The following is a 144179-nucleotide window of genomic DNA, read 5'->3' as shown; positions in this document are numbered from 1 at the left end:
TTTTCTGATTTACTTATTTCACTTCGTATCATGTTATCAAGATCCCACCATTTTGCTGTAAATGATCCGATGTCATCATTTCTTATGGCTGAGTAGTATTCCATAGTGTATATGTGCCACATCTTCTTTATCCAGTCATCTATTGACGGGCTTTTTGGTTGTTTCCATGTCCTGGCCACTGTGAACAATGCTGCAATGAACATGGGGCTGCATGTGTCTTTACGTATCAATGTTTCTGAGTTTTGGGGGTATATACCCAGTAGAGGGATTGCTGGGTCATAAGGAAGTTCTATTTTCAGTTTCTTGAGGAACCACCATACTTTCTTCCATAATGGTTGTACTACTTTACATTCCCACCAACAGTGTATGAGGGTTCCTTTTTCTCCACAGCCTCTTCAACATTTGCTATTACCTGTCTTGCTAATAATAGCTAATCGAACAGGTGTGAGGTGGTATCTCATTGCCGTTTTGATTTGCATTTCTCTAATAGCTAAAGAAGATGAGCATCTTTTCATATATCTGTTGGCCATTTGTATTTCTTCCTGGGAGAAGTGTCTATTCATATCCTCTTCCCATTTTTTTATTGGATTGTTTGTTTGTTTGTTGTTGAGTTTTATGAGTTCTTTGTATATTTTGGATATTAGGCCCTTATCTGAGCTGTTGTTTGAAAATATCATTTCCCATTTAGTTGGCTTTCTGTTTATTTTGTTATCAGTTTCTCTTGCTGAGCAAAAACTTCTTAGTCTGATGTAGTTAATAAAGTATAACTTCTCGGCCCTGGCCGGTTGGCTCAGCGGTAGAGCATCGGCCTAGCGTGCGGAGGACCCGGGTTCGATTCCCGGCCAGGGCACATAGGAGAAGCGCCCATTTGCTTCTCCACCCCTCCGCCGCGCCTTCCTCTCTGTCTCTCTCTTCCCCTCCGGCAGCCAAGGCTCCATTGGAGCAAAGATGGCCCGGGCGCTGGGGATGGCTCTGTGGCCTCTGCCCCAGGCGCTAGAGTGGCTCTGGTCGCAACATGGCGACACCCAGGAGGGTCGCAACATGGCGACGCCCAGGATGGGCAGAGCATCGCCCCCTGGTGGGCAGAGCGTCGCCCCCTGGTGGGCGTGCCGGGTGGATCCCGGTCGGGCGCATGCGGGAGTCTGTCTGACTGTCTCTCCCTGTTTCCAGCTTCAGAAAAATGCAAAAAAAAAAAAAAAAAAAGTATAACTTCTCAATTTCTTCCTTCATGGATTATGTGTTTGATGTTATATAATTGTCAAACCCAAAGTCACCAATAGTTTTTCTACTCTGTTTTTTCTAGGTCTTTGTATTTTCTACATAGACAATTATGTCAAATGCAAATGAAGACAATTTTATTTCTTTCATTCCAATATAGATGGCTTTTATTTCCTTTTGTAATTTATTGCATTAGCTAAGACTTCCAGAATGATGTTTAATAGGATATATGAGAAGAGACATTCTTGCCTTCTTCTTTATCTTGGGGTAATGCATCTTCTTTCTCATCATAAAGTATATATATTAGTAATATGTATATATTTTTGGTTGATGTTTGTTATCACGTTAAGAAAATTTCCCTCTATTCCTTCGAGAATGTCCAGAGAGAACATATATTTTCTTATCTTTTCCAGCTTCTAAAGCCTCCTGAATTCCTAACCTTTGTCCATCTTCACACTGTATCACTTCTAAATTTACTTCCATTGTTGCATCTCCATTTTATGAAATTGACCTTCTTATCTCCCTCTTAATAAGGTCCCTTGTGATTGTCTTGGACCTCCCCAGATAACACAGGTTAATCTACCAGGATCCTTAACTTAATTCGATCTGCAGAGTTCATTTGCCATATAAAGGAACAAACATAGCTACTTCTTCTGAGGATTAGACCTAAAGATCTTTTGGAGGCCTTTATTTTGTTTCCCATAATAATTTACCTTATGTTCATTTTTGCTCCTTAAACCTTCCACATTTATTTATTTATTTATTTATTTATTCATTTATTTATTTATGTTTGTATTTTTCTGAAGTTGGAAACGGAGAGGCAGCCAGACAGACTCCTGCATGCACCCGACCGGGATCCACCCGGCACACCCACCAGGGGGCGATGCTCTGCCCATCTGGGGCGTCGCTCTGTCGTGACCAGAGCCACTCTAGCACCTGGGGCAGAGGCCAAGGAGCCATCCCCAGCACCCATGCCATCTTTTGCTCCAATGGAGCCTCGGCTGTGGGAGGGGAAGAGAGAGACAGAGAGGAAGGAAAGGGGGAGGGGTGGAGAAGCAGATGGGCACTTCTCCTGTGTGCCCTGGCCGGGAATTGAAAGTGGGACTTCTGCACACCAGGCCGATGCTCTACCACTGAGCCAACCGGCCAGGGCCCACATTCTTTTAAATTCAAGAGAACTATTTTGTTTATGGTAAAATTTTCTCTGGACTACATAATAAAATTTGTTCTCTCCTTCCTTTATACAGTGTATACATTTTTTCCCTGACTTTTCTTCTTCTTCTTCTTCTTCTTATTATTATTATTATTATTATTATTATTATTGTTATTATTATATTTGCAAGTGAGAGAGAATAACAGGAAAGAAAATATATAAGAAGCATCAGCTTATAGTTGTGTCACTTTAGATGGTCATTAATTGCTTCTCATACATGTTTTCACTGGTGGGCTCCAATCGAGCCAGTGACACCTTGCTCAAGTCAGCGACCCCTTGCTCAAGTCAACAACCTTAGGCTCAAGCTAGTGACCTTTGGGCTTCTAGCCAGAGACCTTTTGGCTCAAGTCAGTAATCTTGGGATCATGTTGATGATCCTGCGCTCTAGTCAGATGAGCCCGCACTCAAACCAGTGATCTCTGGGTTTTGAACCTGGGACCTCAGTGTCCCAGATCAATGCTCTCTCTACTGCACCACCACTGGTCAGGCTCTTAAACTTATTATTTATATTTGTTTGGGCTCACAAAAAACATCTTTTAAATTTTTTATTGTCTTCAGTATTACTTCCTTTTAGTAATCTTTATTACTAAAATACCTATAAAATCTTAAAATTATATATTCATTTAACAAATATTTATTATGCCTTTAACATATGTACAGTCCTGTGATAGGCACTAAAATATATTTTAAGTGAGAGAGATAGATACCTTTGGTATTAATAAAGCTAATGAGTCACAAACATATTTAATTATAATGTGAGATAGATTTAATGAAGATAAGATGTTATGAAATTATATAGTGGAACTGAGTTGGTCTGGTGGTGTTAGGAGTGGTAGTAGTGGAATTTAGGGAAAGTTTAGACTTTTACAAGGATATTAAAGTGATACTTGAAGTCTGGGAGATGTTCCAGGCAGAGAATAGCATATAAAGAGACTTTAGGGAACAGAAAAATGTTCAAGAAATTGAAAGAAGGTCTGAGTGACTAAGTACGGAAAGAAGAAAAAAGGCATGAAATTGAGGCTTTGGTGGTAGTAAGGGCTTGATCTCAAAGGGCTTTCAAAGGCATGCTACTAGTTCTCACTGGTAATTGTGGGTTTTAAGCAGTAAATTATCATGATTATATCCAAGTTTTAAAAGAGATCGCTCGAAAGATAGTTCCTTATAGTCTGATTATATTCTACACTACTTTTTTAAACTACCTTTTATATAGCCTACTAGTTAAGAAGATTTTGTCACTATTTACCATTGGAAGTAGTTTTTAGTTTAAAAAGACAACACTTTAAATTTCTCTTAGGCCCTGGCCAGGTAGCTCAGTTGGTTAGCGTGTCCTCTGATGCACCAAGATGGCATCCCGGACAAGACACACACAAGAATCAGCCAATGAACACATAAGTAAGGGAAACAATGAATCAATGTCTCTCCCTCACACCCTGTTTCTCTAAAATCAATAAATTTTTTAAAAAATTAAGTTTTCTTAAAGATAAAATTGTCTGGTCTGTGGTGGCGCAAAGGATAAAGCATTGACTCGAAATGCTGGGGTCACCGGTCCAAAAACCCGGGCTTGCCCAGTCAAAGCACATATGGGAGTTGATACTTCCTGCTTCTCCTCCCTTCTCTCTCTCTCTGCTCTCCTCACTAAAATAAATAAAAAATTTAAAAAAAATTTAAAGATAAAATTAATTAAACAGAATATTAAATTGAAATAAAGGGAGTGTGAGATACTTTGCTTCCTGAACAAACCTCTTCCTGTCCAATCACTTGTTGTTTTGAGCTTATCAGTTTAACAGTTTTTCTAAATAGGCGGCAAAGAGGTCAAAAAAGGCATTTATTTATTTATTTATTTTTATTGTTTTGGGTTTTTTTAATAAAAGGAAAGGAGATAGACTCCTGCATGTGTCCCGACTAGGTTCACCTGGCAGCCCCTGCACCCCATCTGGGCCAGTGCTTAAACCAACAGAGCTGTCAGTAAATCCCAGGGCTGGTGCTTGAACCAATTGAGCTGCTGGCAGCAAGCGGGTAAGAAAAAAAGGGGGGGGGGGGGGGGAGAGAAGCAGATGGTCGCCTCTCATTTGTGCCCTGATGGGGGAATTTAACCCAGGACTTCCACATACTGGGCCAACCGAACCAACTGGCCAGGGCCAGAAAAGGCATTTAGTGATGTTTGTATACTATATTACCAGGAACATAGTATATATTCACTACATGTAAATTAACTAAGAATATTTAACTTAATTAAAAATGTTAGATGGAGAATATTTATTTGCACTTATTGCAGGGATGACAAAATTTCACACAGAGAAATGGAATTTTGCCGGAAGAATTTGATTTTTTGTTCTCTTTTTTATTACCATTGTAACAATGCACTTGATGGTGTGTCCTTACAATATTTACCAATTTTCTACTTTGCTTTCTTAAAAAAAAGAAAGAAAACACACTATTCATATGGAAAAAAATAAAAAAGAAAGTAAATATAGTTAAAAATAAAACACACAATTATTTTTATTGGTGTCACCATGTCCAAACAGAGTAAAACATAATTTTATAGCATAATATTAATCTGAAAACTCAAGGAAAAATTTATGACATCTCACATATATTAACCACTCAACATGATGATTTTGAGGTTTCTATTTTTTTAATTTAATAATTAGAGAGAGACAGAGAGAGAAAAAGAGAAACAGAAACATCAATTTGTTGTTCCACTTATTTATGCAATTCGTTGGTTCATTCTGGTATGTGCTTTGACCCAGAATTGAACCTGCAACCTTGGCATACTGGGATGATGCTCTAGCTAACTAAACTACATGGTTAAGGTAATTTATGACTCTATGTCTGTAAGAAACTATGGAAACTATGGTAATTTAGGTTCTGGACTTCTTTTCTGATAATCTCACAAACCTCAGGTTATCTATAGATATTAAGTATCCTTTCTGTAATGTCCTGTCTCAGTCATTGTGCCAGATCAATACAGTGTTTCTTTAGAAAAAAGACTTTCCCCTTAAATTTCATTAATTAATGTTAATGTTGCATCTAATTTTCTATGTGTCTGATTTGAAAGACTACTTCTTACTTTATAAGATATATTATACAATATATCAGATAAGAAACAAGTACATTCAGTATAGGTAGCAGGTTGGTTGGGTACTATATTTTACTTTTTTTTTTTTTTTTTTGTATTTTTCTGAAGCTGGAAACGGGGAGAGACAGTCAGACAGACTCCCACATGGGCCCGACCGGGATCCACCCGGCACGCCCACCAGGGGCGGATGCTCTGCCCACCAAGGGGCAATGCTCTGCCCCTCCAGGGCATCGCTTTGCCGCGACCAGAGCCACTCTAGCGCCTGGGGCAGAGGCCAAGGAGCCACCCCCAGCGCCCGGGCCATCTTTGCTCCAATGGAGCCTTGGCTGCAGGAGGGGAAGAGAGAGACAGAGAGGAAGGAGGGGGGTGTGGAGAAGCAAATGGGCGCTTCTCCTGTGTGCCCTGGCCGGGAATCAAACCCGGGTCCCCCCGCACATCAGGCTGACGCTCTACTGCTGAGCCAACTGGCCAGGGCCACTATATTTTACAAAGAGAAAAAATTTAAGTGTTCACAGTGGTAGTAAAGGAAGGGAGTGAATGTTACATGTATGTATGTATACATGTGTACAAGCATGTACATATACGCACACAAAACCTTCAAATTAATGATATGAGGCTAATGAATAATAATTTATATAAACAATTATATATCTTATCTATAGGGCAAATATTGTTTTACTTTGGCATAGGCAAAAAGAAAATGAGTAGTGACATACTTATATTATTATGAAGAGTATCTCTTTTTAATAATTTTGTCTCAGATTCACTGACTAACCTAGTTCAGAGAGAGGTATATTGGTATATGCTAAAAAGGCCAAATATTATGGAATAAATCATAGTACATTTAACCTGTGCATGTTTCATGATTGTTCATATGTATAAATAGATGATCATGATTGCAACCTTGTAGCATTAGTTCTTATAAGGATTAATTGGAAAAGTGTTTATATAGTGATCAAACAATGCTATGCTTCTCAAATTTGAGATCAAGAAAAAAAAACATGAAAAGTTACTTTGGGATAAATAGTCTCTAATACCCCTGTGATTTTACTTCAATGTCACTTTTAATATAGATGGGAAAAAAAGTTGCCTACATGATGTGATTTAAAAGTTGCCAGAAGTGTTTATCTATGTTTTACAGAAGGTTATCCCACAAAAGTAGTGATAATGTGTTAAATTTACATACATATTACTTAATTTTTTTTTAGTTTTAAGACCTTGTAGGCATGAATAAATAGATAATTTCTTACATTTGTGTACTATCTTAGATCTTATAAGACTTTTCATATTTATTATTTATTTAATCTTTATTCAAATCTGCGATTTAGTCATTTTAAAGATAATTATTGCAAAGTGGTAGGCCTGGCCCCTGTCAGACCTGAGATATGAACTCAGTGCTTCTATCTCCACTGAGCATGAACAGTGATCTTTTCACAAGGGCAGGGCTGACTAAAAATAATATCTGAAAAAAATCTATCACGATGATTTAAGGCAAGTAAAATTATCTCCTATCAGCAAAGATATACCCTAAGGTAAGTGGACATTAGTTAGACTATGAAGGAAAATTACATCAAGAAAATTCCATACCATAAAAACAAGTTCTAGAAGGCAAGTGTAAGTATGTGTGTTGATTATTGAAAAGGACCACTGTGTTATTGCTAGATATCCCAAGCTGGGATGGGCCTAAATGAAACAAACAAACAAACAACAAAAACAGTACGAAGTGGGTCACTGAGGAACAATTAAGATACTTTGTAATCTGGTCCTATTCCAAATGTATATGTTTCCATTCCTTGACTTGCATTTTCTAATTTAATCATTAATCAATCAGGTATTCAACCAACAGTTACAATGAATCATGCACTGTTCTAGATACTAGGAATGCATCTGTGACCAAAAAGAAAGACCTGCTTCTGACAAATATTAAATTGAAGTTGGAAATATTAAAGTGCTTTTGGATTTTCATAAACCATTACCTTTTTCACCTATGGCCCTACTACCTACAGTGTTCTTTGCTTATTCAAGTAAATAATGTCTGCTAATCTTTTTTTTTTTTTTTTGTATTTTTCTGAAGCTGGAAACGGGGAGAGACAGTCAGACAGACTCCCACATGCGCCCGACCAGGATCCACCTGGCACGCCCACCAGGGGGCGACGCTCTGCCCCTCCAGGGGGTCGCTCTGCCTCAACCAGAGCCACTCTAGCGCCTGGGGCAGAGGCCAAGGAGCCATCCCCAGCGCCCGGGCCATCTTTGCTCCAATGGAGCCTTGGCTTCAGGAGGGGAAGAGAGAGACAGAGAGGAAGGAGGGGGGCGTGGAGAAGCAAATGGGCGCCTCTCCTATGTGCCCTGGCTGGGAATCGAACCCGGGTCCCCCGCACGCCAGGCCAACGCTCTACCGCTGAGCCAACCAGCCAGGGCTGCTAATCTTTATATATATCTTATTTCTCACATCCTTCAGGAAGGCTTCCTGAATCAAGTTACAACCAATATCGATATTCCAATATTTTTCATGATTCTAATATTGCACTTAACATATTTATTTATCATTATCTTTTTTGTTTTGTTTTCACCTTAAAGTCAGGGTCTTGGTCTTTTTTGTATGTGTATCACCCATGCCAAACCCAATGTCTTACACACCTCTGCAACACAGATTTGTTGGACAAAAAGAATAAATTTCCTTTGCAAATATGACCAAAAGTTATCCTTGTGTGGTATATTGTGTGTTTATACATAAGTTTTGCTGTTCGATTTTTATTAAATGTTTAGTTACATTTTTCAGTGTGTTGTTCTTCATTGATCAAATGACTACATATCTGTCAAATTTCTAAATCAACTTGAAACCAGGTAGATATGTTTTTCCACATCTTTGAAAACTGTGAAATAAACAAATATATAAATAATTATATTAATAAAAACAAGGCACTATGGTATTCACAGTTAATATAACTAGCACTAAATAACTGCTCTATCTATACCTTTAACTTGTTTAAATTCCCTGTGTTGTGATAATAAGTATTTTTGAATTAAATATAATTCCACCCCCACCTCCCACACACATAGCCATTGACTGACATTCTAACTACCATTTTCAATGGTTTTGAGCAGCACATTAGCCCAAAAGTAATAAAGAAAGAACAAATCCCAAATCCATTAGGGAGGAAAATTACCTATGGAGCAGGAGTTGATCTGATATATCCAGCAAAATTGGGGATAGCAACTTGAATAACGACCCGGAAGATTGACAGAGTGATTGATAGACTTCTATAAACCCATGGGGCTCGTAGAGGATTTCTTTGCTCTCTGTCTGCAGTCACAACAGCTGGCATGGTTCTTTTAATCTTCAGCTAAAGCGTATTAGAATATATGATGAATTAACATGAATTTATCTTCCTTTTCTCACCGTCAGTTTTAGAAAAATAGGAAAAACACACTATTAGACATATACATTAAATAGGCGTGTTGTATTTCATCATTATCTTTTTTCTCTGTGATTTCTTTGCTTATTATCTATTACTCTTACTCATCAGCTTAGTTTTGTTCTGCTAAATGCACAGACACTTAAAGAGTCGCATCTATTAGCCTATTTTCACCCTTTCCTTTATCATTCTTCAAATAGTCCTTTCCTCTCACTAACACCTTAGTACCCCAGAAGTCATTTGTGTAGTGGGATGTGAGCATACGTGGACTGACTTTACTGCTCAGTGACTAACAGTTAGATGACCTTGTTCACATTACTTACCATTTTTTCATCATCTAACTTGTGAAATAAGAAAATACCTCACAGTATTGTAACGAAGATTGAATGAAACTGCAAGTACCTCATCCCATACTCTCTGTAAGCAACCAGAAATGTTAATTCCTTCCTTCCCCCTCCATGAATAGAGCTCTTTTTGTGACTGTGTTTTCACATTTTTTAAATGATAAGAACAAGCATAGAGGAAACAAAGTATATATTTGAACCCTAATTATACCCACAAAGAAATTAGTTACTAGTACAAGTTTACTTAGCTGGAAAGGCCTACAGACAATAATCTTTCAGTTATAACCTGAGTACTCTAGCTCTCACTAGCCAGAATTTTAGACTAATAAAGGGGAATAGGTGGAAAGAATCTATTATGTTTGGGTGCCTACTGCATGCTGGTTTCTGTGCTAACACTTAATTTTTATTTTATAAGATCCTTATAACAATCCCTACAACAAAATGGTGGATGCTTATTTTATGAGTAAATTTAGACTCATTATGGTTAATTTATCATTGCTCACCCAGTCAATGTGTGGTAAATTTTAGATTAAAATCTGGGTAATAAAGGCTTAAAAATATGTGCCCTTTTCATCTTACCATGCTGCCTTTCATGCTTGGAAGAGTCTTAGGGTTAATTTATGCCAATATTTTTTATTAGATGAAATTTGGCCTAAGGAAATCAACTTATTCAAGACAAAATTCCAATACATGCCTCTCAAACTTTGTCTCATAGATGTTCATTAGAATTTTTTAACCTTTATTTGACCCATTGCTTTCTTATAACCATGTTTATATATTTCAACATTGTTCCTTTATTACTAAAATAGCCCATTGTTTTTGAGTCTATATGCCTTAGACTGTATACCAAGAGAAGAACCCTGAGTATACTCCCTGAGCTGACAGAGTGATATTTGTTTGGTAACAAGTAATTCAGTGTCTTTCTCTCCTTATTCTTCTATTGGCTATATGATAAAAAAAATGCTAGTGAATATTTTTTTTGTGTGGCAGAGTCAGAGAGAGTCAGAGATAGGGACAGACAGACAGGAAGGGAGAGAGATGAGAAACATCAGTTCTTTGTTGTGGCTCCTTAGTAGTTCATTGCTTGATTACTCATATGTGCCTTGACCAGGGGGCTACAGCAGACCAAGTAACCTCTTGCTTGAGCCAGTGACCTTGGGCTCGAGCTTGTGAGCCTTGCTCAAACCAGATGAGCCGGCACTCAAGCTGGTGACCTCGGGGTCTCGAATCTGGGTCCTCCGTGTCCCAGACTGATGCTCTATCCACTGCACCACTGCCTGGTCAGGCTGCTAGTGAATAATTTTAAAGTACTCTGCCATGTATTAAATGACAAAAGTGATCAAGGCTCTATATATCTAATAATGGCCTTAACAGAACATCTTAAAGCTATTTCAAGTACATATACAAATATATATGTTGATTAAAAAATATATATTTCATTCCTTTTATCAGAGAGTCTATAACTGTAAAAGTACATATATTTTTCCAGTAGCTTCTATTTAAAAAGATTCCCCTTTTTATTCTTTCTATGCATTCTTTTTTAAATTTCTTAAAATTATCCACCTTTCAGATCATCTACTTTTTGGCTCGACTACTTTAGGATTCCTCTAGATCTTCAAAATAATAACCAAGAACGTTTAAATATGGCCCTCTTCTTAGATATGTGAAAGATAGTTCTTATAATGGCTGACTTTAGACACAGATGACATCATTTTAACATCATAATAGAAAGGAGAATTCTTAGTTCTATCAAAATAAGAGTTGTACAAAAGCTCATTTTTTTTAGAGCAAGCACAAAATGGATAAAACCAAACACACTAGAAAGCTCATAACTGATCTTTAGATGGCTTGAAACAATGACATCTTTGGCAGTTTTTTTTTTTTATGTTAGTAACTTGTAGAAATATACCTGGCTGTGAGTAGAACACAAGTTTTTCTTAGGAATAGTATGCCATTAAGGTTGAAATCTGTCGGCACTTATGAATATTTATTTGAACAGAGACCTGTTTATGTCAAAATCTTATATTTATGAAGCTGCATTCTGCTTTTAAGTTAATTTGACAAACATTTTTGCATTTGATCTTTATAATACAGGATTAGGTAAAGGTAAGTTTATAGTTGTTCATGTGAAAAAATTAATGCAATACTTAATAAACACTAATACAAGAATAAAGTCTACATTTTACATACCCACAACCATAAACCTACTTTTGCCCTACCTGCATGTCTTCAGAAAGATAGTTAAGTATTAGTATTCTTATTTCACAAATAAAATAATATAGAAGTTAATTTAAAGCAGCGGTTCTCAGCCTGTGGGTCGCGACCTCGGCGGGGTCCCCTAAAGCCATCGGAAAATACATAATGCATATCAGGTATTTACATTCTGAATCATAACTGTAGCAAAATTACAGTTATGAAGTAGCCACCAAAATTATTTTTTGGTTTGGGGTCACCGCAACATGAGGAACTGTATTGCGGGGTCACGGCATTAGAAAGGTTGAGAACCACTGATTTAAAACAATCAGTTTATTGGTGTTAAGGTAGTGAACAGTCATTTTTACAATAAAATTGATTTGCCAAATATTTATCTTTACAAAATTCATCAAAATATCTTTTAAATGTGAACACATATGCTTATTCATCATACATAACATTGTGTGTCAAGGAGGTGAACTTTAATCTTGCCGGAAGGCTATTTTCTAAATGGATATGCAATATCATTACTGATCTGATCAGCAACACTTTCTTTTTCCTACCGCATCAGGCTCCCTCCTTCAGAACCATTGTGCTCTTGAGATAACACAGTATCCCTCTTGAGGAAGGATACAGTCAGTCATTGCATATTCTGCAGAGAAGATGTAAGCTGAGGACAAACGCAAGCCACTGCTGTATTTTATCTGGCTTCTTATAGATAAGCCTTCTAAGGTCAAGATAATTTTTTTGCTCCTGTGCTCTTTATTAATTGCTTAAAGTTATGATAAGAGGCCGAAGCACAAGCGTCCTTCTAATACATTTCCTAACTATTATATGTGTGTTTTATGTGTGTGTGTATGTGTGTGTACGCATATAACATCTCAGAGTAAAAAGGCAAAGAAAAGTAATTTATAATGAATTTAAAGACAAGAAATGTGAAAGGAGACATGATGCTTTGACAGCCAGCGTCATATAAAAATACAATTTATGGCCGTGCTGGAGGCAGCTTGTCAGTTTGAAGAAAAAAAAAATCCGAAACTCATATAACTATTTTGTTTACAAGCTTAAGCAAATCTGAAATGTAAGTTTAATTTTGCTGTGCATAGAAATCCCATTATTCATACAATTATGATAATTATGGCCTCTAAATTTATACATGTCCTTTTAAGGACTGCATTGGTTTGTTTGTCTGTAAATATTTTCCTAATAGGATGCCGTTTGTCCCACCTAATATATTTTCATGCTGCTGTTAACAGTATTAAATTTGCAATTCTGTTTTTATGCTTGTGTGGCATTCTATCCCCAGTTCTCAAAAACAGACCCGTGACTAAAATGTGGTTCACTGAAGCATAAAAGGTGATGAAAAGAGTAACATAAACAGTACAACCCAGAATAACATCATAAACAAAGAGTGAACTGGTCTCTAGCGGCGAATAAGGAATGCAAATCTGGATATGCTGGGACACATCAATCTGCAAGTGTCATGATTTCACATATGCAGCAGGAAAGGAAAAGTGCAAGCACATTTATGAATATCTAAAGAAATTGAATTATATATGACTGGAGATTAATTTACCACTATTCCCCAGTTCATTTCTGGTTTTAAAGCCTTGTCAAACAGGGCATACACGTCTGGCAGGATTATTTCTTGAAGGATTAATGGATGTGTTCTCCTTGCTTCCTTGTGAAGTCTCCCACTTGTACTCTGAGGAATACCCCACTCTCCTAGACCACATGAGTAAGAGGAAGCGCCCACTTCAGCATCCTCAACAAAAACAATAACATGATACAGGAAGGGAAGAAGGTAAAGAAGGAAGGGAAGAATGGAGAGGGGAGTTGAGAAAAAGGAAGATGAGGCAGAGAAAGGAAAAAGAAATGAGGGCAGGAAAGAGAGCTAAAAGCCCCTGATCTGATCTGATCTGAGGAGACCTTTGCTTTTAAATGCCAGGAGCCTGCATGTATCCTGGCTAGCTGCTGAGCTTTGGTTTTTGTTTCCCAAGGATGAAGTGCAGCTCTTTGACTTGAACACCATGTTGCAATGAAACTGTCCTGTAACCTAGAGATTCTACCTTAGTTTTGCTCGCTTCCAAATATCTCATTATTGTGACTGACCCACCAGCCTATATAGTCTACACTTCCCAACAGTCTTACACATCAGGTTGTCTGGTAGGGTGGTGGTGAGAGTGGTGGTGGTTTTGGTTCATTGCAGGGTTGGGGGTTGAAGGGAACCGGAAACAAAAATTAGAAATTGTCTTTCAACCTGGGTCATTTGTGAATTTAAGATCCCTGTTTTAAAGCCATGAACTCTTTTATTCTTGAGCCAGTAAACTAAGAGAGATTTTTTTATAACACATATATCATAATTTTCATGTAGTAAAATTGATTAATATTGCTGCTAAGGGACAGAAGAGACCAAAAGTAGGAGAGGCATTTATGGTTTCACCCTTTATAACAAAAGGAGCTTAGAAAATTGTATAGCCAACTGCAATATTAATGACAAGTATTACTCTCTAAGAGAAAGCAGAAGCTATTGTAAAAATCTTTTATCTAATGATATTTCAGGGTGATGCATAATATTAATTATGTATTAAAGAAAACCAAATAGTATGTTGTAGGTTCCTGCAGATATTTTGTTGCACATTTAGATGATGTCAACTATGCAGACTTAATAAATTCTTGGCTTATGCATAGTGCAGATATAAGAGAATTATGATTGGTGACTTTTAATTCTGTTTCTTAATGAGGAACTGGTGATACCCAATAAGACATTTTCAATTTGCTTACTATTTATTTTGTGGCCTTGGCTGTCATGACTGAGGGCCTTGCAAGGAGGGTTGAGAAGAAAAGATGAGTTGCTTTGTAAAGAGTTTAAGTGTATTTTAACACTTACTTACATACAACTTCATTCACAGTGAGTGAATATTTTGTGAACATAGAAATGATTCCTAACTTTGATATAATATATCAAGAAATAGTAAAAATATTAATTTAGTCCCATTGTGGCTACCAATTCTGTTGTTTAATGAAAAAGCAGATGAGTTCAACAATCTGCTCTTCCATGTTAATGTACCTTCTCTGTGCTAAGTAATGTGTCTATATGACTTTTTGAAATTCTTGTTGATGCTAATATGCTCTGTCCACACACTAAATAACATTTGCATATTTTAAGTAATTTCCTTGGTAGTGTATATTGACTAGGTTAAATTGCTTGAGCCAATCCTTCGGAGCTAAACTAATGTTTAATATTGAGGATGAGATATTAGAATTTCTTAAGTTGATTGTGCAGCAGATTCTTTATCTTTGATATTTTGATTAACTTTCTATTAGTTGGTTATATTTTTCATATGTTTAAGAAATAGATCAATAAGATAATATCAAATGAACTTAAAGATCACATTAAAACACAGTAAAAGAAAATGCAAAAAAGAACTTTAGAAACAAACAAAAATGGATATTCCATTTTTCTCTTTAAAATAATTAAGAAAATGAATTTTTAAACTAGATAGTTGTGTCAATAGCTAATTTTATTTAGCTATTACTTATTGTAATAGAACTTTTTTTTTTTTTTTTTCATTTTTCTGAAGCTGGAAACAGGGAGAGACAGTCAGACAGACTCCCGCATGCGCCCGACCGGGATCCACCCGGCACGCCCACCAGGGGCGATGCTCTGCCCACCAGGGGGCGATGCTCTGCCCATCCTGGGCGTCGCCATGTTGTGACCAGAGCCACTCTAGTGCCTGAGGCAGAGGCCAAGGAGCCATCCCCAGCGCCCGGGCCATCTTTGCTCCAATGGAGCCTTGGCTGCGGGAGGGGAAGAGAGAGACAGAGAGGAAGGTGCGGCGGAGGGGTGGAGAAGCAAATGGGCGCTTCTCCTGTGTGCCCTGGCCGGGAATCGAAACCAGGTCCTCCACACGCTAGGCCGACGCTCTACCGCTGAGCCAACCGGCCAGGGCTGTAATAGAACTTTTAATGTCCAACTTAATGTTGACATCTTATCTACTAACTGCTTCTCTTATAGAAGATTCCACATTTCACAGAAGAGAATAGAAAAGCATTCTCAGTTGAAAAGTACGAAACCCTTAGTCCAAAATCCAGCCATTATTGTGATACTGACAAAATTATCAGGCACTGCCTTAAAAGCAAACCTTAAGACGTACAAATTCACATTGAATGCTATTCAACCCAAGGCCAGCAGCAGGGCTGGCCTGCAAAGTGTTTGTTACTGGTACATGGACAAATAATACAAAAATTGAGGAGAAGAATTAGAAACCTTTTAGAGTTATTTGACAACCTATTGTGTACAAGCATGTAATCAGTGTAGTTAAATCATCAATCAGGGGTAGACTAGTTTTGGTGAAGTTCATCTTATATAATGAGTTGATATGGAATGAAATGCTTATGTGTAGTGGATCACAATTAAAGATGTGATAGTCTGTTTCATTTTCTGCCATGTGACATTTTAATGTTAGTTTATAAATTATAATTCAAAAAGTTATGTAAATTAAAGAAAAAAGTATCATGTTTGTTTTTAGTGATGTTATTTCTACATCATTTTGTGTTTTAATTAAAACTGGTTTTTAATTTATACTTTAACAGTAATACATAAAATTATTAAGGGGCATTTATATAATTTACTTTTATTTCTGACTTTCAGATGAGAAAATGTTCTGCACTGATCTACTTTATTAAGAAAAGAGAAAGCTTTCTAAATGTTGCAGAATGATAGTGGAATTTCTCTCTTCTAAAGGTCCCTAAAACATTCTGTTTCCTGGTCTGCAAAGAAAAGCTCTTTTTTATTCAACTGTAATCTGAAAGCTCTGGAAGCTAGGTACCTCACTAGTTTTTCCAATAGGCCTTTGTGATCATTTGCTCAATAATGGAAATTCTAACTCCTTAAAAGTGTCTAATCATATTTAATTAACAGCATCATTTTCAAATACAACAGTCCAGTCAAAACCAGTGTTTACAATTATGTCTCATTAAGAAAAAAATACAGATTCTTATTGAACTTAAGCAAAAAATTATATTGCCATGAAATCAGACTCTTTAATCAATGAATGTTTTCACAATCTGGAGTGACCCAGTAGAAAGAGAAAGAGAAATGTTTTGTTTTCGTTTACAAGAACAGTCAACTAGATTGTTAGAATTTATAGAGAACATAAAAGAAAAGAGATTTTTTTTATATCCAGAAAATAAGATATTAAAGTATGAGCAGTACTCTAAGCAAAAACCATAATCATTCTTTATTAGTTTATTCATTCCTATATAATTAAGTCTTGTTCTGATTGATTAGGGGTTAATAGTGTTATAAACCCTTCTGTTTCTACACTAGAATTCTAATCTTGGCTCAGTCCAATAGTATAATCTCAAAATTATTTAAATAATGACATCTAAAATCTATGCCCCAGGGTACTTGGCACAGTGATTTTCTAAGGGTTTCTGAGACAGTCCTTTATTGACACAAAGCATTCTGGTCTGTAGCTTATTTGCAAATACTTTCAGGGAAGTTTAGAGTAAAAAACTATGTATAGAGGAAGTAAGACTTTAAAATAGTCATTATTAACTTACTATTTATAATTTTCAAAGGCAAAATATTTGATAAAAGTTCATTAAAAATAATGCAATTGGCAAGAAAATTTGCTTGTTTTATAGAATGCAAATGAAGTCAATCAAAAATCAGTGATTATAAAAGATTTTAAAAAACATATAAGATGATTGTAAAGAACCATAGCACAAAATGAGAAAAGCTTATTTTATTCTGTAGTTAAGGTCATGATAACATCAAAATTAAGCACAAAAATACAATTCTGATATGACAAAGAATTTTTACCTTCTAGACAGATTGTTCAGAGGGTACATACATACACATTTTATGACCTCTTATTAAGAGCAGACCAATAATTCAAGAAAATTTATCATTCTAACAGAAACAAAGATTCCATTTTTGCAGCAATATACTATTTTATTCAAATGCAGTTTTCAAAAAATTTTCCTCTTTTTAAATGGACAGCAGCCCTATAAGACTAAGGTTCCACCTTAATAACTTTATTTAAATAAATTCATTTAACTGTAATTACCTCCTTAAAGGCTCTGTCTCCAAATGTAGCCACATTGAGCGTTACAGCTTCCATATACAAATTTGGGGAGAGGGGCAACAATTCACTTCATAGGACATATGTGTGTGTGTGTGTGTGTGTATATATGGCATATATATGCAGTCAAACAGGCACAGATACAGAGTTTATAGTTCCAAGTCTAAAATGTCAGCCATGACTCAGAAAGAACCAGAAATACAAACTTTACCAGTTTATAGAAAGGGTTGGCTCTCATCTTTGTTCCATATTTATGTATTTTACCAGAATTTTGCTTCTGGCAGATGAAACTATTTGAGGTTATCTGCTCAATATTATATTATAAACATATTTATAATAATCCATATACTTATATTATAATATTACATAATAATAACATTATAATATATAATGTAAATCTCAAAGTGAGTTTTAAGGAAGCCCCACTAATATTTGTGCATAAGGTCTTTAAAATTTCTTTGCTCTGGTATGCAATTTTATTTAGCCTGAGACTAAATTTTAGACAAAGGACAAAAGAAAGTGAAAATGACCATCTGGTTGTCTCCAAAACTCATGTAAATAAGCTAAATAGTTAACCTTTTTCCAATTAACTTTTTTAATTTTAAATGGTTGTTTTGGGGTTTCCTGAGCCCCTTGAAATCTCCAATGACGGAAAGGGACATGTAAAGCGGGAGTGTAGACGGGCTATAAGGAGTTGAAAGGCCGAAAAGGGGAAGAAAAGATCTGGCAGAGGTAGATAAGGAGCATGAAGGAGCTGGAAATGTTAAAGGGGGACAGATCAAAGGATTCACAGGAGCAGAAGGGAAGATCAACTCAACATGATAAAAAGGAAGGGGAAAAAAAGGGTGTGTGAAGGCACTGGGAGGTTATAAGTGGTCCTCTTTTGGGCAGTCCCAAATTTTTCAACAAGTCTAGAGCATTGAAGTTTTAAGTAGTTCTATAATAAAATTTTGCTATTTCTCAAGATATTGAACAAAATTATTAAGTCTCATAGACCAAATGCTTGTGTCTAAAGCTTTTGCCCAGGAACCTAATTGGCTACTAACCATAAAAAACCAAAATGAGACTTAGAACAGAATACAAGCAGAGTTTATTGTTTCCTACAGTAAAATGGGTCACATCTTATCAGCTATAGGGCCAGAATCAGCATGAAACATCTCCTTATATGGATTAGAGAACTTTTGTGTAGTCAGCTTAGGGGTGGGTTGTAATGATTGACAGCTAGGGTGGTTATATAACATTTATTATACTGTGCATACTCTTCCCCACAATGCACTGGGTTTGCCCACAGCATATTGGGGTTGGGGCTGAGAAATACCATATGAGTACATGTAGGGTTAATGCTAGACATGGTTCTTCCACACTGTTGGGCAGATAAAATATATTATGCTCACTTTGTTAAAGATGGCGCTGCCCACGTGGAAGCCCATCACCAGGGTGATGGTATTGGTTGCCCTTCTTGCTTGGGATGGGCGTGATTATATTAATGTGTGTTGGGGGTGGGCTGTGGGCAGGTGGGATCCTTGTAGCCTGGGGCTTGGTTTTGGTACTAAGCCTTTCCCATCTTTTTTGATGTGGGGGGTGCACTCTCATGAGGAATCCCATTATGCCTCAGATAAGTGACTTTGTATTAGAGACTTCCTTGTTTGTATATTGGATTAAAGGTTTTGGTTTCTACACTATAAAGTGGGGCAGACTGGGAGCTTGCTCTCTCTCGGTTCCTGAGATTAGAATTAGAGAGGAGAGCAGAGAAGGCCATGTAGAGGAGGCCAGGAGAAGCAGCCAAAATGGCGGAATGTTGAAGAAGAAGCCAGTTTGAGCAGAGTTTGTTCAGAGAGAAGGAGAAGGATAACAGAGGTGAATAAGGCTGGTGAGGTAGAAACCTTTGATTCTAGGAAACTCGGATAAGTTAGTGGCTTTGTGAGCACTGAATGAGTGGGTTTTGGAGCCCAGTATGTGTTTTTACTTGTCCACTGGGTGCAAGCTAGGATTAAAGGTAATGGCTCTGTTGTTTCATTACTGACTGTTCAAATCTAATTCAAACCTGCATGGGCTAGGCAGCTGTGATGGTGACCACAGCTACTAGCTTTACACACACCTCCTGGCAGATGGCTCAGGGCTCGGGCCAATCAGCTCTTGAATGTGTGTCATGTTCTGCCCAGTGTAAATGGAAAGGAACCACATGCTGAACCCAACAAGCTCAGGAGAGGCTTGCATGATGGCCTTGTTAACTCAGGGACCTCAGGTAACCACACAGGATGGTCTGAAATTAAAACTATGCAACTAAAAGCCGTTGATGGCATGTAGTGTCCTAGTGTGGTATTTTTTTCTAACAAAGTCAATATTACTTTAATTGAGTCTGTCTGTTTTCTTCTGAATTATGATGACATACCTGATAACATACTTTGAAATGTATGCTAACATATCTTTTTTAGTCCCCTCAGGGCACATTCACTCCACCAGAGCAGAAACCACAAATCTTTCATTGTTTTTATTACATGTTAATTGTTAACTGTTAACTATCTTTTACCTACCTGTGTAAAAGAAGTGCATTTTACTTTTTATCCAATTCAAGAGATTCTCCCTTTGCTTTTTCCCATCTCCCTAATCTGTCACCAACTGAGTTTATGTATAGCCTTCCCCTTTGATTCTGATGTATAAAGCAGGTGGTGCAACTGCCATTTTCTGGAGCATTTTCTTAATCCATTGAAATTTTGCTTCCTGGCATTGTTGACAGTTTGGCTCAAACAAACTCATAAAAATTCTTACACTGACCTGTGGTGGCGCAGTGGATAAAGCGTCAACCTGGAAATGCTGAGGTCACCAGTTCGAAACCCTGGGCTTGCCTGGTCAAGGCACATATGAGAGTTGATGCTTCCAGCTCCTCCCCCCATTCTCTCTCTCTGTCTCTCCTCTCTCTCTCTCTGTCTCTTCCTCTCCTCTCTAAAAAAAATGAATAAATAAATTTTTGGCCCTGGCCGGTTGGCTCAGTGGTAGAGCGTCGGCCTGGCGTGCAGGGGTCCCCGGTTCAATTCCTGGCCAGGGCACACAGGAGAAGCGCCCATCTGCTTCTCCACCCCTTCCCCTCTCCTTCCTCTCTGTCTCTCTCTTCCCCTCCTGCAGCAAGGCTCCATTGGAGCAGAGATGGCCCGGGCGCGGGGGATGGCTCCTTGTCCTCTGCCCCAGGCGCTAGAGTGGCTCTGGTCGCGGCAGAGCGATGCCCCGGAGGGGCAGATCATCGCCCCCTGGTGGGCAGAGCGTCGCCCCTGGTGGGCGTGCCGGGTGGATCCGGGTCGGGCGCATGCGGGGGAGTCTGTCTGACTATCTCTCCCCGTTTCCAGCTTCGGAAAAATACAAAAAAAAAAAAATTCTTACAGGTTTGGATGTTTCTTGTGTTGACACAAGGAACAAACAAACCTTGAAGAAAGCTTCCATTCCCTGACCCCAGCATGCAATGCTTTCTGCTTTTGGTTTTGTGCTGCTATTGTCTAACTGCTTTGTAAGCTGGACCTCCCTCCCATACAGCTGGTGCAGATCCTTGATTGGCCACTGTTGGCACTGTCCCCGCATGTAAGTAATTAAGTCTGTCTGCTTCATCTGGTCTTCTTTATGGTTTTTAAGGGATATCTGAGAGACAAGTGGACATGCCTGGTCTCTAACTCCTGCATCACAGTACATAACAGGAAGGCAACCTTCTGCAATCAAGGAAGAGTTCTCACCAGAACCAACCATGCTAGTACCATGGTTAGTAACTCCTAAACATTTTACAAAAAATAAATGTCCAGAACAGTGGATGAGGGTTGAGACACATCTCTTTGCTGAATTATTCCCCTGCCAAGAAAGGACACAAATGATCAAAGAAGATAGAATAAATGCAAATGAAAACAGCAAGGTCCAAAGGTGGTCAACACTCCACATGAGTCACGGTAACCCAAAACTTCCAAATAAAAACAAATTGGGACTGACACAATAGGAAGAGGTAAACTATTGCATTAAGGAGGTTTTTCTAATTTCAACTACAAGTGTCTCAAAGGTCAGTCAGAAATATTTTTTTTTTTAGAAGGAGAGATAAATAAGGCTAGAAAAAATTGGGTATGGGGGAGTGGGTTGAGGAGGTAGACTAGACTTTTGATCAGGAAACTTCTTTCCCTGTGATCATCTGATTCTCAGGAGGGTCCTCTATGGAGGGTTTTTGTATTCTGATAAAGGCCCAATTTTATGGAGGGTCAAAAGTTCAGTGTCATGGAAGTAGGAAAGAAGCTTAACTAAATTTTGGTAAAATATTTTGTCCAGATCGTTCAGTGGATACAGTTAAGCTAATCAATTATAAGACAAAAAATAAAAATTTGGAGGATCTATGTCTGGCCTTGAGACAGATAAATAAAGAATATCTTTATATAAGTGCTGTGATGAGGAAGGATGGTTATTTGCAGTAAACAAAAAACAAAATTGAGAAGGGGGGAGCGAAGGGGCACAAAGAAAACCAGCTAGAAGGTGACAGAAGACAATTTGACTTTGGGTGAGAGTATACAACATAATTAATGTCAAAATAACCTGGATATGTTTTCTCTGAATTTATGTACCCTAATTAATCAATGTCACACGATTAAAATTAATAAAAATTAAAAAATACAAAATTGGGTGGGGATATTTTTTAACAATTGCTGTTTCTAAGAACACAGGGCCCAGGTAAAGATGAACTTAGTCATAAACGATATAATAGCAGTAACTCTGAAGAAGTTTTAAAGAGTTACAGTGGTAACTTGAGATATGAATTTAATTCATTCTGTAACCGAGCTCGTAAGTCAGTCAACTCGTATATCAAATTGCCGATACTGAACCCGTGTGCCAATGCACCAACTAGCGGCAGCTTCCCGAATCATGACTCGTATCTCGGAATTTCGCTCAGATCTCAAGCAAAAATACAAACCGAGTCGCAGCTCGTATCTTAAAAAAATTTGTATGTTGGTCTGTTTGTATCTCAAAGTACCACTGTACTACTAATTTTACTTAGAAGCATGATCTCTTGTGTACCAAGTTTAGTTTTGTAGCTGTAATTGATAGAGGAATGTTAAAAGTAATGTCTTATATGTGGGGTCATCATGTGGCTGATGAAGCAAAAATATCAAAATTTTAGCAGAAATTATGAACAAACCATTAAGAACTTATTTCAAAACAAATCAAAACACATATCTGAAGGAATGAGTATTGAATTAAAGGCTGATAGAAGCAGATGTTTCATAGTTTACTTATGAACATCAGTGCTTTGTAAGATTCTAATGAAGGAACAGCTAATACTACAAATGTGCATTTGCTATGACATTAGGTTAACTTAGAAATACCGGGTGCATCATAGTAGAGAAAGTAGTGAAAATACCACTTTCCACAAAAACCATAAGAATCAGAATAGCTAATGATAAAGAGGACCATCTCCAAGAACAAAGTTGTCAAAATATTTTTCATTGCAACTTGGCAAATGCCCAGCTATAGCCAACATGACAATTAAAAAGTATATTTATATATGTGTATAATAGTAGTGATGGAAAGAAGAAAAATTTTTTCAGCTTCATTGATGGAAACACAACAGACTCTTTTTATAAGAATGTAAAAGATTACATTGTTTAAAATTTTAGCTTAGAGTTTAAGTTTTTGTAGGAGTGAGTTCTGAAGAAAGAACTGTTATATCAGAGAATACTTCTAGAGTAGTTATATACTTATATAGATTAACGAGTGAGTTCGTGCCAGAATATAAATTGATACACAGCTTCCTTCATGAAGAAAGACTTGCTGTGAGAAAACAAAGAGTACCTAGTGATGTAGTACATTACAAAAGGCTAAAACATTAAAGTTGAACTTATTATGTGATATTCTGTGATTATTATTATGTGATAAAGTACAAGCTGATTATAAACAACTGTTAAAGCATGTTCTAATCAAATGTTCTATTCAAAATATTTGAGTGACTGAATAAACATTTCTACAAAGTAAAAATCAATTTGATTTTAACTTTTTAAGACTATTAAGTTGGACAGTTTTCATATTGGCTATATAGACATTGGTAATGTTTTTAACTTTTGCATGAAAAGGAGGAATGCAATATGTCTTTCAAAGCTGGTAAGGTCAAAAGGAAAAAAACAAAAGTTAGAAGTCTAGAAGAACCATTTTCACAGACTCCTTAACATGTTTCTTAAATTAAAATAATAATAATTATTTTAATTTAAGAAACATTATCTATATTAATTATATATATAATAAACATTATCTATAATAATTATTATTATTTTAATTTAAGAAACATTATCTATATTATCTATATTATTTTAATTTAAGATACATTATCTATATTATTTTAATTTAAGAAACATTATCTATATTACTTTAATTTAAGAAACATCTATATTATCTGTATTATCTATATATCTATATTATCAGATAAATAGAGAATAATGATATTACCTATCTGTGTTATTTAAAAACTTAGAATTTTATAGAAATTTTTGACTTACAGAATAAGATTCACATCTAAGCAAACTATGACTCTAAAATTTTTCTTAAATTATAAAATAATTTAAATTTAATCATAAGTTTTACCAAATGAATTGTTGGAGTTACTACTGATGAATAATTAAAGATGAATTTTGAAAAGCAATATAACTCACTTCATTTAGAATAAAAATAAAAAATAGGACGTCAGAGTAATGGCGGAGTAGGAAGCGATACCGATAAATCTCCTCCAAAACTCAACAAGATCTTCAACCAGAAACAGAAAAACCTATACTTGGAGCCTCCAGATACTTCACAATACACCCGAAGGTATGGTCGAGTGAAAAATTGGCTAAATATATAACCAAATCCTGAAGGAAATAGGGAGTAAGAAATGCTCCGCCTTCCTCACTAACCTAAATAGGGCGGCTTTCTCTGGTAACTGTGAATATAGAAACTGAGGCAGGCAAAGGGGGTGAATACATCCAGGCCGCGCACAAAAGGCCGAACCAGGCTGTGGCACGGAGATCCTAGCGGAGGAAAAACTGTTCCTGTGGCAAGCCGGGCAATACAAGCTAACACTCGCGCCAAACCCAAACAAAGAAAGACAAGCGGAGCGGCCATTTTACCTGGTCTCCTGGTTGGTGCGCAGTTAGTGGGCGAGAGATCTCTTCCTAAGCCCCAGAAGTGGGTGTCCGTGTTGCCCCACAGAGAGGCAGGGTCAGAGGCCTTTCTGTGGGCCGAAAGCAGAGTCTCTGGGCAGCGCCAGCGCCCTGGGAAAGCCGCGCACGGGAGGGAGCGAGAACTAATTCCAACGGTGGAAATTTTCCGTGCTGGTGAGGGTTTCACTCAGGGAAACGCAGCCGGCCTCATATCCTGGTGTGCGCGCGCAGATAGGTAGTGAGCGATTCCTCCGAGTGCCTCGGCAGGGCGCGCCCGTGTAATCGCACAGAGGGGCAGAGTCAGGGGCCTTTGTGTGGGCAAAAGCGGAATCTCAGGCCGCCCCAGTGCCTTGCAAAAGCCGTGCACGGGGACGGAGTGAGAGCGAATTCCAGCGCTGCAAATTTCCATGCGGTTGGGGGTTTCACTCAGAGCGTGAGACTACTGGCCGGATATCCTGGTTTGCGCGTGCAGATAGTGAATGAGAGTTTCCTCCAAGCACCCCGGAAGTGGGTGCCCGCCTGTGTTACCGGACAGAGTGGCAGAGCCAGAGGTCTTTGAGTGGGCGGAAAGCCCGCCTGATTATGCTAGCAGCTCTGACTGACTGAGCCTTACCCAGAGCCCTGTGCTGAGTGGGAATAGAGTGGGGAGTTGCCAGCTCTTTGAACCTCTTACTATCCAGGCAGAGGCAGCAACAACCCCATAGCTGGATTATCAGGCTACTAATTGAGGAAGGAAAGACTAGGAGAAAAGCTCCAGGAACACGGACTTACTCACTGTCGGAGCCTATGAATGCTAATGAGCCTTGACTCCCAACGAGACTAAAGCAAAATACATGACATTGCCATAGAGACTTATCAACTGCAAACCTCTACCTGAGCGTGCCAAAGGGGCAGAACCTGGGGTACAGAGTCACCGACCAGGAAGAGGGAGAGAAAAGAAAAAACAAGAAGATAACCTCTCAAAATCAAGAATAAGCTGCAGACTTTATAACCTATCCCATTTTATTATATTTGTTCGTTTGTTTCTCTTATCTTCATTCTTGATACTTTTTTTCCTCCTCCAATTTGGCCGATTAACTCTCTGCCGGTCTTACTCTCTCCTCTCCTTGAACTACACTACCCATAAGTGTTACATCTCCCATTATCTTTTTTCTCCTCTTCCTTTCTCTCTATGAGGGTTGCACTCCAAAACCCTTAACTCTCTCTCTCTCCTTTCTTTTTTCTTCTTTTACTGGTTCCCTCTTTTTTTCTCTCTCTCTCTTTCTTTTCTCCCTCTATATTAGTTTCTTCCTTTCTCCTTTACATCTCCTCTCATTCAAACATCAATAACAAACAAATTATCTTATCTGGGACTCAAACTTATGTTTGTGGCATTTTGGGGGTTTTTACTTCACCTTTTTAACTCACTAGCAGTGCTCCCGTCCCAAGCTCTCCATTTTATCTAGTTCTTGTTCCACTAAATACAATAGTATTTTTTTAATTTGTCCCCCATTTTTCTGTTCTCCTCTTATTCCTCTCATCATAACTCTTAGACAACCAACACCTAAAAGCAAATCATTTTATTCTTGACCCAAATTTTTTCCTTATTTGCTTTTTGTGGGTCCATACCACCCCCCCCTTTTTTTTTATTTTTTTTTTGCCCCTTTATTACTTTTCCCCAATTCAGGACCTCCATCACAGGCATTATTTGTTATAATTCACAGTTCACCACAAGATTTTCTCAAAAAAAAGGGGAGAGGAGAGAAAAAAGGAGGGGGGGAATAATTTCCTTTTTTTAAAAATTATTATTTTATTTTTCTTTATTTCATTATTAATTTTTTAAAAAAAAACAACTCTTTTTGATTTTTTATTTTTTTTAACTGTTTATTCTTTATTAAATCTCATTAATACTATCAACAAAACCACCCTCAGATGCCATTAAGGAAGAGAAAATCGAATATCATGGATACAAAAGAAAGAGAGGTAACACAGCTAGATGAGGAAAAATCTATGGAGAAAAAATTTAATATATTGGAAACCTTGGAGCTAAATGACAGAGAATTCAAGATGGAAATCCTAAAAATCCTCCGAGATATACAAGAAAACACAGAAAGGCAATTTAGGGAGCTCAGAAAACAACTCAATGAACACAAAGAATATATGTCCAAAGAAATTGAAACTATAAAAACAAATCAAACAGAGATGAAAAACTCAATTCACGAGCTGAAAAACGAAGTAACAAGCTTAGCTAATAGAACAGGTCAGATAGAAGAGAGGATTAGTGAAATAGAAGACAAGCAACTTGAGGCAAAACTGAGAGAAGAAGAAAGAGACTCAAAAATTAAAAAAAATGAGATAGCCCTACAAGAATTACCTGACTCCATCAAAAAGAATAACATAAGAATAATAGGTATATCAGAGGGAGAAGAGAGAGAAAATGGAATGGAGAACATACTCAAACAAATAATAGATGAGAACTTCCCAAGCCTGTGGAAAGAACTAAAGCCTCAAATTCAAGAAGCAAACAGAACACCGAGTTTTCTTAACCCCAACAAACCTACTCCAAGGCATATCATAATGAAATTGACACAAACCAACAGCAAAGAAAAAATTCTCAAGGCAGCCAGGGAAAAGAAGAATACAACATATAAAGGAAGGCCCATTAGATTATCATCAGATTTCTCAGCAGAAACTCTACAAGCTAGAAGAGAGTGGACCCCAATATTTAAAGTCTTGAAAGAGAGAAACTTTCAGCCACGAACACTATACCCATCAAAGCTATCCTTCAAATATGAAGGAGAAATAAAAACATTCACAGATACAGAAAAGATGAGGGAATTTATCATCAGAAAACCCCCACTCCAGGAATTACTAAAGGGGGTTCTCCAAAAAGATACAAAGAACAAAAAAAAAAAAGAGCCACAAGTAAAAGCTCCAAGAAGAACACAATAAAACCAAATTTAAACTGTGACAACAACAAAAAGAAAGAGGTGGAGAAGATGGAGATTAACAGTAGCAAAGGATGATGGAGTGAAAAAGTACTCACAAAATAGTTTGCTACAATGAACAGGGTAGGGACCCTTTTCATTACTCAAAGGTAACCACCATTGAAAAAACCACTACAGAAGCACATGAGATAAAAAAGATAGCAACAGAGGAAAGATGTATGGAATACAACCAAATAAAAACAAAAGATAGAAAAACGAAAGAGAAGGATCAAACAAGACACAAAACTAACAGAAAGCAAGATATAAAATGGCAATAGGGAACGCACAAGTATCAATAATTACACTAAATGTAAACGGATTAAACTCACCAATAAAAAGGCACAGAGTAGCAGAATGGATTAAAAAAGAAAATCCAACTGTATGCTGCCTACAGGAAACTCATCTAAGTAACAAGGATAAAAACAAATTCAAAGTGAAAGGCTGGAAAACAATACTCCAAGCAAATAACATCCAAAAAAAAGCAGGTGTAGCAATACTCATATCGGATAATGCTGACTACAAGACAGGAAAAGTACTCAGAGATAAAAATGGCCATTTCATAATGTCTAAGGAGACACTGAATCAAGAAGACATAACAATTCTTAATATATATGCACCAAACCAAGGAGCACCAAAATATATAAGACAGCTACTTATTGACCTTAAAACAAAAACTGACAAAAATACAATCATACTTGGAGACCTCAATACACCGCTGACGGCTCTAGATCGGTCATCCAAACAGAGAATCAACAAAGACATAGTGACCTTAAACAAAACACTAGAGCACCTGGATATGATAGACATCTACAGGACATTTCATCCCAAAGTGACTGAGTATACATTTTTCTCCAGTGTACATGGATCATTCTCAAGAATTGACCATATGTTGGGCCACAAAAAGAACATCAGCAAATTCAGAAAAATTGAAGTTGTACCAAGCATATTTTCTGATCATAAAGCCTTGAAACTAGAATTCAACTGCAAAAAAGAGGAAAAAAATCCCACAAAAATGTGGAAACTAAACAACATACTTTTAAAAAATGAATGGGTCAAAGAAGAAATAAGTGCAGAGATCAAAAGATTTATACAGACTAATTAAAATGACAATACGACATATCAGAATCTATGGGATGCAGCAAAAGCAGTGATAAGAGGGAAGTTCATATCACTTCAGGCATATATGAACAAACAAGAGAGAGCCCAAGTGAACCACTTAACTTCCCACCTTAAGAAACTAGAAAAAGAAGAACAAAGACAACCCAAAAGCAGCCGAAGAAAGGAGATAATAAAAATCAGAGCAGAAATAAATGAATTAGAGAACAGAAAAACTATAGAAAAAATTAATAGAACAAGGAGTTGGTTCTTTGAAAAGATCAATAAAATTGACAAACCCTTGGCAAGACTTACCAAGGAAAAAAGAGAAAGAACTCATATAAACAAAATCCAAAATGAAAGAGGAGAAATCACCACGGACACCGTAGATATACAAAGAATTATTGTAGAATACTATGAAAAACTTTATGCCACTAAATTCAACAACTTAGAAGAAATGGATAAATTCCTAGAAAAATACAACCTTCCTAGACTAAGTCAAGAAGAAGCAGAAAGCCTAAACAGACCTATCAGTAGAGAAGAAATAGAAAAAACCATTAAAAACCTCCCCAAAAATAAAAGTCCAGGCCCTGACGGCTATACCAGCGAATTTTATCAAACATTCAAAGAAGACTTGGTTCCTATTCTACTCAAAGTCTTCCAAAAAATTGAAGAAGAAGCAATACTTCCAAACACATTTTATGAGGCCAACATAACCCTCATACCAAAACCAGGCAAGGATGGCACAAAAAAAGAAAACTACAGACCAATATCTCTAATGAATACAGATGCTAAAATACTAAACAAAATACTAGCAAATCGAATACAACAACATATTAAAAAAATAATACATCATGATCAAGTGGGATTCATCCCAGAATCTCAAGGATGGTTCAACATACGTAAAACGGTTAACGTAATACACCATATCAACAAAACAAAGAACAAAAACCACATGATCTTATCAATAGATGCAGAAAAGGCTTTCGATAAAATACAACACAATATTATGTTTAAGACTCTCAACAAAATGGGTATAGAAGGAAAATATCTCAACATGATAAAGGCCATATATGATAAACCATCAGCTAACATCATGTTAAATGGCACTAAACTGAAGGCTTTCCCCCTTAAATCAGGAAGAAGACAGGGTTGTCCACTCTCTCCACTCTTATTTAATGTGGTACTAGAGGTTCTCGCCACAGCAATCAGACAAGACAAAGAAATAAAAGGCATCCATATCGGAAAAGAAGAAGTAAAGGTATCACTTTTTGCAGATGATATGATCCTATACATCGAAAACCCCAAAGAATCCACAAAAAGACTACTAGAAACAATAAGCCAATACAGTAAGGTCGCAGGATACAAAATTAACATTCAGAAGTCAATAGCCTTTCTATATGCCAACAATGAAACAACTGAGAAGGAACTCAAAAGAATAATCCCCTTCACGATTGCAACAAAAAAAATAAAATACTTAGGAATAAACATAACAAAGAATGTAAAGGACTTATATAATGAAAACTATAAACCATTGTTAAGGGAAATTGAAAAAGATATAATGAGATGGAAGAATATACCTTGTTCTTGGCTAGGAAGAATAAATATAATCAAGATGGCTATATTACCCAAAGCAATATACAAATTCAATGCAATTCCCATCAAACTTCCAATGACGTTTTTTAAAGAAATAGAGCAAAAAATCATCAGATTTATATGGAACTATAAAAAACCCTGAATAGCCAAAGCAATCCTAAAGAAAAAGAATGAAGCTGGGGGCATTACAATACCTGACTTCAAACTCTATTATAGGGCCACGACAATCAAAACAGCATGGTATTGGCAGAAAAATAGACACTCAGACCAATGGAGCAGAATAGAAAGTCCAGAAATAAAACCACATATATATAGTCAAATAATTTTTGATAAAGGGGCCGAGAACACACAATGGAGAAAAGAAAGCCTCTTCAATAAATGGTGCTGGGAAAACTGGAAAGCCACATGCAAAAGAATGAAACTGGACTACAGTCTCTCCCCCTGTACAAAAATTAACTCAAAATGGATCAAAGATCTAAACATAAGACCTGAAACAATTAAGTACATAGAAGAAGACATAGGTACTCAACTCAAGGACCTGGGTTTTAAAGAGCATTTTATGAATTTGACTCCAATGGCAAGAGAAGTGAAGGCAAAAATTAATGAATGGGACTACATCAGACTAAGAAGTTTTTGCTCAGCAAGAGAAACTGATAACAAAACAAACAGAAAGCCAACTAAATGGGAAATGATATTTTCAAACAACAGCTCAGATAAGGGCCTAATATCCAAAATATACAAAGAACTCATAAAACTCAACAACAAACAAACAAACAATCCCATAAAAAAATGGGAAGAGGATATGAACAGACACTTCTCCCAGGAAGAAATACAAATGGCCAACAGATATATGAAAAGATGCTCATTTTCTTTAGCTATTAGAGAAATGCAAATCAAAACAGCAATGAGATACCACGTCACACCTGTTCGATTAGCTATTATTAGCAAGACAGGTAATAGCAAATGTTGGAGAGGCTGTGGAGAAAAAGGAACCCTCATACACTGTTGGTGGGAATGTAAAGTAGTACAACCATTATGGAAGAAAGTATGGTGGTTCCTCAAAATACTGAAAATAGAACTACCTTATGACCCAGCAATCCCTCTACTGGGTATATTCCCCCAAAACTCAGAAACATTGATACGTAAAGACACATGCAGCCCCATGTTTATTGCAGCATTGTTCACAGTGGCCAGGACATGGAAACAACCAAAAAGCCCGTCAATAGATGACTGGATAAAGAAGATGTGGCACATATACACTATGGAATACTACTCAGCCATAAGAAATGATGACGTCGGAACATTTACAGCAAAATTGTGGGATCTTGATAACATGATACGAAGTGAAATAAGTAAATCAGAAAAAACCAGGAACTGCATTATTCCATACGTAGGTGTGACATAAAAGTGAAACTAAGAGACATTGATAAGAGTGTGGTGGTTACGGGGTGGAGGGGGGAATGGGAGAGGGAAAGGGGGAGGGGGAGGGGCACAAAGAAAACAAGATAGAAGGTGACAGAGGACAATCTGACTTTGGGTGACGGGTATGCATCATAATTGAACGACAAGATACCCTGGACTTGTTATCTTTGAATATATGTATCCTGATTTATTGATGTCACCCCATTAAAAAAATAAAATTATTTATAAAAAAATAAAAAATAAAAAATAAATAAATAAAAAATAAATATTCTGAGATTGACTGAAATCACTTTAAATTTCATCTTGCATTTAATTCCACAGACCTCTCTGACACTGGCTTTTCTGTCTTTATCATTAAAACAAAGTTTAAACACCATGTAGAAATACATTATCCCATGCAAGTCATCAATCTCACCCAGTTTAGTAAACTAACAAGCAAGAAGCAAGCTCATTTGTCACATTAACTACTTTATGTACTGATATGCATGGTATTCATTAAAGTGTTTATAAAGAGATGTAGCATGGAAAATAGCCATTTCACTCACAACTTTTTGTTAATGTGCAGTTTGAAACGACAGAAATGTAGGAGTGTAACAGTGATTGTCTACATTCTCAATTTTGAACAATGACTACATGTGGGTTTTTGTAATTTTTTTCTCTATGTTGGTAGAATTTGGTATTTACTTTCATGCATATATTTTATTTTATTTTTTCTAAAAATTGTTATATTTTATAAATATATAGTTATGATAGATTGTTAATTTAAAAATGACAAAACTAGTTCTTCATTGAGGATAGGTTATAAAGCATAGATCTAGATCAGTTGTTGATATTTTGTCCTATTGGGGTCTTGCCCTTAATGCTTGCTCCCATAAACTTCTATAAATTTAAAGATAGTATTTAATGTTGCAATCTAGGCCACTTTAGTCCCCCTTAGTAAATTAAAAATCACCCCTAACTTAAAATCATCTCTAATAACTTGTACATCATTTTGTTATGTTTAGATATGACATGTCTCTACCCACTTGTGTTTTCCGAGACTAGCTTTAAAAGGTAGGCATAAATCTGCAAGTTTGAAAGGGACAAGGATCAAAAATACCCACTCTCTATTATATGTCAGGCATAGATAATATATATATTTTTCAATGTACTCGTAAAAAGTCCAAAGCTCTGGCCGGATAGCTCAGTTAGTAGAGCATTGTTCTGAAACGAAGAGGTTGCTGGTTTGATCTCCAGTCATGGTACATACAGGAATAGATCTAAGTTCCTGTCTCTCTCTCTCTCCCCGCCTTTCCCCTCCCTATTTCCTGCCCCTCCTCTCCCTCCCCCTTTCCTTCCTTTCCCTCTTTCCTTCCCTCCTTTCATTTTTTCTCTCTTCTGTTGGTCATTAAGATTCTCTCTTTATTTTAGCTTTCAGTAATTGGATTATGATGTGATCAGGTGTGTTTTTTCTCTGTATCCATGCATTCATTCTTCTTGGGTTGCTGTGAGCTTTTTGAGTTTATAGATATATTTTTTCTGCTTCATTTTCTCTGTCTTCTCTTTTCTGAACTTCAGGCATATGTATATTTAGGACATTTGATATTTTCTCAGGTCTTGAATGCTTTTTTTTCTTGTTTATTTGTTTTTGTTTTTAAGTATTTGTGTTTAGATAATTTCTATTGATATAGCTCAGGTTCAAGAATTTTTTCCATTGTTATCACCAGCTTTATAATAAGCCTGTTGAGCCTGACCAGGTGGTGGCACAGTGGATAGAGCGTTGGACTGGGATGCGGAGGACCCAGGTTCGAGACCCCGAAGTTGCCAGCTTGAGCGCGGGCTCATCTGGTTTGAGCAAAAGCTCACCAGCTTGGACCCAAGGTCACTGGCTCGAGCAAGGGGTTACTAGGTCTGTTGTAGCCCCACGGTCAAAGCACATATAAGAAAGCAATCAATGAACAACTAAGGTGTCACAACGAAAAACTAATAAGTGATGGTTCTCATCTCTCTGTGTTCCTGTCTGTCTATCCCTCTCTCTGACTATCTCTCTGTCTCTGTAAAAAAAATAAATAAATAATAAGCCTGATGACACATTTATTTATTCTCTGGTATGTTACTTTTTTCTAGAATTTTATTTGACTCTGTTCTTTTTCTTAATAGTTTTTATTCTCTGCTTCAAGGCTTTTGTTTTTCTAGTGTTATCAAATGTTATTTATTTCCACACAATTCTTTGTTTAAAACTGACATTTGCACCCAGGAAGCATGTGTGTGACTTAGAGTTTTGCTAAGAGTTCTTTCCATCATAGTAGAATTGTCATCTCATTGCTATGACCAGAAGGTCAATTTTATTACACAATACAGTGTAATTTCTAACAATATTCTGTTAATATTTATAGTTAGGAAATGGGTGTGAAATTACCCAATACCAAAAAGCCTCCACACTGTTGAGTATAAGTCAGCTACCTTCTGATCAAGAAATTGTGGATTGAGACTACTTTCTACCTACTTTCAATAACAGAACAACAAGTTTGCTTTGTTTCATAGGATAGAGGTGAAAAATGGCCTAATTAATAAGGTTTGTCAATATAGCTCTATAGATTATGTTACTTAAAGTTTCTCTTTATTTTTGGCAGTAAGTTTAGTGACTTGGTTTTAATATTATTACAGCTAGTGCTCGACTTACAACCACGATTGGTTCCAACAGATCGGTAGTAACACGATTTGGTCGTAAGTTGAGTAGGCTATATAAACAGCACTGTGAAATGATGTTATAAAAATCTTTAAGTCATATTTTATTATAATTTTCTTTCATTATTGTTATTTATCATAATTTTCTTTGTTTATTTTATGCCATTTGTATCATCCCTACACCATTTTGTTTCTTATTTTTACATTCGTCAGGTTTAACTAAAACACTGCATTACCAGTATCAACTGGTTTAATATTTGCAAAACATACAAAATTACAAAATACAGGTGCATACAAAAACACAAAATACAGGTGTAAAAAGAAACATAGGAAACATTTTCCCATTTGCAAAACATATCAAAATATATAAATATAAACATGTACGAAACATTTTATTGGCTGCTGGTGCTTGCTGCAGATTGTTGATGTCGTCATCTGAGGCAGCAGTTGGAGTTACTGGAGTTGGTTTTTTCATTAACGTGTGCAATCACATTCACTTTCTTTCCTCCTTTGTACTTGTTCATTGATTGCTTTCTCATATGTGCCTTTACCAGGGGGTTACAGCACAGCGAGTGGCCCCTTGCTCAAGCCAGTGACCTTGGGCTCAAACCAGTGACCATGGGGTCATGTCTATGATCCCATGCTCAAGCCAGCACCCCTGCACTCAAGCTGGTGAACCCATGCTCAAGTCAGATAAGCCCATATTCATTTTCGTGTTGAAATCAATGGCCTTTCTTTTCTTCTTGGCAGGCTGAGGCATAGACAAAGACAATTTTCTCTTGGTAGACATCTTGAGAGGGGTTTGATGAAAAATATCCAAGACACAAAACACAAATTGCTGTACAGAGTCTGGGATAACAGTTGAAATGGTGCACGTGGAGATGGTAGTGCTGCCGGAAGCTGGTCCACATTGTCGTACACCCATCTGGGCAATGCTTGCACTGCCAGACACAGATCAGTCACGGCTAGCGATTGTGATTGTAAAGTCAAATGGTCATAAGTTGCATAGGTCATAAGTCGATCAATATCTGTATATAAAAAATAATTTCTCTCTTCTCCCTTTATTGGCTTCTAAGGGAAGGTTGAAAAGTTTGGATCAGAGACTACTTTTCAGACTCCATTTTTAAACCAAAAATCTAACATGAACTTTTCAATCAATGCAATGCTATTTTCTATGGTCATCATATTGATGCTGAAGTTGGTGGTTTTTGATAAAGTAAATAAACAGCTGTTTGTTACTGATACAGTGTAAGAGGTATGTGGAACTTAATCATTGAACTGCATCTGTGGTTTAATCAATTGTTGTCAGATATTTATTGAGTGCCTTGCAGGGGTCTGAGCTATCAAACTTCCACTGTGGCATCATTCTGTGAATTTCAGAGCTTTGAAATTTGACAGAGCATTCTTAAAGCGGCCTTTCTTAAATTCAGTTTTCAGGCTGTTACTTAGATAAAAAATATAACTTTTGTCAATTTTAATCTGTGCTGGAAAAGAACATCTAAATTAAAATCAAACAAAAACGGTATGCTCATTTCTCATTAAATTTCCCTCCCATTTTAACAGGTACTTTACCCTCTGAAAGTCTGAAGATACATAACATAGCTCTGTGCTGTGATGCGTAGGTCATCTGTTCTGCATTCCTAGGGACTGTCAACCTGGGTCTGAAGTCTTTGATTTCTCATTGGGATTTGCTGGAGATAGCAATGGGATATTGTGATCCTGGTGAAAGCAGTCATGGAAAATGATTAAACGTTCTAAAATTTTAGTTATAAATTGAAGCAATGTGGTAGATATGGGAACTACCAGAATGGACAAGGCCTTTTGTGTGAAAACCTTCATATGTTTTTTGAGTTTTAGGTTAGTGAAGTGAGATTGATAACTAAGAGCTATTAAGCAAATACTTGCCCCAAATTTATTAGGAATTAGTACCTACACACCCATGTTTTTTTTGTTTACCCTTTTAATAGGACTAATCTAGGGTGTAGAATTATATTAACTTGTACTCTATGGCTGTTAATTGGTAGAGTTGCATTTGGCACTTCTGGGTGCAAATCCCATGTTTTTCTCCTCTAATATTCTGCTTGTGATATGTAGTATTCCCTATGTAGGTTTTGGAGTTAAAAAGGATTAGTTTAACCTTTTAGGATTTAATGTCTAGCTAAGGACTTTCAATATATCAATTTAAACAGCAAATTTGTATAAAAGATAACACATGGAAGGAGTCATTCCAGAGGGAGGAAAACATTATAGCAGAGAATATTTATGATTGGAGCAGTTGGATATATTTCTGTGATTTCGCAGAAAGCAATTAAGATATGTAGTAAGTATCAGGCTGGCCTGAGAGTCTCAAGAATGAGCTCAAACAATAAGAAACAGCAGATATGTTTAGAATTATAGTTGTAATTCAAAACAAGAAGAAATAATACTCTATTGATCTTCATTAAGTCAAAGTCTTCATCAACCATGATATTTTTGTTTTCACATGAGATGTAACATATAGGTAACTTGGTAAACACAGTTAAGGCGATAGTGTCTGTCTGGAGCAACCTAAAAAACATTATGTATCTGGAAACTATTTAAACCCTATTAAATGGTCACTTAGCATTTGTGGCTTATAGGATTTCAGGAGTGAAGGACAGAAAATACCATATTCCCTCAATCCCTATATGAACATTGACAACTTAATCCTCTATGAGGTGATAAAATGCTTTGATGTTCTGCACAGGAAGTCACACTGATTTACAAATACTTTAATATTTTTAAATATTTATTACTCAAAAGGGAGAATAAAAAGGGTACTTTAAGAAAAGAGGTGAGTAATAAGCTACAAGGTAATCCAGAAAATAAGTGGTAAATAGTTTTGGAACAATGATTCTATTGGTGTGCTAAAATAAATAGTTTCTTTTTAGGTATATTTGAAAATAAGTCAGAAAAGATAAGTAGTAAACCAGGCTGTTGAGCATTCAGGTTAAAAATGTTTGGATTTTGTTAAGTGATTGGGAACAATAAAATATTTGTGGTAAAAGGGAAAGTTCCAGTAGTGTTATAGGAAGTTAAAAGTGTCAGAGGTGCATTCTATCAAACAGAGGAAAGAGAGCCTAAAGACAGAGTATTAGTCAGTTTTTCTTATGTAACAAAGAGCTCAAAATGTCAGTGGCTCACAGCAATAAACATTTATAGTTCCCCTTTCATAGCGTTGCAGGTAACTGAATTGCTTTTGCTTCATGTTGCACACAGTGTAGGCTTGCTATAGACCAGGGGTCCCCAAACTACGGCCCGCGGGCCACATCTGGCCCCCTGAGGCCATTTATCCAGCCCGCGCTACACTTCTGGAAGGGGCATCTCTTTCACTGGTGGTCAGTGAGAGGAGCATAGTTCCCATTGAAATACTGGTCAGTTTGTTGATTTAAATTTATTTGTTCTTTATTTTAAATATTGTATTTGTTCCCGTTTTGTTTTTTTACTTTAAAATAAGATATGTGCAGTGTGCATAGGGATTTGTTCATAGTTTCTTTTATAGTCTGGCCCTCCAACGGTCTGAGGGAAAGTGAACTGGCCCCCTGTGTAAAAAGTTTGGGGACCCCTGCTATAGACCATAGGTTTGGTTTAGGTCTGCCCCACAGTGACTCATCCTGGGACCAGGGACATTTTTCTTGACAATGACACAAACACAAGCAGAAACAGCTGCTAACTTTCAAAGATTCAGCTTAGAACTAGTTATTGTCACTTCCCTCCACATTCCATTAACCAAAGAAAGTCCATGGCCAAGCCTAACATCAGTGGAGTAGGAAAATATATTTTGCCCATTCTAGTAGTACATGGTGTCACATGAGAAGGAGTGTTCCAGTATAATTGTGATTCAGGGAATGAAGAACTGGGACCACGGACAAAATCTGCCATGTAGAGGAAGAGTGGCTGGGGACTTACTGAAGTAATCTAGACTTATGATGACAAGAGCCTTTAACTAGTGTAATAACAGAAAAAAAAATTAATTATGGAAAGGGAAAAATTTAAGAGATGTTTCTAATGAAAAAGAAAGGGATTTGCAGACTGACCTGATATCAGAAACCCTGGGAACAGATTCAAAATTAATATTAAGTTTCAAATGTAAAGGACTGAGTAGATGGCACAAGACATGTAATTTGTCTTTAAAATATGAAATTTGAAGGTTGTAATGACTCAAAAAACCAAATGTGACTAACTCCAAAATTCATAATCTTAATCACCATACTTAATTGTTATCATTCATATTATTTTCAGAAATAAAGCACAATATGGTTCAGATATGCTTGTCTGGAAAAATCTTGATCTTCCCTTCAATTCTGAATGATAACCTTGCTGGGCAGAGTATTCTTGATTGTAGGTCTGTCTTATCCTTTCATCATGTTGAATATATTATCATTTGAAATCATGTGAAGAAATTATTAGGTTTCTTTAATGTGTTTGTCAATACAGTAATGTGTTGCTTAACAATGGGAATACATTCTGAGAAATGCAACATTAGGCAATTTTGCCATTGCATGAACATCGTAGAGTGTACTTACAGAAACGTATTACCTAGGCGAGGCTATATAGATAGCCAATTGCTCTTAGGCTATAAGCCTATATAGCATGTTGCTGTAAAAAACAACATAAAATTAAATCAAGCATAAAAGAAAATGATGCAAACAAAAGACATAGTAAGCACAGATTTATGAGGCTGCTACTGGCATAACACAAAACACTGTTTTACAGCAAACTTTTTATTTAATAAAAAGAAAGAGTGCATTCAAAAGTAATGATGAAAATATAGTATAGTATGCAAACCAGTGACACTATTATTTATTATTATTAACAAGTATTATGTACTGTACATAACTGTGCTATACTTTTATGCGACTGGCAGTTAGTTCGATAGCTTTCTTTACACTGGCATCACCTCAAACATAAGAATAATGTTACACTATGATGTTACAAAGGCTACAATGTCCAAAGTGTTAGGAAGTTTTCAGCTTGTAATCTTATGGAACCACCGTCATACAGGCTGTCTACTGTTAACAAAAACATTGTTAGGTGATTCCTGACTACTTATTTTGGTTTAGCAGCATAGCAAAAAACTTTCTATGTGTTTTTCTTCTCTTTTTCAAGCCATCAAATCTTCAGTGCTCTGTGTTTCAATTATTAAATTATAGTAAAAGAAAAGAAAGATCATCATGTGATATTCTTAGAATATCACATCTATGACCTTTTTATTTACTTTTTCCATCTGACAAGGAAAGACATATCATATAAAGGAAAGATGTATATGTGGTAAGTATAAACCATCAAAATGAAAAAACAGAAAAAATATATTGTAATAAGAGAATAGTTATAAAATATAATATGGTTGGAAAATAATTAATTATATTTAGCATATTTGCATTATTATTAAGCTAAAGTCTGAAAAAGTGAAACACAGAATTCAATAAAATTATAACTGGAAATCCAATTATTTCCAAACATAGAGACCTTAAATGATGTTCAAGTAAAAATTATGTCCCTCAGAGCTGTTGAAAAGAATTAAAAGCTGTTGAGTGGCTTGAACTTAAATTCTAAAGTCAAACTCAAGAGGTATGACTCCTTCCCACTAAAGCTGAATTTATATCTTAACTCTGATATTACCTTGTAAGTAGGGCTGAAATGCCAAAAGTGTTGAAGCAGAAGAAAAGCAATTAATTGCCATCAAATTGTTAATGTGTTATGTTCACACAGCATAAATAAGGCCTATAAATTCTTAAAATTCACCCTGGGTCAATATATGAAGGGGTTTATAAAGAAGATAAATAAATAAATAAATAAATAAATAAATAAATAAATAAATAGAAATTCTGTTTTTTAAAAGCAATTAGATTTTTTCCCTGAGTTTCTGGCAACTCCTATGGTAATAGATACAGTGATAGAAACATTCTCAGAATCTTCCAGGATTTCATAATTCTAAACATCAAAGATGTGTTTTTTAAAGTAATGTGAAAAATGTAGACATTTGTTTAAAATCTCCTTATTAATATTAACTAACGCAACAGAGACTACTGCAGCTAATGTAGTGGTTGAGTATTAAATTTGTCTTTATTGTTTAAGCCACAAATCTCTTGTTTTGTTTCAGAGCATTATATGTATCTACATACTGTATACTTTCTGTCATGGTTAAACTCTCAGGCTTACAAGCTATAAGATTACATTTCTTTTTCTACAATTAAAGAAAAATATAACATAATGTCAAAAAAGAAGCGATAATGTTTTTATTATTTATTGTATAGAAAAGGCCTATATATTCTTTCTAAAATTCCCAAATGTATTATTTTTATTATTATTATTACTATTATTCAGTAAGATCAGGGTAGGGCAGAGAAACAGACTTCTACATGTGCCCTGACCAGGATCCACCCAGCAAACCCCCTACTGGTCGATGCTCTGCCAATCTGGGGCTGTTGCTCTATTACTCAACAACTGAGTTATTTCTTAGCTCCTGAGGCAGAGGACATGGACCCAACCTCAGCACTTGGGGCCAACTCGCTTGATTTCAAACCATGGCTGCAAAAGGGGAAGACAGAAAGAGATAGAGAAAAGTGAGAAGGGGAAGAGTGAAGAAGCAGATAGTTGCTTCTCCTGTGTGCTCTGATTGGAAATTGAACTTGGGACATTCACACGCCAGGCCAACACTCTACCACTAAGCCAACTGGCCAGAGCCCAAAATGTATTATTTCAACATTAAAGAAAACTCTAAGTTATTAGGAAGATTCAAGTTCCAGAATGATGAGTCAACTGAGAGGAAATGAAAATTCAGCAGTTTCTGAGCCAGCTATATAATATAAAGTATTCTAAAAATAACTTTTGTTTTTAACTTTTTGTTATTTTAACATTCAATATATGAAAACTTGATGTAAAAAATATGTACATATATAATTAATAAAAAAATCATTTTAGATATGAACATAGGAAAACTTTTAAGAAAAGACCAGAATAATTTAACTGGAGTCATACAGATAATTAAGTCCATATCAAGATTTTTACCAATTCATTACTCACATGACTATGATTTAATTATAATTCTCCATTTCACTTAATTTCTCCCTATCCTTAATGAAGGAGATTAAAAAAATTCATAGGCTTAATCTGATGATGAAATTAGAGCATATGTATATATAGTTTAGCTCTATAGCACTATACTTGGCATGTAGTAAATTAAATAAATGATCTCTGTTACTGCTATTATTGTTAGACTATCTCATTGCAGACCATAACATTAATTTTAATAATTTAACACTATTATTCTGAGTGGCATTTTTTAAAACTTTAAAAATATTAACTTATTTATACCATACAGCTATGTATTATTATTTATAATCTATGCTAATGCTTTTATATTTATTTTATTATCTCTGGGCTAAAGTTCCTCTTTAAATTCCAAACTCATATTCAATTGTATATTTGACATACCAACTTGCATATCCCTCACATAATGATCAAAATTAAACTTTTGATTAGACACATGAACTACCTTCTCTCTAAAAACACACATACTCACATACACATAAATACACATGAGCGCACACACACTCACACACACATGCACAAATAACAAAAACACTAACCAAGCAACTGTTCCAGTTATTATGGCTACATAACAAATAACTGCAAAACATGGAAACTTAAAGCATAATGACATTTATTTTGCTCACTTGTATACCCTTTTGACAGGGTTTAGTAGTGATGGCTTGTGTCTGCTGCACTTGGTGTCAGCTGGAAAAGGCTGGAATATGGAATTATCTGAAGGCCCCTTGACTATCATGTCAGGTGGTTGATGCTGGCTTTCAGCTGAAATCTTAACTAGAGCCATTGGATTGAGCATCTGTACAGTCTTTTCCATGTAACCTTCTCTTCCTTCAAGCCTGATGTCTGGCTTCCAGGGGTGAGTCTTTGGGAGTGAGATTGACTTTTACAACCTAAACTCAAAAGTTATGCAACACCTTTTTCATTGAATTTGACTTCTCAATGCAGTCATAATGATGCTACCTGGTTCAAAGGAGAAGAAATACTCTCTGCTTCTACCTGGAGAGTTGCAAGATCCTGAAGTGCATTTGGGATCCAAAATGTTGTGATAGCCATGTTTGGAAAATACATGCCATACCAACCAAGAAACAAAATCCAGTTTCTTGATCAGTCATTCCAATCTCAGTAAAAGTTACTATTATCTAGTTAGCTCAACCCTCTCTTTCACTCCTCACATCAGTAACTCCAGCTGGTGTTATCACTGACATTGCCTTGAATCCTCTTTCCATTCTCTTTTCTTATCCCTACTAATCCCAACAATTTGTAAAGACACAAACTTTTTATATACTACTTACTATTTCTGTGGTGCTGCTTCCTGTTTATATAAAATGCATTTATTTTTATATCAACTGAGGACAAAAAGTAATAAGATTTGAGATAAGTTAAAAACATTTCTCAATATCCTCTGTATTTTATCTGCCTTTTGTGCCTGGTTTTCCTTCTGCTCAATAGTAAATTTAAACAATAAAAAATGATATCTTCAAATATAATCTATAATCTATAATCTATAACACAAAATATATATTTATAAATACGTATTTATTTATCCACACATTTTTTTCAGCAAGAACTTTAAATTATTGCATTTTTTCTTTAGTCATTGCATACTTTATGTAATAAAATTCATAGAAGGAACTTGAAAACAGTATAATTTATATTTTATGAAGGCTTATTTTTAATTTATTTTTTCTTTCCTTATGGTGGTCTTCCTAGTGACAGTTTTTATTTTTCTTTCAAACTGTGAAATAGCATGTATTGTGTATGCCCATATGCCTTTCAGGAATGTGTGGAGTGTCCTTGCTTGATCAAAAACTGAACAAATATGCTAGATTTACTAGTAAGAGTTTACTTCTTTTCAATTTATAGTTTTCTAATAATTCTTTAACAACTTCATGAACTTGTATATTATTTTAGTACTATAGAAGGCATTTTACATTTAAGTTATTATTGCAATAGACAAGCTTTGGAGAAATGATCTTACCTCAATAAATTCGGGACTGTTAAAAAAAATTGGTTTTTTTAAATTAGTTGTGTTTCATCCATTGTTTTGTCAGTTTTAATGCTGAGATGTTATTTTTCAAATTAATTTTTGATACAAATGATCTTAGAAAACCTTACATTTCATAGAACTTATTTTTAATTAATTTTAATGGGGTGACATGAATCAATCAGGGTACATATGTTCAGAGAAAACATCTCCAAGTTATTTTGACATTTGCATACCATCACCCAAAGGCAAATTGTATTCCATCACCTTCCATCTGGTTTTCTTGGAGCCCATCCCCTCCCCACCACATCCCTTCCCCCCACCCCCGCAACCACCACACTCTAGTCCATGTCCCTGAAATTCATTTTCATGTCCTAGCTATGTATGGAATCATATAGTTCTTAGTTTTTCTGATTTACTTATTTCACTCAGTATAATGTTATCAAGGTCCATCCATGTTGTTGTAAATGATCCGATGTCATCATTTCTTATGGCTGAGTAGTATTCCATAGTATGTATGTACCATTTCTTCTTTATCCAATCCTCTATTGAAGGGCTTTTTGATTGTTTCCATGTCTTGGCCACTGTGAACAATGCTGCAGTGAACATGGGGCTGCATGTGTCTACGTACCAGTGTTTTTTGAGTTTTGGGGGTATATACCCAGTAGAGAGATTGCTGGGTCATATGGTAGTCCTATTTTCAGTTTTTTGAGGAACCACCATACTTTCTTCCATAGTAGTTGTACTACTTTACATTCCCAACAAAAGTGGATGAGGGTTCCTTTTTCTCCAAAGCCTCTCCAACACTTTCTATCACTTGTCTTGTTGATAATAGCTAATCTAACAGATGTGAGGTGGTATCTCATTGTAGTTTTGATTTACATTTCTCTAATAGCTAATGAAGTTGAGCATCTTTTCATATATTTGTTGGCCATTTGTATTTCTTTCTGGGAGAAGTATCTGTTCGTGTCCTCTTCCCATTTTTGCTTGTTTGTTGTTGAGTTTTATGAATTCTTTGTATATTTTGGATATTAGGACCTTATCTGAGCTGTTGTTTGAAAATATCATCTCCCATTTAGTTGGCTGTCTGTTTATTTTGTTGTCAGTTTCTTTTGCTGTGCAAAAGCTTCTTAGTCTGATGTACTTCCATTCATTTATCTTTGCCTTCACTTCTTTGCCTTACGAGTCAAATTCATAAAGTGCTCTTTGTAACCAAGGTCCATCAGTTAAGTACCTATGTTTTATTCTATGTAATTTATTGTTTCGGGTCTTATATTTAGTTCTTTGATCCATTTTGAATTAATTTTAGTACAAGGGGATAAAATGTAGTTGAGTTTCATTCTTTTGAATGTGGCTTTCCAGTTTTTCCAACACCATTTGCTGAAGAGGCTTTCTTTTTCTCCATTGTGTGTTGTTGGCCCCTTTATCAAAAATTATTTGACCATATACATGCGGTTTATTTCTGGGCTTTCTATTCTGTTCCATTGGTCTAAGTGTCTATTTTTCTGCCATCACCATGCTGTTTTGATTATCGTGGCTCTATAGTATAATTTGAAGTCAGGTATTGTAATGCCCCCAGCTTCATTCTTTTTCCTTAGGATTCCTTTTGCTATTCAAGTTTTTTTATAGTTCCGTATAAACTGATGATTTTTTTGTTCCATTTCTTTAAAAAATGACATTGGAATTTTGATGGGAATTGCATTAAAGTTGTATATCACTTTGTGTAATATAGTCATTTTGAGTATATTTATTCTTCGAATCCAAGAATAAAAAGAATTTTTCATTTCATTGTATCTTTTTTTGATTTCCCTTAACAATGCTTTGTAGTTTTCATTATATAGGTCCTTTACATTTTTTGTTATGTTTATTTCTAGGTATTTTATTTCTTTTTTTTGTGCAACCATGAAAGGGATTATTTATTTTTAGTTCATTTTCTGATGTTTCATTGTTGGCATATAGGAAGGCAATGGACTTTTGTATATTAATCTTGTATCCTGCAACCTTACTGTATTGGTATATTGTTTCTACTAGTCTTCTTGTGGAGTCTTTGGGGTTTTGGAATTACAGAATCATATTATCTGCAAAAAGTGAAACTTTTACTTCTTCTTTCCCAATATTAATGTCTTTTACTTTTTTTTCTTGTCTGATTGCTCTGGCTAAAACTTCCAGCACTACATTGAATAGGAGTGAAGAGTGTGGACAACCTTCTCTTGTTTCTGATTTTAGGGGAAAAGTCCTCAGTTTTATGCCATTTAATATGATGTTAGCTGATGGTTTATCATAAATGGCCTTTATTATGTTGAGATATTTTCTTTCTATATCCATTTGTTAAGTGTTTTAAACATAAAATTGTATTGTATTTTATTGAATGCCTTTTCTGGATCTATTGATAGGATCATATGGTTGTCAGTTTTTTTGGGTTTTTTTGATATTGTGTATTATGTTAACCGTTTTACGTATATTGAACCATCCTTTTGATTATGGGATGAATCCCTCTTGATTATGATGAATAATTTTTTAATGTGTTGTTTTATTCAATTTGTTAGTATTTTGTTTAGTATTTTAGCATCTGTATTCATTAGAGATATTGGTCTGTAGTTTTCTTTTTTGTGTTGTCCTTGCCAGGTTTTGCTATGAGGGTTATGTTGTTTTCATAAAATGTGTTTGGAAGAATTGCTTCTTCAATTTTTTGGAAGACTTTGAGTAGAATAGAAACCAAGTCTTCTTTGAATGTTTGATAGAATTCACCAGTATTGCCATCTGGCCATGGACTTTTATTTTTGGGGAGTTTTTTTTGTTTTGTTTTGTTTTTTATAAATAAATTTTTATTTTAATGGGGTGACATCAATAAATCAGGGTACATACATTCAAAGAAAACATTTCCAGGTTATCTTGTCATTTAGTTCTGTTGCATACCCATCACCCAAAGAGAGATCGTCCTCTACCACCCTCCATCCAGTTCTCTTTGTACCCCTCCCCCCTCTCCTTCCCTCCCCCCCCCGTAACCACCACACTCCTGTCCATGCCTCTTAGTCTCGCTTCCAGCCCTGCTCCAGCCTCCTATGACCTAACCTTGCCCAGAAAACTGGGGTTTGCCACTGAAGGCTGAAGGTGCCCAGGGCCATCGGCTCCATCTGTGACACTGTGGACGAGCCTAGGGTATTTCTTCCAAGAAGCAGGTAAACTGATCTCATTTGCACAAGGGCCACTTAACAATGTTTTGCCTGAATAGTCAGGTTTTTTATTTTTCCCTCAAAGATCTCTGTTGCGGGTGTTGATAGTCCTATTTTCTGCTGCTTTGCTTAATATAGTGTTTCCTTTATCCCCCCCTACCTCAATGCCCCACTCATATTTCAGGCTGGGACCTACTCCTAATTTAGATCTCTCTTTCCTCCTTTTGCCAACTTGTATTATGAATTTACCTTTGCCACCCAGCTTAGTGTATCCCAAGGTTCTCTTTACCATGCCACAGTCACAGAGCTCCAGGGAAAAGCAACCTGGTCTCAACTCTCCAGGCAGTGGAGAACAGAAGCTCCATATCCACACATGCTGCAAATGGCTTTTTCCAGTCTACCTGAATCATTACCAGCTAGAAGCAGCGGTCATTGGGACTTGGACATGAGCTGCAAAGTATAGAATGGTGACAACAACTCCAGTGCCATGCGGACTTTTCCTGTGGGGAACTTTCCTGGACTCCTGCTCCCTGTGACAGTTCCTAACAGACTGAACTGTGGTTGGGTTGCATTTTTCAGGGATTTGGCATGGTGATGGGGCCAAGTTGGACTTGGGGAACATGTTAAGGACACTACTCTTTTATGGATTCTTGCTGTGTTGGCCAAGAGTTTGCTTAAAGGCTTTTAATCACTGTAAAAAAAAAAATAGAGGACTGGATGAAGTAGATGGGGCACATATACACCATGGTATACTATTCAGCCAGGAGAAATGATGACATTGGATCACTTACAGCGTAATGGTGGAGTCTTGGTAGCATTGTGCGGGGTGAAATAAGCGAATCAGAAAAAAACAGGAACTGCAGGATTCCATACATTGGTGGGACATAAAAGGGAGGTTTTTTGTAGTTGTTTCTATTTTCTCCCTCCTTATGGGTCTGTTTAGGCTTTCTGATTCTTCATGACTTGGTCTAGGGAGATTGTATTGTTCTAGGAATTTATCCATTTCTTGTAGATTGTTAAATTTGGTGACATAATTTTTCATATTATTCTACAATAATTCTTTGTATATCTATGATATCTGTGGTGATTTCTCCTCTTTCATTTTGGATTTTGTTTATATGAGTACTTTCTCTTTTTTCCTTAGTGAGTCTTCCCAAGGATTTGTCAATTTTGTTGATCTCTTTAAAGAACCAGCTCCTTGTTATATTAATTTTTTATAGTTTTTCTGTTTTCTATTTTATTTATTTCTGTTCTGATTTTTATTATTTTCTTTCTTATGCTAGTTTTGTGTTGCCTTTGTTCTTCTTTTTCTAGTTTTTTAAAATGTGAATTTAAGTGGTTTACTTGGGCTTTTTCTTGTTTGTTCATATAGGCCTGTAGTGATATGAACTTTCCTCTTATTACTGCTTTTGCTGCATCCCAGAGATTCTGATATGTTGTATTGTTATTTTCATTTGTCTGTATGTAACTTTTGATGTCTGCTTTTATTTCTTCTTTGACCCACTCATTTTTTAAAAGTATGTTGTTTAATTTCCACATTTTTGTATGTTTGTTTACCTCTTTTTTGCAGTTGAATTCTAGTTTCAAGGCTTTATGATCAGAGAATGTGCTCAGTATAATTTCAATCTTTCTGAATTTATTGGTGTATTTTTTGTGGCCCAACATATGGTCCATTCTTGAGAATGTTCCATGTACACTAGAGAAAAATGTATACTCTGGCACTTTTAGATGAAATGTCCTGTAGATGTCTATCATATCCAATTGTTCTAGTGTTTTGTTTAAGGCCAATATTTCTTTATTATTTTCTGTTTGGATGAATGATCTAGAGCCATCAGCGATGTATTGAGGTCTCCAAGTGTGATTGTATTTTTGTCAATTTTTGTTTTTAGGTCAGTCAGTCGCTGTCTCATTTATTTTGGTGCTCCTTGGTTTGGTGCATATATATTAAGGAGTGTTATGTCTTCTGGATTCAATGTTCCCTTTATCATTATGAAATGACCATTTTTGTCCCTGATTACCTTTGCTGTCCTGTAGTCAGCATTGTTAGATATGAGTATTGCTACACCTGCTTTTCTTTGGGTGTTATTTGCTTGGAGAATTGTTTTCCAACCTTTCATTTTGAATTTGTTTCTATCGCTGTAGCTTAGATGTGTTTCTTATAGGCAGCATACAGTTGGATTTTCTTTTTTAATTCATTTTGCTACTCTGTCTTTTTATTGGTGAGTTCAATTCATTTATATTTAGTGTAATTATTGACACTTGAGAGTTTTCTATTGTCATTTTATTTATTGCTTTCTGATAGTTTTGTATCTTTTTGATTCTTCCCTTTTGTTTTTCTATCACTTATTTTTGTTTGGTTATAATCCATACTTCTTTCCTCTGTTACTTCTTTTTTCATGCCATGTGCTTTTGTGGAGGGTTTTTAAGAAGTGGTTACCATTAAGTAATGGATAGGATACATATTATGTTTATTGTAGTACATTATCTCATGAGTGGTTCTGCACTTCATTCTCCTTTGCTACTGTGAATCTTTATTCTCTCTCTCTTTTTTGTTTTTGTTGTCAAAGATTAAACTTGTTTTTATTGTGATCTTGATTGAGTTTTTGCTTGTAGTTTTGTTTTGTTTTGTTCTTTGTATCTGGTCTAAAAACCCTTTTCATATTTCCTAAAGTGAGAGTTTTCTGATGATAAATTCCCTCATCTTTTCTTTATCTGTGAATATTTTTATTTGTCCTTTGTATTTAAAGGATAGCTTTGATGAGTATAGTGTTCTTGGCTTGAAGTTTCTCTCTTTCAAAGCTTTAAATATTGGTGTCCACTATCTTTTAGCTTGTCAAGTTTCTCCTGAGAAATCTGATGATAATCTGATGAGCCTTCCTTTATATGTTGTATTCTTTTTTCCCTGGCTGCCTTGAGAATTTTTTCTTTGTCATTGATTTGTGCAAATTTCACTATGATGTGCCTTGCAATAGGTTTGTTAGGGTTAAGATAACTCAGTGTTGTGTTTGCTTCTTGAATTCAAGGCTTTAGTTTCTTCCCGAGGCTTGGGAAGTTCTCATCTATTATTTGTTTAAATATGTTCTCCATTCAGTTTTCTCTCTCTTCTCCTTCTGATATACCCATTATTCTTATGTTGCTCTTTTTGATGGAGTCAGACAAGTCCTGTAGGGATTTCTCATTTTTTAAAATTTGTGAGTCTCTCTCCTCTTCTCTCTGTAGTGCCTCAATTTGCCTGTCTTCTATGTCACTAATTCTCTCCTCTATTTGGCCTGTTCTATTAGCTAAGCTTGTTACCTTGTTTTTCAGTTCATGAATTGAGTTTTTCATCTCTGTTTGATTTGTTTTCATAGTTTCGATTTCCTCGGTGATGCATTTTTTCTGTTCATTGAATTGTTTTTTGAGCTCCCTAATCTGCCTTTTTATTTCTTGTATATCCCTGAGTATTTCTAGAACTTCAATTTTAAATTCTCTGTCATTTAACTCCAAGGTTTCCAAGCAATTAAAAAATTGTTTTATAAATTTTTTCTCATCTATCTGAGCTACATCTCTGTCTTTTTCATCTAAGATATTCTATTTCTTTTTCCTTAATGGTATTTGAGAGTGTTATTTTTAATAACACTAATAAGAGTTGATAAAAAATAAAAAAATAAAAAAAATGCTTTTTGAGAAAATACAGTGAAAAACTGAGAATTCTATTGTTCTAAGTGGAACAAAAACTACATAAAACGAGGGTCTGAGTTGGGAGGAAGTGACAAAGAGGCAGAAAATGAGGTAAAACCCCACAGAATGCTACAGGAAAAAAATTTGGATCAAGAATAAAATAATTTGTAAATGATGGTCGAATGAGAGATATAGTGAAAGAAAAATAAAGAGAAAAAAATAAAAAAATACAGTAAAAAATGAAAATTCTATTGAATTAAGTGAAGCAAAAACTACCTAGAATGGAGAACTAAGTTCTGCTTCTTAACTCATGTAATTTTAATAAAATTAACTTTTTTGTAGCCTATTGTGCCTCAGTTCTTCATTGGCTTTTGCTTGGACACTTTTTTTTGTTGCTTGTTTCACTGTAGTATGTAGTATGAATCAAAAACAAATTTTTTTAACTTAAATATTTAGCAGTAAATAAATGTCAATATCCACATATTCTAGACCTTATCTGTAGAACTACAAAATGAAAGCCTGTCAACTGTCCTGAGGGAAGAAGAGCCTGACCCCCCCACAGCAAGGGGTAAGGGGGGAAATTGATTGTTCTGTGTTTACCCTAGCACTTTTCTATGTAAATAAAATCTCTACCCTCTCTCTGGTATGCAACCTTAGAGAAGTCTCAAGTTTCTGGGCTTCATTCCTCCTAGAAATGTAAACCCTTATGAAGATAACCATTGCAGTCTTCCTGGCACCTTCGGGGCTTACCCAGAGCCCTACAACTGTCTGTAATCATTTGGCCCTTTATGGAGATAAGAGAAGTTCTGTTACTTTTTTTAATTAGAGCAATTAACTGAAGTAGCAGCTACAGATCTGATTCTGGTAGCATGTGAACAAGTTATCATGAGGCTAAGGCTCTTGCATGAGTGCTGAAAAATCCAGGAATATTTATTCTTTCACAGTAACATAAGAAAGTGATATAGCACCATTTTTGTCATATTCTGTTACATAGTTAGAAGTAAATCACAGGTCTCATCCACACTCAAGGGGAAGAGAGGCATAGGTTACTAATACTAGGAAGTCCTAGGAGGTAGAGGTGATGGAGGGCTATCTTAAAGTTTACCCACCACAGCCATTTTAAAGACATGAAATATTTTAGAAATGAATATATCTAAAAGTAATTGTAGCAGCTTATATTTCTAGCAATAACTTTCAAAAATCTAGTTTTACATGTATATAACCTGAAACAAAAACTTTGGCTTAATCTGTATAATAAATTCTTAGGTTGCTGAAGCTACATTAGACCAGTAATAAATCCACATGACAAGAGTCTATATTTAGGTTATCTCAAATTTAGTTTTAATTGATTTTCTTTAAAAAGTTTTGTTATATCTTTCTAATATCAATATTTTTTTAAATGAATGGTAAGCTGTACCTTACATGAATGTAACATTTTATAGGTGCTTATATTCTACATAACAATGTGAGTAATATAAAGATTTTTAACTTACTTTGCCTTCAAAGAAAGTGAATTTAAAAAAGATTTTCTAACTTATTCAAAGTTACCTAGCTACCAAAATAGAGGCAGGTCTTTTAATCTATGTTTCTAATAATTTGATCAAGTTTACTTTGTATATATCTCATAGTTGTTTTTTATTTTTAATTAACATTAAAAAGACCACTAAGAAATGGGCACTGAAGTTAATTTGCTGAGAAATACATTTTTTTTCACACTGGTGTTTCTTTTCTCCCTTCTTTCCCCTATCTTCTCTTCTTATTTCAATGAAGCAATCCTTCTAAATCTATGAAATATTAACTTCTTGTGGAAATTGTTTTACTTCTATTCTTAATAATACTGATAGGCTTTTCCTAAAACTACAAATGCTAAAATATATTAGAAAACAAGAATTTTATTAGGACTCCCTTTACATTAAACTATTAAAGTGAAAAGTAATACATAACAATGAAAATGTTTCAGTAGGCAAGGCATGTACTTTTCTGTAAATTATCTTGTTTGGTTCTTAAATTCTTCAAAATGTAAAAGAAAATATGGTTGGGTTGACAGTAGTGAGAATAACAAGTAAAACACAATGTCTGACCTTCTTTAAAACTGAAAAGCTACAGTACATAAAATGTCATTAGGTTTGACCACTGGCATGCCTGTGAATGAAAATCAGAGAACATTCCTAATTAATAAACTAGTAAGACCCTGGCCAGTTGGCTCAGGCCTGATGTTTGGATGCCCAAGGTTTAATTCCCAGTCAGGGCACCCAGGAGAAATGCCCATCTACTTCTCCACTACTCCCCCTCTCATTTGTCTCTCTCTCTTTTTCTCTCTCTCTCTTCTCCTTCTGCAGCCATGGCTCAATTGGAGCAAGTTGGCCCACAGCACTGAGGATGGCTCCATTTCCTATGCCTCAAGCACTAAAAAGAAGTCAGTTGCTAAGCAACTGAGCAATGTCCCCGATGGGCAGAGCATCACTCCTTAGTGTACTTGCCAGGTGGATCCTGTTCAGGGTGCATGAGGGAGTCTCTGCCTCCCTTCTTCTCACTGAATAAAAATAAATAAATAAATAAATAAATAAATAAATAAATAAATAAATAAATAAAAACTAAGAAATTCCATATCACCAGAACTGGCTATGAAATTTCCTTGAAATGTAAAAAAGTATATCTTTTTCTAATTTATAGTTTAATAAGCAAATAAGTAATTGTTCTTTATGGTACAACAGTTTTTAAATCAGCATTTTAAGAATTGTTTTAGATGGAATATTGTTATATTTTAAGTTTTTAGAAGAACAAAACTCTAATTTCTGGGTAAGTCTGTTAATATTTATTGAATTCAGATGATATTTTACTACAATAGCACATATAATTTTGTTTTATAATATCCTGTATTGATAAGTAGCTGTTTCTTCAGTGGTTTAATTTCTTTATTGTTAAATTAGGAGTGGACTTCAAAATATTTAAAATTCCTTTAGTTCAACTATGTATTGATTTTCATACTGTTTACCTTTTGAAATCAGTAGTTGTCAGATACATACTATATTACTCTCTATTTTTCTTAAAAGATATACAGTGCGGTGGTTTATCATTAAACAACAAAAAATTTTAAAATGTAGAAATAGTCCAAAGACCACTTGTATCTATTTATACATTTTCTTTAGTAAATCAAGGAAAATATGAATTATGGTAGAAATTCAATGAATACTTGATATATCATGTCTTACTTTTGAAGAAGAAAATTATTTTATGAAGAGGTAGAATTTTAATATTAATTGGTGTGAAAACAGGTTATTATTATTATTATTATTTTATTCAATGAGAAGAGGAGAGGCAGAGAGATAGACTCCCGCATGCACCCAACTGGGATCCATCTGGCAATCCACCAGGGGATGATGCTTTGTCCATCTTGGGCTTTACTACATTGCTCAGCAACCAGAGACCTTCTTAGTACCTGAGGTGTAGGCTATGGAGCAATCATTGGCACCGGGGGCCAACTAACTCCAATCAAGCCATGGCTGCAAGAGGGGAGGAGAAGAGAGAGAGAGGGGGGTGAGAGGGGGAGTAATGGAAAAGCAGATGGATGTTTCTCCTGGGTACATCAAACCTGGGACATACACTTTCTGGGCTGATGCTCTACCACTAAACCAATGGGCCAGGGCCTTAAGATAGGCTATTATTTTTTAATGTTTAATTCTTTATAATCCCAATTTTATTAGGAAGTACATATTCAATGTTGGCATTACAAAAGTCACCATGTGGTACTTATAGAATTTAGAAACATGAAACTGAAATAATGAATATAAATCATTCATTTAATCAGATTATAATTGATATTTATAATGTGTAATAAACTTAATGATAAAACGATTATATAATTTACCATAATTTTACTAATATATTTTACATTACCTTTGAATTTCTGCAACTGATTTTTGAATTCAAATACAGAAAAAAAAGTAAAGTATAATAGAGACAATGAGACACATGTCATAGTTTGAGGAAAAGAATTATGAGGAGTATATTTTGACATAATTTTAAAAATTAAAATATTTTACCAATATTATTAAAAGGAAAAAGAATAAAAAAATAAAAAATATATAAATATGATAGTTAATTTTATGTGTTAATTTGACTGAGGCATGGGGTATACAGATTTTTGGTTTAACACTATTTTGGGGTATGTCTTTGAGGGTGTTTCTGGATGCAGTTAGCATTTGGACCATTGACTAAGTAAAGCAGATTACCTTCTCCAGAGTGAGTGAGCATCATCTAATCCACTGAGGGCTGGAATAGAACAAAAGATAGAAGAAGGGTGACTTTTATAGCTCTTCCTGACTGATGAACTGGGACATCAATCTTCTCCTTACCTTAGACTGGGATTTAAACCATCAGCTTTTTTGCTTCTTAAATCTTTAGAGTTGGACTAGAACTTTCACTACTGTTTAGCCTGGTTCTTACCTATGAACTGTGATTGGAACTATACTCTCAGCTTTCCTGGATTTCTAGCTTGCAGACAGAAGATTGTGGGACTTAGCCTCCATAACTGCGTGAGCCAACTCCTTATCATAAAGCTCGTTATATATTGATATAAGTATATGTACATATACATAGATGAATATATTCTATGGTTCTATTTCTCTGATTAACCCTAATACTGTGGGGGAAAAATAAAGTATAATTATTATAGTGCATGCAAATTATACTTGAATATAAAGTGCTATTTACTTAAAGAAATGCAAAATAATTCATTGAAACAAAAATAAGAGAAAATATTTTTGCAATCATTTAGTGACCTAGAATATGATGCAATTATTTGTTGCTACTCTGAGGATTTGGTTGAAAGAAAGTAAGAGAGAAAGAGTGAAAGAAGCAATAAAAATTCTAATTCTATTGGAATAAAAGAGAGCTCTTATGTTTTTACAGAGAAAATTGCTTTCTCAAGTGATCAGAGGTCTAAAACATTCAAGCAAAAAACTCATTAATATAGTGAATTTTAAAAATGAAAACTATTAAAATGTTATGCTATAAGAGAAAAAACTGTTTTGTATAGTTCAAGATGTACTATAAGGATATGAACTACCATGTTGCCATTAAAAGGCCCATGCTTTGTCACAGTGGCCACATTCAAGAAAATATACAGTGTTATTGATCATAATGGTTCATGGTGAGGTAGAAATTTTCAGCATTCTTTTTTTGAGGGGAGGAGATATAGTGAGGCAGACTCCTGAATGTGCCCCAACCAGGATCCACCCAACAACCTTGTCTTGGGTTGATGTTTGAGTAGTGAGCTATTTTTAGCACCTGAGGCTGACACTCAGACAAACCAAGCCATTCTTAGTGCTAGGGGCCATGCTGAAACAAATCAAGTGACTGGCTGTAGGTTGGTAAAGGAAGAGAGGTGGGATAGGAAATGGAAGAGAAACAGATGGTTTCTTCTCCTTTGTGCCCTGACTGGGAATCAAACCCGGACATCCATATACCAGAACAACACTATCCACTGTGCCACATTCTTAACTTTATATAATTTGATAGAGAACTATTTTAGAATGCTAAATTGGAAGAGGAAGATATATATTACATATCTCATTTCTTTATAAAATAAAAAAGAATAAGAAGAAATTCATAAAAAGTTCATGGTAATCAAGACACAAAGAGAAAAGTCTCTGTTGTGAATATCTAACTTCCAGACATATCACTAATCTAGAGGAAAAGTCAACATAAAATAAGTTTCAAATAAAAACTTTGGACTATTGGGAGTTCTGTAAAATGAAAATAGTTATTGAAGAGTATATTTTTTAGACCAAAATATAATTTTGTTTTTTTTAAAGCTACTGTTGTTTGCTTAAATGGAAGAAAGTCAACTATGTCAACCTCATTTGAATATTTTCTAACAATGTTATTATTATTTTAGTTAAAAATGAAGCAAATAATATTAATATTAATTTGAGTGTATCTACTCATAAAATAATTTATTTTTGACTGCAGATAGTATTGTTCTTTAGTAATCTATTGTTATATTTATAGTACCAATTAAGAACATTCAGAACATTCAATTAAAATGTTAAAATCATAGTTTGATATATTCCTGTTTAGGCCTAATACAGTTTTTAAAAATATACAATGCACTATAATTGATTTATAATAAATATTTCAGTCATTTTTTTGCAAGATATAGTGATGTTTTTTCAAGAAATCTTAAGGAAAAAAATTAAATCTATAAAACGTGAGCTTGCTTTGATCCTCACTGATTTCAATAACATTCAATACTCTAAAATAGTATTTAAGATACTGTTTTAGCCCTGGCTGATTGGCTCAGAGGTAGAGCGTCGGTCTGGTGTGCAGGAGTCCCGGGTTCGATTCCCGGCCAGAGCACACAGGAGAAGCGCCTGCTTCTCCACCCCTCCCCCTCTCCTTCCTCTCTGTCTCTCTCTTCCTCTCCCGCAGCCGAGGCTCCATTGGAGCAAAGATGGCCCGGGCGCTGGAGATGGCTCTGTGGCCTCTGCCACAGGCGCTAGAATGGCTCTGGATGCAACAGAGCGACGCCCCAGAGGGGCAGAACATCGCCCTCTGGTGGGCATGCCGGGTGGATCCCAGTCGGGCGCTTGCGGAAGTCTGTCTGACTGCCTCCCCATTTCCAGCTTCGGAAAAATGAAAAAAAAAAAAAAAGAAAGATACTGTTTTACAACATCTGTTAGCACAGTCTTCTACAAAAGAAAGAACTGGCTGATCTCTACTTCTAACAATAAAAGATTATTACTTTCATATTGAAAATGAATATTCTGATTATTATAAGATAGTAATTATTCTCTGTGTCATTACTGGTCCTGAAAGTCTTAACACAGCATTGTATAGAAATCAGTTAATAAGTCAGTGAGACTGAAATCTGCAGAAGATCTCATACTGCTCTCTTTTATAAATAGGCTTCACAAAATGCCATGAGAATGAATGGATGTAAAGCAGACCTGAAACACCCGGGTGGCTGCACCAATATAGAGGTACTGCTGCACCATCCATATCCAGGTAATTACTAAATCTGCAAAAGGGCATAGGATTAGATTTTACAGAAGGCAGCTTAGTTATCAGAATATTATCCTTTTATGGAAACACAAGTGAGAGAAGTAAGATAAAACTACTTTCTAAATTATTTCTGTATCCAAGATTCTTGGAGAAGAAATACTACCCCTCTGTATTGGTAAGTTAAATGTCAACCTTAAACGGACTCTTGTCCTTTTATTTCTGTGACTTTTATAATCATATAATGTTTATATTATCACCAGTTATCAATGGTTTGTGGTATAATGGTCTCTCATCTATCACAGGGGTTAGGTTTCAGAACCCCGTGCGATAGATGAAAATCTGCTAGGTATTGACCTTATATTTATTTTATTATTTATATATATTTTAAGGCTTTATAAACCTTCCCCACACTCATAAATATTTCACACACTGTTATTAATCTTTCCCACACTTATTTTGCTTATTTTACCACAAAAATAATTAAAATGATAATTATATACAAATACCTATCTACTGCAAAATCCCATGATATAGCAAAAAATCTGTGATACAAGATTAGATATATACAATTTATAAATCTGCAACACAACTCTGGCTGGGTGACTCAGTGGTAGCATGTCAGCCCCGTGTGTGAAAGTCCCAGGTTTGATTTCCAGCCTGAGCACAGAGGATAAGCGCCCATCTGCTTCTCCAACCTTACCCCTCTTCTTTCTCTTTCTCTCTCTCTTCCCCTTCTGCAGCCAAGGCTCCATTGGAAGATTGGCCTGGGTGCTAAGGATGGCTGTGTAGCCTCTGTCTCAGGTGCTATAATGGCTCCAGGTGCAACAGAACAATGCCCCAAATGGGCAAAGCATCGCCCCCTAGTGAGCTTGCTAAATGAATCCCGGTTGGGCACATGCAGGAGTTTGTCTCTCTGCCTCCTTGCTTCTCACTTTAGAAAAATACAAAAATAATAAAAACAATAATAAATAAATAAATAAATAATAAAAATCAGTAATACAGTGAGACCACAAAAAGTGAACCATGATATGACAAGGGACGATTGTATCAATTTTGACCCATACTATTATTGTTATACTAAAGACAGAAATTTTTGAACATTTTATTCTATTTCCTTTGAGAACATGGTTACCTAAAGCAAAGGGGATGAGAGTCATAGATATTTTCTTGTTTTCTTGGCAAAAGTTCCAGGAGAGCCTTTATGAATTAACAGTTGATTCAATTGCCAGAGTGTTGGGTTCCTTTCTCCTGAGTCTGAGGCCAAGATCTGAGTCCCTGTGTCCACAGTGAGATCTTCCCGAAGCATAAGGGCTGATGACTCTTCAAGGAGGTATTGTTTGCTAATGGTTATATTAGGCAAAGTTATTGAATTATTAAAAGGATGTGAAATCAGTGAACAAAGTTTTTGCAGAAGTGTCTCTAGTGGCTTAGAATAATAAACCAGGGAGATCTAGTGAGCTGCATGGTGTCCTATTGCTCCATTCTAAAATTTCATGAAAATTTTATATTCAACACTACAAAGCATCAATATTTTACTATAAAAATTATGTTTTATATTACTATATGAGATTATTTAATTTCTCTTTTGCTTAATGGCTAAAATAATTCTCCATTTATTGAAAATCTAGGTTGAATGGAGAAACATCACTAACCACCAGCTTCCTTGTCTAGGCAATTTTATTTTGTGAAAAAAAATTACACATATAAACATATAGATATAAATATTAAACAATATTCCTTAATTAAGCATATCAAAAGAACCCCTGCAGAGAAGTGCTAAGATGATGTTTCCAAAAGGGTAGTACCACCCAATGTTGAAATTTTCAATAAATAAATCTTATTACTGGGAAATTTAATTACTGTGTCATTCCAGTGAATAAATAGTTCATTGACTTAACTCCTCAGTCTTTTTCATTAGACTGAACATATTCAATTAAGAAAGATAACTCATATATTTTTTTAAACTACTAATACTACCATTTTTGTCACCTGTAATGAAAGGGAAAAACTGCTAATGTTATCAAACAATCAAGTCTCTTTTTCAAACCTTTAATTTTTATTATAAGGCTATCGTCAAGTACATTGTAGCCATTCACAAACTTTCAGTTGTTAAATGTGAATGCACAGTCTTGAAAAACATCTGCTAAATAATTCGAATTGGTGAACAACTCATTTTGGTAAACAATGAAGCCTTTCAACATTATCTTCATGTTTATCCTTTGTCAAGACATCATTATTTTCCTCTTTGAAGACAAGCAACAAATAAATTTTGACTAATGTAGTCTATGTGCCAAGGAAACATTTATCTCCATACAAGAATAAAGCTTATTCAAAATTAGTTTTTTGGTGCTGTCAAAGAAAGAGCAGCATGAGAGATACAATTTCTCCCCTTGAAATTTTAACAAAATCTACAACTATACACAGAGAAAAAAAAAAACCCAGATGAACCTGAAATGTACACACACCAAATAGACAAAGGTAGGATTGTGCAAGAAGGTGGCCCAAACATAAAATCAGCTCACAGAAGAAAATATTCCAGAGGACTGAGTCTTTCTCCTTCCTCATGGACCTGAGGGAGAGAGGCTCTGTTGGCACAGGCTTTGTCTCAGAATCAGATTCAGCAGAAGAGGAGAGTCTGGGAGGAAGGAGCTGAGATAGGGACGACAACCAAGAATGAGGAGCAGAACTGTTTCCTGGCATCGGCCGCACTTGTGATTGCAGACACTGGGTGACTAGACGCTTACAGGTGCTAGGTGTGCACAAAACCTGTGGCGTGCTCCCAAGAACTACGTGTGAATAGCTTGTGGATATCGGCCCATGAAACACTGGGGTGCACTTGATCTACCAGCAGAGTTTACTTTGTGAGGCCAGACACGCTCAATCTGGGACCTGCGCCCCACCTACTCCAAAGCTCAGGCACCAGCTTGCCGGATGAAGTTTCTCGTGTGTGGGAAGGACACCCCTGATATACAATCTCTGTTGTAAATGCTTCTGAAGCTCAGACACCAGCTTGTGGTGCACAGCCCCTGCCCTGCCCAGGGCTGCACATTGAGTGCTTAGAGTGTGAACAGTGGTGGCAGACCCCCCTCAGCTGAGTCTCTAGGCTGCTCTCTTCTGTGAGAGGCAAGGGTGCCTGGACGCTTGATCCCCTGCTCTGTTGGGACGTGGGGAGGGCCCCAGAGGGCCCCTGGTTGGCCATTACTAAAGCCATTAAATTGCAAAGCCCTAACAACAAGCCCCTCCTACCAACATGATGTCCTTGCCTGCATCACTAGACAGTGACAGAGATGCCTCAGCAGAACTCCATGCAAGAATCTTGAAGAGGCCACTATAATAGTACAGCACCGCCAGCCAGTAAAAGGAATAATTATCTCTTGTTGGGGTTATTAACAATACCACTCTCAAATGCCACCATGGGAAAAAAAAAATCAAATATGGATATACAAGACAGAGATGTAGCTCAGATAAATGATGAAAAATCTCCAGGAAAAAAAATCTCAATTACATGAAAACCTAGGAACTTAATGACAGAGAATTCAAAATTGAAGCTCTAAAAATTGAACAGACCAAAAAAGAGGTACAGAGTAGCCTACTAGATTGAGAAGCAAAACTCAACAGTATGCTGCCTTCAAGAAACACATCTAAGCTACAAGAATAAAAATAGATTCAAAGTGAAAGGTTGAAAAATGATTCTTTAAGCAAATAATATCCAAACAAAAGCAGGTATAGCCATACTCATATCCGACAGTACTGACTACAAGACAACAAAGGTAACCAGAGACAAAGATGGACATTTCATAATGATAAAGGTGACATTGTATCAGGAAGACATAACACTTCTTAATATATATATATGCATAAAACCAGGAAGCACCAAAATATATAACACATCTACTAACTAATCTAAAAGTACAAATTGAAAAAGATATAATCATACTTGGAGACCTCAATACAACATTGATGGCTTTAGATCATTTATTCAAACAGAAAATTAATAAAGAAATACTGGCCTTAAATGAAACACTAGAACAAATGGAATAATAGACATCAACAAGACATTTCATTCCAAAACATCAGAGTATATCTTTTTCTCCAGTGTACATGGAACATTCTCAAAAATAGACAATATACTGGGCCACAAAACTAACACCAACAAATTCAGAAAGATTGAAGTTATACCAAGCATATTCTCTGACCATAAGGCTTTAAAACTAGAATTCAACTGCAAAAGAGAAGTAAACACACCCACAAAAATATGGAAATTAAACTACTTACTTCTAAAAAAGGAATGGGTCAAAAGTAAATTAAAAAAGAGATCAAAAGATATATACAGACAAACAAAAATGACAAAATGACATATCAGAATCTCTGGGATACAACGAAAGAAGTAATAAGAGATAAGTTTATATCATTACAGGCTTATATTAAAAAACAAGAGAGAGCCCAAGTAAACAACGTAACATCACATTTTAGGAAACTAAAAAAAGAAGAACAAAGGCAACCCAAAACCAGCAGAAGAAAGGAAATAATAAAACTTAGAGCAGAAATAAATGAAATAGAGAACAGAAAAACTATAGAAAAATTAATACAACAAAGAGCTGGTTCTTTGAAAAGATCAATAAAATTGACAAACCCCTGGCAAGACTCACTAAGGAAAAAAGGAAAAGGACTCATATAAACAAAATTCAAAATGAAAGAGGACAAATTACCACAGATTTTATAGATATACAAAGGATTATTGCAGAATACTATAAAAAATTAAATGTCACCAAGTTCAACAATCTAGAAGAAATGAATGAACTCCTAGAACAATACAAGCTTTTTAGACTGAGTCATAAAGAAGTTGAAAGCCTAAATAGACTGATAAGGAGGGAGAAATAGAAACAACTATCAAAAACTTCCCAAAAAAGAAAAGTCCAGGGCCAGATGGTGATACAAGTGAATTCTACCAAAAATTCAAAGAAGATTTTGTTCTTATCCTTCTCAATGTCTTCTAAAAAATTGAAGAAGAAGCAATACTTCCAAACACATTTTATGAGGCCAACATAATTCTTATACCAAAACCTGGTACAGACAACACAAAAAAGAGAACTACAGACCAATATCTCTAATGAATACAGATGCAAAAATCCTAAACAAAATACTAGCAAATTGAATACAACAACACATTAAAAAAAATAATTCATCATGATCAATTGGGCTTCATCCTAGAAACACAAGGATGGTTCAACATATGTAAAACAATAAATCTAATACACCATATCAACAAAACAAAGAATAAAAATCATATAATCCTATCAATAGATGCAGAAAAGTCATTCGATAAAATGCAACATCCTTTTATGTTTAAATCTCCCAATAAAATGAGTATAGAAGGAAAATACCTTAACATAATAAAGGTAATTTACAACAAACCATCAGCTAACATCATACTAAATTCTAAAAAGCTGAAAATTTTTCCTCTAAAAACAGAAACAAGACAAGGCTGCCCACTCTCTCCACTCCTATCCAACAAAGTGCTGGAAGTTCTAGTCAAAGCAATCAGACAAGAGAAAGAAATAAAAGGCATTCATATTGAGAAAGAAGAAGTAAAGGTTTCATTTTTGCAGATGATATGATCCTGAATATTTAGAAAACCCCAAAAATGCCACAAAAAGGCTATTAGAAACAATAAACCAATACAGTAAGGTCGCAGTATACAAAATTAATATACCAAAGTCTATTGCTTTCTTATATGCCAACAATGAAACTTCAGAAGATGAAGTAAAAAAAAAAAATCCCTTTTATGGTTGCAACAAAAAATAAAATAAAATACATAGGAATAAACATTACAAAGAATGTAAAGGACCTATACAATGAAAACTACAAAATATTATTAAAAAAAATTTAAAAAGACACAATGAAATGAAAAAATACTCCTTGTTCATGGAAAGGAAGAATAAATATAGTTAAAATGACCATATTACCCAAAGCAATATACAAATTTAATGCAATTCCTATCAAAATTTCAATGTCATTTTTTAAAGAAATGCAACAAAAATTATTAGGTTTATATGAAACCATAAAAAAACCTCAAATAATCAAAGTAATCTTAAGGAGAAAAAAAAAATGAAGCTGGAGGCATTGCAATACCTACCAGACTTCAATCTATACTACAGAGCCATGATAATCAAAACAGCATGGTACTGGCAGAAAAATAGACACACAGACCAATGGAACAGAATAGAGAACCCAGAAATAAAACCACATATATATGGTCAAATCATCTATGATAAAGGAGTCAAAAACACACAACGGAGAAAAGGAAGCCTCTTCAATAAATGGTGCTGGGAAAATTGGAAAGCCACATGAAAAAGAATGAAACTTGAGTACAGATTATCTCTTTGCATAAAAATTAATTCAAAATGCATCAAGACCTAAATATAAGATCTAAAACAAAAAATTACATAGAAGAAAACTCATGGACCTTGGCAGTAGAGAACATTTTATGAATTTGACCCCAAAGGCAAGGGAAGTAAGAGCAAAGATAAATGAATGGGTCTATATCAAACTAAGAAGCTTTTGCACAGCAAAAGAAACTGTCAGCAAAACAAATAGCCAACTAAATGGGAGATGATACTTTCAAATAACAGCTCAGATAAGGGACTGATATCCAAAATATACAATATAAAGAACTCACAAAACTCTGCAACAATCAAGCAAACAATCCAATAAAAAAATGGCAAGAGGACATGAACAGACCCTTTGCGCAAGAAGAACTACAAATGGCCAACAGATATATGAAAAAATGCTCATCTTCGCCTGACCAGGCAGTGGTACAGTGGAAAGAATGTCGGACTGGGATGCAGAGGACCCAGGTTTGAGATCCTGAGGTCACCAGCTTGAGTGCAGGCTCATTTGGTGGGAACAAAGCTCACCAGCTTGGACCCAAGGTTGCTGGCTCGAGCAAGGGGTTACACCATCTGCTGTAGTCCCACAGTCAAGGCACATATGAGAAATCAATCAATGAACAACTAAGGTGTTACAACAAAAAACTAATGATTGATGCTTCTAATCTCCCTCCGCTACTGTCTGTCTGTTCCTCTCTATCCCTCTCTCTGACTCTCTCTTTCTCTGTCTCTGTTAAAAAAAAAATTACTATTCATATCCTGCAGTGGTTGCCAAAAACAAGCAAATAAATAAATAAATAAATAAATAAATAAATAAATAAATAAGACTATGTGAATGGTGAATTATTAAAAGAAAATGCTCATCTTCACTACCTATTAGAGAAATGCAAATCAAAACTGCAATGACATATCACCTCACACCTATTAGATTAGCTATTATCAAAAAGACAGGTAATAATACATGCTGGAGAGGCTGTTGAGAAAAAAGAAACCCTCATTCACTGTTGATGGGAATGTAAATTAGTGCAACCATTATGAAAGAAACTATGGTGGTTCCTCAAAAAATAAAAAATAGAACTACCATATGACCCAGCAATCCCCCTTCTGGGTCTATACTGAGAAAACTTGAAAACATGGGTACATAAAGACACATGCACCCCCATGTTCATTGCAGCATTGTTTATGGTGGCCAAGAAATGGAACCAGCTGAAATTCTCTTCAATAGAGGATTGGATAAAGAAGATGATGTATGCCATATATATATATATATATATATATATATATATATATATATATATACACACACACACACACACATATATATTATATATATTATATAATATATTATATATAATAGAATACTACTAGAAGAAGATATGGTATGTATATATATAATAGAATACTACTCAGCCATAAGAAATAATGACATAGTATCTTTTACAGCAACATGGATGGACTTTGATAACATTATACTGAGTGAAATAAGTAAATCAGAAAAAGCCTAGAACTGAATAATTCCATACATAGATGGGACACAAAATTGAGACTCATGGACATAGATAAAAGTGCAATGGTTACCAGAGGGAGGGGATGAGAGGAGGAGGGAGGGGTGGGTGGAAGAGGAGGAGCTTAAAGAGAAACAAAATATAGGGTGACAGAGGATGATTTGACTTTGGATGATGGGTATACAGCAGTGGTTCCCAACCCCCGGGCCACGGACCGGTACCGGTTCGTGGGCCATTTGGTACCGGTCCACAGAGAAAGAATAAATAACTTACATTATTTCTGTTTTATTTATATTTAAGTCTGAACGATGTTTTATTTTTAAAAAAATGTCCAGATTCCCTCTGTTACATCTAAGACTCACTCTTGACGCTTGTCTCGGTCATGTGATACATTTATCCGTCCCACCCTAAAGGCCGGTCCATAAAAATATTTTCTGACATTAAACCGGTCCATGGCCGAAAAAAGGTTGGGGACCACTGGTATACAGCATAGTCGAATGTCCAAATGATGTGGAGTTATTTTCTCTAAATCTATGTACTCTGATTGACCAATGTCACCCTGTTAAATTTATCTTAATTAATTAATGAAAAAAAATAAAAGAAGAAAGCTTATTAAGTCACTTCAAATTCCATTGTAAATGTGGCCTAAAAGTGTTTAAGTTATTATTTTCATATACCATTTTACTACCCAACTGAAGATACTGAGAAAACCAGGATGCAAGGATGCAAATAATTTAAAGTTTAGGAATCTCACAGAAAGATGTCTTGCTGTTGCTGAGTTCAGGATACTGAATAGGCACAGTGTGAACCTCAACTTTTGAATTTTATGTTATAGTTTTAGTCCCATATAGGTATATATGTCTATATATTTTTCACAGCTGAAAAAAAATTACATATAAGTATTTGAAAAATTCTTTTTTTTTTTTTTGTATTTTTCTGAAGCTGGAAACGGGGAGAGACAGTCAGACAGACTCCTGCATGCGCCCGACTGGGATCCACCTGGCACGCCCACCAGGGGGCGATACTCTGCTCCTCTGGGGGGTTGCTCTGTTGCAACCAGAGCCACTCTAGCGCCTAAAGCAGAAGCCACAGAGCCATCCTCAGCGCCCAGGCCATCCTTGCTCCAATGGAGCCTCCGCTGCGGGAGGGGAAGAGAGAGACAGAGAGGAAGCAGAGGGGGAGGGGTGGAGAAGCAGATGGGCGCTTCTCCTGTGTGCCCTGGCTGGGAATTGAACCCGGGACTCCTGCATGCCAGGCCGATGCTCTACCGCTGAGCCAACCGGCCAGGGCCACATCTTTTCATTTTTTAAAAGATTTTATTTATTGTTTTTAGAGAGAGCAGAGAGAGAGAAAAGGGAGGGAAGGAGGGGAAAACATTAACACATAGTAGTTGCTTTTTGTATGTGCTTTCACTGGGCAAGCCCGGGGCTTTGAAATGGTGATCTCAGCATTCCAGGTTGATGCTCCATCCACTGCACCACTTCAAGTCAGGTGATTTTCATCTTTCAACAAATTATTTAAAATGTCCTTCAAGCATTTTAAAATAAGAATACTTCTCTTTTTCAAACTTTGCTTTCTTTGTCTCAAAATTAATTTATTCATATCTTCTATGCAGTGCTTCATAAAATCTAGGCGTATAAACTTATTTTTCTAACATGAGTTTAAAACTCATTTAGTAAGAACTTTCAACCATTTTTATCTGTTTGTTCCAGGTTGAAATCTTATTTTACTAATTCAAATGTGTAATAAATAGAAATTTATTTTTCTAAAACTATAAATATTTATTTTCTACTTGAGCCCTATTCCATCAGAGTAAAACTTGTAATCTAAATCATTTCTAAAACTTGTAATCAGAATAAGTTGGTCATTTAGTCTTACGTGTGGTCTGTCCACACTGACTACTAATGAGAAATGAATTGTTTTGTTAATTTCTTAGTGGTTAGCCTGTACAAAGTTTCCACTGAATTTTCTTTAGTTCTCATCTTGCACATTAATTTCAGCAAATTTCTCTCTTTCTCTTTTCCTCTCTCTCTTTTTACACCCCCCCCCCCCACAATAACATGCTTAAGTAGAGAGAAATCATTGTTGTTCCTTCCATGACGTTGTGTTTGGTGAACTTTTTTGAGCTCAATCAAACTTCAATCTGCCTAGAAATTCCATGCAACAGTTTTAACAGTTTTTATTTTTTTGTCCTATTTTGTGTTGCATGGATACCATTTTGCTGTTGCTGTGTACCTTGGGACCTAAGGAGCTCTGTGACACTTCCTAAGGCTTTATTTGTACAACTTACAATTCAGTCATTTCCCCTTGGAGACTCACTACCTTGCTAAGGTGTTATTGGGAGATAAGGTACAATTACAGTTGCTTCCAATACATCCAGGATGAATAGGTTGTATAAAAATAACAAAATGTATTACAAAATAAATTAAACTAACCATTTATCTACTACTACGCACATGTTTTCTTCCATGTCCTCTTTTAATAGGAAGATATTTTTCTTTCTTCTAATGGTAACCTTTTCCTCTTACTTGGAATTTTTATTCTATCTGTTACTTTCTAAGGCACTTGTTTCTACATTTAATTCATTTCTATATACTGACTTGTTCTGATGGCAACAATGATGACTGACTGATGATAATAGCTGTATCAGTAGGTTAAAGTCACAAGCAGAAAGCCCACACCAAGTGGTTTAATAGAGGGGTTACAACATAAGAAACTGGTTTAAAGTTAGTAAAAGACAAGAAAAACCAATTGGGTGATAGTGTGGCACTCAGAACTTAGCAACAACAGAAAGGTGCTATCACTCCTATAGCTAGAATACAATGGAATAAGGTGGTGCCACCAGAGTTCAGGGACTGAAGGTCTCCGGGATAGCTCATACCCTGAACGAGAGGCAGCTCCTGCTGAAACCTGGCATGGAGCTTTAAAAAAAAATATTTTGACTTCTTTTATCTCCTTTTGTGTTCTGGGTTGCTGGAAAAAGCTGGAGCTCTTGCTTCCCATAGCTGTGAAGCTAATACACAGAGACGATGTTTGAAGTGAATGAATATAAGTGTCTCTAACCAAATTGCTAGCATATCTGGGATGGGAGAGGGCTTTGGGCATAAAGCCTCTCGACATTCTTAGTTTGTGGGCTTATTTTATAGGGTGATCAGGACTGGTTAGGGATGGGAAAGGAATGTGGCTATGTGTCCTTTCTCAGATCCTGATTCTTTTCTTCATTAGGCCTTGGCATGTTCACCATTTTTGAAGCTAAGGTTTCTGGTCTTGTTACTTTTCTCAAAGACTTGAATGGGATCTGAGCACTCTGTGGTCAAGACTGTGGACTCCTGTGTTTGATCTGGTTTTCAAGGCCTGATATTCAAGCTAGAGAAGCAGTTCAACTGGCAGCCCTATGCCTAAAAAACAAACAACCACTCAGAGAATTCTACAGTAGAAAGTGTAAGATTAATGTATTGAAAATATGTCCATGTCTACTGTCTTCCCCCTTACACTAATGTATCCAGGAGCTTGAAACCAATTAGAAGCCAACAAACAAACCTGGGAAACAGTGGAGCAGACATCTGTGATATGACGCAGAGCAGCACAAAGGGCATCAGGGAATAGGTCAGAGAAGAACAAACCAATCACAAGAACAATAACCAAAGAATAATAGCACACATAATCATACAACCTGTAATATCAGCACTAATATTATCTGCACTTTACAGGAGAGAAAATTAAAACAATGTCATGTTAAATAATAGTGATAGGGTAGGAAAAGTAAAATAGGAGTGGAGAGAATAATAATCCTTCTTTCAGTCACCATCATACTGATTAATTTGTTAAAATCAATGTGAATGTCTTCCCTAAATAAAAACTAGGGTGAAAATAATTGAATACCTCCCATTAAAAAAATTCCTTAATTTCCAGTTTTTCTTAGATTAAATTCTGCATTCCTCTCAATTCTTTTATAGTTAAACTCCTAGAAATATTTGTATATTAGCTTTCTCTAATTCCTACATTTTTACTTACTCTACCAATTGCAATATCTTATAATTATCCCATTCCATTGAAACAGTCATTGATGAAGACTTGAAATGAAATAAGCTTTTTCTACCATGACATTCAGTGAATATTTTTCATTCCTTTTTACCTGTCTCATTTCTCTTTTTCTTGAAAACATTTCTGCTTGTAAATATAAAAGGCACTGTAATTTAAATTTATTAGTTTAAATATATTTTATATATTTAAATATTTATTTATTTTGGGGTAGTAACCTGGAGAAAGTAGAAGAAAATACCACTTTCATACTTTCTAATAAATTTTTTGAAGATATCACACATTTCTATTTATATCTTATTGGTAGAACTAAGTCATAGAACCATACTTAGCTTAAAAAAAGATTGGAAATAAAATTATTTATGGTTCAGTCAGTTAAGAGCATTATCCCAAAATGACAAGGTACAGGTTCAATCCTTGGTCAGGGCACACACAGGAAGCAATCAGTGAATGAACAACTGAGTGGAACAACAGATGGATATTTCTCTTCTCTCCTCCCCTCTCCCTCTCTCTATCTCTATCAATTAAAAAACAACAACAAAAAAATAACCCCTTGCTGGATAGCTCAGTTGGTTGGAGCATCTTCCCAGAGCACAGGGGTTACCAGTTCAATTCTCCAGTCAGGAAACATGCAGGTGCATCTCCATGTTCCTGTCTCTCCCTCCCTCCCAATCTCTCTCTAAAACACACACACACACACACACACACACACACACACACACACACACACACACCTTTAAGGAGTTTGGCAATATGCTTTTCTAAAGAATCAAATTATTTATTTAAAAAAAAGATAGAATGTATATTGTGAGATTCCTAGCATTCTCTGCCAAAGAGGTCATGTCTCTTATCTTCAATTGTCTCAATAAAAATTAAGTAGATCATAAAGACTAAACAAAATGGAGTTGAACATGTGGAGAGAGGACATGATAAATTACCTTAGTGCTGGGAAACCAATACACTAAAATAAATTTATAGGAGTTCAAAGAGTTGCTTATTTTGTACATATTTGAGGCATTTGATTGGTTTTAATGTAAAATATGCCCACTTGATGTTTTTCTTTCCCCTGAAATTTTCAGGTGTTCAATTTTAGATAGTAAATGGTACAGTGGAATTCAATAAGAATTATTCTAGAATGATAAATAGAGAGAAAAGGGGGTAAAAGGGTTTGAATGTTTGCAAATGAGTGATTATAGTGGCATATTGCAGTCAAGCTAGACGGAAAAGAAATAAAAACTGGAGGAGACTATTAAAAAAGACAGCTATTATAAGAGGGTTTGTGAAGGGTTGGAGAATTGTTTGAGAGATGTTTGCAATAAATGATAAGAAATAGTTCAGTAGATGGTATCAAGACGTGATAGGGTAGATTTAGAGAATGACATAAGCTTTAGATATCATTAATTCCTCCAGAAGAAGTTTGTCTAGGGGAGAAATAATGGCCGGAATGTAAGTGTTAAAGAGGACAAAAAACACCTAGCTCATCTCTTGGTCCTGTGGTTTGTGGACTGAGAGAGAAAAAAATTAAAAGCTTTCTGTTTGGATCAATTTAGCGTAAGCATCTCCAAAAAAAGGAGCCAGGTTTTAATGAAGGTGAACCAGCTATAAGAACATTTAGAAAAGAGATGCATCCTAGGGGAGTTTGCTGATCACAGGTTAGAAGGATGAAACGCATGAAGGAGAGTGGAAGATGATAGGAAGATATGAGTGTGTAGTCCACAACATGGGAACTGATGATTAGTGACATACATAAGCACATGATATATGGCCTCAGATCCCACTGTTTGAAATGAGGGTGAGCCAACACACTTGTTTCCCTGGCTTTTGTGCTTTTCCAATGATTTACTAAAAGACAGCGCTTTGAACTTTCCATTTTTCTGATGGTTAAGGAGGAAACTTTACTGTGATTGCTTTTTCAAATTTATTAGAATTTGTAACAATTTTCTTTTTGCTAGATTTTAAACTCTTTGAAGTCAGTGATCCATTCAATATTGCTAATAAGTATGTATATTCCCAGGAATTTGAATAGTACTTGGCATTGTATACCTGTGGATTCTAGTGCAAAAGTTTGCAGGGGCCAAGATGATTATATAAATAATGGAAGTAGAGTGGGCTGTCTTTTATTTTTGGAGACTGTTTGCATATGCAATTGTGGAAATAGTTTTCTTTTCACAAGTAAATATATTTTTTCTGTCTTCTTAAAATAGGATACTTTATTGATCTAGGTTTTGCTTTCCATTTGTTATAGAGGTACAGGCATAAAGACATATTTCCCTAAAGTTAACAGCATGGCCAGGCTCTGATAAAGGGCAGGTGAGAGAGGCAGGGTTTCATTGGAGAATGGTGAGAAGTGTGGTGAAGAGCACATAATCTTGTCTCAAGGAGGCAGCCTCTTCTCTGTTCCTGGTTGTTCAAGAAAAGACAGAAATCTAGACTTGTACATGAAATGTCCTGCTTTTTTTTTTTTTTTTTTTTTTTTGAGGAGGAGGAATGGAAAGCATCAACTCATAGGTGCTCTCATATGTGTCTTCACAGGGCAAGCCTCTGATTTTAAACTGGAGACCTGGCAGGTTGACGCTCTATACACTGTGCCATCATAGGTCAGACTTGAATTTTAAATGTTGGTTAAATTTTTAATACAGTACAGGCAAAATACATGATCTCAGATGGCCATATTTAAGTTCTCATCTTAAATTTAGACTTCTATATATTTAATAAATGTTGTAAAAGGTAAATGAAGAAGTTATTTAGTTTTATTTTCCAATCAACTAATTTAATATTACAAAAGTTTCTTTTATAATTCTTTTTTATTCAGAGGTTGTTTTATTTTAAAGTTTTTAAAGATAAAACATGCTGCTGATTTAAAAGGATTGTTTTAACTAGAAGAAAGCAAGTGGCTATACTATGTAATCACTTCTTATTTGTGAAACTATTTTCATATATACTTTAAAATTTGTTGTAACCAGAATTTATGCACCTAACAAAATTGCTTTTGAAGACATGTACAGTTGTTTTATTTATTAGATGTAATTATTTCCAGTAAGTATATGTATTTTTTGTAGTGAGACTGCTCTTCTTTTGTGGATGCAGTCAATGAATGAAGAATGTTAATAGTAAATTACTCGGTTAGATATGGTGGTCTATGAAGAATTTCCATCTTGAGTTTTTTTAAATGTTCTTAAAATATATTTAGCTGGAAATAGCCAAATTGAGATTCTTCCTCAAACATAAAAACTTAAGTCAATACAAGCATATCTACTTTACATAGAAATCTATAAACAAATGTTTTGAAAAAGATAATTTATTTCCAGTGTAGAAACATATTTTTATATGATAGTATATAAATATATTATGAAATTTCCATAAGTGCATATTAGCGTGAATATAAACTATTTACTATATTGAAGTGCCCCCTATGTCAGAAAGGGTATCAGAGACTGAATATACAAGTAGAAAATGGCCAGACCACATATAAAAAAGAACTCTAATTCCCAAAATTTGTAGCAACCAGTCCAAGAAGCCAACCTACAACTTCTTTACTAATTGGCTCCAAATGGTAATGACTTGATCATCATAATAATAAATAACAGGTTTGCTAAGTTTGCCCCAGCTACTGACTTAGGACAAACCAGACCAAAGCCAACTACTTTACCCTAACCAATCACAAATGGTACTCTGCTTATAGTAGGCCCACCTCCAGCTTCCCCATGCCTTCTTTTTCTTTGCACTGTGTCGCTTTCTTACTCCCCTGTCTGTCTTTGAGCTTCTGCCAAAAGCTAATGATGGTGGCTGACTCTCTTGCTTTATAGCAGGCTCTGAATAAATAGCCCTTGCTTGTACTCTTTTAGGTGGCCTTCATTTAATTCTATAGAATTTCTATGAAATTGTTTCAAATAAATGCAAGTAAACAAATGGACAATTAATATTTTATATATGCAGATATGTGATATAAAATAGGGTGATATTTTATAAATGGTAATATATTAGTGTTTTGGTTTTTTTTCTTTTTGACAGAAACAAAGTCAGAGAGAGGGACAGACAGACAGGAAGAGAGAGAGATGAAAAGCATCAATTAATTCTTTGATTGCTCTCTCATAGGTGTCTTGAGGGGGGGGGCTACAGCAGAGCGAGTAACCCCTTGCTCAAGCTAGCAATCTTGGGTTCAAGCCAGAGTCCTTTGAGCTCAAGCCAGCGACCATGGGGTCATGTCTATGATCCCACCCTCAAGCCAGCAACCTCGTGCTCAGGTTGGTGACCTCATGGTTTCGAACTTGGGTTCCCCACATCCCAGTCCAATGCTCTTTCTACTGCACCAACACCTAGTCAAGCTATGTTAGTGTTCTTTAAGGTGCTAAAAGAAAATCTCTGCCTCTTCCTAGACAAATAAGGAGGAAACACTTTTTAAATAGGTAAGTTCTTTGACTACAAACCTTAATAGTAATTTTAAGGCCTAGTAATAGCCTTACACAAATATTGATCGACTTATGTCCTATACAACTTACGACCATTCGACTTTACTACCACAATAGCTAGCCATGACTGCTCCGCATCTGGCAGCACAAGCATTGCCCAGCTGGGTGTACGATAGTGTGGACCAGCTTCCGGCAGCACTACCATCTTCACGTGCACCATTTCAACTGTTATCCCAGACTCGGTACAGCAATTTGTGTTTTGTGTCTTGGATATTTTTCATCAAACCCCTCCCAAGATGTCTATCAAGAGGAAATTCTCTTTGCAAATATTAAACCAGTTGTACTGGTAATGCAGTGTTTTACTTAAACCTGACGAGTGTAAAAATAAGAAACAAAATGGTGTAGAGATGATACAAATGGCATAAAATAAACAAAGAAAATTATGATATATAACAATAATAAAAGAAAATTATGATAAAATATGACTTAAAGATTTTTATAATATCATTTCACAGTACTGTACATATAGCCTACTCAACTTACGACCAAATCGTGTTATGACCAGTCTGTTGGAACCAATCATAGTCATAAGTCGAGCACTAGCTATAATTCAGGGAGATAAAATAGTTTCCAGAGGCAGTACTAGAAGTATAAGAACAAAAGATTATTGTTTTAATAGAAAAAAGAACAAACAGTTGCCTGTTTAAAATTCACACATGAATACAGAACATTTGATCTTCTACTTTCCAGAGTTTAAGGAGAAATTTACTTCTAGAAACAATATCTACTATGGTAGAGTGGGAGCTCTGAGAAGGTTTATATTGACAATAATGATGATGATGATATTGAAAACAATTAAAATAAAAACAGCTATTCTTTACTGATTGCTCATCTTCTCATTTAACTCTAGCAAAAGTACAGTATGGTGAAGTTTATCTTTGTTTTAAAGATGATAACACTGAAGTTTAGAATATTCACATGATTAGTGGCAAGACTGAAATTCAATCCCAGCTGTCAATGACATATGACATACATTATTTGGTTAGTCATTCTAAGATTTTTTTAGGTCCTTTTTTGAATAATTATCTTCACAAATACTTTTAAAAGATCAAGTTTGAAATAGGTTTTCTAATAAGTCCTACCTTTTTGACGTTATTATTTGTTTTTGTGTTTAGCTTAGCTTTAAGGCATTAACAGTAGGAATTTTAATACTTTTATTACTTCATTTGATATGTATTAAACACTTACTCTCAGTGATGTACTCTCTTAGGCACGGGAGATAAAAAAGGAAAAATCCTTTGCATACCATTGCTTGCAATCCAATATAAGGTATATTCACAAAGAAAACAATAGAACTCTACATACCTGATGGAGAGAGAGACAGAGGGAAATTATGTAGAGAAATGATGACAATACTTTCTCTTTTTTACCCCTTTAACAACTGTTTGTTAAATACTAACTACTTACTAGAAACTATTCTCAATGCTGAAGACATAGATGTATATTAGGCATAGTTTCTGTGCTTAAATTGCTTACATCCTAAAGGAAGCGACCAATGTGCATACAAATAATAGCAGTATTAAAGTTTAATAACAGTGTTAGAGATTCCCAGGGGCTGCAGAGAAAGTGTCCTTTGCTCTGCTTAGAGTGCCAAGAAAAACTAAGATGTAAAAAAATATATTTGTTCATTAGGTGACCAAGTGGAGAAAGAGAAGACCTGCTTATACAGGAAATGCATTCTGGATAATTTTGATTGTTGGGATGTTAATTTATTATTAAAATTGGTGAGAGAAGTATTAAAAGAGGCCCTATTAGACAGTCACTTGGGTGCTTACATAGTTTTTGGTTTCATGTAAACTTGTTCTATTCCTCTTGATGATTAAGATCTATCAGCCAGATTGGTGATTCTTTTCCTGGACATCAGGAATCTGAAGTCACTAAGCGGCATCTGTAGCTTACATTTTATTGAGACTATTAATAGTTTGGTATCCCATTGTTGCAGGGTCACATCCCCAATCTAGCATATCAACCCTGTATTAAAATGCTATCCCAATGCTGCATTAGAATTGCAGTCACAGGGAAGTGCAGTATGTAACTGGACCAGTGGATACTGTGTTCATTTGCCTGCTGTCATATGCCCTTTGCTGTAGAGTGCTTCTTTTGGTTTGAGTCCTGGGGGATTAAACATTTTGCAACTTTGTCAAAGCTCTGTGGATAGAAAAGGCAAATTTATATCTAAAACATGTGACGATTCCAGTCAAGAGAAATCATTCCCTTTCCAGGATCAAAAGGTTACATGAGTTTAACTTGCCATCCATTGCTGTTTAATTTTCCAGAGAGATGGTTTTCCTGGAATTATCCTGGGTTCTGTGCTGGATGATTTGTGTCCTAGATAACTCCTCCATCTCTGGCAAACTGGGACTGTTGATCACATTAGATGGTGTTTTATGACGGGCTCTGTTTCGATGGTAGGCTGGACATTGGCAGCAGCAGTGGCTAGATCAGCCTTTAAAATAGGAGCTGAGGCTGTTGGGCCCATGCATAGGCTCTATCTTTGTCATCATAACTTGTTCATTTACAAGCCCAATGTGTCTCAATTAGAATAACTGATATTAGAAGCTGGCTGATGTCAACTAGTTAAGTCTATTTGTTTGTTTAAGCTTCTTATGTAATAGATGTTTACTCATGGGTATCAACATGCCATACAAAGATGGTAGATTATTATTCCCATAGGTCTGTTCATATGTCTTTATTGTAGACTTCCTTTTTATTATTTTTTTTTTTTGGCTTCAAGTCCCAACTAACAAGCTGAGACATTTGTCTACATTCATCATTCTATGTATATTCTTCTTCCCAGATGCCCATATCTAAAGTTATATTCTCTCTAACTTTACTGTTTTTACTATGTCAATTATTTATTTCTGCATCCTAAATTCCCCACAAAATTAGTGGCTTAAAACAGCCAGCATTAGTTTTTCACTTTCTTTGCTGATTGATGGCTGTTCTGATGATTGAGGCCAGGCTCACTGATCTCAGCTGAGCTTCTTTCTGCTCAGCTGGGGCCATTGGGTTCTGCCTTTTCTAGGATGATGTCACTGGAATGACTTCATGCCTTTTTGGTAAACTAGCCTAGGCATATGCTGATAGGAGTAGGAGGGCTCCATGAGAAAAAGCAGAAAGATTCAAACCTCTGCTTTCATCAAAATTGCTTCTATGCATTGGCCAAAGCAAGTCCATAAGCCAGCCAAACATCAATGTGGGATTTCACTATGAAAAAAATACAGTGAAATATAAAAAATTAGAAGCAATAATAAAATCAGCCCACCCCAGGTACCAGTGTGTTTGTCAGGGTTTAATTAAGAAAAAAGAATGACTATGAGTTATTTTGGAAGTTAGAAGTTTAATATAGGGAATAAAGTTACACAATTGTGGTAGGAACTAAAGAAGTAAAGGCCTGGGAGGAAGAGCAGGAGGATTGAAGAATAATCATTAACCATATTCATTTTGAAATATCCCCTAGTTTTTGTAAGTAGTATACTTTTTTTTATTTATTAAATTTAATGCAGTGACATTGATAAATCAGGGTAAATATGTTGAGAGAAAATATCTCTAGATTATTTTGACATTTGATTGTGCTGTATACCCCTCCCGCAAAGTTAAATTGTCTTCTGTCACCTTTTATCTGGTTTTCTTTGTGCCCCTCCCCTCCCCTAACCCCTCTCTCCTTCTTCACCCCATCCCCCCTCCCCCAACCCCCCGCGCCTGTTGCCATCACATTCTTGTTCATGTCTCTGAGTCTCATTTTTATGTCCCTTCTATGTATGGATTCATCTCAGTTTTTTTTCTGATTTACTTATTTCACTCCGTATAATGTTGTCAAGGTCCATCCATGTTATTGTAAATGATCCGATGTCATCATTTCTTATGGCTGAGTAGTATTCCATAGTATATATGTACCAAAGTTTTTTAATCCACTCGTCCTCTGACGGACACTTGGGCTGTTTCCAGATCTTCGCTATTGTGAACAATGTTGCCGCAAACATGCGGGTGCATTTCTCCTTTTCGAGCCGTTCTATGGTGTCCTTGGGGTATATTCCTAAAAGTGGGATAGCTGGGTCAAAAGGCAGTTCGATTTTCAGTTTTTTGAGGAATCTCCATACTGTTTTCCACAGTGGCTGCACCAGTCTGCATTCCCATCAGCAGTGCAGAAGGGTTCCCTTTTCTCCACATCCTCGCCAGCACTTATTCTGTGTTGTTTTGTTGATAAGCGCCATTCTGACTGGTGTAAGGTGATATCTCATTGTGGTTTTAATTTGCATTTCTCTAATGATTAGTGATGTTGAGCATTTTTTCATATGCCTATTGGCCATCTGTATGTCCTCTTTGGAGAAGTGTCTATTCATCTCTTTTGCCCATTTTTGGATTGGGTTGTTTGTCTTCCTGGTGTTGAGTTTTACAAGTTCTTTATAAATTTTGGTTATTAACCCCTTATCAGACGTATTGTCAAATATGTTCTCCCATTGTGTAGTTTGTCTTTTTATTCTGTTCTTGTTGTCTTTAGCGGTGCAAAAGCTTTTTAGTTTGATATAGTCCCATTTGTTTATCCTGTCTTTTATTTCACTTCCCCGTGGAGATAGATCAGCAAATATATTGCTCTGAGAGATGTCGGAGAGCTTACTGCCTATGTTTTCTTCTAAGATGCTTATGGTTTCACGGCCTACATTCAAGTCTTTTATCCATTTTGAGTTTATTTTTGTGAGTGGTGTAAGCTGGTGATCTAGTTTCATTTTTTTGCAGGTAGCTGTCCAATTTTCCCAACACCATTTGTTAAAGAGGCTGTCTTTACTCCATTGTATTTCCTTACCTCCTTTGTCAAATATCAGTTGTCCATAGAACTGTGGGTTTATTTCTGGGTACTCTGTTCTGTTCCATTGATCTATATGCCTGTTCTTATGCCAGTACCAGGCTGTTTTGAGTACAATGGCCTTGTAGTATAACTTGATATCAGGAAGTGTGATACCTCCCACTTTATTCTTCTTTTTTAAGATTCCTGAGGCTATTCGTGTCCTTTTTTGGTTCCATATAAATTTTTGGAATATGTGTTCTATATCTTTGAAGTATGTCATTGGTATTTTAATTGGTATTGCATTGAATTTATAGATTGCTTTGGGTAATATAGACATTTTAATGATGTTTATTCTTCCTAACCATGAGCACGGTATATGCTTCCACTTGTTTGTATCTTCCTTGATTTCTTTTATCAATGTTTTGTAATTTTCCGAGTACAAGTCTTTAGTCCCCTTGGTTAAGTTTACTCCTAGGTACTTTATTTTTTTGGTTGTAATTGTGAAGGGGATTGTTTCCTTAATTTCTCTTTCTGACTGTTCATTGTTGGTGTATAAAAATGCTTCTGATTTCTGAGTATTGATTTTATATCCTGCCACTTTGCTGAATTTATTTATCAGGTCCAGTAGTTTTTTGACTGAGACTTTAGGGTTTTCTATATACAATATCATATCATCTGCAAATAATGATAGTTTTACTTCTTCTTTTCCAACTTGAATGCCTTTTATTTCTTCTTCTTGTCTGATTGTTGTGGCTAGGACTTCCAGGACTATGTTAAATAAGAGTGGTGAAAGGGGGCACCCCTGCCTTGTTCCTGATCTTAAGGGTATTGCTTTTAATTTTTTCCCGTTGAGTATGATGTTGGCTGTGGGTTTCTCATAGATGGCTTTTATCATGTTGAGGTATGTTCCCTGTATTCCCACTTTGCTGAGAGTTTTGATCATGAATGGGTGCTGGATTTTATCAAATGCTTTTTCTGCATCTATTGAAATTATCATATGGTTTTTCTCCTTCTTTTTGTTTATGTGATGAATCACATTGATTGATTTACGAATATTGTACCAGCCTTGCCTCCCCAGAATAAATCCCACTTGATCATGGTGTATGATTTTTTTCATATATTGCTGGATCCGGTTTGCTAATATTTTGTTGAGGATTTTAGCATCTATATTCATCAGAGATATTGGCCTATAATTTTCTTTCTTTGTATTGTCTTTGCCTGGTTTTGGAATCAGAATTATGCTCGCCTCATAAAAGGAGTTTGGAAGTCTTCCTTCCTCTTGAATTTTTTGAAATAGTTTGAGAAGGATAGGAGTTAGTTCTTTTTTGAATATTTGGTAGAATTCCGTTGTGAAGCCATCGGGCCCCGGACTTTTCTTTGTTGGGAGTTTTTTGATAACTGTTTCAATCTCCTTTGGTGTAATCGGTCTGTTTAAGTTTTCTGATTCTTCCAGATTGATTTTTGGAAGATTGTATGTTTCAAGGAATTTGTCCATTTCATCTAGGTTGTCTAGTTTTTTGGCATACAGTTCTTCATAGTATTTTCTTACAATATTTTGTATTTCTGTTGTGTCAGTTGTTATTTCTCCTCTCTCATTTCTAATTTTATTTATTTGAGTCCTCTCTCTCTTTTTCTTGGTGAGTCTAGTTAAAGGTTCATCAATCTTGTTTACCTTTTCAAAGAACCAGCTCCTAGTTTCATTGATCCTCTGTATTGTTTCTTTAGCCTCAATATCATTTATTTCTGCTCTGATCTTTATTATTTCCTTCCTTCTACTACATTTGGGCTTTACTTGCTGTTTTTTTTTCTAGTTCTTTTAGATTCAGGGTTAAGTTGTTTATTTGAGCTTTTTCTAGCTTCTGAAAGTGTGCCTGTAGTGCTATGAACTTCCCTCTCAGCACTGCTTTCGCTGTGTCCCATAAATTTTGAGTTGTTGTATGCTCATTGTCATTCATTTCTAGGAATTTCTTTATTTCTTCTTTGATCTCATTCTTAATCCATTCATTATTTAACAGCCTGTTATTTAGTTTCCATGTGTTTGAGAATTTTTGAGCTTTTCTGCTGTGATTCATTTCTAGTTTCATGCCGTTGTGATTGGAGAAAGTGCTTGATATGATTTCAGTCTTCTTAAATTTGTTGAGAGCACTTTTGTGCCCTAACATGTGGTCTATCCTAGAGAATGTACCATGAGCACTTGAAAAGAATGTATATTCTGCTGCTTTAGGGTGAAAGGTTCTGAAGATATCTATTAAATCGAGTTGATCTAGTGTTTCCAATAAGTCTGCTGTTTCTTTGTTAATTTTCTTTCTTGAGGATCTATCTAGTGATGTTAGTGGGGTATTGAAATCCCCTACTATTATAGTATTGCTGTTGATCTCGCCCTTTAAATCCATCAAAGTCTGCTTTATATATTTGGGTGCTCCTATATTAGGTGCATAGATATTTATAATAGTTATATCTTCCTGTTGGATTACTCCCTTTATCATTATGTAGTGGCCTTCTTTATCTCTTACTATATCCTTTGTTTTAAAGTCCAATTTGTCTGATATAAGTATTGCTACCCCAGTTTTTTTTTCATTTCCGTTTGCATGAAACATTTTTTTCCATCCTTTTACCTTCAATCTGTGTGTGTCTTTTGTTCTAAGGTGTGTCTCTTGTAGACAACATATGTATGGGTCCTGTTTTCTTATCCATGCAGCTACCCTATGTCTTTTGATTGGATCATTTAATCCATTTACATTTAAGGTTATTATTGATATGTAGTTGTTTATTGCCATTTTCTTCTTTAAAGGTGTATTCCTTTTTTTTTTTTTCTGTATTCTTTTCCCACTTTATCTGTTTACACCAGGCCCCTTAATATTTCCTGCAGCATTGGTTTGGTTGTAATGAATTCCTTGAGTTGTTTTTTGTCTGGGAAGCTTTTTATTTCTCCTTCGATTTTAAATGATAGCCTTGCTGGATAAGTAGTCTTGGTTGTAGGTTCTTGTTCTGCATTACTTTGAATATTTCTTGCCATTCCCTTCTGGCCTCAAGTGTTTCTGTTGAGAAGTCAGATGTCATCCTTATGGGAGCTCCTTTGTAGGTGATAACTTTTTTTTCTCTTGCAGCTTTTAATATTTTCTCTTTATCGCTTAGCTTTGGTATTTTAATTATGATGTGTCTTGGTGTAGGTTTCTTTGGGTTTCTCTTTAATGGAGTCCTCTGTGCTTCTTGGATTTGTGAGAGTTTCTCTTGCATTAATTTAGGGAAGTTTTCAGCTATGATATGATTGAACAAAGTCTCTATCCCTTGTTCTTTTTCTTCTTCTTCAGGAACCCCTATGATGCGGATGTTATTTCTCTTCATGTTGTCACAGAGCTCTCTAAGAGTTTCCTCTGACTTTTTGAGTCTTTTTTCTCTTTTCTTCTCTGCTTTCATGCCTTCATTCCAGTTGTCTTCTAACTCGCTGATTCGACCCTCTGCTCTATCTATCCTGTTTTTAATTCCTTCCATTGTGATCTTTATTTCTGATATTGTATTTGTCGTCTCCAACTGATTCTTTTTTATACTTGCTATTTCTTTATTTAGGTTTTCAAACTGCCCCTCCATTGTTGTTCTAAGATCCCTAAGCATCCTTACAATCATTATTTTGAACTCCGCATCTGGAAGTTTGATTATTTCCATATCACTCAGTTCATCTCTCGAAGGTGTCTCTTGTGGTTTCATTTGGATTGCACTTCTTTGTCTTCTCATCTTCCTTTTTTTTTTATTTGTAGAGTTGGTTGAGTCTAGGCTTGGTGTTGTCTGCCTCCAGTTTTCAGTTGTGTTATTTTTAGGTCTTCGTGGGTTGGTATCAGCTATTATTTGTAATCCACTTTCGGATTTCGGCAGCTTTGAAGTCTTGATTTGTTTGTTTTTTTAACAGGTGATAGTCTTGTTAACTGATCTCAGCAGGGGGCTTCCTTGAAACTGTAACCAGGAATGCTGTGGGTGTAACCTGAGACGCTGAAGGTCTCTTCCTCCAACTAATCTCACTTGGGGCAGGGTTTTTTCTCAGCTTCAGTAGGGGGAGGTGTATCTCAGATCTCCATGGAGACCTGAGTTACTGCCCCTCCTCCCCACTTCTTGTTTTCAGCTGTGTCTTGTTGTGCTGATTGGAGCTGGATAGATGTCCGGAGATCTCTGATCCGGAAGCACTTCAGCTCTGTTTTGTGAAAGGTTCAGTCCCTCCCCCAGCTATGGCCGCCTCCAGCATGAATGAGTCAGCTTTTTTATTTCGTTTCTTGCATACCTTAGCCCCTCACAGTCTGTCCCTCTCCCTGTCTTTTCCACTTGGGAGATAAGCTGGTCTTTTCAACCCACCTTGCTCCCTGGTCGCCAGGTAAGTGGCTGTGAGCAGTAGTTTCTGCTCTTTTTCCTCTGTGAAATCCTCTCTGGGCTCTCAGCCTCACCCCCCTCCTTCCGTTCCTGTAAGCAGAGGAGATTCAGGCACTCCTTACCAGGATTATTGTGGCTTCCTCTTTGCTCCTTGGTTTTTGAGAGCTGTTCTTGCAGTTCAGTGTTGGTTTTTCATGCTGATTTTTTCTAAATTGATTTGTATTCCAGTTTGGTGTTGAGAGCTGGGTGTCTGTGCATCCGCCTACTCCGCTGCCATCTTCTCTCTGTGGTGGCGCAGTGGATAAAGTGTCGACCTGGAAATGCTGAGGTCGCCAGTTCGAAACCCTGGGCTTGTCTGTGTAAGTAGTATACTTATATGTGTGAACTGGTATGAATGTCTGAGAAGGTAAGGTTGTCTGACCATACAAGTGAGACCATGAAAAAGATACTCATGGCCATGTTAATGAAAACTGCCACTTTTGTGGAAGGTGTTCCCAAACATGTGCTGGTGGATGTGAGGATGATTTTGGTTGGTGAAATTAGCAGCTATGGAGACTGGTTGGACACAGAGTAAAAGGGGAACTGAGTACACACTGGGATTGGTACTTAGAAGAATATAAAACTGTCTTCCATTTGTTTCTTTTCTACATAGCGTGTCTCTCTTCACAATGGTCACATTGCCATAAACATTTCTTTCGATATTTATTAAGTTTACTCACTTTTTATTTGTTATATTTATAATTATATAAGTATAATTATATTCTTTCTTCCAGTTTCAATACACCCTTCTCCATCTTTCTTTTGACTTTCCTAAATATAAGGTCTACCGGAAAGTTCTGTCCATTTTTGGAATAAAACAAAATACAAATTTTTCTTACCGTCAATAAACTCTATTAAATCATATAATTGCCATTATTATTAATGATTTCTTGCCAGCGTGAGGGCAATTTGTATATCCAATTTTTGAAAAATGTTTTATCTTTTGATGCAAAAAATTGAACCAGTGCTTGTTTGATATCTTCTTCATTTTTGAAGTTTTTGCCCTTCAAAAAATTTTGTAAGGGCAAAAACAAGTGATAGTTGGAGGGTGCTAAGTTCGGGGAATATGGTGGATGCGACAGACATGCTTCTGTAGCATTTCTTCCTTGTTAAAATTTGTAAAAATTACAGTGGCATAAATGAACTTTATCAGTAGCCACGGGTACACTATGACTTCACACATAAGACTAATGTGAATCAACTTTGTTTTAGTTAATTTGCTAAATCAGTATGTATACATTAAGTGATAAAAATAGGCACACATGCGCCAAATAAACATGTGCTTACATGTCGAAACTTGTTGTGATAGAAACGAACAGAACTTTCCAGTAGACCTTATATTTTCATTCTACTGGCTTAAATTCTATACCCTGAAAAAAAAATTAACAATATACTTTTCCTGAATTTTGTTATTAGTTTTTTAAAAAAAATCTTTATCTGACTTGTAGCCAATTCTACTAACCCTCAGTTCTCTATAAATTGATGCTAAACAGTTAATAAGTTCAGTTTGCCTTAATTGTGTGGCTTTATGGAAATCTTGTGGTCTAACACATAGGATTGATTCTAATGGGTCATATACACCCCATTGAATGTCAGAGAAGATGTTCTGGTACAACAAGGACACTTGCATTTCTTAAATAACATGATGCATATAAACACTGGCCTCAGATACGGATAAATCTTCTGAGAAAACTACAGCTTTTAATTTTTAAAAATTAAACAGTTGCTATGCTAGGGGCTGCCATCCAGGGAATAACTTCTTAGAAGGATATGATGTATGCTTGCCCCATACAGCTTCAATGGCTTGGAAGTTATGAATAAGGCTGGGTGGTACAGCAAAGGGGTGGAATATAAAAGAATTCTCCTTTTTGATATATCCTTTTGAAATTTTTAAAAGTCTGTTGTCTATGATACAAGACATAGAATGATGAATTTGTGACATACATATTTCACATCATGAATATATAATGTGAATGAATATATTACAATTATCTGTTCTGCTATTAAGCTTAATGCATTTATTAATGGTGGATATATATATTATCATGTTTCACAAAAGCACTCACATTTGTGTTCTCACCTGGGTAATATTTGAATATATGTAACACTATTATTAAATGATTAAGCTACAAAGTTTGTTTTACATCAGTAAATTGAATTGGGAGTATGCATTTGAAAGTATAAATAGTACAGGACCCAGAGCTATCAATAATATCTCAAACAGTGAAGCGCAGCAAAAATAAGTACAAGTTTTCCCCTGACAAGTAATTTTATCCTTGTGTTTTAAAACAAAATCATCTTGGTGAACTCTAACACATGTAGGACTCAGATTCATTAGATTTCATTACTTTTCTCACTTCACACTTTTACCTTTGTGTCCTCTGAATAAACAGAGATCCCTTAATAACCTGCTAAGAATATGTTTCTTATGGAGAAATATATTTTAAAATTCTATCATTGTAAGGGCAGCAGAAAAGTTTGTCAAAAGTCAGAAACTGAATTGTTCTTCAATCTTTCTTTATTCCAAATGGCAAGAAAACCTTGAAGTAAATTTTGTATTGTTTTCAACAAACTTTATGCATAAAACTATTGAAAAATAGCAAACGATCTGGCATCTAGAACATTAGAACAGTGATTTTGATAAGAGTTTGCAGTGTAGCAAGGAGGGGTATAAGCTAGTGGAATATTTTTTTCACTTTATTGTGTCTTTTAAATTTTCTTTTAATAATGCTTTGTAATTTTAGTATATAGGTCCTTCACATCCTTTGTTAATTTTATTCCTAAGTATTTTATTTCTTTTGTTGCTATTCTAAAAAGAATTGATCTTTTTCAGCTCTTCTTGTTCCTGACCATACTCTTTATCCCTTCCCATTCCAACAAGAGGAAGCCACTGTTCTGTTCATTAGGTGATTTGTTCTTTTTTTTTTTTAATAAATTTTTATTAATGGTAATGGGATGACATTAATAAATCAGGGTAAATATATTCAAAGAAAACATGTCTAGGTTATTTTGTCACTAAATTATGTTGCGTACCCCTCGCCAAAAGTCAGATTGTCCTCCACCACCTCTATCTAGTTCTCTGTGCCCCTCCCCCTCCCCCTAACTCTCTCCCTCCCTCCCTCTCATGTCCTCCCTCCCCCCACCCCTGGTAACCACCACACTCTTGTCCATGTCTCTCAGTCTCATTTTTATGTTCCACCACTGTATGGAATCATGTAGTTCCCGTCATTTTCTGATTTACTCACTTCACTCCTTATAATGTTATCAAGATCCCACCATTTTGCTGTAAATGATCTGATGTCATCATTTCTTATGGCTGAGTAGTATTCCATAGTGTATATGTGCCACATCTTCTTTATCCAGTCTTCTATTGAAGGGCTTTTTGGTTGTTTCCATGTCTTGGCCACTGTGAACAGTGCTGCATTGAACATGGGGCTACATGTGTCTTCACGTATCAATGTTTCTGAGGTTTTGGGGTATATACCCAGTAGAGGGATTGCTGGGTCATAAGGTAGTTCTATTTGCAGTTTTTTGAGGAACCACCATACTTTCCTCCATAATGGTTGTACTACTTTACAGTCCCACCAACAGTGAATGAGGGTTCCTTTTTCTCCACAGCCTCTCCAACATTTGCTATTACCCGTCTTGTTGATAATAGCTAATCTAACAGGGGTGAGGTGGTATCTCATTGTAGTTTTGATTTGCATTTCTCTAATAACTAATGAAGCTGAGCATCTTTTCATATATCTGTTGGCCATTTGTATCTCTTCCTGGGAGAAGTGTCTGTTCATGTCCTCTTCCCATTTTTTTATGGGATTGTTTGTTTGTTTGTTGTTGAGTTTTATGAATTCTTTGTAAATTTTAGATATTAGGCCCTTATCTGAGCTGTTGTTTGAAAATATCATTTCTCATTTAGTTGGCTGTCTGTTTATTTTTATATCAGTTTCTCTTGCTGAGCAAAAACTTTTTATTCTGATGTAGTCCCATTCATTTATCTTTGCCTTCACTTCTCTTGCCATTGGAGTCAAGTTCATAAAATGTTCTTTAAAACCCAGGTCCATGAGTTTAGTACCTATGTCTTCTTTTATGTACTTTATTGTTTCAGGTCTTATATTTAGGTCTTTGATCCATTTTGAATTAATATTAGTACACGGGGACAGGCTGTAGTCGAGTTTCATTCTTTTGCATGTGGCTTTCCAATTTTCCCAACACCATTTGTTGAAGAGGCTTTCTTTTCTCCATTGTATGTTGTTGGCCCCTTTATCAAAGATTATTTGACCATATATATGTGGTTTTATTTCTGGGCTTTCTATTCTGTTCCATTGGTCTGAGTGTCTATTTTCTGCCAATACCATGCTGTTTTGATTATCGTGGCCCTATAATATAGTTTAAAGTCAGGTATTGTAATGCCCCCAGCTTCATTCTTTTTCCTTAGGATTGTTTTGGCTATTTGGGGTTTTTTATAGTTCCATATAAATCTGATGATTTTTTGTTCCATTTCTTTAAAAAATCTCATAGGGATTTTGATGGGAATTGCATTAAATTTGTATATTGCTTTGGGTAATATGGCCATTTTGATTATATTTATTCTTCCTATCCAAGAACAAGGAATATTTTTCCATCTCATTGTATCTTTTTCGATTTCCTTTAACAATGCTTTGTAATTTTCATTATATAGGTCCTTTACATTCTTTGTTATGTTTATTCCTAGGTATTTTATTTTTTTTTGTTGCAATCGTGAAGGGGATTATTTTTTTGAGTTCGTTTTCTAATATTTTATTGTTGGCATATAGAAAGGCTATGGACTTTTGTATCTTAATTTTGTATCCTGCGACCTTACTGTATTGGTTTATTGTTTCTAATAATCTTTTTGTGGAGTCCTTCGGGTTTTCGATGTATAGGATCATATCATCAGCAAAAAGTGATACCTTTACTTCTTTTCCGATATGGATGCCTTTTATTTCTTTGTCTTGTCTGATTGCTCTGGCCAGAACTTCTAGCACCACGTTAAATAAGAGTGGAAAGAGTGGACAACCCTGTCTTGTTCCTGATTTAAGGTAGAAAGTCCTCAGTTTTATGCCGTTTAATAGGATGTTGGCTGATGGTTTATCATATATGGCCTTTATCATGTTGAGATATTTTCCTTCTATACCCATTTTGTTGAGAGTCTTAAACATAAAATTGTGTTGTATTTTATCGAAAGCCTTCTCTGCATCTATTGATAAGATCGTGTGGTTTTTGTTCTTTGTTTTGTTGATATGGTGTATTATGTTAACCGTTTTGCATATGTTGAACCATGCTTGAGATTCTGGGATGAATCCCACTTGATCATGATGTATTATTTTTTTAATATGTTGTTGTATTCAATTTGCCAGTATTTTGTTTAGTATTTTAGCATCTGTATTCATTAGAGATATTGGTCTGTAGTTTTCTTTCTTTGTGCCATCCTTGCCAGGTTTTGGTATGAGGGTTATGTTGGCCTCATAAAATGTGTTTGGAAGTATTGCTTCTTCTTCAATTTTTTGGAAGACGTTGAGTAGAATAGGAACCAAGTCTTCTTTGAATGTTTGATAGAATTCACTAGTATAACCGTCTGGGCCTGGACTTTTATTTTTGGGGAGGTTTTTAATAGTTTTTTCTATTTCCTCCCTACTGACTGGTCTTTTTAGGCTTTCTGCTTCTTCATGACTCAGTCTAGGAAGGTTGTATTGTTCTAGGAATTTATCCATTTCTTCTAGATTGTTGTATTTGGTGGCATATAATTTTTCATAGTATTCTACAATAATTCTTTGTATATCTATGATGTCTGTGGTGATCTCTCCTCTTTCATTTTGGATTTTATTTATTTGAGTCCTGTGCCTTTTTTTCTTGGTTAGTCTTGCCAAGGGTTTGTCAATTTTGTTGATCTTTTCAAAGAACCAGCTCCTTGTTTTATTGATTTTTTCTATAGTTTTTCTGTTCTCTATTTCATTTATTTCTGCTCTGATTTTTATTATCTCCTTTCTTCGGCTGGTTTTGGGTTGTCTTTGTTCTTCTTTTTCTAGTTCCTTAAGGTGTGAAGTTAAGTGGTTTACTTCGGCTCTCTCTTGTTTGTTCATATAGGCCTGAAGTGATATGAACTTTCCTCTTATTACTGCTTTTGCTGCATCCCAGAGATTCTGATATGTCGTATTTTCATTTTCATTTGTCTGTATATATCTTTTGATCTCTGCGCTTATTTCTTCTTTGACCCATTCATTTTTTAGAAGTATGTTGTTTAGTTTCCACATTTTTATGGGTTTTTCCCCCTCTTTTTTGCAGTTGAATTCTAGTTTCAAGGCTTTATGATCAGAAAATATGCTTGGTACAATTTCAATTTTTCTAAATTTGCTGATATTGTCTTTGTGGCCCAACATATGGTCAATTCTTGAGAATGTTCCATGTACACTAGAGAAAAATGTATACTCTGTTGCTTTGGGATGAAGTGTCCTGTAGATGTCTATCATATCTAGGTGTTCTAGTATTTTGTTTAAGGCCACTATATCTTTATTGATTCTCTGTTTGGATGACCGATCTAGAGCCGTCAGCGGTGTATTGAGGTCTCCAAGTATGATTGTATTTTTGTTAGTTTTTGTTTTAAGGTCAATAAGTAGCTGTCTTATATATTTTGGTGCTCCTTGGTTAGGTGCATATATATTAAGGATTGTTATGTCTTCTTGATTCAACTTCCCCTTAATCATTATGAAATGACCATTTTTGTCTCTGAGTACTTTTTCTGTCTTGTAGTCAGCATTATTAGATATGAGTATTGCTACGCCTGCTTTTTTTTGGGTGTTGTTTGCTTGGAGTATTGTTTTCCAGCCTTTCACTTTGAATTTGTTTTTATCCTTGTTGCTTAGATGTGTTTCTTGTTGGCAGCATATAGTTGGATTTTCTTTTTTAATCCATTCTGCTACTCTGTGTCTTTTTATTGGTAAGTTTAATCCATTTACATTTAGTGTAATTATTGACACTTGTGGGTTCCCTACTGCCATTTTATATCTTGCTTTCTGTTAGTTTTGTATCTAGTTTGATTCTTCTCTTTTGTTTTTCTATCATTTGTTTTTGTTTATTTGTGTTCCATACTTCTTTCCTCTTTTGCTACCTTTTTTAAGTCAAGTGTTTTGTGGTGGTTTTTTCAAGGGTGGTTACCATTAAGTAATGAAAAGGGTACCTACCATATTCATTGTAGTACCCTATCTTATAAGTATTTCTGCACTTCATCATCCTTTGCTACTGTTAATCTCCATCCTCTCCCCCCTTTTTTTTCCTTTGTTGTCACAGTTTAAGTTTGGTTTTATTGTATTCTTGGTGGAGCTGTTACTTGTGGAGTTGTTTTCTTTTGTTCTTTGAATCTGGTTGGAAAACCTCCTTTAGTATTTCCTGGAGTGGGGGCTTTCTGTTGATAAATTCTCTCATCTTTTCTGTATTTGTGAATGTTTTTATATCTCCTTCATACTTGAAGGATAGCTTTGATGGGTATAGTATTCTTGGCTGAAAGTTCCTCTCTTTCAGGGCTTTAAATATTGGGGTCCACTCTCTTCTAGCTTGTAGAGTTTCTGCTGAGAAATCTGATGATAATCTAATAGGCCTTCCTTTATATGTTGTACTCTTCTTTTCCCTGGCTGCCTTGAGAGTTTTTTCTTTGTCATTGGTTTGTGTCATCTTTATTATGATGTGCCTTGGAGTGGGTTTGTTGGGGTTAAGAAAACTTGGTGTTCTGTTTGCTTCTTGAATTTGAGGCTTTAGTTCTTTCCACAGGCTTGGGAAGTTCTCGTCTATTATTTGTTTGAGTATATTCTCTATTCCATTTTCTTTCTCTTCTCCCTCTGATATACCTATTATTCTTATGTTATTCTTTCTGATGGAGTCAGACAATTCCTGTAGGGCTTTCTCGTTTTTTTATTATTTTTGAGTCTCTTTCTTCTTCTCTCTGTTGTGCCTCAAGTTGTTTGTCTTCTATTTCACTAATCCTACCTTCTATCTGGCCTGTTATGTTAGCTAAGCTTGTTACCTTGTTTTTCAGCTCGTGAATTGAGTTTTTCATTTCTGTTTGATTTGTTTTTATCGTTTCAATTTCCTTGGAAATATATTCTTTGTGTTCATTGAGTTGTTTTCTGATCTCCCTATATTGCCTTTCTGTGTTTTCTTGTATATCTCTGAGTATTTTTAAGATTTCTCTTTTAAATTCTCTGTCATTTAGCTCCAAGGCTTCCAATATGTTAAGTCTTTTCTCCATAGATTTTTCCACATCTATTTGTGTTACCTCTCTATCTTTTGTATCCATAATATTCGATTTCCTCTTTCTTATTGGCCTCTGAGGGTGGTCTTGTTGATAGCACTAATTAGAATTAATAAAGAGTAAAAAGTAAAAAAAAAAAAAGGTAAAACACCCCACACAAAAAAACAGTAATAATTTATTATTTCCCCCTTTTTTCTTTCTTCTCTTTCCCTCCTCTCCCCTCCTCAGGGAAATATTGTGCCTATAATGGAGGGCCTGATTTGGGGTGAAGAGTTCAAGGGGCAAAAAAAGGGAGTAGGGACCTACTAAATGCACAAAAGAAAAAAAAAAGGAAGAAAATTTTAGACAAGCATAAGATGATTTGCTTGTAAGTGATGGTCAACTAAGAGATATAATGAGAGGGATAAGAGGGAACCAGAAAAAAGGACCAAAAAAAGAATAATAAAGAAGAAAAAAATAAAAATAATAAGTAAAAATCTGTTTTATTAAGTGGAGCGAAGACTAAGTACAATGGAGACCTTGGGTTGGGAGGACCCAAAATGCCACAAAAATAAACAAACAAGAAAAAAACAAAAACAAAAGCAAAAAAGAAAAATAAAGCCAAAAAAAGCCTTGAGTCCCAAATTAACTAATTTGTTCGTGATTGAGGATTAAATGGGAGGAAATAAAACGAGAAAAGAAAAAACGAATAGAAAGGAAAAAATAAGAAAAAGAGAAAAACGAAGGAAGAAATAAAAAAGGAAGAGAAAAAAACAAAATAAAGCAAATAAAAAAAAAAAAACAAAAGAGGAGAGAGTGAGAGTTAAGTGTTTTAGAGTATAACCTTAAAGGAGGGTGAGGATGAAGAAGAGAAATAAAATGTAACACTCATGGGTAGTGTAGTTCAAGAAAAGGGAAGCATAAGATGGGCAGAGAATAGAAGGGCCGAGGTGGAGGAAATAAAGGCAATAAGATAGAAGAAACAAACAACAACAACAAAAAAATTAGTGGGCCTGACCTGTGGTGGCGCAGTGGATAAAGCGTCGACCTGGAAATGCTGAGGTCGCCGGTTCGAAACCCTGGGCTTGCCTGGTCAAGGCACATATGGGAGTTGATGCTTCCTGCTCCTCCCCCCTTCTCTCTCTCTCTCTCTCTCTCCCTCTCTCTCTCCTTTCTAAAATGAATAAATAAAATTAAAAAAAAATTAAAAAAAAAATTAGTGGAACAAGTTGTAAAGTCTGTGGATTTTTCTTGATTTTGAGAGGTAAACTTCTTCCTTTTTCTTTTCTCTCCCTCTTCCTGGTCGGTGACTCTGTACCCCAGGCTCTGCCCCTGTGTCACTCTTAGGTAGGGATTTGCAGTTGATGGGATTCTATGGCAATGTCCTATAATTGGCTTTAGTCTTGCTGGTAGTCAAGGCTTGTTGGCGTTTGCAGGGTCCAACGATGAGAGAGTTTGCTTTCCTGGATTCTCTCTCCTAGTCCCCCCTTCCTGAATTAGCAGCCTGGTGATCCAGCTATAAGGCTGCAACTGCTTCTGCCTGGGGAGTAAGAGGCTCAAAGAGCTGGGAAATCCCCACTCTATCCCCACTCAGTGCAAGGCTTTGGGAAAGGCTCTGGCAGTCAGGGCCTCCAGTGTAATCAGGCGGGGGTGGGAGTCAATTGTTGTCAAGGTGACTGTTCAGCACCTAGCATTCAGTTGGACCTCTCAACCCAGGCTTTCCACACTTTGTAGCCTGTTTTGGCTGGGAAGAAGAGGCACTAGTCTCTGCTTGCGACTAGTGTAGTATAGATCTTATTATCTGCCAAGTCCTTCTTGTTAGCGTTTATCCCTGAATATGGATTCTCTATCAATCAGAAGTTGCCCCCGCCCCTTTAGCGAGAGGCACTAAAAAATATCACGCCTCTTGTCTTGGGTCGCTGAACTGAGAGAGATCTTATCAATTAGAACCGAGGGTGCGCAGATTTCATGGGTTAAGCTAATTTTAGTGATTGGGTCGCAGCTGTGCTCCCAAGAGTATTTTAGGCTGCCTGCGCACGCCCCTCCCCCAATGCTTGATTGTTAGCTTGAATGGCTGGGTGAGGTGCCCCGCCCACGGAGAGAATCTCCCAAGTAGAAGACCACCCTGGTGCCTCTCCCGCTCGCCCTGCGCTGGCGGCTGGATCGCACCAGGCGCAGGATAATGGGGCACCCTGGCTCTGGGCATGTGGAATGCCCAGAGCATGCACGCGAATGGGGTGCTGCGGGCACCGGTGGCTGGCGACTCTCACTCGCAGTGCGCGGGCCGCTGGGAACGTTAGCGGTGCTCGCTCTGCAACCGGACCGGGCGCGCAACGGCAGCTGCTCGCTGCTCCCGAGTGTGGGCGGTGCTCGCTCTGCAACCGTACCGGGTGCGCTCCAGCGGCTGCTCGCCGCTCCAGAGTGTGGGCGGTGCTTGCTCTGCAACCGAACCGGGCGCGCGCCCGCGGCTGCTCGCGGCTCCCGAGTGTGGGCTGACTCACCACAGGCGCACTCCCTCGCGGCTTGAATGAACGTCCCTGCGGTAGCTTCCTCCACACCCTCGTCTCTCAGATTCAAGTGATAACAGTCCTTTCGCTTTCAGTTTGTGTGGAACTCTGGAATGCTCCGAGGATAAATTTTTCTGTTTCTAGTTGATAAATTTGTTGTGATTTAGGGGAGATCTGTCGGATGCGCTGCTCACGGCGCCATTTCCGTGACGTCACTCCGATTTGTTCTTTAATAATGGTCTGTCAGCATATCTGGTTCCATCAGTACCACTGAGAATTTTTGTGATGTTGCACTGCCTTTGAAGCAAAGATGTTTCTGGTAACCCTAGATCAGGGGTCCCCAAACTTTTTACTTGGGGGGCCAGTTCGCTGTCCCTCAGACCATTGGAGGGCCAGACTAAATAAAACTATAAACAAACCCTTATGCACACTGCACATCTCTTTTTTTAAAGTAAAAAAACAAAATGGGAACAAATACAATGTTTAAAATAAAGAACAAGTAAATTTAAATCAACAAACTGACAAGTATTTCAATGGGAACTATGGGCCTGCTTTTGGCTAATGAGATGGTCAATGTCTGGTTCCATATTTGTCACTGCTAGCCGTAACAAGTGATATGACACGCTTCTGGAGCCATGACGCATGCGTTCCGCGTCACCGGAAGTAGTACTGTACGTGAGTGACGCCGCACTTTGCGGTGCCACATATAAAGTACTCCAGTGCTCTTCTCACACTGCATCCTGTGCTCTTCTCACTGACCACCAACGAAAGAGGTGCCCCTTCCGGAAGCCCCTGAGGATAAATGGCCTCAGGGGGCCGCATGTCGCCTGCCTGTAGTTTGGGGACTCCTGCCCTAGATATCTTCAGTCTGACTTTTAAACACAAAGCAAAGTAAGGGTTTTGTTTTTCTTACTGGGAAGGTTCTGTTAATATATAATACATCTTTTACTTGACCTATATGCCATTTTCAACATATATTTGTGTATCAGGCAATCCATGAATACTCACTTGTTTTTATTTTGTTAGCTTATAATTGAAGTAAACATGTACAACATTAGCTGAGTATGTTTATTTTCTTCTTGTTATTTCCAGTGTAGTTTCCAAACCAAATTAATATTAATGAAGATGAAACATTACCAGGCTAGAGCTGTGTATAACAATTAGTGGTAAAATCTCAAGAGAAAATTTTTTCTCACATTGCCTGTGTGAAAAAAAAATTATTTATTATTTTTGTTCCAGGCTTTCTTAAACTCAATAATTTTGTAATACCTCCAATTCCCCAACAAAAATTAATTAGAGAATACAAAAGGAATTTATTTCATATAAGTGAGTATTCTCTAGGTTACTCAATTAAGGGGAAAAAGGGAAAAGATAAATTTAAAGAAGGAAAAGGTTAATGTAAAATTAGAGAAAAACAAGTATAATGTAAAAACAATTAATAGACAGCTGTGCAATAATAGAAATTACTGATCTGATCCACATCATACATTTTGACCCCTGCCATATACAAATTGTACATTTTTGTGCTATGAACCTACAAAGACTCTAGGCAGGGGTCCCCAAACTATGGCCCGCGGGCTGCATGCAGCCCCCTGAGGCCATTTATCAGATCCCCGCCGCACTTCCGGAAGGGGCACCTCTTTCATTGTTGGTCAGTGAGAGGAGCACAGGATGCAGTGTGAGAGAAGCACTGGAATACTGTATATGGTGGCACCGCAAAGTGCGGCGTCGCTCACGTACAGTACTACTTCCGGTGACGTGGGATGCACGCAATATGGCTCCGGAAGCGTTTCATATCACTTGTTACGGCTAGCAGTGACAAATATGGAACCAGACATTGACCATCTCATTAGCCAAAAGCAGGCCCATAGTTCCCATTGAAATACTGGTCAGTTTGTTGATTTAAATTTACTTGTTCTTTATTTTAAATATTTTATTTGTTCCCGTTTTGTTTTTTTACTTTAAAATAAGATATGTGCTGTGTGCATAGGGATTTGTTCATAGTTTTTTTTATAGTCTGGCCCTCCAACGGTCTGAGGGACAGTGAAGTGGCCCCCTGTGAAAAATGTTTGGGGACCCCTGAGCTAGAGCCTAAGACTTGTGTCTAAATTGCAGATTAGGCATTTGCTACCAGAGGCACAAACTGTCACATCGCCATCTGATAGGGACCATTGTATATTGTTTCTGAAAACAATGACTACACTGGTTGCTGGTTACTAATTTGACTCTATCTGTGTTATTTATTTGGTAATCTAAAAAATACATTTTTACTATAATTACAGATCTCTGGTGAAGTGATTTTGCTATGTATCAACTGCCTGATCTTTTTATATAAGCTTAGAAGAGGAAATAATCATGTGATAAGCATTATGAGATATTGTCAGCCAGAGGCGTTAGCCTGAGGCAAGGTATATCAAGATGTTTATTGCCAAAAAAGAAGTGTGTGTTTTCTGCATCTCAGTGAATTTGGCAACAGATTAACATTTTGTGATCTTTGTTAACAGCTGGTATACCTGAGTTAGGCTGTGTTTACCAATGCTTTATTAAATTGCAAAGGTAATTTACAAAGGGTAATCAGTAATTTTTACCTAAATTTAAACAGAAAAATAGAATCCTGACTTTAAAAAGGATTGATAACATGATATGAAAAATATTATAGTTATGAAAATGAATACTTGAATATATGTAGCTATTATATTGTGGCTTTTTATTTAGGGCTCTATATCAACACAGCCTTTTGACTGATTGCACATGGTGGGAAAATCAATGCAAGAAACAAGCTGCTACAATGTCTATAATAACCAGCCAAAATACACAGAATGGTGACTCTTGTTCTTTAATCCAAAATCCCATTCTGTAGGTAAGGCCAGTTGTTAGAACATTTGTGCAAAGTGGATATGCAACTATATGATTTATTCAAATTATTTGCAGCAAAAATAGTAGGAGATGCCACAGACATGGTCCATAACTAGAGAGTACCCAGGCCTTATTTCATCCCTTTATTCAAAAACAAATTTTGTCCCTTACTGCTATCAACAGATGTCTGCAGATGAACCACAGTGTAGTGGTCTTCAGTGAAGGGGTGAGAGGTGCTTCGGGAGATGCTGATCTCTTCAGCCTGCAAAGAAGCTGTGCAAGGCCTTGGGAGCCAGTGAGACTGGGCTCACTGTCCAGTCTTGTACATTTGTCCCAGTGTGCCATGCGAGAATAATTTTCTAAGTATGCCATGATATTAAGGCAGGGTGGTTATAGCCTAAGGCTTAGTTTTAAGACTAAGCTTTTCCCCACACTCTTGACTGATTGCATGATGTGGGGTGATGCACTCTCATAAGGAATCCCATTATGCCTCAGATAAGTGACTTTGTATCAGAGACTTCCTTGTTTGTACATTGGATTAAAGCTTTTGATTTCTATACTATAAAGTGGGGCAGACCAGGAGCTTGCTCTCTCTCAGTTCCTGCTATCACTATTGAAGGGGCCTCCCTGATCCCAAGGTTTTGTGCTTTTCCCTTGTCTTCTCTTGTGGCTTGCCTATTTTGGTGAGACACCAATAAACAGAATGGCCCACCATCCTCTGACTCCGCCATTTCTTTACCGTATGCCCTAATCCAATGAGAACCTGTGTGTGAATGGCCATGGGTTCCTGGCCTAACACTTTGATTCTAGGAAACTCAGATAAGTCAGTGGCTTTGGGAGCCCTGAATGGAAAGGGAAGTGTTTTCCCACTGTGTGTATTTCTCGCCCGCTGGGTGACAGGATTAAAGGTAATGTCCTACCAGTTTTTGGCTCCATTGTTTCATTACCATCTGTCCAAATCAAATGTGAACCTGCATGAGCCAGGTGGCTGTGATGGTGGCTACTGGCTTCACAGAAACCTTAACTCTTTTTATATCAAAGTTATGTCCTTGATTTCCCTCCTGTCTACATTTGAACAAATGTAAAATGTGATACAGTTCTCTTTCTCTATTTTTCTTCTTTCTGCACAAAGTTCACACTGATGTGAGCTGTCTAAATTTGTTAACTAACTCAATTTTTTCTACTCATTAAACTTGATGTCTATCTCTTCTTCAATACAAGTTATCTTCTCATCAATGCAACTCACTCAATACTATACTTTTGTTTGTTTTTATCTTTAGATTAACAAAAGTGGCATTTTTCTTTATATTTCTAGTTAAAGTGAGAGGGTTTTAAGTAATAAAATAACATTTTGGATTTGCTATATTGATATTTAAAGGAAAATACATGCTGTCATTTGGTGGGTATTTGTCATATTGTAGGTATTTTGGGAACCATCTGTATTAGCTGTGAAAATTGGCTACTTTTGTTGTTTCTAGAAAACTCACATTAGCAACAATAAAATCCAGCTAACAGACAAAACTACAAGGCTGGCTATTGGTCAAATAAGTTTGTAAATATAATGTATATGTTTGCTCTCTTTGGTTGTAGGAGACAGGCTGTAGACTGGCAAAGTCCTTATAGCCTAAGGCTTAGTTTTAAGATTGTTTCTCTCCCTTCTAATACTAAGATCTTCTCAAAACTATTTCCTCACACCCTTGACTGTTGCATGATAGGGTGTGGTGCACTCTTAGAGGAATCCCATTTATGCTTCAGATAAGTGGCTTTGTATCAGAGACTTCCTTATTTGCATATTGGCTTAAAGGCTTTAATTTTCTACACTATAGAATGAAGGAGACCTGGGGCTCTCGCTCTTGGTTACTGCCATCAGCATTGCAGAAGCCTCCCTGATCCCTTGCCCTCTATGGGAAAAGAAGGTTTTCTTCTTTTCCCTTGGCTTTTCTTGTGGCTTACCTGTCTTGGTGAGACACCAATAAACAGAATGGCCCACTATCCTCCAACTCCACCATTTCTTTACCATCTGCCCAAATTCAATGAGAATCTGCATGTGAATGGCCATTATGGCGGCCTGTGGCCATACACTGGCTGTTTTTTTAATTTGAATCTTCTCTACCCAAATAGCTCTTAGTGCATATAGCCATAAGTATAGTTTTCATAAAAATGAAAAGTGGGCCCTGGCCAGTCGGCTCAGTGGTAGAGCGTCAGCCTGGTGTGCAGAAGTCCCGGGTTCGATTCCCGGCCAGGGCACACAGGAGAAGCGCCCATCTGCTTCTCCACCCCTCCTCCTCTCCTTCCTCTCTGTCTCTCTCTTCCTCTCCTGCAGCCGAGGCTCCATTGGAGCAAAGATGGCCCGGGCGCTGGGAATGGCTCCTTGGCCTCTGCCTCAAGTGCTAGAGTGGCTCTGGTCGCAACAGAGTGATGCCCCAGAGGAGCAGAGCATCGCCCCCTGGTGGGCAGAGCGTCGCCCCTGGTGGGCGTGCCGGGTAGATCCCGGTAGGGCGCATGCAGGAGTCTGTCTGACTGTCTCCCCGTTTCTAGCTTCAGAAAAATACAAAACAAAAAACAAAAAACAAAAAAAACAAAAACAAAAACAAAAAGAAAAACAAAAAGAAAAGTGGTTCAGTATTGATTGATTGCCTAATAGTCGTGTTCCCTACCTATTTTATGTAAGCTTCTGTCCTAAGAGCCATGAAATTTTTCTTAGCCAGCCATGAAACTCTTGGTATATCTCTTTTCCTCTTTGAAACATAAGAACCACCCAGCAAAGTCTTTATCAAAATTTTTATTAAAACATATTTTGGGCTGAAAAATTTGAACTTTTTAAAACACTAGTGAGATAGTTGTAAACACTAGCTGAACATGATGTAGAGAATAAAAGACTTGTTCAGTATAATCAAGAAACACTTCAGGGATTCTGAACAACTCCTGGAAAATTTTAAATCGTCAGGGTGGCCGAATTCAGGTGAGAGTAGGAAGTAATTAATGATATGTGCTGTATATATACTTGCTGAAGTACTAATGCTTCTTAGCTAAGCTTTAATAGACCCACTGAGGTCAGAAAACATAGCATACTTACAAGCATGAAAGTCTTAATATAAATACCTCTGTAACATATTCTTCAGAGCAATTTGATTCCATATTGCTATAAGAAGTGTTATATTTTACCCAAGGTGTAATGCCAGTGGCCGAGGGCAGGCAGGTTCACATTGGATTCGGGCAGATGGTAGAGAAACTGTGGAGCCAGAAAGCATTAGGGCCATTCTAATAAAGTCTCAGAATGCAGACAAGCACACAGGCAGGGGAAACCACCACTCAGGCAAATGAACAGCAAAGATGGCCCCTCACAGTAGCAGGCAGGCAAAGTGCCTGCAGTTGGTGCACCAGTGAGCAAGCCTAACACAGCTGCCTCATACAAGAAAATTACCATAAAGAAGCAGGATTGAAGACAAATATATTTTTCTAGATACCATCTGTAATTTAAGAGTTCTGAATTCTTTAGGACCTGTATCACTCCAACTAGTCCACCTGTGAAACTTGGTCTTTGAGCAACACTTTCCGATTAGTGTAGAAAAGCAAAAAGAAGCCACAAGTAAAAATGTTCACATAAAGGTAAATATACTGTATAAGCTATGGATCTTGAAAACAACATGGCCCTTTATAAAGTCTAAAGTAAATCGTAAGTAGTCATGATATATTGGATCGTGAGAATTAGCAGTGGAAATAGAAGTTTCTACCAAGGAGACTGTGATTGCATTGTATCGTATTTGTTATTATTGATTTATAGTTTGTGCTTTTATGCTCTGCCTTTAATAAGTATTAACTGTGAACCTAACTATGCTAAGACCTAGGTGGGGACCAGAATTATTGGATTATTGTGACTTAGTTCTGCTCTATGGTAGCTGACTGTAGTGAAGAAAAATAATAGTATAGATTAAAAAAAAATTAGAAAGCCATGGTTATTTTTGTTGAGAGTCAAATGGCACCTAAAGACTATCAGAGCTAAGCCTTACCTGTGGTGGTGCAGTGGGATAAAGCGTTTACCTGGAACATTGAAGTCGCCGGTTTGAAACCCTGGGTTTGCCTGGTCAAAGCACATATGGGAGTTGATGCTTCCTGCTCCTCCCCCTTCTCTTTCTCTCTCTCCTCTCTGAAAATTGGATAAATATAGTCTTTAAAAAAAACTATCAGAGCTTATCAGAACTTACCTGACCAGGTGGCACAGTGGATAAAGCATCGGACTGGGATGCAGAGGACCCAGGTTAGAGACCCCGAGGTCTCTGGCTTGAGTGCAGGCTCATATGGTTGAGTAAGATTCACCAGCTTGAGCCCAAGGTCTCAGGCTTGAGCAAGGGGTAGCTCGCTCATAGCCCCCTCCCCGGTCAAGGCACATATTAGAAGCAGTCAATGAACAACTAAGCTGCCGCAACAAAGAATTGATGCTTCTCATCATTCTCCTTCCTGTTTGTCCCTGTCTGTCCCTCTCTCTGTCTCTATCTCTGTCACACACACACACACACAGAGAGAGAGAGAGAGAGAGAGAGAAAGGCTATCAGAGCTTTATAAATTCAGAGATGTCAGCAAAAGCAGTTTGTAGTCAGGGAAATCTAGGAAATGACAAGACTTGATTGAATCATTAAAGAATGAAGTAAAATTGCCTAAGCTGAGAGCAGGTAGAGAGAGCATTGCAGGAGGTGGGAAACCTTCCAGGAACAAGGAAGAGCTGAGGACTTGTGGTGAATAGTCGGGTTTGACTTAAACAACTAATTTCCAATGACAAACAGCTGTGAGCACATGGGAACGCGGGCTGGAGCCAGAAGGTAAAGGGTGGCCTTCCCCACAGGTGGCTGTTAAAGGGCTGCCTGCAGGACCGCCTCTCTCATCAGCAAGTCTCGGGAGAAGGAAGCTGACACCAGGCAGGGCTGTGTGAAAACTGATCATGGTTAACGTTGTTTTGTTTTTTCAGTTATTTTATGGGACTTAAAGTTTATCTGTAACTTTTCTTTTTTAAAAACTCTATTAAAAATGCCTGAAGCTTTATTTCTACAAAAATCTTTCTGTTCTATCTTAGACGCAGGTATCTCTTCCTCTAACATAGATCCAGGGGGGGGGGGGGGACTGAAGCCTCGTCCTATTTTTATTGTCCTTATGTGAATAGGAAAGCAGTTCTTAAGCCTCCTTCAAAAGTGGAAATAGCTCTTTATAATCTTGAGCACCTAAAGTGTTTCTATGACAACCAACTTTTCACTCTCCAAGAGTCCTCTCAATGGCCCTGGAGGTCTCAAAGCAACCACCACGTGTTGGTGAGAACTATAGCCAAACAACAAATCACTTTGGTCTGTGACCAATAAGATGAAATCTTAGCAAGTTCGTTGATGACCGCTCTGAGGTTGACTAGGATCTTCAACTTCAGAACAATTGATTATTTGCCAAACATCATGTACACCCTCTGTCTAGATAAAATATAGTGTGGAAACACCCTCACAGAGTTCTTGGGTTTGCCCTGGGGGCTATGTGAAATCAGATAATATGATACTCTATTATCAGGCTCTAGTTGTATGTTAGATAAAGGCAGAACATCTGGATGCCTTGGTTCAAGGGATCAAGCAAATTAAATATATCAAGTCTTAGTAGTGGAGATGACACAGGAAACTGAAAAGTTTTAGGAAGAAGAAAACAATCAATGCCACAATCAGAAGATAACCACCCCCCCACACACACACACACACAGATTTTCTGTTGCCTTTAGCAACATCAGTGACCTTTTTCCAAAGCAATTTTAGTGAAGTGTTAGAAGGCAAAAAATATGATACAAGAAAAAAAAAGATCTAATAATCTTTCAAGGGCTTTGATCATGAAAAACACAACGATATTTTAAAGCTATAGGGTAAATAGAATGAATAAAATACTCTTTTTAAGTTTGTTTTTCAAGATGAAAGAGTCATAGTTCAATAAAAAGTTGAAAACAAATACAGTAGTTCCTCCTTATCTGCAAAGGATACAATTGCCAGTGAATGCCTGAAACCGTGAATAGTACTAAACCCTATGTACTCTTTATTCTTGTGCTTACATACTTATGGGAAAGTTTGATTTATAAATTAGGCACAGTAAGAGATCAATAACCATAACTAATAATAAAATAGAATGACTATAACAATGTACTGTAATAAAAATTATGTGTGTTTTCTTACTTTTGTACTGTACTCACCCCTCTATGTTTTGTGATGATATGACATAATGACTACATGAAGCAATGGAGTTAGACAAATGACATAAGCATTATAATGACTGCTATAAGGGTTACTTGAACATAAGCACTGAGATACTGCGACACTACATCTATATAACCAAGTGACTAATGGAATGATAGTATACAGTGTGGATACAAGGAAAAAAGGGATGATTAACAGCCAGGAGAGACAAAGCAGGACTGTCAGAGATTTCATCGCTTTACATGGTGCAAAAATTAAAATGTATGAATTGTTTACTTTTGGAATTTTTCATTTAACATTTTTATAAATCAAACATGTTGACTGTAGATAACTGAAACTGTGGAAAGAGAAGTTGTGGATAAAGGAAGACTGCTGTAGAGTGAGAGAAACTGAGTACACGGTGTGAAAAAGGACTAATTGATAGAGCAATGCATTGAAGAAATAGGAAGAAAAGGAAACAAGATGTTATTGAGCAGAAATAGAGTATCCAAAAGGCATCTTATCTGTTTCCGAGAGTGGAGATAAGGAGATAAAGGCAAGTTCAGGGAAAATAGCAAGGCAGATAAAGAAAAAGCAGAAAAGCATGTTGAAAGGGGGTTAGTAGTCAAAAATTTTTAAAAGTTTATTTTGATATGAAGATAAATAGCATACGCTCAGGTCTAATAATCATGTTTTAGGTTAGAAGGTGCTTGGTGTTTTAGTGGCTGTAAATTATTTTTTTTTGAGAGAGAGAGACAGAGGAAAGTAGTGGGTGAGGTAGGGGGAGGAGCAAAATTTATTTGTTGTTCATTTAATTGTATATTGGTTACTTCCCATAAGTGCCCTGATGGGGAAATTGAACCTGCAATCTTGGCATTTCAGGTCAATGCTCTAACAGACTGAGGCAACTGGCCAGGACCTCTCTTGTTATTTTTAACAAAGTGCACAACATAACACATTTTAAAATCATCACTCTGTATGTGCTAGAGAACAGACTAAAGATAGAAGTAGTGAAAACAGAAGTCTATTGTGCTAATACAGTAAAATGCAGATAGACTGGACTAGGGGTGTAATAGTATAAGAGATGTAAGATGTGATGTGATTAGATGTGTGATTGAAAGACAGACGATATACTAACGATGCAAGTGGCATGTGGAGACATACAGGCCACAAGGTTGACTCCAACACTTTCTTTTCCAGTTTCTGGAAATTATTTACAAAATGGCTCGGGGTAGAAAATTAGAAGTTTGGTTTGGGATATGATAACTTAAAAGTTTCCAATTAGTATCTAAATAAAGATGTCAAGTAGCAACTATAAGACCTGTGTTTATGAGGGAAATTGGGTTTGGAGATATAAGTGTAGATTTAGTGAGCAGGCTGGTGTAATTTCAAGTTATGTAGTTAGATAAGATAACCAAGATAATGAGTGTAAGTAGGAAAAGACAGAGAGTCTGATACCATGTTTCATGATGTGCCAAAGTTTAAAAGCAAGAGAAAGTAAGAGAAATCAGCAAAGGAGAGTGGGGAAAAGTTAACTTTAAGGAAGCAAGAGCAATTAAAATAGTTATGTGTCTTAAAAGTGAAGGAAAGAAAAGTTTTCAGTTGTAAATGACTGAGCAAAAGAAGCAGATAGATTAGAAAGATGATTAAGAATTTTCCACTGGTTTTGGCAATCTGGAGGATGTTGTTTACATTGAAGATAATACTTAATGTGGAGTAGCCAGGATAAAAGTGTGATTGGATTGGGTTCAGAGAAGAGAGGAGATAAATTGAAAATGGTAGGTATAGATGCTTTCTTTAAAGAGTTTTATTTGAAAAGGAAAGCAGAGATATGTGTTGGCAAGAGTAAGGAGGCATGTGGTCATAATTTTAAAAATAATTATTTTTTGATATGAAAAATAATAGTTATGATTTTGGCTGATGATTACATTCCAGGTCAGAAGAAAAAATTAACAATGAAGAAAGAAAGGAAAAGCAGTGAACCAGTGATGGAGTCCAGGGCAAAAGTAGAGAAATTGGCCTTGGATGGATGTTGAACAGTTTCCCTGGCAACAGGGGAAAATTCATGAGATAAATGTGTCAAGCCAGGTCAGGTGGTGGATGTGGTAGAGATAAGGGAAGATTATGTGAAGTTTCTCTTCTGATTAACTCTTTTTTCTCAAAGAAATATAAATGAATATTATCACTAGAATTTTGAAGGAGGCATTGAATGCCCACAGGGAGATCAAGATCTATATCATGTAAGAGTACATTTTCTTCTCAATCTCAACATGATCTTCATCATCTGTTCATCATCCGTCAGCCCTCTGCTTACTTTGGTCCTTTTTTTTTTTTTACAGAGACAGAGAGAGGGATAGATACAGACAGACAGGAATGGAGAAAGATGAGAAGCATCATCATCAGGGGTTTTTTTTGTGTGTGTGACACCTTAGTTTTTCCTTGATTGCTTTCTCATATGTGCCTTGACCACAGGCCTTCAGCAGACTGAGTGACCCCCTGCTCGAGCCAGCGATCTTGGGGCCAAGCTGGTGAGCTTTGCTCAAACCAGATGAGCCTGCACTCAAGCTAACGACCTCAGGGTCTCGAACCTGGGTCCTCCACATTCCAGTCCAGTGCTCTATCCACTGCACCACTGCCTGGTCAGGCAGTCCTATTTTATCTCATAGCATGATATTCTAATCACTTACTGGAAAGAATTCTTAACTTTCTAAGTTCCCTATACTTTGCTCACATGTTCCTGGTTGGAAACAAACATTGGTACAATTTAAAAATATCTTTTATTTATTATTGTATTCATGCTGCTGAATGCTACAAGATAGCACCATTGGGCAAGGTTACATGATGTTATTTAAAATCTGTAAACATCAATTCAGTTAGTAACTTAATACTTACTAGACACACAAATATTTTTACCTAGCAAATTTGCCTGTTCATCTTTTAAGACTGTAATTTTTCTCTGTGTTGTTACACGTTATTTATGTCTCTTTCTCTCTTCTTCCTTCCAAAAAAAAAATGACTTCATCTCACAATTCTCTAAGAAAATTGAAGCATCAAATGAGATTCATTCATCTCTCCATCACCAAATTTATAAATCAACCGGCAGCTGCCACCATATTGTCTTTCTTCATTTTTACTAAAATGGTGAAAGTGACTTCCTCAACGCCTGATTCTTGCATATGTGCAATCAATCCTATTCTCTCTTGTTTTTGTAAAGAGGTATCTCATCTATTCTCTGTCCATCTGCTATATTATAATATTATCTGTTCCCTTCCATAAACATACTGCCTTTTTTGTTTTGTAAAATGAAACTCATGGTACATCTTGTATTTAAATATGCACTCAATATATCAAGTTAAAAATATAATATGCTCAATTCTCTTAAAAGTTTCAAAGATGTTGAAAAATAAATGTAACACTTGCAATATATCTCAATAATTTCAAACTTCTCATTGTGTCTACACGTAGTTCTAACATAAATTATCAGTAGCATACATTTATTCAATTATCTTTTATTTTCATATCATCATTACAATCGCAGTTTGCTAACCAAAGAAAGCATCTTTTGTCTAACCAAGGAAAGTAGAGCAGCCATTCTCATTATAGACGGTCCTTATCGAGAAACTGGTTGTGTCCTCAGGGTGACTGAACCTCCACCTGACATAAATTGGGTTGTGTCTCTTCTTATTTTCAGTTTTTGAAGCCATTTCAAGGGCACTGTACAGATCCTGCCTACTGGCTACAGCGCCCTATGTCAGTGAAACCTAAATTTTATTTTGAAACTCAGGATATCTGAGTCAGCAGAACTTAAGTCTCCTTTCTTTCATTTTGACACCATTCTTTGTATCATTCTTTTAAAAAAAAACAAAAACAGAAAAGCCCAAAACAAAAAAACCTTTTGATCCTTACTTAGCTGTTCTGAACAAATTTGATTTAGTGTATCTAGGATGGGACAACCAAATCTTCAGGTTTTTATACTTTTTATCTATTGTTCTATGGTGTGTGTAGGTGTGTGTGTGTGTGTGTGTGTGTGTTTTAAATCAGAATCCCTATCATAACAATACCTACCAGTATGCTCTAGCCCAGGGGTAGTCAACCTTTTTATACCTACCGCTCACTTTTGTATCTCTGTTAGTAGTAAAATTTTCTAACCGCCCACTGGTTCCACAGTAATGGTGATTTATAAAGTAGGGAAGTAACTTTACTTTATAAAATTTATAAAGCAGAGTTATAGCAAGTTAAAGCATATAATAATAATTACTTATCAAGTACTTTATGTTGGATTTTTGCTAAGTTTGGCAGAATAAATCTTTATAAAACAATTTACTATAGTTAAATCTATCTTTTTATTTATACTTTCATTGCTCTGCTAATGCCCACCATGAAAGCTGGAATGCCCACTAGTGGGTGGTAAGGACCAGGTTGACTACCACTCCTCTGGCCTATCCTCTTATAAAAGTGCTTCTAAAATAATTCAGATATGCTTTATATCTTCCCCTTTTCACTGTCTATAATCACAAATTCTTGATAACACTGTTGTATAGCATCTACTTCTTCACTTACATTAAGAAAGAACAAAACTCCAACTCCACACTTAAGGAAAAACTATATTGTGAGGATAATTTTTACTAAATTTCAGTTCTCCTCACTCAGTCTTCTAATTAAGATGACTGACTTGTGATTAGTGATGTTGAAAGGAGGGAAAAAAGAAATAAGGAGAGCTTATTGAATCAATTAGGGTATAAGCTAAATTTGGGTATAACAGAATTTTATTTCTCTCTCAATTTTTGGTCCAGAGGCTGGCAGAAGATTTGAGACATGCGAGCTGAGGGTGCATCTGTCATCTTCAACACCTGACTTCCATTTCTTGATATAAAGTTGCCTGTCCAGTTGACACTATTTTTTCAACAAGCAGGAAAGAGGAAAGATAAAATAAAGGGCAATAAGCATATTTTTTTCTAAGATGTTACATGTGTGTTACACATATTTCTTCTATTCTCAATACAATTGAAACTGTAGCCACTCATCTACAAAGAAGGCTGCAAGGTGCTTTATATTAAGGTTCACATGGCTCAAAATCAAAGGAGAAATTGAGCAGTTAGCAAATGGATGAATGGAGACTAAGGGATAATTAACAGTTTCTTCTTCTCTGTGCATTCAGTATAAATGCATTTTATTTATTTTATACTTCTCTTCAAAAAGGCAACACAAATTTCCATTCTGTATAAAGCCTACCATCTCTGGGTAATATGCAGTGCTCTTCACTGAGTCTGAATATTAGTCTTCAAGATCTGGTAATAAAAAAAAATCTGGTAATATATTCTTCAATAGCTGAATTGCCTCCCTCACTCTCTAGTCCTGCCCAACACATGTGCACATGCACACACACATACACAAATACACAGTATAATAGAACAGTATATGGACAATAAAAGCCCTCTTTTGGCCATTTGGTACTGGTAAGAAGAGAAGACACATGGCATCACTAGTGCATAATAATGATCAAGCTAGGCTCCTGCTGGGTGGGAATTATAAAGACTTCCTCAACTGGTGGTACAAAAGTTCCTGTTCAGATCTTGGTTCTTCTCTGATTTAGCTATTTCTCTCCTAGTCTTTTTTTTTTTAATGTTTATTTTATTGATTTTAGAAAAAGGAGGGGAGAGACAGAGACAGAGACCTAGGTGGGTTGGCTCAGTGGTAGAGCACTGGCCTGGTGTGTGGATGTCCCAGGTTCAATTCCCAGTCAGGGCACACAGGAGAAGCACCCATCTGCTTCTCCACCCCTCCCCCTTCCTTTCACTCTCTCTCTTCCCCTCCCACAGCCATGCTTCCATTGGTTCAAGCACATTGGCTAAGTACTGAGGATGGATCCCTGGAGCTTCTGCCTCAAGTACTTGGTTGCAAGCATGGCCCCGGATGGGGGTTTCCGGGTGAATTCTGGTTGGTTGCATGCAGGAGTCTGTCCCTCTATCTCCCCTCCTCTCACTTGGAAAACAAGAAAAAAAAAGAGAGAGACAGTAATATTAAACAGTTCTTGTAGGTGCCCTGACTAGGGATCAAACCAGCAACCTCTGTGCTTCCAAATGATACTCTTATCAACTAAGCTATCTGGCCAGGGCTGTTCCCTTATGCTTTTGATTTGCTTTTTGGAAGATTCTTTTGTGTCCATTACGTAGTCATTGTTTTTAATCATTCACACTTTTATTTATTTACATTGTTAGTTCCATTTTTGCTTCCTCAAATTAACTGGGATTACATAACTATGATATATAGTAGAAAGAAAAAATAAACATGGCTGGGAAAGAGACCATAGTATGATCTTTGCTACCATATCTTCCTCACAAATTTTAGTGAGATAAATTAGAAAATGGCTGTAGAAAACAATTTTATCTCCTTTGGGTAGAGTTATACAGAGAAAACACTAGCATTTCCAATACGATTAAGCATCCAGATACTAAACTGACAGTCAATTCAAATTACCAGCCTCAGGACAGGAAAACCACCTTTGGGAGAAGTGTGTTACATTCCATCTCTGCTTGAAACCTGGCTAATTCTTGCTTGTCTTCATTAGTCTCTTTCAGGATCTTGCTAAAAGTAACAAGATGAGGTCTCACAGAGTGCAACACACTTAGCTTTCAGAACCACCTATAGGTTTGGAAAGCACATGGTTTGCCTTCCACACTACTGAAGCTGATTGACCAATATTTTGTCATCACATAATAAGGATTATCTGCTTTTAAAGCTAAAATTTGCATGTCTTTGATGCTCAAAACTTACCTGAAAATCCAATGTATCATTTGAGATTGTTTTATATATAGCAGCATGACATTGCTATGTTCCAAATTATACAGTGTGTCCGTAAAGTCATGGTGCACTTTTGACTGGTCACAGGAAAGCAACAAAAGATGATAGAAATGTGAAGTCTGCACCAAATAAAAGGAAAACTCTCCCAGTTTCATTTCTATTCAGTGCAGTTCCATGTGCGCTCACGCACAGATTTTTTAGGGCTCCTTAGGTAGCTATCCCATATAGCCTCTACAGACTTGTTACTGACTGATGGCCTACCAGGACGGGGTTTCTCCACCAAACTGCCGGTTTCCTTCAACTGCTTATCCCACTGAGTAATGTTATTCCTATGTGGTGGTGCTTCGTTATAAACGTGCCGATATTCACGTTGCACTCTGGTCACAGATTCAAATTTAGTGAGCCACAGAACACACTGAACTTTCCTCTGTACTGTCCACATCTCGATTGGCATGGCCATGGGCTGCTCCGCTGTATACACGGTGTTACGTCATCATCTGTGCATGCACACATGCTGCCACATCATCCTACAGAAACTAGGAGGGTTTTCTTTTTATCTGGTGCAGATTTCACATTTCTATCATCTTTTTTTGCTTTCCTGTGACCGGTCAAAAGTGCACCATGACATTATGGACACACTGTATATGCATTAAGTGTGGTATAAGTTACTGTAACAATTAGCCCCCACTCCCCAAAGCAGTCAATCAAACAAGAGGGAATTTAATTTGTCTTTTATGTAAGAACCCAAAGGAATATGAATGTTCCAGGATGGTAAGGTGACAGCTTAAAAATGCGATCCAGAGATCCAGGCTGTTGGATGGCTTTGCTATCCCAAATATGGAGCTTCCAACTCTGATGTGCTCTTTGTTGCCATCTCTCAGAACCCAGACAAAAAGAAAAAGTAGATGATAATATATTTTCTTTTTTTAAGGATATGACCTAGAATTTACTCATATCAATTTATTACTTAATCTGGATCACACCAGAAACACAAAAGTGTGGGCAATTTGGCTTCCAGATAGGCATCCACTTGCCTTGCTAACATTCAGTGAGGAGGATGTAGAATGCTAAAGTTATAAAGGGAACTATGACACTGGGAGATAATTAACAGTTTCTGCCCTATCTACTTAGAGTATAGGTGCATTAGAAAAAATGCAGAGGTTAAGGACCAGGACCTGTTTTTGTTTTGTTTTAAAAAAAATTTTTTTTTTTAATTTTTTATTTATTTATTTTAGAGAGGAGAGGGAGAGACAGAAAGAGAGAGAGAGAGAAAGAGAGAGAGAGGAGAGACAGAGATAGAGAAGGGGGGAGGAGCTGGAAGCATCAACTCCCATATGTGCCTTGACCAGGCAAGCCCAGGGTTTCGAACCGGCAACCTCAGCATTTCCAGGTCGACGCTTTATCCACTGCGCCACCACAGGTCAGGCAGGACCTGTTTTTTTATTTATTTATTTATTTTTATTTTTTTATTTATTTATTTATTTTTTTTTCATTTTTCTGAAGCTGGAAACAGGGAGAGACAGTCAGACAGACTCCCGCATGCGCCCAACCGGGATCCACCCGGCACGCCCACCATGGGGCGACGCTCTGCCCACCAGGGGGGCGATGCTCTGCCCATCCTGGGCGTCGCCATATTGCGACCAGAGCCACTCTAGCGCCTGAGGCAGAGGCCACAGAGCCATCCCCAGCGCCCGGGCCATCTTTGCTCCAATGGAGCCTTGGCTGCGGGAGGGGAAGAGAGAGACAGAGAGGAAAGCGCGGCGGAGGGTTGGAGAAGCAAATGGGCGCTTCTCCTGTGTGCCCTGGCCGGGAATCGAACCCGGGTCCTCCGCACGCTAGGAGGACCTGTTTTTTAAAGACTCCCGAAAGCCACCCTTTTTTTTAATGTACTTAATAGAAAGGGTTGAAGTGGTTGAGACAACCATTTTCTTCCCTCACACATGGAATAATAAAGTATGTTCGTAGATCCATTCTTCCTTGTGTTTGTATCCCATGCTTTATGATAAAAGAAAAATATAAGGAAGTGTTTATTGGTCTAGTATCAGTCTCCACTTCAGCTTTACTAGTTATGGATGTGTTATTTTGATCATAATATATTTTATATGTTTGTGCTTCTATTTTATTTGATTTCAAAATTGAGAAGGAAGAGAGGGGTGTAATTTATCAGTTCTCTCATACTTCAAAATCTCCTATTCATTCTTTAATGGAAATTCCTGACCTGGTGTTAGTTCCTCTGCTCTTCTGAAATTTTCTATGTTTAGCTCACCAAAGATCATCACGGTTGCCTCAATCCATGGACATGTTTCAGGTCTGACTTATCCTCTTAGCAGTTCTTTCTTCTTACTGGTTAGTGTTCTCTCTCTCTCTCTCTCTCTCTCTCTCTCTCTCTCTCTTTAAAATCAAGCTCTAATTGTTATAGTCCCTAAAAACTTGGTCCTGAGACTTGTTTTTATATTTCCTTTGTGGTAATTTGTACTATTGTTCACAAATATTTGTTCTTTCCTTTTTCTTCACTGCTAACCTACAAGTGGGTAATTATACTTTTTTCATCCCATTGGCCAAGTGACTTACATTGGTCAACTTAATATGAACAGATTTGCCATATGCCAAATCTGAGCAGGAAATATTTCAATACATTAATATGATTTGCTTAGCTTCTCTTGCTTTTTCTCTCTGCTGTAAGAAAAGTCATAATCTAGATTGGAGCCATCTATTTACCTTGCCCTATAGAATTAAAGAATAAATGTTAAGGACACAGATCTGCCCGAGACTACAGCAGAGACAGGGCTATCTCACAGAATCTATAAAAACAGACTGAGAAATAAACCTGTGCTGTTGATGGCCACTAATGTTTTGGGGCTCTTTGTTACACAACTCAGACTGTCAAACACTGACTAATATGAAAATTGACAGTTAGAAATATTCTACTACTAAACCAAAAATTTAATTTATGTAACATTGGGTTTTGTCCCAGTTAAAAGAAGAAAATAAACCCCCAAAACTAATTGTAAGAAGCTAAAAAAATTATGACCGATATTCTGAAGTGAGGGGAAAAAATAGCAGAACCATCAACTGTGAATATTTGAAAGTCAGGTAATATGTCTAATGAAATTCTGGCTTTGATCTATAAGGTTTGGAAACAAACTATTACTATTAGTTATTAAGCTGCATTTGATAAACTGCTACAAACAAGAGATGAACTCAGGAAAAATCTCTGCCTGTTTTCAAGAAAAAATAGAAAGGAAATTAAGGGGCGAAAAAGGTAAAGGGATTAAACAGTACAGATTGTCAGTTATACAAATAGCCCCAGGGATATAAAGTACAGCATAAAAATATACTGGTAGTCAATAATATTGTAATAGTTATGTATAGTTTCAAATGGGTACTAGGCTTATTGGTGCGATCACTTCATAAGTTATATAAATGTCTAAGCACTATGCTGTACACCTGAAACTAATATATTATATGTCAACTCTAACTAAAAATTTTTTTTAAATGAACCAGTTTAAAAAAAAAAAGGAAATTAAGAGTTTGAGTACCTGAGACTTGCAGTGTATAATGTGTTCTCTTTTCTAAGCAGTAAACCTAACCTTGAGAAATATTTTAAACCCAAAGCCTCATTAAGATGCATCGTTAGGTCAAAGACCAAATTATGATATAGCCATTAAGTCACATGCTCAAGAAAACACAAGTCATAAACATGGTTTAATTCTTTGTTAGTACCTCTGAATAATTAATTTAATGCATTTTACTTGTTACCTCATGGCCTTTGATAAATCTTTTCGGGTTGTGTGAAAAAGCTGGGAGAAATAAGCTGTGTGATCGATGAACAACAAATATATTGAAAATATCTGTAATTAAGATTAGAAAAGCATGTCTCAAAAATTTGTATGTCTGTTAGAATAGTGAACTGACTAGCTTCAAATAGGTAAACAAACAAATAAACAATTCAACCCTGTTTTTGAGATATTTGTTAATTTTGAGAGTTCTGTAAATATTCAATATGTAAAATGAACTTTTGCCTTTCAAATTCCATTAGAAAGAAAAAACTGAGAAAACTTTTATCATGTGTTGCCAAAGAGACTAATTAAAAAAAAAAACTTCCTAGAAATAAAATTTTAAACCCATGGAGACAATGACCCAAGGATTTCCTTCTAGTGGACAGAACCAGAAACTAATTAAGGAACATACAGGCAGTCCCCAGGTTACAAATGAGATAAGTTCTGAAGGTTTCAAAATGTTTAAGTATTTCTATGCACAGTATGGTAAAAATAAATACTATATTAAGACAAACATCTGTCTAAATTGTATTTAATAGGTAAATGTAACTGTTCCAGCTTATAAAGAAATTCAACTTAAAAACAAACCTATAGAACCTATTTCATTCATAACCTGCCTTTATTCTATTACCAAGAAGAGGGCTCTGTAATGTGTTTCTAACTAAATTCAGGCAGCTATGGACCAGTGATTGATTGCTGTGTTTCTCTGATTACTCTCTTTTTAAAGAGTAATGTTTTTTAGTGAATATTTCACCATTTAATGATAGATGTATGAGCCAGAGAAGTGCCGTCACCTAGGTGTCAAGTAAAAATTATCACACAATGACGGATTTATAGTCTGATGTATGATTGGGTAACAGAGGATGTCTTCATTTGAGTGTGTTTTCTGTGCAGAAAGAAGGAAAATAATATTTGTGACTAAGAAGGCATATTGTGTTTATAGATATTGTTCACAATTTTTTTACTCCTCCTTACCTCTTCTCCTACTCTGCCCCCATACTATTAAAGAAATCCATCTCCTCTATTTTTTTAAAAAAACTTGCCATGAGACAATTTGACAAAATAATGTGAGTAGCCCTGATGTTTAGTAAACTGAAACATTAAATATGATTCCATGATATTGCTTAGCCTCTTGATTATGTTTCTACTACAGGAATTGCATGACTGGGTTACTTCTTCCATCTGGGTGCCAGAATGAGAAGACATAAAGCAGAGACACAGAGAACCCACAGTGTATATTTGTAGCATGAGCAAGAAATAAACTTTTGTTGTATGTTTCTGATTATTTTGGGATTGTATGTTTCACAGCATATTATATAATGGTACCTAACTGCCAAGCACATTTGTTATGATTGAAACATTTTTTCACTAGTTTAAGTTCCTTAAATCCAAAGTAGAAGCCAGGTATTTACTTTTCTAGTTTTCTTTGCAGAAAAGACACTGACTTGTAAAATAGTGTCTTCAAAGCTAACCAAACATGTCTACAATGAACTTTAATTATTAAGGGATCGATAGGAAGAAATAAGTTTCACCAAGGACCCCTGTTTAGCAGAGGACGGTGGCGACTTTTAGGGATAGTGGTGTTGGAAAACTAGGTATTCATTGCTCAGAATCACTGATGCCAAGAATGGTTTCTGGTCCCAGAAACAGTGATAGGGTATCTCCAGGGGCACAGTGTAGTTTGGGCACAGTACCTGTTGGTGTGGACTCCAGACTGTTCCCTCTGCCCTCCAAAAAGTTTGTATGCTACTTAATAAGTCTCAATAAGATATTTTACTGCTTTAATTTTCAAATATATCCTAAGTTACTTTCTTTCTTTCCTTCTTTATCTGTCCCTCCCTCTCTTCTTCCCTCCCTCCCTCTCTCCTTCCTGTTTTTCCAGTCTTTCCATCTTTTACTCCTTTCACATGATCCATGAATGAATCAGTCTATTTCCTATGTCATTGGTAAATTTTACATCTGAATTTCTTCATGTTTTGGATACACTAAATTTCTGACAGGTTCTAGAACACTGTTCTGGGGCTTTGCCCATGCTGTGCCATTTGCCTGGACATCTTCTCATGAATCTTCTTAAGATTGTCTTATCTTTTTTAATTCTAACTTAAATATGTCTTCTTTAAGGTTTCTACTCTGATGAACTTATAAGAATTCTATCCCTGTCACCTCTTCACAACCAAAATTTGTAATTCTCTTGAGCATCCTTTCTGTTTATTTTATAAAAGCAAAAATGATAATTATTTTGTTTATTAATTTGTTTTTTTTTTCCCCTGACTAAAATATAAGCTTTTGACAGCAGACAGACATCACTCGCAATTCAGTTACTCTTTTATCTCTAGGTCCTATCAAAATATATATTGCATGAGAAAAAGTTAATGCAAATTTTTGAATAAATGTGTGACTAAATGATCATTGGGAATGGGTGAGGGGATTGGGAAGTCTGATCAAGATTTAGAATGATTACTTGGAGGAAAGGCAGAGGAAAATAGTCAAAGATTTCCAAGCACTATTTCAAGTCCAGCTGTGGCTGGAGAACGTTAATGTTTAAAATAAGGACATTTTCAATTCTTTCTTTTCTTTCTTTCTTTCTTTCTTTCTTTCTTTCTTTCTTTCTTTCTTTCTTTCTTTCTTTCTTTCTTTCTTTCTTTCTTTCTTTCTTTCTTTCTTTTCTTTCTTTCTCTTTTTCCAGCCTAGCTTGGCAAGGAAGGAAAAGAGCAAAAAAAAAAAAAAAAAAAAAAAAACCAAGTCTGGGTCTTCATCTAGCATTAGAGCTTCTTTGTTATGCAGATGAGGTGAATAAAAGAAATGCAAGGGAATTGACAGTATTTATGAGCAAGGAGTTTAAGTAATTTATAATACCATCTAGACTAAGTAGAGAAGTGAGGGATGCCGGAGGCTGTTGATGCACTGGAGAAATCAAAAGAGGTAAAGTCCAAATGCAGCACAATTAAGGAAGTCAGACAGTGGAGGGACACATTTATAATCATAGTACAGTGCATTACATTTTATGTTTTCTAAGGCTGAACAAGGACAAGTGATAAAAAACTTCTAAATTGTAACCATGTATAAAAATATGGAAATGAAATTGATGTGAAATTCACTGAAGATTAAGGAAAGGTGAGGATGTGTTTTGTAGACACCTTTCTTTTAGACTTTGAAATCAGCCAAGATAATTTTTTGCTATTGGTTTTCTAAAACTCAAACTTTCCATTACTAGATAATCCAATGTAGTGCAATTCCAAAAAGTTTTTAAGCATACAATCTAGGCTCCGCTCCGGCCTCGTATAATGTCTATGTGAATTAGATAAAGACACTCCTTCCAACTGGTAGAGAAAACTTTTTTTTTAATTATAATTTTATTTTTTTAATGGGGCGACATCAATAAATCAGGTTACATATATTCAAAGATCAACAAGTCCAGGTTATCTTGTCTTTCAATTATGTTGCATACCCATCACCCAAAGTCAGATTGTCCTCTGTCACCTTCTATCTAGTTTTCTTTGTGCCTCTCCCCCTCCCCTTTCCCTCTCCCTTTCCCCCCTCCCCCCGTAACCACCACACTCTTATCAATGTCTTAGTTTCACTTTTATGTCCCACCTACGTATGGAATAATGCAGTTCCTGGTTTTTTCTGATTTACTTATTTCACTTCATATAATGTTATCAAGATCCCTTAGAGCTGAGTGTACGATTGGGGAAACAGTGTATGAACTGTGCCATGGGTCCATTTCTAGGCTTGGTACTTTTGTACTTGGCACATTTGCACAAACATATGTGGTGACCCCAAATCTACACTAAGAAAGAAACTGTTAGAGGAGAGGAAAGAAAATGCAAAAAAATATTAATGAGTCCCTAACATGTACCAAATATTGTGCTAAGAGTTTTAAACATGTTATCTTTTAATTCTTACCACAACCATAAACAAACAGAACTTAGTATCTGAACATTCCAAGCAGGGCAATTCAGTTTCAATAAGGTAGCTAACCTATCTAAGTTTAAACAGCTTTCTTAATGGTAAATCTATACTATGAGACTTTATTATTTTTTTTCCTACTCAGCAGACACCAAAGTATATGGCTTTAAGCAATACATTTTTAATTTTTCACATAATTATGGGGGTTGTCTGAGCCATTCTTTCCATCTGGATCAAGTCGGTTAGAAAAAGACTGATAGGCTAGGAGGCCTCATTCACGTATTTGGGTCAGGCAGAGAGCCAGGGAAGGCTTGGGTCTTTTCTCCATATTGTTTTTTTATTATTAAGGAAATTAGCTTGTTCATATGGTAGAAGGTTTTTCACGTAAGATATAGCAACCTCCCACTACACAAATGCTTTTCTAAGACTCTATATTGTATTGTAAATGCACAGTTGAGTAAAGCAAGTCATATAGCCAGGCCCAAATGGAAAACTTTTTTTTTTTTTTTTTTTTTTTTGCCTCTTAGTAGGAGGAAGGCACATGAATATTGGAAAGGAAGACTTTGTGGCTATTTTGAAATTTACCATAAGAACGTAATTTCTAAATCATGCTCTTTCCACCATGTCACAAGTTCACTAATTGTTCTTCATTCTAAAATGAAGACAACATTGTCCAAACCCTTGTAGAACTGAATAAATAAAAGGAAACTGATATCTACATAGAATCTATATACTTAGCACTTCTCATTATTTACTTAAAAACTTCTCATTAACTCATGATCATATTAGCAGCTAGAATCTGAAGAATAATGCTCTTCAGGCAGTATAGAAGCCATTCAACAGGATAAATAATTTTTAGAAATTTTAATTTTAAAAAACTTAAATAAAGGTCTACAAAATGCATTTATGATCGACAATAGAAGTATCATAGACCTTAACATTGATAAAAATTTTATTAAGTCATCTTTTTGTATGATGAGCTTTTCCTCACAAAGATTCTATTATATAATAAAGCAGAATTAATTTTAGGCTATAGTATATGGCTTAAATGACCTTAAAATGACAAAACATTGTGAGAAAAAATAGACACAGATGCATATACAATACATAGCATTTTACCAATTACCTATAGCAAATTGAGTAACTATGGATGGGGAAATGCCAAAATTCTTTCAGAATGGCCTTGGTACATCTAATAATTGCAGTCATTTTGACAGAATTATCAGTGTTAGTGACAATCATTGTCACTAACACTGTTCATTACCAAGTGTCAGTCATTGAGTTAGATGCTCTTCACAGATTTCTTCATTTAATCCTCACATTAACATGAAGCAGGTATCACTCTCACTTATGTAAAGGAAAATTTCTGTGAAACAGGGAATTTAGATAATTTGCCCACAGTATCATAGTTAGCCAAATGGTTGAGATAAGATTCTAGTCCAATAATTATACACCAGAATTTAAACATTTCACTAATAAATGTATCCTGTGTCCATTTACATCCAACCCTCTCTTTCTTCATTAACTCCATCCAAGAGACAGTAATCTCAAACTGACATTGAATTAGATGAGGTTCTTATTCTTTTTATGATTAGTTATTTAAAAATTGTATCAACTATATCAACATTCACTAAATATTTGAGAGAGCACACTTCTTTGCTAAGACCTGTTGGTCTTTTTACCCCATTTGTAGTAGACAATGGGATATATTTATAGTGGAAAATTCAGAAATATATTGGAAAAAATTCCTTATATTGTCTCAAATTCCATTCTGCTTTCCTTCTTTTGGGGGATGATTAAAAACAAATTGGTGTATTTCCTCTGGACATGAATAAGATTACACTAATAAAATGCACTTGTGTGAGTTCTAGAAGGTGGTGATAAGGCAGAACCTTTCTTCTTGAGGTACTTGATTATTTGAAAGAAAACTTTGCAAGTGTGCAGATATCTATAACTAGCATGGCATCCCTGCTTTCATTCCCCTGTGTCCAAGTTGAAGCTGTGGCTATGGTGGATGCTCAGTTAGATACATGAATCCACAAACTGCTGCTTCGGTTGCCGACTCTCCTACTTCCTGTGTTTGAGAAGCAGTTGTGGTGCCAGTGGAGGGTAACAGCAGCCTCTGGCTTCTTGACTATTTCCAGCAGACACCTCAGAGGTGCCAACTTTCATAATAATAAAGCTACTGCAAAAATGTACGTGAAAAGCAAAATTCCAAACTAAATATGCAGAGTGATCCCATGTGTGGGGAAAATCAATAATATATGTAGGAATCCAATCTTTAGAATATAGAAATGTGCAATCACTCAGAATGTTGCTTAGAGAATTAATGTTTCTATTTGGACATAAGTATATTGTGTACTATTTTATTTTTCTTTCAGCTGTGTCCAGAATATATTAAAATTTGAAATATTATTATCGTTATTATGCTATGGTTGTATCACAGTTTAGAGTATAATCTTGGTAATATTTAATTTACTTTTTTATTTTTATAATATTTGTATCTGATTAGAAGGGTCAACTAATATGTTCACCAAGAATCTGTTTACTATGGTTATTTTATCAGATTACAAATATAAGATTAGTGTGGAAGCACCAATATTACAGATAATTAAACTGAGTCTTGAAGTTTGAGGGATGTTATCCATTAAGCATGTTTATTTTTTGTCAAATTAGGAACTAGGAACTCTTAACAAACAGTTGAGTTCAATGTTTCTTATGTTGTCTCACGCTGCTAAAGATAGGGAGAAAACTATAGAAAAATAAAGGAAACAAAAAGAGATTAGAGAAATAACTGTTCATTAAGATAAATTACAGCCTGTCTCAGATAAATTCCTTTTTCAAATTATATATAAAACCTGGCATATTCCAGAATGACTGAAATTGAACCTCTGGAAGTTGAGATATCTAGGTGATGCATATGTACACAGCCATTGAAGAACTACTAAGCTAGAGAAATATATTGTGTGGTAAAGGTCAATGTGCAAAATGCTCTGATTAACTACATCTCAGATCTCATCTTTATTACTGGACACAGCATGGGATACATCTGATTGGATACCTTGTTGAAATTCCTCCTTCTTTGATTCTCAGACCTTCTGATTCTCAGACACTTCTATTTTTGACTGTTCTGTTCCACTCTCCTGTTTGAAAACTCTTTCCTCTAATTACTATTCATTTATTTATTTATTTAATATTTGAATTGCCTTTAAATGTTAGTGTCTTCCTTTACAATTAGAACAATGATTCCCAACCAGGGACTATTTGGAAACGTCTGGACACATCATTCATTGTTACGCTTAGGGGTGTACTAACATCTAGTTATTGGAAACTGTGGGTACTTTGGTTAAAACATCCTACAAAGCACAGGACAATCCTCACAACAAAAGATTCTCTGGCCCAAATGTCAACAGTGACAAAGTTGGCACACCTTGAATTAGAAGACTATAATGTCTGTGTGCTCAGGACTAATTTTGACCTATAAAAACAAGTCAGATAGGCAAGCACTTGGGTGAAGTATCTTTCAAATAGTTTTTTCTTTTAATTAATAGAGCAATAACTGCAAATGCCTTGGCTACTGTAGAGCAGGAACTGCTTCTCATTTGTCTTCACACCCACAGAATTTAGGATAGTAAGTGCTAAAAAAGTTTATTAGATTTTTACAATAACCTGAAAACATGGAAATTTTGTGAACTTAAGGTACCAAAATGACTATGGTTTCATTATATGTGTTAACCTAAAGTATAAATAATGAAAAGAATTAATGTCAACTTACTGTTTTTTTTGAACTTTCAATAAAAGACAGTAAATTCACTGAGTCAAGTTACATATTTATATAGCAGACTTATTCTAGAAATCAGCAAATTTCATAATTTCTTCCAGATATACAAGTCAGATCTTTGGTTCCTTTTCCCATTTTTATGGGAAGGAGAAAAGCAGAGGAAGGGTTTAGTAACAAGCTGCTTAAAAGCATCCTTCAGCCTTGAGTTTTCACTCCATGTAGGAAGAGAAAAGGATATATTCTCATGAACCTTGTATTAGATGATGGATGCATAGTGATTAAATTAGGATTGACCTTAATGCAGTGATGCTGTTTATCAAGATCTACAGTAAGAAAACAGAGCTCTCTTAATTGAAATGGATTTTATTTCAATATCATAATGTCTAACATAGAACGAAAGGGATGAGAACAGTGAGAAGAAATTCTATTTCTCATTATCTCAGTGATTACTAGCTGCTAATGTTTTATTTTTACTAAATTAGATATTTTATTAAATAGATAAGAGAAAATAGGAAAAAGGTAACATGATGAAAACATAGAATTATATACAGTGCTTATTATTTCTGTAAAATGTGTTGAGTTGGCTTCTGATTTAAAAAAAAAGATTTAATGCTCGGAACATTGAAAATCTGAAAGGACTTTTCTCATGCTTAGCTAATTATTTTGACAGAGGTCGAACTGATGTGTGCTTTTCCATGCAAATGAGTATGTGGCAAACAACCTGACTGTCATACACACAAATACTCCATAACTAATTCTCATCTCCACTGTGAGATTAAGTAGTGAGAGTTAGCAATTAAAATTCAGTGACAATATTTTCCTCTTCAATTGATTTGTGTATGGAATGTTCATCTAGTAAAAGAGGCTATAAACAGTTCCACCAATTATTTCCCTTTTGGAACTCTCAAATAGTCTGTCTTCTACATGTGTGTAGAAGTCTGTATATATATTTTCTTCTTGAATAGCTCTTTTTGGCACTTTCTCTCCTTGGATATCAAGGTAAATTTTCTAATGTGATCTAATCCGTTTTTCTTTTCTTTCTTCATTGATTTTTGTTTGTCCTCGTACATCCTTAATAGTGTTACCAAAGCCTCAGTTCCCTGGTTACTCAATTTCTATTAGAGATACCATCACTCCTTCAAGCTACCTTAAAATCTTGATAAATCATTCAATTTTCTTTCTTTTTTTATATTTATTTTTATAAATAAATTTTTATTAATGTTAATGGGGTGACATCAATAAATCAGGGTACATATATTCAAAGAAAACATGTCCAGGTTATCTTGTCTTTCAATTATGTTGCATACCCATCGCCCAAAGCAGATTGTCCTCCGTTACCTTCTATCTAGTTTTCTTTGTGCCCCTCCCCCTCCCCCTTCCCCTCTCCTTCCTTACCTCCCACGCCCCCCCACCCCCACCCGTAACCACCACACTCTTGTCCATGTCTCTTAGTCTCATTTTTATGTCCCACCAATGTGTGGAATCATGTAGTCCTTGGTTTTTTTTTTTTTATTTACTTATTTCACTCGTATAATGTTATCAAGATCCCACCATTTTGTTGTAAATGATCCGATGTCATCATTTCTTATGGCTAAGTAGTATTCCATACTGTATATATGCCACATCTTCTTTATCCAGTCTTCTATTGAAGGGCTTTTTGGTTGTTTCCATGTCTTGGCCACTGTGAACAATGCTGCAATTACATGTGTCTTTACGTATCAATGTTTCTGAGTTTTTGGGGTATATACCCAGTAGAGGGATTGCTGGGTCATAAGGTAGTTCTATTTTCAGTTTTTTGAGGAACCACCATACTTTCTTCCATAATGGTTGTACTACTTTACATTCCCACCAACAGTGAATGAGGATTCCTTTTTCTCCAGAGCCTCTCCAACATTTGCTATTACCTGTCTTGTTGATAATAACTAATCTAACAGGTGTGAGGTGGTATCTCATTGCAGTTTTGATTTGCATTTCTCTAATAACTAATAAAGATGAGCATCTTTTCATATATCTGTTGGCCATTTGTATTCTTCCTGGGAGAAGTGTCTGTTCATGTTCTCTTCCCATTTTTTTATTGGATTGTTTGTTTGTTGTTGAGTTTTATGAGTTCTTTGTATATTTTGGATATTAGGCCCTTATCTGAACTGTTGTTTGAAAATATCATTTCCCATTTAGTTGGCTGTCTGTTTATTTTGTTGCCAGTTTCTCTTGCTGAGAAAAAACTTTTTAGTCTGATGTAGTCCCATTCATTTATCTTTGCCTTCACTTTTCTTGCCTTTGGAGTCAAATTCATAAAATGCTCTTTAAAACCAAGGTCCATGAGTTTAGTACCTATGTTTTCTTCTATGTACTTTATTGTTTCAGGTCTTATACTTAGGTCTTTGATCCATTTTGAATTAATTTTTGTTTTTAGTTTTACATACTAAGGTTTCTTGTCTTTTTTTATCTTTTTACAACTACCCTGTTAGAAACGCTCATAAAATTGTGCCAAAAATTATGTATTTTTATTTATTTATTTTTCATCTCTCTGCCCTTATTTTAAATTTATTTTGCTCATCACCTCAAGCTAATTTTTTAGAAACCCAACTACTTTTTTAATATTATTTCTTGGCTCAAAATCATCAGTTGATCCCATGTTTTTCAGGATTAAATCTTGCTTATTTGGGGAATCTGATACTATTCATTATCCTCCTGATTCATCTCTTATTTGATCCTTGATAGTCCCCCAGAAGCTCTTGAAAATTTACTTAACAAATGTGTGCCTTTTCATTTCATTAAGGCTTTTCCTTGGGCTTGGAATAGATTTCTTTGTCCATTTAACTTAGTTGATTATGACCTATTTTTCAGAGTCCAGGTCAGGTCACACTTTATCAGAGTCCAGGTCAGGTCATACTCAAGTCCTATGATGTATCTTTATTCACACACAGAGGATCACTTATCTGTGTAGTACTTTTCTAATATACTGAAAAGGCTCACATAAACATTTAGGTTTCTTTTTCTTGCTTCACTATCTTGATGACTTTTCAACATATGAATGTAGTTTCTATTTTTGTAAGGACTTATTCTATTTACTTATGAAATGATTTATGGAGATTAGTTTTAAAGCTTATATAAATTAGGAAAGAAGTATAGAAAAGAACATAAATATTGCAGAAATGTAGTTTGTTTTTGTGAGGATTAGTTTTATATGTCAACATGACTGGGCCAAGAGGTGCCCAGATAATTTGGTCAAATATTCTAGGTGTTTCTGTAAGGGTGTTTTTGGATGAGATTAACATTTATGTCAGTAAACTGAGTAAAACAGCTTACCCTTCCTAATGTGAGGGGGCCTCATGAAATCAGTTGAAGTCCTGAATGGAACAAAAAGGCTGACCCTTCCCCTGAGTAAGAAATCATTTCTCCTTCTTGACTGACTTTGAACTAAAACATTGGCTTTTTCCTGCCTTCAAAATCAAAGTGAAGCATCAACTCTTTATTGGTCTTAAGCTTGCAGGCCTTTGTTCTACTGACCTTTGATCAGAGACTGCATAATCATCTCTTCTGGTCCTCAGGACTTTGGATTCAGCTTGCAAATAAACTGCCTTGTTTCCCCGAAAATAAGACAGTGTCTTATACTAAATTTTGCTCCTAAATATGTGCTAGGTCTTATTTTCAGGGATGTCCTATTTTTCTATGAATAAGAATTCACATTTATTGTTGATCAAAAATATCAACATTTATTAATATACTATACTCATGTCATCACAAACATCAGCAAAACCAGCCAAACTCTGAATTCCATCAAGAATTTCTTGTGACTTTATTTCCATGTACAACAATCTACCCCGTTTTTCTGAAGATAAGACAGTGTATTATATTAATTTTTGCTCCTAAAGACGTGCTAGGTCTTATTTTTTCAAGGGAGGCCTTATATTTCTAAGCTTGAAAAAAATTGCACTAAGTCTTATTTTCAGGGAATGTCTTATTTTCGGGGAAACAGGGTATTGCCTCTTCTGAATCTTTAGATTGCTGACTCACCCTATAGGTGTTGAGACTTACCTGCATTCATAATTGCATGAGAGCAATTTCTTATAATCTCTCTCTCTCTCTGTATATATATATATGTATATATATACAGATATATAGCTATATAGGTATATAGAAATAAGTATAGACAGAGATAGATAGATAGATAGATAATAGATAGATAGATAGATAGATAGATGACAGATAGATGATAGATAGATAGATAGATAGATAGATAGATAGATAGATAGAAAACTTACTAGTTTGTTTCTCTGAAGAACCTTGACTAATACAGGTTTATCTTGCATATCTACCTTTACATGGCTAGTTACTAAACTATAAATGAGATAAGAAGAAAATGGGAAAGGCAGGACATCAGCCCTACCCACTGGGGAAGAGTAAGCTCTTGGAAGACCAAGGAAACAAGTCCTAACTTTGTTTTTTTTTTGTCACTTGCTGGCTGTGTGATCTTGAGTAAATCTGTTAAGATCTGTGAATTTAATTTTTCATATACTAAATTATATATCTGCCTTCAGATGTCCCAGATTGGTTTTGTGTAGAGAAGATATTTAATATGCAAACACTTTGATAATTGTTAAATTTAACAAGTAAATATTATTATTATTATTCTTTTTAAAAGTTTTAAAATAGATTTTATTTATTGATTTTAGAGAGAGGAGAGAGAGAAGGGTGGGAGGAGTGGAAAGCATCAACTTGTAGTAACTTCTCATATGTGCCTTAACTGGGAGAGCCTAGGGTTTCAAACCGGTAACCTCAAGCTCCATGTAGATACTTTATTTATTTATTTATTTACTTACTTACTTATTTATTTTTCTTAAGTAAGAAGTGGGGAGGCAGAGAGACAACTCCTGCATGCACCCCACTGGGATCCACCCGGCAAGCCCACTAGGGGATGATGCTCTGCCCATCTGGGGCATTGCTCCATTGTAACCAGAGCCATTCTGGCACCTGAGGCAGAGGCAATGAAGCCATCCCCAGCGCCCGGGCCACCTTTGCTCCAATGGAGCCTTGGCTGCAGGAGGGGAAGAGAATGAGAGAGAGAGAGAAAGGAGAAGGAGAAGGGTGGAGAAGCAGATGGACACTTCTGTGTGCCCTGGCCAGGGAATCAAACCCGGGACTTCTACACACTGGGCCGGCGCTCTTCCACAGAGCCAACTGGCCAGGGCTCCATGTAGATGCTTTATCCACTGCACCACCACAGGTCAGAATGTTATTATTATTATTATTATTATTATTATTATTATTATTATTTTGAGAGACAGAGGCAGGGAGAGAGAGAGAGACAGGGACATCAAACTGCTCCTGTAAGTGCCCTGATTGGGGAATTGAACTGGCACCTTTCTCACTGTGGAACAGTTCTCCAACCAACCAAGCTATCTAGCCAGGATTTAATGTTTATTGATTTTTAGAGAGACAGAGAGAAGAAAAGAAAGAGAGAGAGCAGGGGCAAGAGAAGCATTCATTTGTAGTTCTATTCAGTCATGCATTCTTTGGTTGCTTCTCATGTGTGCCCTGACCAGGGATCAAAAGTGCAACCTTGTTGTTTCAGTATGACACTCTTAAGTGACTGAGCTAACTGGCCAGGTCCTGTTATTATTACAGGGGGTCTTAAGGTTACGACACAGCTCTGTTCCTATGACAATGATATAGCCCGACTTTTGGTGTAAGTCAAAACATACCCCCTAGCTTGACACAAACAGAACACTGGCACTTTTAACAGTCCAAAATGGTGTAGGTAAGAGTACTGGGGGACGTCAGCTCCCTAACTCATGTGCTGTATTACTGCATATTCTTCTACTGCATGCAACCAAACTAGTTCGCTCACATAAGTCCATAAGTACGATGCTAATGGCATAGGCTGAAACACTCACATCTCATTTTGTTTAAGTTTTTATGGGAGTGAGCATCGTAACTCAAAATTTGATATGTTGAGCCTGACCTGTGGTGGCGCAGTGGATAAAGCATCGACCTGGAAATGCTGAAGTCGCCGGTTCAAAACCCTGGGCTTGCCTGGTCAAGGCACATATGGGAGTTGATGCTTCCAGCTCCTCCCCACCTTGTCTGTCTCTCTCTCCTCTCTCTCTCCCTCTCTGTCTCTCTCTCTCCCTTTCTCTCTCTTCTCTAAAATGAATAAAAATAAATAAAAAAAATATTAAAAAAATTGATATGTTGAGACTGTCATAACCCGAGGACCCCTATGTTTTTAATAAAGACAATTCTGTCATCAAACTACTTAAAAAGACTTTTCAATACCCCAAGTTTTCAAACATGACAATAGCATGTCCGAATTCTAACAAAAACACAGAAATACCTCATTCTAACTTTTCATGGATACTACAAAGGAAGTTGGAAAAATATTTCACAGCCAAACTTTCCAGCAGCTGGATAAATTAACATTGTATCTCAAATAGCATTAGGCAAGCTCTGAACTATGCTGGGATATATTGCATATGAGGAGACAGATCAGCCAAGCAATATATTTTAGGTTAAAATTCTCACTGGGACTATAATTTAAACTCAAGCTCAGTACTTAGAGAGAGAAAGAGGGAAATAAAGAAAAATAAAAAGCACACAAAGCATAGTATTATAAGTGTCCTTTCTTTACAACAAAATCGAAAAGTACTAATGAATTCTAGTTTTAGTGTAATAATTACATGCACCAGATATTTTAAAGTATTCACAAAGCAACATATGGCTTAGCTGTTCAGCTGCAATGAAAATGTAGATTTTTAAGAATAAAAATTAGTTTGAAAAGCAGCAGGCAACAGTAATCTCAAATCCCCTGTATACCCGTAAAGTGGAGAAACCATCTGCACTGTATGAAAGCTGATGACCTTGGATTAATTCTAGCAATGTCATTACCCAATTAGTTGAGGAAGGAAAGATACTTGGGAATTACAATTAGAGATCCATTAAGATTGTGCAGTGCTTTTATTCTCAAATATTTAGTAAATCACATCTGTCTTTTTTTCAACCAAAAGAAGACTCAGTTTGCTAGGTAAAGTACTGAGTTGGCCCTGAATCATATAATTATGCTACTTGAGCATACTTCAAGTATGTCTGTTCTGAAAAAATAATGATATCTCTTTTTTAATTTCATGACTTCTTAATGGTAATGCCTTCATTTATTAGAAGTTCTTCAGTTATAATAAGCTACTTTTAACCAAAAAAAAAATACTAATGTGGATGTCAAATTATGTAATACATTTCATTTTTTTTTTGCTCTACTTGATCTTATTTTATAAAGATCTTGCTGGGGTGACATCAGAGAAATGGCACCGTGAGGGGTGCTCCGGATACCTCCCCCTGAAATTTCAACAAATTCAACAACTAGAGACAGAAAAACAATCTCAGGAGCATCTGAAATACACATACACCAAACAAAGGTACAATTGGGCAAAAAGGTGGCTGAATATATAATCCACTCTGAAGGAAATAAGACAGAGAATGAAGTATTCCGCTTTCCTCACTGATCTGAGGAAGGGCCGTTTTCACTTGGAACTGAGAGGAAAGGAGGGCTAGGGGTGAGGGAAGAAGTTGGGCTAGGGCAGATGATCAAGGCAAGGAGAGAGCCTGCTGGCAGCTCAGCCTGAGATTGCGGACGTGGAGCTAGCGTGAGCGGCAGATTCTGGCAGAGGTGGCCAAGTGGGTTGCTGCAGAGGCTGGCACTAGAGAAGCTTTGGGCTTTGTTCCCTCCCGGACTGTGATCACGGGTGGTGTGAGAGTGGCTCCACCCAGTGCCTCTGGCATAAGTGTGCATATTTGTAGACAGAGAAGCTAGGCTGGAGACTGTCAGCAGTGGACTTCTGCTTGGGCTATTGTCAGAGTTTCTGTGTAGTCCCGGCTCTCCAACCAATAGCATGGGAAGTGCATAAGGTCCAGGATGCCAAGGCCTGGACCTGTCTGGGCAGAGTGCCTCCTCCAGCTGATACAGGTTACAAAGCACATTCCTGCAGAGCAGACCTCAGAGAGCACTGCAGAAGTTGTGGGGGATGGGTTGCGAGCTTCCAAACAGGGCACAGGGAGAAGGCTGTGAAGATTAGACCCACAGAGCAATGAGGCAAACTAGACATACCCAGGGACCCTTTGAAACAAGCCTGACCAGCAATCGGCTCCCTGCCCTGCCTGCTCATGCTGGTGGCTCTGGTTGACAAAGCCTTACCCAGAACTGTGCTTTGAGTGGACCTGGAGGAGGAACTTGGCAGCTCTTAGGGCCTCTTGCTCTGCAAGCAGTGGCCAGGACCACTTCTTGCCAGCTGATACATGTAACAGTGCATTCCCACAAAGCAGACCTCAGAGAGTACTGTGGAAGTTGTGCGGACTGGGTTGTGGGCTTCCAAATAGGACACAAGGGAAAAAAGTCTGTGGAGATTAGACTTGCGGTGTGCTGAGGCATACTAGACATCCCTGGAGGCCCTTAGAAAGACACCTGAAAAGCAATCAGCCCCCTGCCCTGCCTGCTTATGCTGGCAACTCTGGATGGCAAAGCCTTACCCAGAACTGTGCTTTGAGTGGGGCTAGAGGGGGACTTGGCAGCTCTAAGAGCCTCTTGCTCTGCAAGCAGTGGCTGAGGCAACAGCTGGGTCCCCAGGCTGCTGGCTAGGAAGGAGAGATGTGGGGAGAAGCACGGGGAAAACTGACTCTCTCATTGTTGGAGCCTGTAAATGCTAACAAGCCCCACCTATCAATGTGACTCAGGCCTAGCTTATGTCATCACCATAGAGATACATCAATTGCAAATTTCTACTCAAGAGTGCCACAGGGGCAAAACCTGTGATACAATGCCACCTGCTGAAAAGAAAAAAAAAAATAGAAAGAAAAAGATAACCTCTCAAAACCAGAAAAAAATCAGTTTTCATAACTTTTTCCATGTATTTTTTATTATTTTTTTCCACTTTGGTCATTTTATCCTCTTTCCATTTTATTCTTTCCTTTTCATCTTGAACTTTATTATCCATAGGTGTTGCGTTTTCCATTCTTGTTTCTTTTATGAGGGTTGCATTCCAAAAGTTCCAAAAGCCTTAACTATTTTTTTCTTTTTTCTTCTTTTCTCTTTCACTTTTTCTCTCATTTGATCATCATTTACAAATTATTTTATTCTGAATTCAAATTTTTTACTTGTGGCATTTTGTGTGTTTTTTACATTGTTTTTTTTTTTTTTTTTTATCTCTTTGTCATTTTCCGCCAACTCTGGCTCTCCTCTATGTAGTTTTTGTATGACTTAGCACAATAGAATATTTATTCTTTTCACTGTATTTTTTCAATTTTCTTTTCTTTTTTTTCTAATCATCTCTTAATAGTGTTATTAACAATACCACTCTCAAATGCCATTAGAAAAAATAAATTAAATATCATGGATTCAAAAGACAGAGATGTAGCTCAGATAAATGAGAAAAAAATCTATAGAAAAAAATTTTTAATTGCTTAGAAACCTTGGAGTTAAATGACAGAGAATTAAAAATTGAAGTCCTAAAAATACTCAGGGAAATACAAGAAAACACAGAAAGGTAATATAGAGAGCTCAGAAAACAATTCAATGAACAAAAAGAATATATCACCAAGAATATTGCAACTATGAAAATGAATCAAAGAGAGAAGAAAAACTCAATTTATGAACTGAACAATGAAGTATCAAGCTTAGCTAATAGAACAGGCCAGATAGAGAAAAGAATTAGTGACACAGAAGACAGGCAACTAGAGTCACTACAGAGAGAAGAGGAAAGAGACTCACAAATTTAAATAAATAATTAAAATGAGAAAGCCCTACAGGAATTGTCTGACTCCATCAGAAAGAGCAGCATAAGAATAATGGGTATATCAGAAGAGGAAGACAGAGAAAGTGGAATAGAAAACATATTTAAACAAATAATAGACAAAAATTTCCCAAGCCTGTGGAAAGAACTAAAGCCTTGAATTCAAGAAGCAAACAGAACACCGAGTTATCTTAACCCAAGCAAACTTACTTCACGGCATATCATAATAAAATTATCACAAACCAATGACAAAGAAAAAATCCTCCAGGCAGCCAGGGAAAATAATAATACAACATATAAAGGAAGGCCCATTAGGTAATAATCAAATTTATCAGAAGAAACTCTACAAGCCAGAAGAGAGTGGACCCCAATATTTAAAGTTCTGAAAAAGAGAAACTTTCAGCCAAGAATACTATATTCATCAAAGCTATCCTTCAAATACAATACAAAGGAGAAATAAAAATGTTCACAGATATTAAAAAGATGAGGAAATTTATCACCAGAAAACCCCCACTTCAGGAAATACTAAAGGAGGTTATCCGACCAGACACAAGGAACAAAACAAATCAAAATTACAAGTAAAAGCTCCATCAAGATCACAATAAAAACAAGATTAATCTGTGACAACATAAACAAAAAAAATGAAAAAGCAAAGATTAACAGTAGCAAAGGATGATGGAGTGCAGAAGTGCTCATGAGATAATTTACTACAATGAATGTGATATATATCCTTTCTATTACTGAATAGTAACCACCCCCGAAAATATCACCACAGAAATACATGGCCTAAAAAAAGAAGAAACAGAGGAAATAAGTATGGAATACAACCGAACAAAAACAAATGATAGAAAAACTAAAGAGAAGAACCAAATCAGATACAAAGTATCAGAAGGCAATACATAAAATGGCAATAAGAAACCCTCAGGTATCAATAATTACACTAAGAATTAATGGATTGAACTCACTAATAAAAAGACACGGAGTAGCAGAATGGATTAAAAAAGAAAATCCAGCTGTATGTTGCCTTTAAGAAACACATCTAAGCTACAAGGATAAAAACAAATTCCAAAAGAAAGGTTGGAAAATGATTCTCCAAGCAAATAACATCCAAAGAAAGCAGGTGTAGCCATACTTATATCTAACAATGCTGACTACAAGACACCAAAGGTAATCAGAGACAAAGATGGTCATTTCATAATAATAAAGGGGACACTGAATCAAGAAGACATAACACTTCTTAATATATATGCACCTAACCAAGGAGCACCAAAATATACATTATCTACTAACTGACCTAAAAATAAAAACCGACAAAAATCCAATCATACATGCAGACCTCAATACACCATTGATGGCTCTAGATTGTTCATTCAAACAGAAAATCAATAAAGAAATATTGGCCTTAAAAGAAACACTAGAACAATTGGATATGATAAACATCTACAGGACATTTCATCCCAAAGTGCCAGAGTATACATTTTTCTCCAGTGTACATGAAACATTCTCAAGAATTGACCATATGTTGGGCCACAAAAATAACCTCAACAAATTCAGAAAGATTGAAATTATACCAAGCATATTTTCTGACCATAAAGCTTTGAAACTAGAATTCAACTGCAAAAAAGAAGTAAAATACCCCATAAAAATGTGGAAATTAAACAATGTACAGTGGTACCTTGAGATATGAACATACCAACATACAAATTTTTAAAGATAGGAGCTGCGACTTGTTCTGTCTTTTTGTTTGAGATTCGAGCAAAATTCCAAAATACGAGTCATGATTCAGGAAGCTGCTGCTAGTTGGCATGTTGGCACATGGGTTCAGTATTGGCAGTTTGATATACAAGTTGACTGACTTACAAGTTCTGTTACAGAACGAGTTAAATTTGTATCTCAAGGTACCACTGTATTTCTAAAAAATGAGTCAGTCAAAGAAGAAATAAAAGCAGACATCAAAAGATACATACAGACAAACAAAAATGACAATACGACAAATCAGAATCTCTGGGATGCAGCAAGAGTAGTAAGAGGGAAGTTCATATTACTACAGGCCTATATTAACAAGTAAGAGAGAGTTCAAATAAACAACTTAACTTCACATCTTAAGGAACAAGAAAGAGAAGAACAAAAGCAACCCAAAATCAGCAGAAGAAAGAAAACAATAAAAATCAGAGCAGAAATAAATGAAATAGAGAACAGAAAAACTATAGAAAAAATCAATAAAACAAGAAGCTGTTTATTTTAAAAGATCAACAAAATTGATAAACTCTTGGCAAGACTCACTAAGGAAAAAAGAGAAAGGACTCATATAAACAAAATCCAAAATGAAAGAGGAGAAATCACCACAGATATTATAGATATACAAAGAATTATTGTAGAATACTATGAAAAACTATATGCCAACAAATTTAACCATATAGAAGAAATGGATAAATTCCTAGAACAATACCATCTTCCTAGACTGAGTCATGAAGATGCAAAAAGCCTAGACAGACCTATAAGGAGGGAGGAAATAAAACAACTATCAAAATCCTCCCCAAAAATAAAAGTCCAGGGCCAGACGGCTATACTAGTGAATTCTATCAAACATTCAAAGAAGACTTGGTTCCTATTCTACTCAAAGTCTTCCAAAAAATTGAAGAAGAAGCCATACTTCCAAATGCATTTTATTTTTATTTATTTATTTATTTATTTTTTACAGGGACAGAGAGAGAGTCAGAGAGAGAGATATACAGGGACAGACAGACAGGAACAGAGAGATGAGAAGCATCAATCATTAGTTTTTTGTTGCACATTGTGACACCTTAGTTGTTCATTGATTGCTTTCTCATATGTGCCTTGACTGCAGGCCTTCAGAAGACTGAGTAACTCCTTGCTCGAGCCAGTGACCTTGGGTCCACGCTGGTGGGCTTTTTTTTATTGCTAAAGCCAGATGAGCCCGCACTCAAGCTGACAACCTCAGGGTCTCGAACCTGGGTCCTTCCTCATCCCAGTCCGATGCTCTATCCACTGCGCCACCACCTTGTCAGGCTCCAAATGCATTTTATAAAGCCAGCACAACCCTCATACAAAAACTTGGCAAGGAGAACACAAAGACAGAAAACTACACACCAATATCTCTAATGAATACAGATGCTAAAATACTAAACAAAATAATAGCAAATCAAATACAACAATACATTAAAAAAATAATTCATTATGATCAAGTGGGATTCATCTCATAATCACAAGGATGGTTAAAGTAAGATATGTAAAACGATAAATGAATACACCATATCAACAAAACAAAGAACAAAAACCATATGATTCTATTATAGATGCAGAAAAGGCATTTGATAAAATACAACATCATATTATTTTTAAAACACTCAGCAAAATGGGTATAGAGGGAAAATATCTCAACATGATAAATGCCATTTATGACAAACCATCAGCTAACACCATGATGGTGAACCTTTTTATAAAAACCGCCCACTTTTGCAGTGCTGGTCAACCTGGTCCCTCCCACCCACTAGTGGAAGTTCCAGCTTTCATGGTGGGCGGTAGCAGAGCAACCAAATGGCGCTGCAATTGGCTCACCATAAAAGCTGGAATGCCCACTAGTGGGCGAGAAGGACCAGGTTGACCAGCACTGCAAAGGTGGGCAGTTTTTATAAAAAGGTCGCCATTACAGAGCTAACATCATATTAAATGCATAAAACTGAGGACTTCTCCTCTAAAATTAGGAATCTATGTACCATAATTAATCAATGTCACCTCGTTAAAATTGTCTAAATAAAAGGAATGTTTAAATATATTTATATATAATATTATATATAACATTATATATATTTATAACATTATATATTCATATATATCACACAAAGCTACAGGAATAAAGACAATATTATATTGGAACAAAAAATAGACATATAGACCATTGGAACAGAATACATAGTCCAGAAACAAACCCATGCATATATAGCCAATTTAATCTTTGAATACACATGGAAAAAGAATAGTATGCTCCACAAACTGTGTTGGAAAAACTGGATATACACATATGCAGAATAAAACCTTACATCCCACACAAAATTTTAATCCTTAATACAGATAAAATACTTAAGTTTGACAACTAAAAATATAATATAAATATTGTAGAAGAAAATATAGGGGAAAATCTTCTTGACATTGGGCTTGACAATGATTTCTTAGATATTATACCAAAATTTCAAGTAACAAAAGCAAATATAGACAAGTGAGACTATATCAAACAATAATCATCTGCACAGCAAAGGAAATAGTCAACAGCATATTAACACCTGAAATTTGTATAATTTTATTAACTAATGTCACCTCCAATAAATTCAATAAAAAGAAATTTAAGGGACTGACCTGTGGTGGCACAGTGGGATAAAGCGTCGACCTGGAACACTGAGGTTGCCGGTTCGAAACCTTGGGCTTGCCTGGTCAAGGCACATATGGGAGTTGATGCTTCCTGCTCCTCTCCCTTCTCTCTCTCTCTCTCTTTCTCTCTCCCCCCTCTCTCTAAAAATCAATAAATAAATTATTTTTTAAAAAAAGAAGGCATGAGAATGTTTGAAAAAAAAATAAATTTAAGGATAACAAAAAGAAAAAAAAGATCTTGCTATGCCTCTAGGAGTCGTGTTAAAGAAACAAAATTATAATTCTTGGACAATTAGCAGTATTATTTTTGTTATTATTTTTTCTATTTAGAAAAGTTTTTTTTCTTTTTATTTATTTATTTTAGAGAAAAGAGGGAGAGAGAGAGAGTGTGTGTGACAGAGAGAGAGAGAAACAGAGAGAGAGAGAGAGAGAGAGAGAGAAAGAGAGAGAAAAGGGGGGAGGAGCAGGAAGCATGAACTCTGATACGTGCCTTGGTCAGACAAGTGCAGGGTTTCAAACCAATGACCTCAGCATTCCAGGTTGACACTTTATCCACTGTGCCAACACAGGTCAGGCCTATTTAGAAAATTTAATTTAATAGGGTGACATTAATCAAGAAGAGTATATAGTTTTCAGGTAAACATTTCAATAGCATTTGAACTGTTGATTATGTTGTATACTCATCACCTAAAATCAAATTATTTTTGTCACCTTATATTTGTTCCTCTTTACACTCTTCTCCCTACCACCTCATTTGTTACCTCTCTCATGAGCCCTTCCTCTTAGTAACCACTTTACTTTTATCTACGTCTGTAAGTCTCAGTTTTATATCTCACCAATGTGTGAAATCATACAATTCTTAGCCTTTTCTAGATTCAGAGTCTAGAGTGCTAACCCTTAAACCATGGAACCTATAGCCTCTTCTGATTTACTTATTTTACTCAGTCTAATGTTCTCAAGTTCCATCCATGCTGTCATAAATGGCACTATGTCATCATTTCTTATGACTGAGTAGTATTCCATTGTGTATATTACCTTTTTTTATCCAATCTTCTCTCGAGGGACACTTTGATTGTTTTCATGTCTTGGCCACTGTGAATAATGCTCAGAAAATATGAGAGTGCATGTGTCTTTGCATACCAATGTTTTAAAGTTTTGGGAATAGATACCTAGTAGAGAGATCACTGGGTCTTACAGTAGCTCTATTTTTATATAATTTATTGAGGAACCACCATACTTTCTTTCCTAATGGTTGTACTAATTTTCATTCCCATCAGCAGTGAATGAGGGTTCCTTTTTCTCTGTAGTCTCTCCAACACTTATTATGCAATCCCCATCAAAATTCCAACATAATTTTTTAAAGAAATAGAACAAAATATCCCCAGGTTTGTAGGAAACCATGAAAAACCCCCAAATAGCAAAAGCAATCCAGAATAAAAATAAAAAAAAAAAGAAACCTGAGGAGTCACACTACCTGAATTATACTATAGAGCCATGATAATCAAAATAGCATGGTATTGGCAGAAAAATAACATACAAACCAATGAAACAGAATTGAGAACCCAGAAATAAGACCACGTATATATGAACAAATCATCTTGACAAAGGAGCCAAAAACACTCAATGAAGGAAAGACACCTCTTCAATAAATGGTACTGGGGAAATTGGAAAGCCACATGCAAAAGAATAAAACTTGACTACAATTTGTCCCCCTGTGCAAATCTTAATTCAAAATGGATCAAAGACCTAAATACAAGATCTGAAACAATAAATTACACAGAAGAACACATAGGTACCAAACTCATGGACCTTGATCATAGAAAACAATTTATGAATTTGACGCCAAAGGCAAGGGAAGTGAAGGTGAAAATAAGTGAATGGGACTATGTTAAACTGAAAAGCTTCTGCACAGCAAAAGAAACTGACAACAAAACAAATAGGCAGCTGCCTGACCAGACAGTGGTGCAGGGGCTAGAGCATCAGACTGGGATGCAGAGGACTCAGGTTCAAAACCCTGAGGTCACTGGCTTGACCATGGCCTCATCCAGCTTGAGCATGGGCTCATCAGTTTGAGCAAGGGGCTGCTGGCTTGAGCATGGGATCATAGATATGACCCCATGGTCACTGGTTTGAGTTCAAAGGTCATTGACTTGAAGCCCAAGGTTGCTGTCCTGAGCCCACAATCATTGGTTTGAGCAAGGGGTCACTTGCTCTGCTATAGCCCCCCAGTCAAGGCACATATGAGAAAGCAATCAATGAACAAGTAAGGAGACTAAGGAACCCCAATAAAGAATTGATGCTTCTCATCTCTCTCACTTCCTGTCTGTCCCTATCTGTCTCTCTCTGTGTCTCTGTCACACAAAAAAATAAAATAAAATAAAGAACTTGTGGTTTGAGAAATGCTCTCTCCTTAAAACAAGAACAACAAAATACAAATAGGCAGCCAACTAAATGAAAGATAATATTTTCAAACAACAGTTTTAATAAAGGGTTAATACCAAAATATATAAAGAACTCACAGAGCTCAGCAACAAACAAGCAAACAATCTAATTAAACAATGAACAAAGGACCTGAACAGACACTTCTCCCAAGAGGACATACAAATGGGCAACAGACATATGAAAAGATGCTCATCTTCATTAGCTATCTGAGAAATTCAAATCAAAACTACAATGAGATACTACCTCACACCTGTTAGATTGGCTATTATCAACAAGACAGGTAATAACAAATGTTGTTATTGTTTTTTTAATGAAATGTTAAATTTTGCAGTAATCATAAGACAGAAATTTTCTATGTAGCTATGTATCCTCACAACTCAATTTGAGAAGCCTTTGACAAGCATGACATTTGCATGGAAAACCTTATATGTGGAGGAAATCTTATATGTGGACACAGTATAGATGAATACAGTAAAATTAACACTGTATAAAAATGCTAATCAATATTTATTATACTCTGATTGGAACAACAATACTAAAATTAAACTGTAGAAAAATCTTGTGATTTAACACACAAAAGAATTGCATGACAGCTGTCATTAAGCAGTATTTATTTTTATAGAAACTTTTTCTCTTTATTTTACTCTGTTGTTAGCAGAGACAGATGATTGGCAATAATTTTTTAATGCTTATATTTGGCTCCACTCTATGATTATGTTCAATTGAAGAGCAAGAATGGCTTTAAAATACAATTTATTTGTTTATTCATTGAAAAGTGTTTATTGAATACCTACATCATTGCAGTCACAATTCTACTCATTATAGACATAGGAGAGAAGCAGCAAAGGAGGAGAACCAAGAACAACTGGTATTCCAGAAAACATGTGAAGAAATATTTCAATAAAGAGGGAGTAAAAACCTTATCAAGAGGCATTGATAGGCTTGATAAAATGAACACTGAGGACCTACTGTAAGACTTAACACAGAGGATATTACAGGTGACTTTGACAACAAAGATAGTAGGAGAATAGTAGTAGAAAGTGATGACTGAAAGAGAGTTCAAGAAATAATTGAAGAACAGGAAGTAGAATCAATGAGTATTGACAACTCTTTTGAAGTTTTATAAGGTCTACTGGAAAGTTCTGTCCGTTTTTGGAATAAAACAAAATACAAATTTTTCTTACTGTCAATAAACTTTATTAAATAATATAATTGCCATTATTATTAATGATTTCTTGCCAGCATGAGGGCAATTTGTATATTTCATTTTTGAAAAATGTTTTATCTTTTGATGTGAAAAATGGAACCAGTGCTTGTTTGATATCTTCTTCATTTTTGAATTTTTTGCCCTTCAAAAAATTTTGTAAGGACAAAAACAAGTGATAGTCGGAGGGTGCTAAGTCCGGGGAATATGGTGGATGCGACAGACATGCTTCTGTAGCATTTCTTCCTTGTTGAAATTTGTAAAAATTACAACGTGTAAATGAACTTTATCAGTAGCCATGGGTACACTATGGCTTCACACATAAGACTAATATGAATCAACTTTGTTTTAGTTAATTTGCTAAGTCAGTATGTGATAAAAATAGAGAGGCACACATGCGCCAAATAAACATGTGCTTACGTGTCAAAACTTGTGATAGAAACGAACAGAACTTTCCGGTAGACCTTTTTAAGGAGAGTGTCTTGGTCATTTCCACCTGTTATAACAAAGAACCCTTTACTGAGTGGTTTATAAACAACAGAAATTTATTTTTCACAGGTTTGTAAGCTGGAAGTCTGATATCAGGATACTGGCAAGACCAGGTTCTGGTAAGAATTCTTTCCTTGTTACAGACTGTTAAATTTTGGTTGTATCATATAAGAGAAAGAGGTAGGGGAGCTTTCTGGCCTTTTTTTTTTTTTAGAAGGACTACTCCTGTCAGGAGGGTCTAATGACTTAACCCCCAACAGCCCCACTTTCAAACACCATCGCACTGGGAACTAGATTTCCACATACTGATTTGGGGGAAAGCAGCATTCAGTCCCTAACCTTGAGACAGAAAAGAAAGAGCAGTTTCTGAAGAAGGATAAAGAAATCAAAGGAAAGTTTATGGCTGGTTATCAGATGAGAGTGTTAATGCATGACTTATCTTTTAAGGTATAGTTCAGATGTGAAGGCAAAGATAATAATAATGTAGAAATCTCAAAATTGTAGGAGCAATGTACTTGAATTTGTTCTTAGAATGCAAATCATATAATGAAGTAACTACTGATTGCCCCTGGAGTATAGGTAGAGTATATAAACACTGGGATAGTTCATTGACTGTATTTGATATGCGGAGGAAGATCTCTGGTTGCTCTCTTTTTTTTTTTTTTTCAGTGAAATATACAGTGTGTCCGTAAAGTCATGGTGCACTTTTGTCCGTCACAGGAAAGCAACAAAAGATGGTAGAAATGTGAAATCTGCACCAAATAAAAGGAAAATTCTCCCAGTTTCATATCTATTCAGTGTAGTTCGATGTGGGCTCCATTTGTTGCTCTACACACATCCAAACAATAGTGAAGTTCTTGCCACACACGGGTAAGGACATCTGGTGTAACAGAGTGAATAACGTCTGTGATTCTCTGTTTTAAGTGATTAATGTCATGTCACTTTGTTATAAATGAGCTGATATTCATGAATTCACTTTGGTCATGAATTCGAATTTAGCGAGCCACAGAACACACTTAATATTCCTCGGTACCATCCACATCTCAACTGGCATGGCTGTGGGCTGCTCTGCTGTTTACATGGTGTTACATCATCATCTGCACATGCGCACATGCTGCCACATCATCCTACAGAAACTGGGAGGGTTTTCCTTTTATTTGGTGCATATTGCACATTTCTATCATCTTATGTTGCTTTCCTGTGATGGTCAAAAGTGCACCATGACTTTACGGACACACTGTATATAATAGCATCATCTGAGAGTTAATAAATTGATAACTAAACATTAAATTAAGAATGTATGTCAAAGATAATACATTTTAAAAATACAAATTAAAGTACTATATAATAAGCGATATATAATGTGCTGAGAAGTGCAAACAAGAATAATATCCATTGAATTATAGACATAGTAGATTTGCTTTATAAAGAAATAAAAACAATTGAAAGTTTATATGACCAGTTTACAGGTCTATGCCAGACAACAATAATCACACTCTTCACAATGCTGTTTCACCTTGACACAGTGCAAGATTCTCAAGAGCTTTCTGAGTTACTAAGGATAGTTCTGTAAAATTTAACTGTTGTATATTTTTAAATTTTGTTAAATTGAGGCCTATCAATTCTCTACTATTCAGGACCACAGAATGTTTCCTCTGAGAATTAGTATTCAGAAATAAGGCTTGATAACACCAGTTACTTATTGATGTCTCTCAAAAGAAGATGAGTCTCAGAGCAAAGACTTCCATTTTAGACCTTCAACTTACTTAATTGACTTTATGATTTTGAATCACATTTAAAAACATATTACCTCTTGAAAAAATTTTGTCAATTAAAAATATAGAAATAAAAAAGGAAGAAAAAATACCCTAAGCCCTCATACAATATAATTTTGGTGTAATAGTAATGTTGAAGTGCATTGAGTGTTTGTCGCTTAGCTTGCTCTTATGATTAATTTCTGTTCAATTAGCATAGTGTTGGTAGAATTTGTAATTCTTGGAATGCCCCACATATTAATGATCATTGATAAAAAAGCCTCTTGACAATGACCATGCTGGCCTCAAACTTTTATAGCAGCTGTAGGATTTATAGCAAAATGATCATTAATGAAGAAAACAAAAATAAAAAAACATAGCAAAAATTAGTGACAGAATCTTATAATAAATTATAATGCTTATATTACATAGTATCTTTTAATTAGAGTATGGTATAATGGAAGAAATATCAAACTGTTTAAATATTGATTCTGCCATTAACTAATTCTGTAACCTTTAATAAATCATTTAATCCTTCTTAAAATAAGTATCAGAGTATAAAAATATTATATCTACTTCATCATATACATGAAGGTAATAAATGAAATTTTGTGTCATGTCTGTGACTATATCTGACACATATTGATTCCTTTGATTTTTATTCTCAAAGGGGTAAAATATACATGCAGTGAAAGGGAAAAATATATAAATACAGTGGTACCTTGAGATACAAACAGACCAACATGATTTTTTTAAGCTACAAGCTGCGACTCGGTCTGTATTTTTGTTTGAGATCCGAGCGAAATTCTAAGATATGAGTCATGATTCGGGAAGCTGCCGCTAGTTGGCGCATTGGCGCACAGGTCCAGTATCAGCAGTTTGATATACAAGTTGACTGACTTACGAACTTGGTTACAGAACAAAGTAAATTTGTATCTCAAGGTACCACTGTATACAATTCACTAATTTTGATAAATTTATGTAAACTGTAGCTACCACCGATATTAAATATAGAATATTCCAATTACTCCAGATATTTTCCACATAAATTTTTTTAGTCAGTACCCACCTACATAAAAAATTATTATTTTTATTCAATTTCTATCACTGTAGATTAATTTACCTGTTTTTACTTTATATGTGCCAAGGTTCTGTTACTAGAAGAGGCTTATGGAGGAAAGCTTTGATCCTTTAATTGAATTAATCTTTTATTCACATTAATGTCCTTTTTATCCTTAATAATATTTCTCAGTTTAAATTCTAGTGTATTTCATATTAATATAAATATTCTTTATTTTGATTAATGTTTGCATAGTATTAAAATGACCAACTTTTTTACAATGAAAAGGAGGACAAAAATAAATTGAAGAAAACAATATTGTGTTAGTCAAATAAGTTTGTAAGTATAATGTATATGTTTGCTTGCTTATAGTTTGCATTGAGTATGGGGAACAGGCTGTAAGCAGGTAGGGTCATTATAGCCTAAGGTTTAGTTTTAAGACTAAGCCTTTCCCACCCTTGACTGTTGCATGATATGGGGTGGAGCACTCTCATGAGGAATCCCATTAGGCCTCAGATAAGTGACATTGTATCAGAGACTTCCTTATTTGTATATTGGCTTAAAGGCTTTAATTTCTACACTATAAAATGAAGCAGATGGGGGGGGGCTCTCTCTCACTCAGTTCCTGCCATCAGCATTGCAGAGGAGAGGCAGCCAAGATGGTGGAGTGCTGAAGAAGCCAGTTTGTGCAGAGAGAAGGAGATGGGGAACAGAGGTGAATAAGGCTGGTGAGGCCTTTGATTCTAGGAATACTTGGATAAATCAGTGACTTTGGGAGCCCTGAGTGGAAAAGGAAGTGTTTTCCCACTGTGTGTATTGTCTTGCCTGCTGGACATGAGCTAAGACTGAAGGTCATGGTCCACCAGTTCTTGTCTCCATTGTTTCATTACTGTTTGTCCGAATCAAATGCGAACCTGCATGTGAATGGCCTTGATGGCAGCCTGTGACCATAGAGTATGTAAAAAAACCATTTTATTCATTACAATAATAATACACTATAATATGATAAATGCATAATAAAACATTTGTAATGTTTTATATTATAATTATGCTTACATGCCAATTAATTTTTAATAATAATTATAAAAAATGTACTCATTTAGATACAAATACGTCATACCACATGTAATGAATTGACTCTGCATCAATCGAATATGGACATTTACAGATTAGTCTTCCAGTATTAAAAAGGAGGACATGTAAGAGGACACTTTTCGAGGGAGGACGTGATAGAATCAGTCGGAGTCTGAAAGACCAGTGTAACAGGCTTTAATGAAAGGACACCTGCCGGGCTGTCTCGTAAGGGAGAGCAGCCGCCGGTTCTCTAACAGGTAGGGTTAAGTAGGGGATTTGAGAGTGGGGGCTGGTAGTCATTAAGGAAAAATGTATCTTTCAGTGATTTATGTAAGAATAACTATAAATAAGCAAAGGGACCTTCCACATCCATGTTGGTCACTCTGATGCCTAGGAGAAGGTGATCTGGAACATCTAGTTTGTCGATATCCCTTCATCTGCTTAAGGAAGGAGGGGGTCATGGGCCCCACCTGCAACCCTATCAGGACAGAAGTTACAAAAGAAGGACTGTTGTCCCTAAAGGAGGACGATTGGTCACCTTAATATGCATCTTTTTATCCTTTACTTTTAACCACCTGTGACTTATTTGAAGCAAATAACTTATAGACAAGTTTTCCTTTTTCAATTCAGACTTACAAACTGACTTTAATTTGATACATTTAAGTTTATTATAATTATTTTTGTTTGTAGGGAATCACCCATTTAACCTTGAACCCTCTATGCCTTGGATTGGGGAACTTTAGTTAAAAGTCCTGAGTGAATGAATGTCTCTTGGATGCAAACACCAAGAAAGTGTGTGAGTGACCTTTGTGTAAACACAGAGAAACTCAGGTGAACAGGCTTTAGAAAATTAGCCTAGAGGTTCAAGATTGCCCCTTCCTTTATGCTTGTTAATTAGCAAAAGAAAAGGAATGAATGTACTGACCAATTTAGCCCTTTCTCTATGTCAGCAACATGGCCATTAGTCATTCTTCCCCTTGTCACCGGATCTCCCTCCCTTGTAATCC

Source organism: Saccopteryx bilineata, chromosome 5 (genome assembly GCF_036850765.1).
Source record: "Saccopteryx bilineata isolate mSacBil1 chromosome 5, mSacBil1_pri_phased_curated, whole genome shotgun sequence".
NCBI classification, from domain to species: domain Eukaryota; kingdom Metazoa; phylum Chordata; class Mammalia; order Chiroptera; family Emballonuridae; genus Saccopteryx; species Saccopteryx bilineata.
This window is presented reverse-complemented; position numbering follows the sequence as displayed.